Genomic DNA, 144,179 nt, shown 5'->3' with positions numbered 1-144,179 from the left:
AGACTCGAATTGACAAGTCCATGATTTATGACTCTGACATGATTTACATGGGTTTCACGCGAATATTGTATTGTTACAATGAGGTTTACATAGGCCTTCTTTGGCTTGCTGTCTTGCTTCCTTAGCAGCTTTAAGTTTATTTTACACCTTTGAGAGAACAGCGTGAAATATGAGCCACGCGGCCCTTTAGCATGTCCTTGTGGGCAACCTTCACAAATGTTTTATCAAGGTCATGCATAAATTATTTCCCCCTGCTGATGCTTGTGTAGGGGTCAGAAGGGAACTGACTCCACAAACGTGCCACAGCACATTCCTCTTGATACACAGTCGCTGCTCTCACAATCCTACAGTGCCTCCAGCATCCTCATTCCTACAGATTGACTATCACCAGTATTCTCATTCCACTATGCTAAACACGTCACCATAACACATTCCTGCAGACTCACATCCACCACGCTCCACACATACACACACTACAATAACGCATTCCTTCAAACTCACATCAACCATGCTCCACACACAGACCACCATAACACATTCCTGCAGACTCACATCCACCACGCTCCACACATACACACACTACAATAACGCATTCCTTCAAACTCACATCAACCACGCTCCACACATACACACACTACAATAACGCATTCCTTCAAACTCACATCCACCACGCTCCACACACAGACCACCATAACACATTCCTTCAAACTCACATGCACCACGCTCCACACATACACACACTACAATAACGCATTCCTTCAAACTCACATCCACCATGCTCCACACATACATACACTACAATAACGCATTCCTTCAAACTCACATCAACCACGCTCCACACATACACACACTACAATAACACATTCCTTCAAACTCACATCCACCACGCTCAACACATACATACACTACAATAACGCATTCCTTCAAACTCACATCCACCATGCTCCACACATACATACATACAATAACGCATTCTTGATTCTTCAAAACTCACATCCACATCCCACACATACACACACTACAATAACATACATTCATTCAAACTCACATCCACCACGCTCCAAACATACACACACTACAATAACGCATTCCTTCAACTCACTCCACCATGCATCCACACATCCATACATACTCATACACTACAATAACGCATTCCTTCAAACTCACATCAACCACGCTCCACACATACACACACTACAATAACACATTCCTTCAAACTCACATCCACCACGCTCCACACATACATACACACACAATAACGCATTCCTTCAAACTCACATCCACCATGCTCCACACATACATACACTACAATAACGCATTCCTTCAAACTCACATCAACCACGTGCTCCACACATACACACACTATAATAACACATTCCTTCAAACTCACATCCACCACGCTCCACACATACACACACTACAATAACGCATTCCTTCAAACTCATCCACCACGCTCCACACATACATACACTACAATAACGCATTCTCGTCAAACTCACATCAACCACGCTCCACACATACACACTACAATAACACATTCCTTCAAACTCACATCCACCACGCTCCACACATACACACACTACAATAACGCATTCTTCAAACTCACATCAACCACGCTCCACACATACATACACTACAATAACGCATTCCTTCAAACTCACATCCACCACGCTCCACATACACACACTACAATAACAACCGCATTCCTTCAAACTCTCACATCCACCATGCTCCACACATACATACACTACAATAACGCATTCCTTCAAACTCACATCCACCACGCTCCACACATACACACACTACAATAACACATTCCTTCAAACTCACATCCACCACGCTCCACACATACACACACTACAATAACGCATTCCTTCAAACTCACATCCACCATGCTCCACACATACATACACTACAATAACGCATTCCTTCAAACTCACATCAACCACGCTCCACACATACACACACTATAATAACACATTCCTTCAAACTCACATGCACCACGCTCCACACATACACACACTACAATAACGCATTCCTTCAAACTCACATCCACCACGCTCCACACATACATACACTACAATAACGCATTCCTTCAAACTCACATCAACCACGCTCCACACATACACACACTACAATAACACATTCCTTCAAACTCACATCCACCACGCTCCACACATACACACACTACAATAACGCATTCCTTCAAACTCACATCCACCACGCTCCACACATACATACACTACAATAACGCATTCCTTCAAACTCACATCCACCACGCTCCAAACATACATACACTACAATAACGCATTCCTTCAAACTCACATCCACCACGCTCCACACATACATACACTACAATAACGCATTCCTTCAAACTCACATCCACCACGCTCCACACATACATACACTACAATAACGCATTCCTTCAAACTCACATCCACCACGCTCCACACATACATACACTACAATAACGCATTCCTACAGACTCACACCCACCACGCTCCACACATACATACACTACAATAACGCATTCCTTCAAACTCACATCCACCACGCTCCACACATACATACACTACAATAACGCATTCCTACAGACTCACATCCACCACGCTCCACACATACATACACTACAATAACGCATTCCTTCAAACTCACATCCACCACGCTCCACACATACATACACTACAATAACGCATTCCTTCAAACTCACATCCACCACGCTCCACACATACATACACTACAATAACGCATTCCTACAGACTCACATCCACCACGCTCCACACATACATACACTACAATAACGCATTCCTTCAAACTCACATCCACCACGCTCCACACATACATACACTACAATAACGCATTCCTACAGACTCACACCCACCACGCTCCACTCTCACACCACCATAACACATTTCATAGCTCCCATACTGATCCAGCCAAGTCGCATGTATTCATGGATCGCGTGGAGCTGCCCACCAAACTGAAAAACACACATTCAGTGTAATGAAAAGCAATCTTGGGGATAAATGCCAAGGCCGTATGGTGTAAACTGACTTTTAAGTGACCCGTATTTCAACAAAAACACAACTGACAGTTGTTTGTCAGATTAACTGCATGTTTGATACAGACAGCCTTGTTACTTAGAACACAGGATGTTTGGCCATATCCTTCACTGCATTTAATAACTGGGACAGGAATAACTCATAAATAGACATTCCTGAAGCAGATGGTGACACAAACATACTGTGTCACATGACTCAACAGCCAACGGCTATCCTCAGCGTACAGCATTTTTTGTGAAATGTCTACACAGTAAAGCCTGTTATTTCCCTTCCCACTCACTCACTCACTGTGGATTGTTGCATGTTTGAATGTTTAGCTGCCAAGCCTTGACATAACAAGACCACTGTTCAGATCAGTGTTGAACAATGCTCTAGTCACATAACATAGCTCGTATGTCCTCTCTAAAGTTTCTTCAAGTGAGATGTGTGGATGAACAAAGGCAAACCTAATGAAACCTGTGCACACCGTAACAACGACACAAGATAACTGTCAGGCCAGGTCATACATGTTTATTAGCTTTTCACATGAGAAACGTACATCAAATGAAGAGAACTGAATCAGGTTACTGGTAACATGCACCAGACTTGTAAGCTAATTGTCTTGAGAGGGTTTTAGTGAACGTAATGGTAACCATGGTAACTCATTTAAAGTACCCTTACAGGAAATAGAAGGATCCTGTAAAATAATAGTGTACGTTAGAGTAGGGTGTTGTGTTGTGTTCTAGTGTGTTGTAGTGCGGTGCGGTGCGGTGCGGTGCGGGGCAGGGCAGGGCAGGGCAGGGCAGGGCAGGGCAGGGCAGGGCAGGGCAGGGCAGGGCAGGGTAGTGTTACATATAATAATTACATCATAGGCGGATGGAGAAGGCATCCTGAAAGTTGATTAAATGACCATTGAAACTCTCTTGAAATTGAGTGAAAATGAACTGTATCTCAGTATCTCAGTGAGCTAGCACTATAAAACCAACTTCAGTCTGGTCTAGTACAAGCAGCCGCAAATACACATACACACGCATGCACGTCGTCATATGAGCGAAATATTCTCAAACCACCGCACAGGGTGGAGACAGCAACACAGAATGGACACACACATAATAGAAGGCATGGACAAATGGACCAAGGACGGACCGGGAGGACGAGGACCGAGAAGGAAGGACACGGGAAGGTAAGGACAGACGGACAAGGTGGAGGATGTAGACTGGGAGAGGAAGGTGGATGGAGGAAGGAAGGTGGAGGATGGACCGGGGAGGAAGGACCGGAGAAATGGACCGGACACGACCAGACAGCCAGGAATGGAAGGACCAAGGAAGGACACTGGAGGAAGGTGGATGGACAGGACCGACACAGACAGCATGGACCCAAGGACAGACCGGACAGACCAAGACCGACAAGACTGGAGGACAAGGACTGGAGGCAGGAAGGATGGACCGGGACATGGACCGGAGACACGGACACGACCGGAGAAAGCCAGGAAGGACATGTAGACCAGACGACGACCGGAGGCATGGATGACAGCCAGGAACAGACACGACCGGAGGACGACAGGACCGGAGGACGACACAAGGAAGGACATGGAAGGACAGACCGAGACGACCAGACAGCCACACCGGGAGACATGGATGGAGAGCCACAGGACACGGACAGACCGACAGGAAGGTGGATGGAGGAAGGACAAGGACGACCGACACATGACACGAGGACCGGACACAGGAAGATGGACTGACAGACCGACAGCATGGACGACCGGGAGACAGAAGGACATGGACACACCAAGGACGAGACCGGAGAATGGATGACCTGGACAGACAGATGATGGACAGGACCACATGGACTGGACAGCATGACCGACATGGACAAGGAAGGACCGGACAGGAAGGACAGGACGACAGGACATGGAGACTGGAAGGTGGACGACACAAGACAGGACAGAAGGAGATGACCTGACAGGAACAGATGACCGAGAAGGACCACAGAAGGACAGACATGGTAGGAGACATGGACTGGAGGCATGGAGGAATGGACAGGACAAGACCGGAGAAGGCACAGACTGAACGGAGGAAGGAAGAATGGATGGACGAACGGAAGACACAGGAAGGACAGAAACGGAAGGAAGGAGGAAGGAAATATAGTAAGGAGGAAGGACAGAAGGAAACGGAAGGAAGGAATAGAAGGAAGGATGGATGGAAATGGAAGGAAGGAGAGAAGGAACGGACATAAGGAAGTGGAAATAATGGAGGAAGGAAGGAGGGATAAATAATAGGGAAGGAAGGAGGGGAGGAATGTGAAATATGGAAGGATGGAAGGAGGGAAAGGGAAGGTGGATAGCATATAATGATAGGAGAAGGATAATATGATGGCATGAAGGGAATATAGCATGGAATGGAAGGAATAATGGAAAGAGAAGAGGAGAAAGACATGGAATGGAAAGATGGAGGAAAGGAAGGAAAGGAAAATGGATGGAAGGACATGGAAGGAAGGAAAATAGAGAAAGAAAATGGACAAGGAATGAAAATAATAATGGATGGATGAAGCCTGAAGGGACACACAATGGAAGGAGAAACAGTACACATTTCAAAATATCATTTTGTTCGAACTGATAACCCAACTGATTATATACCTCTGAATGACTTTAATTAACCAATCACAATCCAGTGTTTACTGAAGTCATGGTAGAATGGCTGATAACATTCAGTTTCAACCACTACAACATGCCTTCATTTCTTCACCCGTCATGAACATCACTGTTACGTTCACAGCTTCAACCAACTACTACTACATTCTTAATAACTACAGCCAAAAATAGACCCCGCATCCCCAGCCACAATCACACGAACATTCCCACCTACCAAAACGCCAAGAACCAAAACGCTGTTGTGTAGTAGTTAACATCACTACAACCGCGGACGTTCTGTCACCCTTTGGAAAATATCCCGGGACGATGTCTGAGCAGAGCCGGTTAGCCTCTCACAGAAAAGGCTGATTTTGATCACGAAAATGTGCTGTGTTAATGATTTGTGTAGCAGTGTCAGCCGATGGTGCCGTTGTACAAAGCGATCTTAGCACTAAGGTAACCGTAACTCCCATACCTTAACACACACTTCAGGTAGTCTTAGCTCTTAGGTGATCGTAACTCCCATACTTTAACATAGACTTTAGGTAGTCTTAGTGCTAAGGTTATTTTGTACAAAGGCACCTAGGTCAATTGACAGCGACATAGTGCACGAAGAGCCTGAAACCTTGTACATAAATACACTGAAACACAGTAAACCGATATACTGAAAGATCAGTGGACACGCGTGGTAATTAAGTGAATTTTCTCTCTCACCCATGCACGCGTTCGAGTGGATGTGCTAACGAGATCATGGACGGGGGTATGGGTGTGAATTATAACCAACCAGATGGTTTAACTTTGATTCAATTCTAATATTACAATCTGGACGAAATTAATGTATTACATTTGTCTCATTGATTTAACCATACACGACAGCTGAGCATTGTGAGCACACGATTCCTCTATGTTGCAATATTGATCTTCTATACTGCTGCATACGAACATTTTGTGAGAACCATTGCAGTGGTCTAGCACGGCCGTGCAGCCCAGGTATACAGACGCATTATGCTGAACAGTGTGTACTTTTCATGCCTTTGCATACGAAACCATGTGTCTGTGACAAACCAACAAAGAATCATACATAGATGTAATAAGAGTGTGGTGATAACACATGTTTCATATGTTAGATCATGTGTTCTATATCTGTAATTGGGATGGAGGGTAGCCTAGTTGTTAAAGCGTTCGCACGTCACGGGTTCCATTCCCCACATGGGTACAATGTGTGAAACCATTTCTGGTGTCCCACGTCGTGATGTTGCTGGAATATTGCTAAAAGTTACAATAAACCCGCTAATTCACTTTTGAGCTGAGTTAGAAAATTGTTACACCTGTGTTTGCTTTTAAAGTCCTCGTTAAGAAGTACCCGTTAGAATTGGTCTTCAGGAACCCATGCTTGTCGTAAAGAAGCGACTAACGGGATTGGGTGGTGATATTGCAGGAATATTTCTAGAAGCGGCGTAAAACCCAACTTACTCACTATTTCTGGAATGTGAGTTTGTACAGTCATACGGGAAGGAATGTACAGGCTTGCACGGACATGTCCCCTGTCAGTCATGCTTCCGGCTCATTGGTCATTAGACGTGAATAGATCGCATGTGATCTGAACCTTTGTGGTTTTTTACTTCCCTGTATGAGTCAGGGATGTGCCAGCTGCAGATGTCACGGTCAATGTGTAAAACTGCAGAATAAGTCACGAAGGCAATTTACAGAACGCTTGAAAATGTCAGTCCTTTTATTCGTTCAGCTGGGTGATGGGGTAGCCTAGTGGTGAAGCGTTTACTCGTCACGCGAAGGACCCAGGTTCGATTCCCCACATGGGTACAATGTGTGAAGCCCATTTCTGGTGTCCCCCGCCGTGATGTTGCTGGAATTTTGCTAAAAGTTACAATAAACCCGCTAATTCACTTATGAGCTGAGTTAGAAAATTGTTACACCTGTGTTTGATTTAAAAGTCCTCGTTAAGAGTACCCGTTAGAATTGGTCTTCAGCAACCCATGCTTGTCGTAAGAAGCGACTAACGGGATTGGGTGGTGCGTCCCTGTTTACATGATCATCGTTATCCAAATTGCGTAGATCGATGTTCATGCTGTTGATCACTGGATTGTCTGGACCAGACACGATTATCTACAGACTGCCGCCATATTTGTGAAATATTGCTGAGTGCGTCGTTAAACAACGATCAGTCAATCAATCCTTTCTTTCAGAGAAAGTGTGTCATTTTGGAACGATGACGGAGCAATGACTTTTCTCCAACAATAACCCAATAACCCAGCCCCCACCCCCTCACCCCCAACAGGGATGTGAACGGGTCAACGGAGTATGATCAGTCTGGGGGTGGAAGTGCACTGTGCATTTGGGGACAAACTACAGATTGTATGACCTTTGTGTGATTGTTTCATTACGGATGCAAAATAATGTGTTCTGACTTTGAAATGAAGCTCAATGTTCTGGTATCCATGACATCGAACGTTTCTGTTTCAGACTTGGTGAGTCACAGCTGCTTCATTTCCCAGGATTCATCACGTGACCATGTGAGCAATAAATGATAAAAAAACTGACTGACTGACTGACTGACTGAGTTTAGTTTTACGCCGCTTTTAGCAATATTCTAGCAATATCACGGCGGGGGACACCAGTGATAAAAAACAAACAAACAAAAAAAACCCCAAAAAACAAAAACAACCCCAAAAAACCCCAACAAAACAATGCCAATCCATAAACATATTCATACGTAAATAATAAATTATGAATCAACTGCTATGTAATATGACTGTTTTTAATAGGGACGGGTAAACCGGATACCCGGGACGGGTGGGTAATGAGTTGGACCCGGGTACCTGTCTCAATACCCGGACCCATTATGATCATGTGATTAATATATTAAACAATGTAATGTTATTCTTTCATGATTAAAAAGTTGTATTGTCTTTGAAGATTTAGACATAATTACAGTCACTTCTTTCGGATGTAATACATGGTTAAAATATTGAAAAACTATTGGCCTCCGAGCTGAAAAATCTTTTGCCCTTTCTCACAAATTTGATATCAGGAATTAATATAACGGGTATCCGGGTAGGGTAGGGTAGTAAGGGGTGGGTACCCGGGTAGAAAATTTCGACACGTCCCAGCCCTAGTTTGTAACAAAATCAACCGGACCCCTACTTTGGTAGTCCAGGTTATCGCTGTAGTCATGGCGACAGACAGAGCGCCTACACCACCGTTATCAACATTACGTTTTCCTGTGATTGGCAAAGGAGGAATGTGAAATTGATAGCTGCCTCGATAAATAATGAACAAGGAAATATTTCTTTTTAGAGTAGAAGTGTCTCAGCCAAGTAGGTTGTTTGGGGTAGTTTCGCATGTGTAAGGTCAAACACGTGGTACAGACTGAATATTCCCTGTTGTCCCGTCCGATACAGGGAAGGAGATTTGACCCACATAACACTCGAGGTTTGAATACTGTGCATTTGTAGAGAAGCACTGGGTTATATGCGCACAAAACACTGTGATTCGTGTATTAACATATTACTGAAAGTCACGATTGAAGAAAATCATTAAATTCAAAGCCTTATATACGGAAGCCTTATAGGGCCATTCGATTTTAAAATATTTTCAAGATCATATTCTTGAAATTTAAACAAACTTTGTATTTTGAAATTTCAACCAAGCACCTTGAAATTTCAACTGAACATCTTGAAATTTCAATTTAGTATCTTGAAAATAAGCCTTCATGACCCTAAAGGGCTTCCGTACAGTAAAATTTATAAAGCAATGACGGGAAATTGATGCTATAAGAAAGCCATAATCAACTAGATCTGTGCAGATCATTAGCTGCAAATAGCTGGAACTAAAATAGTATCACTGAAGGTCATCATGACCTGCAATACAAGTAGTTGTATGGTTATGTAGTGTTAATAATACTCTAGTGAGGCAGGATGCGTTGTCATGACAATAAGCTCTGCTGAAATGGTAATTATCCAGTTTTCGCGGAATATTGACTGACGTACTCGACGGGTCTTGCAAGGGATAACCATGCGATTCCTTTGTGTCTATGAATTAATTACTACACGAATGTGCTTTCTGAAATAAGCCTGGGTCCTACAAAGCTGTCTTAGGACTAGGAGTGTTGTTAGTCAACCTTAAGTATGGTATCGTGGCGGTGTGTGGTCCTGTGCGTAGAGCTCAGGTTATGAATCAGTTAAGAAAATTAAAGGAGAATACGAACGAAAACAAAACATTTCATATATTGTAAAGGATATTATAAAAGTCACCTTCCGTTATTAAAATTGGAGAAAAAGTTTGTAAAATAGCAATAAAAACACAAAAAACGTACTCGTATTTCCGCCTTTTACGGAAACACCCGACAGTTAATGAGCAGAGGGGGTACCACGTGACATGACGTCACATGTGCCTGTTGCTGATGGGTGCCGCTTTGATTTTACCGCACAACTTAACATTGTCCATGGATTCTGAAGCAATAAAAGGTGTTCCTGAATATGCAATATGGCGGACTGCAGGCACATTTGACGTCACGAGCGGAAAGGTCACGTGGGTTCCAGCGAAATATGCATAATGGCCGAAACTGAGATTTACAGAAACTGTTTTCGCGATTAAAACATAATTATACAAAAGTTTTAATTGAAAATTTGGGAATATGTGTCTGGTGACTTTATCTTTCACCCAGCAAATTATTGCCATTCACTCGTATTCTCCTTTAAGCAATGTCGAGCTCGGAGAGTCCTTGGATGGGTGACCTTGTTTGGTAGTTTGACTCCTGAGGGTTTCTAGGACTTCAGTCCTGCCCACAAAGAAGCACATGTGATAGGCACCTTAGGCAAGTGAGTTGCTTCAAAATTGCTTCTGTTCACCCAGCAGAAAATGGGTACCCGGTGGGATTAGTCATGTGACTATAACGTTCTAGCGCCTAACAGGCAGCTTGGGTTATCAGGGGTAATAATAATCAGATTTTGATTACAGCGTCCAGTGAGCAACTAGTCAGATGGATACTAGGCGCCATATAAATTAATTATTATTGTTATCATTATCGTTTCAGTGCTAAGATCGTTCTTTTGAACAAGACCATGACGGAAAGATGTAGTCTCGAAACGACAACTGATTTTAATTATAATTAACAATTCTACAAAGTACATCCGAGGAGAACATTCCATGATGAACAATGAATACAAGAATGTGTTATATAGTAAAACCTCGTTCATCCAGAGAGTGGCGTCTGGATTAAACCGTTGTTAGATAACGATAGACATGAAGTAATACCCGTTGTACACATGATCCAGTTATAGTCACCTCCAACGACAAACATGCGGTAGGGCAGCATAGTGGGTAAAGTGTTCGCTCGTCATGCCGAAGACCCGGGTTCGATTCCTCACACGGGTAAAATGTGTGAAGTCCATATCTGGTGCCCCCCGCCGTGATGTTGCTGGAATATTGCTAAAAGCGGCGTAAAAGCCAACTCACTCACCCACTCACTCACGCATGAGCAGCTGGAGACCAAATCTAACCAGTATGTATACGTGCTCCCCTTTGTATTATTGTACCAAGGAATAGTCGAGAAACTTGTTGCTGAAATGCCTATTCGTCACAGACTCTATTTGTGGCTTTGCCGAATGTAACAAAACAATGTAAGACTCCATTTGCTCAAGCATTTATTTACCATAAACAGGTATTGCAAAATAGCAAATATAGAATAAAAAAAAATTGATGATTGGCACATTCAATGTTTAACGACTAGTAGAATACGTATGGAAACGAAACTACAGCATACCACAGTTCTCCATGCCATGCTCTACTGAGTGATTCTAGTATACATGTAAGCATTAATTAAGCACCATATGAATCAAAATCACATTAAAAAAATACTGGCAAACCCCGATCTGAGCCAGATGGACACCTTTGCGATTGTTCTGGTGACAAGTGAGAGATAGAGACCCTCCATTTCAAAACCTGACTTACGTGACCCATGGTACGATGTACAAAGTGATCTAAGCGCTAAGGTCATCGTAACTCCTACATCTGCTCGTAGACTTACGACTGTCAAATGTAAAGTGATCAGAACCCCTATACGTTAACATAGACTTACGACAATCTAAGCTCTAAGGTGATCGTAACTCCCACACCTTAACATTGACGTACGACAGTCTTAGAGCTAAGGTGATCGTAACTCCCACACCTTAACATTGACGTACGACAGTGTTAGAGCTAAGGTGATCGTAACTCCCATACCTTAACATTGACGTACGACAGTCTTAGAGCTATGGTGATCGTAACTCCCACACCATAACATTGACGTACGACAGTCTTAGAGCTAAGGTGATCGTAACTCCCATACCTTAACATTGACGTACGACAGTCTTAGAGCTAAGGTGATCGTAACTCCCATACCTTAACATTGACGTACGACAGTCTTAGGGCTAAGGTGATCGTAACTCCAACACTTTAACATTGACGTACGACAGTGTTAGAGCTAAGGTGATCGTAACTCCCATACCTTAACATTGACGTACGACAGTCTTAGAGCTATGGTGATCGTAACTCCCACACCATAACATTGACATACGACAGTCTTAGAGCTAAGGTGATCGTAACTCCCATACCTTAACATTGACGTACGACAGTCTTAGAGCTATGGTGATCGTAACTCCCACACCATAACATTGACGTACGACAGTCTTAGAGCTAAGGTGATCGTAACTCCCATACCTTAACATTGACGTACGACAGTCTTAGAGCTAAGGTGATCGTAACTCCCATACCTTAACATTGACGTACGACAGTCTTAGGGCTAAGGTGATCGTAACTCCAACACTTTAACATTGACGTACGACAGTCTTAGAGCTAAGATGATCGTAACTCCCACACCTTAACATTGACGTACGACAGTCTTAGAGCTAAGGTGATCGTAACTCCCATACCTTAACATTGACGTACGACAGTCTTAGAGCTAAGGTGATCGTAACTCCCACACCTTAACATTGACGTACGACAGTCTTAGAGCTAAGGTGATCGTAACTCCCATACCTTAACAGACCTACGACAGTCAAATGTAAGATAATCGTAACTCCCATACCTTAACATAGACTTACGACAATCTCAGCGCCAAGGCGATCGTAACTTTTATCCCTTACATATACTTACGACAGTCACAGTGCTAAGGTGCTTGAACTCCCACACCTTAATGTAGACGTACGACAATGTCAGCGCCAAAGGGATCGTAACTCACACAACAACATAGACTTACGCCGCTTGTACCTCAGAGCTTGCCTTGTACAACGGTTCCCAGGGTTTACACTGCATGTAAAAAATCTACTTGGAGGTGATAGCTGAGTGATTTTCAGCGTTGTTGAAATGACCACAAGGCAAATACCTCGGCACCTACTGCTAGTGTCAGCTTCACATCGTGTGTGATAGTAGTGCTAGACTTTATGTTGGTCAGCTCACTAAATTCGTGTCGGGTTTCCACGAATGAATCACACCAGTTATTCTTCAATACGAAATTTCGAAAAAGTTCGAGATGCTTCAATAACGCCCACGTGTATATATATATCCATACACTCAGGTAACAAAACAAACTTCCATGCATAATACTGTTCAGGTTTGATTGCTTATACATCCCTGACTTTGAGATGACGACATGACAACGTCATTATGAACAACAGTGACACATACACCGTTTCCATGGGCACGGCTAGCCAGTCTGTAAAGCTATCTTGCTATCCTTGCAAAGACTGAGTCGTGAATTATATGTACACATATTCTATTTATGCATTAAAAAGTAACTGAAGATCAAACACAAAATATATACACCTTACTAATACCTATTTAGTAAAACTGAAATATGATTGTCTCTATCGTATGCATGACCATAAACAATAATCTTAGTGAATACTAAGATCTGCTTTTAATAATATTGTTTTAAACAAATAGGGAATGTAACGATAATAAAAAATAAAAAAGATTAAGGTATGTGACTTATAGAGTAAATTTGTAAAGATCTATATACAAGTAATCCTGAAATTCCTCTGAAAGCAACGAAGTCAACGGAACAAATCTACCTCACGACACACTGGTCTTACATCCAGGAAGAAGAACTGGATTGTCTGGTCCAGACTCGATTATTTACAGAACGCCGCCATATAGCTGGAATATTGCTGAGTGCGGCGTAAAGCTAAACTCACTAAGCTATTCAAAAGAATAGCCATCGAGTCTCACGTGTATAACTAAACACAAAAATAGCGAAATGATGTAATGCTGTTTGCAGTAAAACGATATCAAAACACATATAAACATATTTGAACAACTCAGATGAAAGGAAACAACTCTCTGACTCATGACCAACCAATACGTCATGCCTATTCAAATACCAAGATGCCAAGCCTCTATGAGCAGCAAGATGACTAGCCTTTTATGAACAACAAGATGCCTAGCTTATATGAACAGTAGGATGCCAAACGTTATATGAACTCCAAAATCCTAATGCTTTATAAACACAACCTGCCTAGCCTCTATAAAGACTAGATGCTTACGTTATATGAACAATAAGATGCCAAGCGTTATATGAGTTAAAAAACAACAACCGATTGACAAAATACTCTCACAACATTTGGGTAATTCCACCAAAAAAGAAGGTAGATTCACCACTATGTATGAGGGCTGATAAGCTTAATGCTTCAAAACCATGTAATTTCGTACAAACATGGTAATGTCAACTGGTATTTATAGGCTTTAAGTAAGATTGGTCACCTTTAAAAGTGAATCATAGAGCCATTATTTCTCTCCCTAAAGCCAGGGCACAACCTTGTAAATGCAAATATCAATGGAAAGGAAAAAAATACCCAGAGATCACACAGGGCAATATGAAATAAAGTTGAGAAACTAATTTTTACATAAGGGTGAGCACACACACGCACACGCACGCGCACACACACACAGACACAGACACAGAGACGTACAATTTCGATGGGGTATCCCCTCAGTGGTAGACACTAGTTTGATACAGATTATGAAAATGTAAATGTAGGCTTCAAAAAGTACTTACAGTTAGGGAATATATGCTTACATTCTTCCTTAGTTATAAACAATTGTAATATACGTAATTTGCAAAGGGACTTCTGGTTTCGGTTCGTTATAACCGTGGATCATCATATAGAATATAACAGTTCCAGACCCGTGAAGATCCGGGGTAGAATAGGTCTTCAGCAACCCATGTGCTTGCCATAAAAAGCGACTATCTTGTCGTAAGAGGCGACTAACGGGATCGAGTGGTCAGTTTCGCTGACTTGGTTGACACATGTCATCGGTTCCCAATTGCGCAGATCGATGCTCATGCTGTTGATCACTGGATTGTCTGGTCCAGACTCGATTATTTACAGACCGCCGCCATATAGCTGGAATATTGCTGAGTGCGGCGTAAAACAAAGCTCACTCACTCACTCACTATAACAGTTCCACGAGCTCGTCCGCCCGCCCACTCCTCACTTGCCTGGCGCTCGGCATTAATGGGTACAACAAGGACTGGTCGGCTCGGAGTCAGTTTACTGTGTCTGAGTGGGGTATTCATGCTTCACTGCGGCATGGTATCTCAGTGGGCTAGCACTATAAAACCAGCTTAAGTCTGGGCTAGTACAAGCAGCCGCACATACACATACACAAGCATGCACGTCGTCATATGAGCGAAATATTCTCAAGCACGACAATAAACCCAATTTCACCTCACCTCACCTCACTCACTCACTCACTCACGCACTGACTGACTGACTGACTGACTGACTGACTGACTGACCCACTCACTCACACTCCCTCACTCACTCACACACACTCACTCACTCACACTTACTCACTCACACTCACTCACTCACACTTACTCACTCACACACTCACTCACTCACTCAGTGCACCTCGAGATTCCCCTGTACTCCCATTCAACCTCCCAGATCTTGTCCGGCAGCTAGGGATTGTCAAGGTTTGTTCATCATCATTCCCAGAAGCACTGCCTTCTCTCCTCCTCCTCCTGCTCCTCAACCTCCCAGATCTTGTCCGGCAGCTGCGGCCCGGGGGTGAGGGCGAAGTCTATCTCCTCATATACCACGGGCTCCTCCCTTCTGTGTATGATGGGGTTGCCGTCGATAAAGGTTGGCGGATCAAGGGCAAGGTCGGCGTAGGTCAGACCGTCATCATTCTGAAAGTTAAACACAACTGCACTTACAACTGTCTGACTTATCTTCCAGGTGAATTTCACCTGATACATTATTGAACCAGTTTTCTATAGCAGATTATGCTATCTTTTTGAGTGAGTTACAATTTCGCGTCGGCTTTGTGTCAGCCAATCAGAGACGTTTCTTCCCTGGAACGTGGCAGGATATTGACAAAAAGCCTACCGTTTCTCCACAGTTGTTGTATTCGTCTGCAACTGGTCCTGCATAGTCGATTAGAACTGCATTTTCAGACTGGAAATAACAAACACATGTACGATCTAATGATAATGTACTAAACACATGACATTTTCACACATCTCATTCATTACATGATGTTCAAGTTCTTGAAGGACTTTTTGTTGATAATGTTAATGCTCATTTAATTCTTGGTTTTTATGAAGAATTAAACTTAACTGAATTACTTTAATGAATATTGAAATAATGTAATAATATCATCAACTGAAATTATTGATGGAGGTAATATGAAAGCATTGTCCCCCTAATCGGGGCGTCGGCCAAGGCCGTCGCCTCACCAACGACTACGTCGACGATGAACAATCGCCGTCCGACTTCTGAATGTGTGTAAGTGAGAGAGCGGGTCTCCACATCGGGAACATTGGCCACTCGGTCCCGATATGCGTTCTGTCACGTGATTTCCATCTTATGTACCATTTCTACCATTATTCCCCAACCATAATAAACATGGCTGCTGCTGCCTTCAACTATACTGCTGACTCTTGTCTTCCGCCTCTTGAACTACTATCCGAGAGTACCACAACGAACGCTCTTGGACAAATTCGTTACTCCACGTTGCCTGCCTCCACCCCCTATCTCGTATCCACGTCTTTACGAGACACTGACTAAATGGCAATAGATTAGCCTCCTTTCAAAACTTATTTTTAAGGAAAACAGTTCGATAACTTACCGATGGTCCTGCACCTGCATAAGCCCTGTTCACAAACTGTTTGCTCTGAACCCTCTGGACCGTGGCATAAACATCAGACACTGTAGAAGGGAGAACAAGGAGTATAGATTATTAAAGAGTTATGTAAGATTGGTACGGCAGCCTGTTGGGTCATTCGGTTTTTTCTGTGTTTTTTTCATGAAATATCAACTTATTATCTTGAAATTTCAACATCGTTACTTATCATTTCAACATATCATTTTGAAATTTAAAGAAAAACAAAACATAAACGAATGGAACACATATTATATTTGGGATTACACTTTCTTAATAAAGTATAGATTCTAGTACTTTTGTTGGGTTCAGTCCCATCCGGGATTCGAGCCCACACTCTCAAAGTCAGGCAGCTAATCGCCAGCACACAAATATATCATACATGTATGTCACATTTGACTACTTTCTAAATGGTATTGTGTAATCATCAAAACGAATGGCCCTAAAAAACTTACGTAGGAATAGAGATTGCTTCTTGACAAAAAGCTGTCAAACTATCAGTAATCTGGGTTAACAAAGACACCTAATGATAAGGTGTCAAATACGTGTTCTAACACTGATGGTCCCGATCCTTTGAACGTTAGGAGGTCATGTGTCCTACGGGAGGCAAAATATTTACAGAAAAAACAGCGAGTGACTGTGCGAGTTGTGTCAGCGTTATGTGACACTAATTACAGCTTTTAGGTTTTGAACACTTCCGGTCTCATGCTGACAAAGAAACATAGGAAACACTTCCGCCCGTATTCCCCCTTAAATTTCATTCTAAATAGCCAAATCATATCACCTGAATAATATTCGTCATCTGATAAGAATGAGTTTTAATATGTTTCATTAATTATATCTACATACTGATAGATATATCCAACATCTATAAATGTCACTCAAGAAATTTCTCTCATCGTTAAAACTTAGTGGGGATACGGGCGGAAGTCTTACCTAAACAGTCATGGGCGTGGGGAGACTTAAAGGGGCATAGATGACGTCACGTACAGCATCACTTCAAGTGAGTGAGTGAGTCTAGTTTACGCCCCTTTAGCAATATTCCAGCAATATCACGGCGGGGGACACCAGAAATGGGATTAACACATTGTGTCTATGTGGAGATTCGAACCCGGGTCTTCGGCGTGACGAGCGAACGCTTTAACCACTAGGCTACCCCACCGCCCCTAACCTCAAATGAGACTCACTGACCACACGGACAGAAAGACGGACTGTACCTTCTCTTCTGCGCCTCCGCTTTTTGTTCACCTTGGCATACAGGTCTGTAGGTAGAAGTGTACAGTCAAAAACAAATACCACAACGAGGGGAACAATATCAATGGTTTTGTACGTGTGTACACCACACTCAGCAATACTCCAGCTATATGGCAGCGGTTTGTAACATAGAGTCTGGACCAGACAACCCAGTGGTCAATATCATGAGCATCGATTTCCGCAACTGGGACATGAAGAACTGAAGCAGTCAGTCTGATCGCCCGTTAGTCGCCAATAATAGGTTGGTGAAGAACATTTCTTATTACATTACTGGTAGATTCTTAAGGTAGTGTGGCCGCCACCGTGGTGTAGTGGTTAGAGCGTCCGCCCGGAGAGCGGAAGGTCGCGGGTTCGATCCCTGACCGCGTCAAACCAAAAGACGTTAAAATATGGTACTTGTTGGTCCCTGCCTGGCGCTCGGCATTAATGGGTACAACAAGGACTGGTCGGCTCGGAGTCAGTTTACTGTGTCTGAGTTGGGTATTCATGCTTCACTGCGGCGTGGTATCTCAGTGGGCTAGCACTATTTAACCAGCTTCAGTCTGGGCTAGTACAAGCAGCCGCACATACACATACACATGCATGCACGTCGTCATTTGAGTGAACTATTCTCAAGCACGACGTTAAACCCAATTTCACCTCACCTCTTAAGGTAGTGACAACGTGATCTACTAGAAATCGTATCCATTACATGGCAGCTTAACATTCAAGACCCCCAATCCTAAATACTTCTTGTCACCATAGCATTCTGCAATGCAACGGTAATTCTATAGTCAGTATTACACTGCACGCCAGTGAAGCATTTGCGTGTGGATGTACATGAAATATTGCTTAATAGTTAGCACAAGGAGTGGCACGTCAGATAATATGCGACTGCGCACGGCGATTTTCGCGACCTGTGGAACATTTGGCCGACCTACAATCATGTTACTCCAGTGATAGTTTAATCTGTAGTAAACGGCCGGATTTCAATAATTTTGTGTGACGTAGATAATTGAATGAATAAATTTGGTTTTATGCCGCTTTTAGCAATATTCCAGCAATATCACGGTGGGGGGGTACCAGAAATAGGCTTCACACATTGTACCCATGTGGAAATCGAAACCGGGCCGCGTTCGGCGTGACAAGCGAACGCTTTAACCACTGGGCTACCCCACATCTATTTGCCATATATGAAAAGCAACACAAGAACCTTGTTATTACTCGGGTCATGTGTGGGTGGTTAAATATAGCTGCTTTTCAGCTGTCTTGTCTGAATACCTTGCTTGTTTGCGAACGCGTGTTTTTCCTAACAGGTAGTTCAGGTTCATCTTGTTTCTAATATGGGAACATAATTCATCTTCCTTGAACACTAGTCTTATTTTCCGGGCAAACCGGAAGCTTAAAAGAGTCCATAAATGATTTTCAAATGACCAATTGATTAGAAACAAATGTCTTCAAGTACAAGGAATCTGAAACAAATACAAGGACGTGGCGTGCGGCTGGTGGGGGTGGGAGTATTTGTGGGGTGGGTATTGCTGAACAGATCTTAAACAATTTGATCTTGAGTAAGATGAACAAAACTTTTACATCATACCTGTGACCCAAACCTATTGATTTTGAAAAATATAACACCTTCCCCTGCTTCTCATTGTCCGTCCATTGTACATTACATATACCGTTCGTGTGATCTACCGTTACAATGCTTTATATTATATTACATATTACATTCTTCACGATGTATGCGACGATTGAAAGTATCATTATTATTAGATATATCCATATCTCGATGTCACAAGCACAGATTTCAATCATTCTTTTGTTTGTTGTGACAAGTTGCACTTAAGAATACACCAGCTGTATTGCGACGGTCTGGAAATATTAATCTCGACCAGACAATCTAGTGACTGACACCATGAACATCTACGTAAACTGGCTGTGAATGTGTTTTAAGCGTACACCCCTCTAACGTCTAGTACCCCGCGTGTGTGATGAAACTGACATGTATCTACTATATACAGTTACGCAGATTGGCTTAAACCTTGAGTGAGTGATTTTAGTTTTACGCCGCTTTTTATTAATATCCCAGCAATATCACGACGGGGGACACCTGAAATGGGTTTAACACATTGTACCCATGCGGGGGTCTTCGGCGTGACGAGCAAACGCTTTAACCACTAGGTTACCCCACCGCCCCTGCGAACTATGAGTGAGTGTATATTACACACAGACAATTTGCACGGTGACGAAAAGGTCTGTTGATGACATGCGCCGACACCCTACAGGTCGTAACGTTACGAACGTTTTGTGGATAGGGACCCTGATACTTACCACTGGGATCTTGGTGAAATTGTGCTTCGTTGTCACCCATACTGCGGTCGCCAGCCCTGAAAGACACAACTCTGAACTGAAGTGGAGGATTAAGTAACCATATCATAACGCGGCATACATCAGATTGCAAAGATAAAACTGTACAATTTCGACCTTTAATTAGTTGTCAATGCTAATATTATTATAATAACTACCCGAGCATACCCGGTAACAATAATTTCTAAAATTATCTTAGTAACTGTAACGTGAAGAGCTAAACCTACAACTGGAATTTGCTCACCTTGAAACTGCAAACGTCAATGCTAATCCTGTATCTTTATGTTTTCGAGATAGCCCTGACCGACTGTCATGTAGGGGTAACTGTACCTTAACGAGTAGGGGTAACCCTGTACCTTAACTTGCAAGGGTAGCCATACACTTTACTTTGTAGGGGTAACCCCGTACCTTAACTTGTAGGGGTAAACCTGTACCTTAGATTGCAGGGGTAACCCAGTATCGTAGATTGTAGGGGTAACCCTGTACCTTAGATAGTAGGGGTAACCCTGCACCGTAGATTGTAGGTGTACCCCTGTACCTTACCTTGTAGAGAGAACCCTGTACCTTTAGATTGTAGGGGTAACCCTGTACCTTAGATTGTAGTGGTAACCCTGTACCTTAGATTGTAGGGGCAACTCTGTACCCTTACCTTGTAGAGAGAACCCTGTACTTTTATGACCGCCTCCGTGGTGTAGTGGTTAGAGCGTCCGCCCGGAGAGCGGAAGGTTGCGGGTTCGATCCCCGACCGCGTACTACCAAAAGACGTTAAAATATGGTACTTGTTGGTCCCTGTCAGGCGCTCGGCATTAATGGGTACAACAAGGACTGGTGGGCTCGGAGTCAGTATAATGTGTCTGAGTGGGGTATTTCTGCTTCACTGCGGCATGATATCTCAGTGGGCTAGCACTATAAAACCAGCTTCAGTCTGGGCTAGTACAAGCAGCCGCACATACACATACACACGCATGCACGTCGTCATATGAGCGAAATATTCTAAAGTACGACGTTAAACCCAATTTCACCTCACCTCACCTGTACCTTTAGATTTTAGGGGTAACCCTGTACCTTAGATTGTAGGGGCAACTCTGTACCCTCTACCTTAGATTGTAGGGGTAACCCTGTCCCTTAGATTGTAGGGGTAACCCTGTACCTTAGATTGTAGGGGTAACCATGTACCTTACCTTGTAGAGGCAACCCTGTACCTTAGATTGTAGGGGTACCCCTGTACCTTAAATTGTATGGGTAATCCTGTACCTTACATGTAGGGGTAACTCTGCCCCTTTACATGTAGGGGTAACCCTGTACCTAACATGTAGGGACAACCCTGCACCTTAGATTGTAGGGGTAGCCCTGAACGACTGTCATGTAGGGGGAACTGTACCTTAACTAGCAGGGGTAACTTGTACCTTAACTTGCAAGGGTAGCCATACACTTTACTTTGTAGGGATAACCCAGTAGCTTAACTTGTAGGGGTAAACCAGTACCTTAGATTGCAGGGGTAACCCAGTATCGTAGATTTTAGGGGTAACCCTGTACCTTAGATATTAGGGGTAACCCTGCACCGTAGATTGTAGGGACAACCTTGTATTTTAGATTGTAGGGATACCCCTGTGCCTTACCTTGTAGGGACAACCCTGTACTTTAGATTGTAGGGGTAATCCTGTACCTCAGATTGTAGGGGTAACCCTGTACCTTATATTGTAGGGACAACCTTGTACTTTAGATTGTAGGGATACCCCTGTGCCTTACCTTGTAGGGACAACCCTGTACCTTAGATTGTAGGAGTAACACTGTACCTTAGATTGTAGGGGTAACCCTCTACCTTAGATTGTAAGGGTAACTATGTCCCTTACCTTGTAGAGACAACCCTGTACCTTAGATTGTAGGGCTAACCCTGTACCTTAGATTGTAGGGGTAACCTCTACCTTAGATGGTAAGGGTAACCATGTCCCTTACCTTGTAGAGACAACCCTGTACCTTAGATTGTAGGGGTAACCCTGTACCTTAACATGTAGGGGTAACCCTGTACCTAACATGTAGGGGTAACTCTGTACCTTAACATATACGGGTAACCCTGTACCTAACATGTAGGGACAACCCTGCACCTTAGATTGTAGGGTAACCCTGTAACTTAGATTGTAGGGGTAACCCTGTACCTTGGATTGTAGGGGCAACTCTGTACCCTTAGCTTGTAGAGAGAACCCTGTACCTTTAGACTGTACGAGTAACCCTGTACCTAACATGTAGGGGTAACTCTGTACCTTAACATGTATGGGTAACTCTGCATCTTACCTTGTAGGGAGAACCCTGTACTTTTAGATTGTAGGGGTAACCCTGTACCTTGGATTATAGGGGCAAATCTGTACCCCTACCTTGTAGAGAGAACCCTGTACCTTTAGATTGTAGGGGTAACCCTGTACCTTAGATTGTAGTGGTAACCCTGTACCTTAGATTGTAGGGGTAACCCTGTACCTTAGATTGTAGGGGCAACCCTTTACCTTGGATTGTAGGGGCAACTCTGTACCCTTACCTTGTCGAGAGAACCCTGTACCTTAGATTGTAGGGGTAACCCTGTAACTTAGATTGTAGGGGTAACCCTGTACCTTGGATTGAAGGGTCAACTTTGTACCCTTAACTTGTAGAGAGAACCCTGTACCTTTAGATTGTAAGGGTAACGATGTACCTTAGATTGTAGGGGTAACCCTGTACCTTAGATTTTAAGGGGCAACTCTGTACCCTTACCTTGTAGAGAGAACCCTGTACCTTTAGATTGTAGGGGTAACCCTGTACCTTAGATTGTAGGGGTAACCCTGTACCTTAGATTGTAGGGGCAACCCTTTACCTTGGATTGTAGGGGCAACTCTGTAAAAGGGGAAAGGGGAATAATTGTTTCTGGAGTATATTCTCTCTATGCTATCAGTAGAACTAACATTTGTGTTGAACCCAATGAACTTTGATCATGTATTTATACATCTATTGCTTTACTCTATATGCGTGTACTCAATTATGGGAACAAATAAAAAGATTTAAAAAAAACAAACAAAAACACTCTGTACCCTTACCTTGTCGAGAGAACCCTGTACCTTAGATTGTAGGGGGTAATCATGTACCTTACCTTTTAGGGGAATGCAGGAATATTTAACGTGCATATACATGCTGTGTTCTTCTCACTATTCTTGAAACGATCTACTGTCAACAGTTATCTGCTATCGGGAAGAGCCCTCACCTGTACACTTTACCTCCTGAAATACATAAAACATTACGTAATCACTACTCGTACAAGGCCATTATTAAGAATGTATTCAGCTGTACTTGATGTAATTGAAGTAACAGATTGACGAGGTGCTTGACAGGAAATACGTCTGAGATAGCAGCACAACTCGTATTCGATTCTATCACTACAAATACAATACCTTTCTTGATCCTGTGTCTGCGGGCAACGACGACGACGATTGCTAAAGCGATGACGACAATGAGGACAGAACAGACGGCAGCCACAGGTACGATGGAAACGGCAGAAGGTTCAGTTACCCCACGTGCTGCAACATTCACTATACAAAATAGAAGCTTTCCTAGGATTCAAGATATATACATTGTACAATATATGGAATAAGATCACATCGAAATGTATATATATGGACTCATGTGTCGCAAATGTTAGGATTTATTGAAACTGGTTTGTTTGTCGAATTAGCTATATATGATATAATAGAGTAAATATATAATCTTTTGTTCTACTCAATTCAGATGTTTTTATTCTGTTTCAGAGAATCTGAAAGTGAAGAATCACATTGGCTTGATGTCACGTCATCAGAATATTGTCAAGGTTGACCTCCTATTTAGTATTACGAGTTTGAATGAATAATTGTTGATAATCTCTGTCTGTTTCGAGAAATTTGACGTGAGTGAAGACGTAATCAGTCATTACAGGTGTATCCAAATATAACCTTAAGTGTTACATGTTCCGTTACTAAAGTATGTTTCCGCAATCTGTGCAAGTCTTACGGAAGACCTCCAGCGTCAGGTTCCGTGATGCACTCCCATGTGTGTTGTTGACGTGACACGTGTACAGTCCAGACACAGGTACATCTACAGCTGGTATAGACAACACAGCCTCCCTCTGTCCTGTAATCACCGTCTGTCTGGAGATGTCCCACCAGGTTACAGTACAGGCAGGGTTACAGTCAGCAGAACATCTCACAGCAGCAGGTCCCCCTTCTTCTACCTCCAACTTGTCACTTGTACCGTCAAACTGTATCTGGTCAGGTCCATCTGGAATGCATGTGAGATGGTCAGTAAGTCTAACACTAGCCAACAACGGAAATTGTATGGCACAGGATAGCTGATCCCAATGATTCTAATCAATAAACATTTGTAAAATATGTTTAAATGGCAAGTTGCATCTGTGTAGTTTCTGTGATGTACAAAGGGGGGCGTCAATGATCCTAGTTGAAGAACACCAAATGATACAATACTGTGGTTATAAGCAGTTGGCATGATAGATTAATCAATTGTGACCTTGATCACCGTCAACCCATCTTACGCCAAAATAATAACTTTGAGTAATTACGGTTAATTACTGTGACGGCAGGTAAGACGCCCAAATCAGTACTAAACACCGCTGAATTTACGACCATAAAGCTATTTATATTAATAAACTGAACGTTGAGTTAGTGCCCGCTGAGCGCCACCAAGTTACATACAAACGTCGAACAAAGGTCACGCCGTCTTTGCGTCCGGTAGGTACAATTGGCGTCACATGTTCAGGGACGGTTCAAGGCTTCTTTCAGGTCGTATTGTGGTCGTATCTTAGGAGGTTTATGATAGATCACATAGTTACCTCAGAAGGTAAATGGAACGTTAATAAGAGAATCGTTTTCTTGTTTTAACTTCTACATACAATCCTAAGTAGAATATACTCTAAATTTACACTTTTATTTCCTTTGGAATATCAACAAGCGTCGTATGTATTCCAGGAAGCCATCTGTATATTGTTCTTTAAAACAGTTTTGAAAACAGCTTGTCCTTGAATTATTATCATGTTGAAGTTTGAAACTTGTGTCCCAACCCCAGCACCTATTAACTCCCACCCCAAAATTTACAAGAAATACATTGTTAACCATTATTGATGAATAAATGAGGACTCCGTACAAAGGAACACAAGAAAGATATACTTGTAGAATACATAATACTCTTTGAACGTGGGGCACAAGCCTTCATTACTATCACATTCAAATTTGAATGGTCCATAATCAATATCAACAGAATCTTCATAACAGTTAATTATCTTGATACTGCCATCACGTTAAAACAACATCGACACTGATACATGTATATTAGTTCTAAGATAACCAGTTGAAACCCCTTTGGTTTAGTAAACGACCACTGCTCCGCAATGTTTATTTGAAATATCCTGAAATTTTCACATGCGTGGTTGGTAGTGATTCTCCTATGTTCCTTGTTTTGACCTTTGTGTGTCACCGTGTATTTACATTCTCTAAAGTTTACATATTTGACGCTCGATTTGCGAGACTGGGGAACATAAACTGATGCATTCGTCTTTGTATCATCAGATTCATTTAATCTATATTATGTATTGTTAGTTTTATGCTGATCTTCTGTATTTGAGCTCAGTGGTCAGTGCCCGCTTTTGCTCATATATAAAAAAAATATCCAGGTGAACAACAGTAATGTGACATAATTTTGAAGTATTCGTGTAAATTCGACATAACACCTCACACCATAAGGCCTTTGAAGCTAAAAGCTTTCATTGCAGATTTTGAGTATGTTGTCTATAGGTCCGATCCGAACCACCTAAGTACTGTTATAATAATGATTCAGAACATAAGGGGTCTATGTACGATCTATGCTGAGGACCACAGTTGCAAAGATAAGATATGCGAGGTTCCTATACCTACAACAAGGTAAGTTCTTACTCACAGAGAACATCCAGTACATGTCCGTGACTCCAGTTAGACTTCAGCCCCTCCTCCACGGCCTGGCAGCTGTAGATGTCTCCCTGATTCTCTCTGCTGACGTGGGTTATTGTCAGGTCATCTCCGCCTGTAGGAGACTCATCACCAGATTCTACCCGGGTCCTGTCCCTCCTCCAGATGTAGGTCATGGTCAGTGGGGGATGGTCCGAGGGTAAACTCCGGGAGGAGGAGGAGCATGTCAAGGTGACATTTTCACCTGATACAGGTGAGGCAGGTCCGGTGATGGTAGGTGTGGTTGGCTTCTCTGTGAACAAATATTTTAACATATGAATCCAGTGAGACCACGAAAAACTAAATAAACTAAATGCTTTCACACTTTTATCAATGAAGTATTCGTCGTTATTATCAATAAAACAAAGGACAGCGACAGGCTAATACATGTACTACTAATCGGTGGGGAATCGAACCCGGGATTTCTTTGACACTTTTTAATGAAGTACTCATCGTTAGCTTCAATAAGCTGAAAGTCGTTGACACCCTAATCGTTTTGTTGATTAAATATAATAGTAACTGCACAACTACTGCCTCCTTGGTCTAGTGAGTATTTGCATGCAGAGTGGAAGATCGGAGGTTTGATCGCCGGGTGCGTCATAACAAATGACGTTATATGATGCTACTTGTTGTTACCCTGCCTGGCGCTCAGGTTGAACTGTGACAAACTGTGGGGTTCATGGCGATCCATGTTAAACTGCAAAATGGTGGCTTTGGCGGCTAGTACACAAACATTCTTTCTCATTCATTCTCGTTCCTTCTACCGTTCCCCTCTCTCTCTCTCCCTCTCCCCTCTCTCTCCTCCCCTCTCTCTATCCCCTCACTTCCCTCTCTCCCTGTCTCCCTCTCCCTCTCTCTCCTCCCCTCTCTATCTCCCCACTTCCCTCTCCTCCTCCCTCTCTCCTCCCCTCTCTCTATCTCCTATCCGCCCTCTCTCTATCTCCTATCCCCTCTCTATCTCCTATCCCCTCTCTATCTCCTCCCCTCTCTATCTCCCTCTCTATCTCCCTCCCTCTCTCTCCTCCCCTCTCTCTATCTCCTATCCCCTCTCTCTCTCCCTATCTCCCTTTCTCCTCTCCATCTCCCCCCTCTCTCTCTCTCTCTTTCCCTCTCTCTCTCTCTCTCTCTCTCTCTCTCTCTCGTGCGTTCATATATTTACATGATATTGTTCTGTTAACCCCAATCAGTACTCACGTGGTACAACGAGGACCTGTCTACATCCAGTAACTGTCTCTCCATTGGTTCCTTGACAGTAGTAAGTACCAGCGTCCTGTACAGTAACATTGTAGATGGTAAACCTCAGCTCCCCGGTGTATCTGATCCTGGTCGTGTGGCCGGTGTGACTGGTGTTGAGTACCACAACACGGTGTGAATTAGGCAGGACCTTTAACAGTCTCTCAGCTACCGAACCATTCACCCATACGTCATATGGGAAGCTGACATTCGCTGGGTTCATGGTTATGTTAACATCGTCGCCAACACGTGTAACAGTGTGTGGGTATCCAGTTGTCATGGAGGTAAGAACTGCATACAAAAAAGTAATTATATTCGTTCGATACGTCATAGAAGTTGATACAAATACTGAATAGTGCGAAAGATTAAAGGGAACAGCAGCTTATCCACAGATTCAATATAAATTAGAGTTTTTAAAGACAAACCAAACCCGATACAAACCAAACTCATATAGTCCTGCGGTCACAATGAAAAACACAAACATAGTCTCCAGTGTGGTGAATAAAACTGATGCAGTTTCTGAGTTGTTTGTAATACGTCACAAAATGTAGTTTCACTAGGTAATATTTCCCTATAAAAACCTTCCGGTGAACCTTACGTTGTGGTGCGACATTGATCTATGAATAATATTTACTTTTTGTGAACATGTCCTCCGTGAAGGCCTATATGGATACAATGTGTGAGCCTCCCTCCCTCCCTCCCTCACTCACTCACACACTCCCTCCCTCCCTCACTCACTCACTCACTCAAACTCAACCTCGCCTATCACTGTTATCGCCTGTGCTGAGAGGTAATGGTATTGAATTAGGTGGTCAGGCTCAGAGGCTTGGCCTTTTTCGTTTGCGCGTTAAATGCAGCCTAAATGTATATACGAAACATGTAATGATATAACAACACTGATAGAAGAATGCCTTAGTTGACCATGAATTGCAGTGTTGCGTGTGTTGATAATGAGCAAGTTCGACGTACAATGAAGTCATGAAATTAGTCTCTGTATCGCGCCTTGACATCAACATATCATCTACGTAACATATGTTTATCGGCATGGTCTTCAAAGAATAACAGTTTAGTAATGATTATCACCTCCACCACACCTTCCAGTGAGGCACATATAAATTACTTTTAAATGCTAATGCTGCAATTGTGGGAGGTCATATACCACAACAGATACCTTTCTAACATACAGATATTCTGTCTACGAATCTGACATGACTTGCTAACGCTGAAAAAAATTCGCCAATTAAGAAATGAGTATCTAAAGGTAAATTCACAGTGCCTACAAAAACATATTTTCACTTCCTCCGCAGCAACACTGCTTGAGTTCTGAATACACCCCTCCAACGATTATGGAGCAATGTGAATATGCCATGTGACGTTTTGATACACATGCTACTAATAATATTCATGTTAAGCAAACTTCTACAATGGTTCGCACTCATAAGAAACATCCTTCTCGATGTAAGTGGTAACTCAAATTGCTTTTTCTCCTTGTGGACCCAGTTCAGAATTGGTCCTCAGCACCCCATTGCTGGACGAAAGACTCTTTGTATCGGTGGATGGCGGGTGGTTGACTGCAAAGGAGCCAGGAACAGTGTTCCCTTTGCTCAACACACCACTTCGGCCCTGACTTCACCTAGACGGGTGGTAGAATGACCCTGGTTCTATCAGATGAACTAAAGTATACCACGTGAGTGAGTGGATGGATTGAAGGATGGGTAGGTGGGCAGGTCTGGATGGATGGATGGATGGGAAGATGGGTAGGTCTGGATGGATGGATGGGAGGGTCTGGATGGATGGATTGATGGATGGGTAGGTGGGAAGGTCTGGATGGATGGATAGATGAGAAGGTGGGTAGGTCTGGATGGATGGATGGGTAGGTCTGGGTGGATGGATTGATGGATGGGAAGGTGGGTAGGTCTGGATGGATGGATGCATGGGAAGGTGGGTAGGTCTGGAAGGATGGATGGATGGGTATGTCTGGATGGATGTATGGATGGGAAGGTGGGTAGGTCTGGATGGATGGATGGATGGATGGGAAGGTGGGTAGGTCTGGATGGATGGATGGATTGGTAGGTCTGGATGGATGGGAAGGTGGGTAGGTCTGGATGGATTGATGGATGGATTGATGGATCATACAAGGCAAATGCATTATTTACAATACATCACTTGCATTACTTCAGTATCAAAAATGAAAGCATGTGATATGCTACGCTACTCTAATAAATACTTTACAATGTACATTGTTTGCGCAGTAGGGAGATTTTGTTTAGTAGGTGTACATAAGAGTTTTCTTTAGATTCCATACGAAGTGACAAAATGTCAGTATTATGTATTCGCATGGATCACAATCAAATTTTTTTTCGCTTTTCTTTCAGGTATACATACAGGTTGACATATGTAAAAGTATACAGTTCAATACATACATGTAAGGCCGATAATACTTCAGTATAATTGTGCAGAGTCAATAACATTTTTACACAGAAATAATTTACCTTCTCAACGGTTCTAAATAGTATGTGTAAATTGGATCAAAGTTTTAGGAAGTAGGCTTCCTGGTCAAGATTAATGTATACATATTTTGTAGTACTATAATATTGTATGTCTTGTCTTTTGATGTATGAAATATTTGGAATGAAACCTTTCTTACTAAAGTTGTATATGATATTCTTGACTATAATAATTATCGCATTTAATGCATAGTTATTCTTTCTTTTAATCCCGAACATTACCTGGGAATTTGTAAAATTCAGTTCTACGTCTACACTTCAGGGCCCACTTGCTTAAAGCGATCTTAGCGCTACGACTATCTTAAGCCTATGGGAGAATGGGAGTTACAATCATTGTAGCGCTAAGTGAGCTCTGAGCCATATTTTCATTTCACGCCATATGCTTTCCACCCTGTCACACTCCCATATCATATGATAAATTGTTTCGTCATAATCGTTGCAAAGGTACATTTAGTGAATTTTGTAGAGGAAATGTCTGACTGGCAATATTCTGTGAACGGTTCTGTTCTGTATCACAATCAATTTTTTCAGTTAAGTCATGTATAGCTTCGCCGAGAAACAATGACAGCATATCATCGTAGTCAAGCATCTCTGTTTTCACATACATATATATATGTATATATCAACATGAAGTTTATCCATCAGGCAGGAAAAAAAACTACGGTCAGATACAACCAAATCACAATGCAAGATAATATGGCAATCATAGTCATAGCAATGTCGAGTACAGTGGTTACATTCTTTTGACACTTTTGCAGGGGTTGTCTTAAAATGGTGCTGGCACCGAGTGTGACCAACGAAAAGGTCATTTAACCTGAAGTCGACAAAGTCGGACTTTTAGATTATGTGGACAATCTCATGAAGATTCCCACTGATACAGACACGAACTTCGAGGGGGGACAGTCTATAGTTTCTTCCAAGGGAGGAAAGAGAAATAAGATTGAGCAACCTAAAGCTGGCGAGAAACTTCCCATGGGCGAGGCTCGCGGGGCCCGAGGGGTGGAGAAGGCACTACAGCGGCTCGCCCAGGGCCAGGCAGAGCACAGGGGCGTGTCACGCTTAGAAACAGCGTTAGAAAGACATATAGTTACATAGACCCTACCCTAGTACTATATAAAAGGAAAGGGATGTAACGACGGAACAACCCCCTCCTCAATCAAAGTTACATTTCACCACGTAAACTATTTTTGAGGTCCCGTCGAGGCCTACGGATCGAAAGCGAGATGATTTCCTTACAAAATGAGCTATAAATGGTCACAATCGGATCATTATTTCAAAAGTTATACGCCACGACTCAAGGAAACAGATACCCCCGCCATTCCAAGCCAAAATCATGGATCACCAAAGACAGCGAAAACTCACCTTTTAAATTCGTTTATTAATTCCAGCCATGTTGACAGCACCTATGTAGGGTTAGATTCGATCGGCAGCGGCATTCCACGGGTCTAAAAACTAATTGTAACATCTACAAATCATTTCCTCGACAGTAAGCAGGCACTTTCTCAAAAATCATCGGCAATCATACTCACTTGTCGGCCATAGATGGCCTTGACATTTAAGTGACCGGAGCAGTAAATTGGTAAAAATAATTTTAGAGGTTAAATATTAATAAATATAATTTCCTAAAAATGAATCAATATCGAATACATTTTTACCTCTAAAATTATTGTAACACATTACTGTTCCGTACATGATCCGTAGAAGAAAAAAAAGTGCTCGAAACAGTACGGCCTGGACCCTACGTGGCATTTGTCATCCCCCGGTCTCTCTTGGGACGCCTTGTTGAAAAAGACTGAAGTTAAATTGGCATTGTTAACGGATTACGACATGCACTTGTTCGTGGAAAAAGGCTTGCGAGGCGGGATTTTCATGGCCTCCAAACGATACGCCAAAGCCAACAACAAGTACGTTCCCGGTCACGACCCCAGCAAACCGACCAAACATATACTATATCTCCACGCCAACAACCTGTATGGCTGGGCCATGAGTCAGTATCTCCCCACCGGGGGATTCGAATGGGTCTATTCACCCGAGATAATCGATGTGAATAGCATTGCGCCAGATTCAAACAAAGGCTATGTGCTCGAAGTGGACTTGGACTATCCCGCAGAACTACACGAAACGCACAACAGCTATGCGCCAGCTCCCAAACGATTGACGGTGAACCCGGACTGGATGCTGAACTTGTTGAACAAGTCAAAATACGTCGTTCACTGTCGCAATCTGCAGCTGTACTTGTCGCCATCCCGAAACTCGCCAAAGCTGCTTGAGTCTCGGAAGACGTCACCGAAGGTTGGCTATAAAAAACAAGCAATCTGGCAAGTCTACCTGCCGGCGCCTCGGTACATCCCTAGAAGAAAATTTGACATTTCAACGCCGAATCCCGTTCACCAAGCCGCCCTCCTGTTTCTCCCTCACGACAGGGTGAGACGCAAAAAAGTATGCACTGACCGTTGTCATGGTCCATGAAAACGTACAACGTAGACCTGGTCAACATCAAAGACGGCGAACCGAATTTGTACTACTTGAAAGACGGGCCGCGGAGAGCATTCGTCAGAGAAGAGATGATGATCGTACCTCACGACACAGTCCCTTTTCGATCGTCCACTGTTTAATAATTGTCATCATTGTGTGTGTGTGTGAATCAAAGGCCTTGATTTTTCCCACATGCTCACTTAAAAGTCAATATTTCAGAAACTATTCACCCGATTTTCGTCAAATTTCGCATGCAACTCAGTAGTAGTATATACAATGATGATACAGGATTTTTTTTGTAAATTGAGCCCTTGGGAGGGCCCTGGTCCCGTACCATCATTGTATATACTACTACTGGTAATTATCCAGTTTTCGCGGAATATTGGCTGACGTACTCAAAAGGGGGTCTTGCAAGGGATAACCACGCGATTCCTTTGTGTCTATGCATTAATTACTACACGAATGTGCTTTCTGAAATCCAGCCTGGTTCCTACAAAGCTGTCTTAGAGTGTAGTTCCCTGTGCCGACCTTACGCTACTCGACCTTCTCGACCTTAAGGTCGAGTTGGGGGTCGAGTTGGTCGACTTTCAGAACGAGTCACGTCGAGTCAGGTCGAGTCAGATCGAATCAGGTCTACCAAGCTTTTGAATTTTTTTTGAAAGGTCGAGGTTAGGTCGACATTCGGTCGAGCTGGTCGAGCTGAAGGGCGAGCTGGCCTGACATGCCGATTTGTGTTTGTCTCAGAGTCGATCTGTACTCGGCCTCGACTCGACCTTGACTCAACCAACTCGAACTGGACTCGACTTTGGACTTAACCTGGAGTCGACCAACTCGACCTGAAGTCAACCTATCTCGACTTCAACTCGACCTAATCGAGTCCGTGCTGACCGCATAAATGGTCGCCATCTTCCCAATTACTTTATAAAAGCCAAACGGCAGCCAGTGATAGCACATCATCTCCACACCAACCTGCTGCCACCCAGAGGTCCACCCTGAGCACACCACCCTCTCCAACACGCCGCAAAGCAGCGGAACAGGCTGGTATCTTCCCCAGCTTTGAGTCCAGTGCTGCAGCAGGTATATCTCGGTACCTGCCAAGTGGTCTCTTGGACCCTACATACATCTCAGAGGATCAGTCACATGTTCAGGACTCTCAGCAAGGACAGTGAAACTGAGAAGTAGAACTTGATACTCATATATTGTAATAAACACTTTATAATGATGTGAAATGTTACCTTCAGATTATTTAAATGGGTTTCCAATAAAAGATTTAAAAGTTTTTTTTTCATCAGGTACTTTTTTGTAGTTTCCATCCATTGCTAAGTGTAAATGTAAATACATCTTGTACGATTGTAATAAAGTTTGTTTTGTTCATCATGTATATAGTTAGTTTTCATTGTGTTCTTTTTTCTCATTTACCGTAAAGAAAAAAACAAACAAGAACTCCTTTGTAAATGAAGTAGTCCTAAATAATACATGTTAAAGTCTTTTAGATATCATCTTCTCTTGCCAATGAACAGTTTCTGGACCCATGAAATAGTGCTTCAAATAGTTTCTTTGGTTGGCGCCATCTAGTGGGGTAACGTTCCTTGCATCCCGGTTATCCCCATCAAGCAGCTGTGTGCAGGAGCGCCACTCGCCTGGGGTCAGTGAACAGTCCTCATTCCCCTGGTCATCATTCTATGAGGTTCATCTGATTGTTCCGGTTCCTCGTTCTCAGCATGTTGTGTAAAGTGATGCAGGCCAGAGTTATCTGTTCAGCTCTGTCTGCAGTGCTACTTAGGGAGCCGAGGAGGATCTGGAACCTCATAGCAAGAATCCCGAAGGTATTCTCCACCACTCGTCTGGCCCGAGACAGTCTGCAAAAGTCACAAATTTAACATTTTAAAGTCAAATGCATTCAAAATTCAAAACCTTTGATATAATATTGCATACACCCAAAGATAGTAAGTTATAATTTGATTTAGGTATTTATGGAAAATAATAATTACCTGCAGCTGAAGATCTGCTGATGGAAAAGGACTTCATCATCCAGTGCGGGAGTGGAAAGGCATCGTCGCCGATGATGAAGTATGGCACACCATACGGGGAATACAAGGTCATCGCCCTCCATCCCATCTCGTGAATGGTTGAAGACCATCAGTGTCTGATGTTGATCCCTTGGCCCCAACGCTAACTTGTAGTCGGCATCCGCAAGTGCCAGCAAGACAATAGAGAAGAAGTTCTTGTACTAGTAGAAGAGGGACCAGCTTTTGGGAGGCTTCTTGATGCGTATGTGCTTGCCATCGAACGCACCGGTGCAATAAGGAAATTGCAACCTTTCCTTGAAAGCACGGTCTACAGTATTCCATCTGCTCTGATCCCACTCATCTGACCGATACTCAGTCGAACTAAAATCGAACTAAGGTCGTAAAGCTCCTTAAGAGGTCGTTGTGATGTCGTTGTGAGGTCGAGATACCCCCCAAGGTCGAGACAGGTCGAGTAGTTTGTGAGGTCGAGTCGGTCAAGCTCTCGGGGTCGCCACTGGGACCGCAACGTGGTATCGTGGCGGTGTGTGGTCCTGTGCGTAGAGATCAGGTCATGAATCAGTTAAGCAAATTAAGCAACGTCGAGCTCGGACAGTCCTTGGATGGGTGACCATGTTTCGCAGCTTGACTCCTGAGGGTTTCTAGGACTTCAGTCCTGCCCACAAAGAAGCACATGTGATAGGCACCTTAGGCAAGTGAGTTTCTTCAAAATTGCCTCTGTTTACCCAGCAGAAAATGTGTACCCGGTTGGATAAAGTCATGTGACTTTAACCTTCTAGTGCCTAACAGGCAGCTTGGGTTATCCGTGGTAATAATAATCAGGTTCTGATTATAGCGGCCAGTGAGGAACTAGTCAGAGGGATACTAGGCGCTATGTAAATAACTTATTATTGTTATGCCCCGCCGCGCGTTTAGCGCGAAGCGGGGGATATAGTGTTAGGCTCCGTCCGTCCGACCGTCCGTACGAATTGGAATATCTTAAGAACCGTTTACTAGATTCTTTTCATATTTGGTACCTAGGTTCAACACAGTATACGAAAGGTCCCAGTAAGGTTTGGTGACCTCGACCTTCATTTCAAGGTCACAAGGAGACTTTAACGTTTTACCCTTGTCAGCAAGATATCTCAAGAACCGGTTTCTGGATTTCCTTCATATTCAACATCAGGCTTCATCCAGGCGGAGGGCCCAGTCGATTTTGGTGACCTTTACACAATTTTCAAGGTCCCGGCGACTCCCTGAAGATTTCAGCATGTTAAACTGCATGTAAAGATTGTCAGCAAGATATCTCAAGAACCATTAACTGGACTGTCTTCATATTTGACACCAAGCTTCACCTAGGGAAGGTTCAAGGTCCAGTCGATTTTGGTGACCTTCACATAATGTTCAAAGTCACTGCGACACTTTGAAGATTTCAGCATGTTAAACTTCATGTTAAGGCGATAGTGAGCCTTGAAAATATTTGTGCGTTTGAACAACTACAGAGCCAGATATCAAGAGTGGTTGACTGATCATGTTTTTGTTGATATTTAACTTCATCTTAAATTACTTTTTAAGTTTGATTTGATAATTTGCGGCGGGGGATTATGTCAACTTAGTGACAATGCTTGTTATTATTATCGTTTCAGTGCTAAGATCACTCTTTTGAACAAGGCCATGACGGAAAGGTGTTGTCACGAAACTACAACTGATTTAAATTCTTATTCACAATTCTACAAATTACACCAAAGCCACCCAAATTACATCCGAGTAGAACAATCCATGATGAACAATGAATGCAAGAATATCTTATATAGTGAAACCTCGTTCATCCAGAGAATGGCATCTTGATTAAACCGTTGTTAGATAATGATAGGCATGAAGTAACACCCGTTGTACACATGATCCAGTTAAAGTCACCTCCGACGACAAATATACGGTTGGGTAGCATAGTGGTTAAAGTGTTCGCTCGTCATGCCCGAAGACCCGGGTTCAATTCCTCACACGGGTACAATGTGTGAAGCCCATTTCTGGTATCCCCCGCCGTGATGTTGCTGGGATATTGCTGAAAGCGGCGTAAAAGCCAACTCACTCACCCACAAACTCACGCATGAGCAGCTGGAGACCAAATCTACCCAGTATGTACACGAGCTCCCCTTTGTATTATTATACCAAGGAATAGTCGAGAAACTTGTTGCTGAAATTCTTATTCGTCGCAGACTCTATTTGTGGCTTTGCCGAATGTAACAAAAAAATGTAAGACTCCACTTGCTCAAGCATTTATTTACCATAAACAGGTAGTGCAAAATAGCAAATATAGAATAAAAATAATTTGATGATTGGCACATTCAATGTTTAACGACTAGTAGAATACGTATGGAAACGAAAATAAAGCATACCACAATTCTCCTTGTCATGCTCTATTGAGTGATTGTAGTATACATGTAAGCATTAATTAAACATCATCTGATTCAAAATCACATTAAACAATACTGGCAAACCCCGATCTGAAGCAGATGGACACCTTTGCGATTGTCCTGGTGACAAGTGAGAGATAGAAACCCTCCTTTTCAAAACCTGACTTACGTGACCCATTGTGACGATGTACAAAGTGATCTAAGCGCTAAGGTCATCGTAACTCCCACATCAGCTCGTAGACTTACGACAGTCAAATGTAAAGTGATCGGAACTCCCATACGTTAACATAGACTTACGAAAATCTAAGCTCTAAGGTGATCGTAACTCCCACACCTTAACATTGACGTACGACAGTCTTAGAGCTAAGGTGATCGTAGCTCCCATACCTTAACAGACTTACAACAGTGAAATGTAAGATAATCGGTCCCACACCTTAACATAGACTTACGACAATCTCAGCGCAAAGGCTATCGTAACTTCCCTACCTGAACATAGACTTTCGACAGTCTCAGCGCTAAGGTGATCGTAACTCCTACGCCTTAACATAGACGTACGACAATCTCAGCGCTAAGGCGATCGTAACTTTTTATCCCTTACATAGACTTACGACAGTCTTAGTGCTAAGGTGCTTGAACTGCCACACCTTAATGTAGACTTACGACAATGTCAGCGCCAAAGGGATCGTAACTCACATAACAACATAGACTTACACCGATTGTACCTCTGAGATTGCCTTGTACAACGGTTCCCAGGGTTTACACTGCATGTAAAAAATCTACTTGGAGGTGATAGCTGAGTGATTTTCAGCGTTGTTGAAATGACCACAAGGCAAATACCTCGGCACCTATTGCTAGTGTCAGCTTCACATCGTGTGTGATAGTAGTGCTATACTTTATGTTGGTCAGCTCACTATTCTCGGGTCGGGTTTCCACGAATGAATCACACCAGTTATTCTTCAATGCGAAATTTCGAAAAAGTTCGAGATGCTTCAATAACGCCCACGTGTATATGTATATCCATACACACAGGTAACATCACAAACTTCCATGCATAATACTGTTCACTTTTGATTGTTTATACATCCATGACTTTGAGACTGGCACGGCTACCCAGTCTGAAAAGCAGTCTTGCTGTCCTTGCAAAGACTCAGTCGTGAATTATATGTACACATATTCTTTTTTATGTATTAAAAAGTAACTGAAGATCAAACACAAAACATATACACCTTACGAATACCTTTTTCGTAAAACTGAAATACGATTGTCTCTATCGTATGCATGACCATAAACAATAATCTTAGTGAATACTAAGATCTGTTTTTAATAAAATTGTTTTGAACAAATAGGGAATGTAATGATAAGAAAAAATAAAAAAGATTAAGGTATGTGACTTATAGATTAAATATGTAAAGATCTATATACAAGTAATCCTGAAATTCCTCTGAAAGCAGCGAAGTCAACGGAACAAATCTACCTCACGACACACTGGCTTTACATCCAGGAAGAACAACTGGATTGTCTGGTCCAGACTCGATTATTTACAGAACGCCGCCATATAGCTGGAACATTGCTGAGTGCGGCGTAAAGCTAAACTCACTAAGCTATTCAAAAGAATACCCATCGAGTCTCACATGTATAACAAAACACAAAAATAACGAAATGATGTAATGCTGTTTGCAGTAAAACGATATCAAAACACATATTAACATATTTGAACAACTCAGATGAAAGGAAACAACTCTCTGACTCATGACCAACCAATACGTCATGCCTATTCAAATACCAAGATGCCAAGCCTCTATGAACAGCAAGATGCCTAGCCTTTTATGAACAAGATGCCTAGCCTTTTTATGAACAACAAGATGCCTAGCTTATATGAACAGTAGGATGCCAAACGTTATATGAACTCCAAAATCCTAATGCTTTATAAACACAACCTGCCTAGCCTCTATAAAGACTAGATGCTTACGTTATAAGAACAATAAGATGTCAAGCGTTATATGATTGACAAAATACTCTCACAACATTTGGGTAATTCGACAAAAAAAGGAGGTAGATTCACCACTATATATGTATGAGGGCAGATAAGCTTAATGCTTCAAAACCATGTAATTTCGTACAAACATGGTAATGTCAACTGATATTTATAGGCTTTAAGTAAGATTGGTCGCCTTTCAAAGTGAATCATAAAGCAATTATTTCTCTCCCTAAAGCCAGGGCACAACCTTGGTAATGCAAATATCAATGGAAAGCAAGAAAAACCAAGAGATCACACAGAGCAATATGAAATAAGGTTTTTATATTAGGGTGAGCACACACGCGCGCACGAACGCACGCGCGCACAAACACGCACATACACACACACACACACACACAGACGTACACTCTCGATGTGGTATCCCCTCAGTAGTAAACACTAGTTTGATACGGATTATGAAAATGTAAATGTAGGCTTCTAAAAGTACATACAGTTAGGGAATATATGCTTACATTTTTCCTTAGTTATAAACACTTGTAATATACGTAATTTGCAGATAACCGTGGATCATTATATAGAATGTTACAGTCGCTCGCCCGCCCGCACACTCCTCACTCACTCACTCACTCACTCACTTGCCTGGCGCTCGGCATTAATGGGTACAACAAGGACTAGTCGGCTCGGAGTCAGTATAATGTGTCTGAGTGGAGTATTCATGCTTCACTGCGGCATGGTATCTCAGTGAGCTAGCACTATAAACCAGCTTCAGTCTGGGCTAGTACAAGCAGCCGCACATACACATACACACGCATGCACGTCGTCATATCAGCGAAATATTCTCAAGCACGACAATAAACCCAATTTCACCTCACCTCACTCATTCACTCACTCACTCACTCACTCACTCAATGTAACCTCGAGATTCTCCTGTACTTCCATTCAAACTTCCAGATCCTGTTTGGTAGCTAGGGATTGTCAAGGTTTGTTCATCATCATTCCCAGAAGCACTGCCTTCTCTCCCTCTCGTCCTGCTGCTCAACCTCCCAGATCTTGTCCGGCAGCTAAAGATTGTCAAGGTTTGTTCATCATCATTCCCAGAAGCACTGCCTTCTCTCCCCCTCGTCCTGCTGCTCCTCAACCTCCCAGATCTTGTCCGGCAGCTAGGGATTGTCAAGGTTTGTTCATCATCATTCCCAGAAGCACTGCCTTCTCTCCCCTCGTCCTGCTGCTCAACCTCCCAGATCTTGTCCGGCAGCTAGAGATTGTCAAGGTTTGTTCATCATCATTCCCAGAAGCACTGCCTTCTCTCCCCCTCGTCCTGCTGCTCCTCAACCTCCCAGATCTTGTCCGGCAGCTAGGGATTGTCAAGGTTTGTTCATCATCATTCCCAGAAGCACTGCCTTCTCTCCTCCTCCTCCTGCTCCTCAACCTCCCAGATCTTGTCCGGCAGCTGCGGCCCGGGGGTGAGGGCGAAGTCTATCTCCTCATATACCACGGGCTCCTCCCTTCTGTGTATGATGGGGTTGCCGTCGATAAAGGTTGGCGGATCAAGGGCAAGGTCGGCGTAGGTCAGACCGTCATCATTCTGAAAGTTAAACACAACTGCACTTACAACTGTCTGACATTTCTTCCAGGGGAATTTAACCTGATACATGTACTGAACCAACCAGTTCTCTACAGTAGATTATGCTGTCTCTTTGAGTGAGTTACAATATATTTTCTTTCAGGGGAATTTCACCTGATACATTTACTGAACCAACCAGTTCTCTACAGTAGATTATGCTGTCTCTTTGAGTGAGTTACAATATATTTTCTTTGAGGGGAATTTCACCTGATACATTTACTGAACCAACCAATTCTCTACAGTAGATTATGCTATCTCTTTGAGTGCAGTGAGTTACAATATATTATCTTTCAGGGGAATTTCACCTGATACATTTACTGAACCAACCAGTTCTCTACAGTAGATTATACTATCTCTTTGAGTGCAGTGAGTTACAATATATTATCTTTCAGGGGAATTTCACCTGATACATTTACTGAACCAACCAGTTCTCTACAGTAGATTATACTATCTCTTTGAGTGAGTTACAATTTCGCGTCGGCATTGTGTCAGCCAATCAGAGACGTTTCTTCCCTGGAACGTGGCAGGATATTGACAAAAAGCCTACCGTTTCTCCACAGTTGTTGTATTCGGCTGCAACTGGTCCCGCATAGTCGATTAGAACTGCATTTTCAGACTGGAAATAACAAACACATGTACGTTCTAATGGCAATGTACTAAACACACATCTAATTCTTCAATCATGCTCAAGTTCTTGAAAGGACTTTTTTTTATAATGTTAATGCTCATTTAATTCTTGATTTTTATGAAGAATTAAACGTAACTGAATTACTTAAATGAATATTAAAAGAATGTAATAACATTATCAACAGAAATTATTGATGGAAGTAATGTGAAAGTATTGTCCTACTAGTTGTACGTAAGTCTGTTCTTGATAAAAATAACATTGACTAGTGTTTTAGAACTTCGACATTGGCCTCGTCTTGCTACCTGCGAGTTTCTTTATTCTTCTCTTTAACCTACAGCCAATGTTGACCAAAGTGATGGCATAAATCTTGCTGGGGAATCGTGCAGAAAACAAAGATGTTGTGATGTTGTTTGACTGTCCTGTGTTGACAGATGTTTTAAAATATTTTAAGCTTATTTTAGAAATAGAATCAATTTGAACGTTTATCTGCTTGCTTTACGCCACACTCAGCAGTAGACGTCAGTGAATGATGACTAGGGATGAGAAAAAATCAGGTGGTCGACGTCATTAGCACCGATATTCACAATTCTGATACGATGTTATATGTGTCAAACAAGTCTGACCACCCAATCCCGTTAGTCGCCACTAACAACAAGCACAGGCTACTGATGGCCATTTCTTATGGAACCAAATCCCTTAGTATCATTGGTGCAATGTGACAGTTTAATTCATGCATTCGTTACTCCACGTTGCCTGCCTCCACCCCTTATCTCGTAACTACGTCTTTACGAGACACTGACTAAATGGCAATAGATTAGCCTCCTTTCAAAAACTATTTTTTAAGGAAAACAGTTCCATAACTTACCGATGGTCCTGCACCTGCATAAGCCCTGTTCATGAACCGTTTGCACTGAACCTTCTGGACCGTGGCATAACCATCAGACACTGTAGAAGGGGGAACAAGGAGTATAGATTATTAAAGAGTTGTGTAAGATTGGTACGGCAGCCTTTTGGGTCATTCGTTTCTTTCTGGTTTTTTTTCATGAAATATCAACTTATTATCTTGAAATTCAACATCGTAACTTATCATTTCAACATATCATTTTGAAATTTAAAGAAAAACAAAACAAAAAGGAATGGAACATATGTTATATTTGGGATTACACTTTTCTTAATAAAGTATAGATTCTAGTACTTTTGTTGGGTTGAGCCCCATCCGGGATTCGGGCCCACACTCTCAGAGTCAGGCAGCTAATCGCCGGCACACAAATATAGCATACATGTATGTCACATTTGACTACTTCTAAATGGTATTGTGTAATCATCAAAACGAATGGCCCTAAAAAGCTTCCGTAGGAATAGAGATTGCTTCTTGACAAAAAGCTGTCAAACTATCAGTAATCTGGGTTAACAAAGACACCTAATAATAAGGTGTCAAATACGTGTTCTAACACTGATGGTCCCGATCCTTTGAACGTTAGGAGGTCATGTGTCTTACGGGAGGCAAAATATTTACAGAAAAAACAGCGAGTGACTGTGCGAGTTGTGTCAGCGTTATGTGACACTAATTACAGCTTTTAGGTTTTGAACACTTCCGGTCTCATGCTGACAAAGAAACATAGGAAACACTTCCGCCCGTATCCACCCCCACCCCCACCCCCACCCTTAAATTTCATTCTAAATAGCCAAATCATATCACCTGAATAATATTCGTCATCTGATAAGAATGAGTTTTAATATGTTTCATTAATTATATCTACATACTGATAGATATATCCAACATCTATAAATGTCACTCAAGAAATATCTCTCATCGTTAAAATTTAGGGGGGATACGGGCGGAAGTCTTACCGCATAGGGAATTGAATGCTCTAGATGATACGTTCACCCGCGCATTGTCAAAAAGACAAACGGACACGCCTAAGGGTAAACAGTCCTGGGCGTAGGAAGACTTAAAGGGGCGTAGTTGACGTCATGTACAGCATCACTTCAAGTGAGTGAGTCTAGTTTACACCCCGTTAGCAATATTCCAGCAATATCACGGCGGGGACACCAGAAATGGGCTTTACACATTGTGCCTATGTGGAAATTCGAACCCGGGCCTTCGGCGTGACGAGCGAACGCTTTAACCACTGGGCTAACCCACCGCTCCTTGCCATATATGAAATGCAACACAAGAACCTTGTTATTACTCGGGTCATGTGTGGGTGGTTAAATATAGCGGCTTTTCAGCTGTCTTGTCTGAATACCTTGCTTGTTTGCGAGCGCGTGTTTTTCCAAACAGATAGTTCAAGGCCAGGTGATGTATGCTATGTGTTAATCTTGTTTCTAATATTGGAACATAATTCATCTTCCTTGAACACTGGTCCTATTTTCCGGGCAAACCGGAAGCTAAAAGAGTCCATGAATGATTTTCAAATGACCAAGTTGATTAGAAACAAACGTCTTCAAGTACAAGGAATCTGAAACAAATACAAGGACGTGGCGTGTGGGTGTGTGGGTGTGGGTGTGGGTGTGGGTGTGGGTGTGGGTGTGGGGGTGGGAGTATTTGTGGGATGGGTTTGCTGCACACATCTAAACAATTTGATCTTGAGTAATGATGAACAAAAGTTTTACATTATACCTGTGACCATAACGTATTAATTTTGAAGAACACCTTCCCCTGTTTGTTACTGTGCCTCTTTGTGTACATTTTCGTTCATGTCATCTACCGATACATTGTTTAATATTATATTACATATTACATTCTTTATGCTATATGCGACTTTTGAACGTGTCATTATTACTAGACATATCCTATCCTGATGTCATAAGCACCAATATTTAATTATTCGTTTGTTTCTTGTGACATGTTGCACTTAGCAAATCGAATCCGGGATAACGGGGGCGGTGGGGCAGCTAGTGGTTAAAGCGGGTTCGATTCCCCACATGGGTACAATGTGTTAAGCCCATTTCTGGTCTCCCCCACTATGCTATTGCTAGAATATTCCTAAAAGCGGCGTAAAACTAAACTCACTCGCTCACTCACTTCAGCATGACGAAACAAACTCTTTACCCACTGGGACACCTCCGAACTGTGGGGAATGTATAGTACACACAAGCCAGTTGATGGATTACGAACAGGTCTGTTCATGGCATGCGCCGACACCCTTTGCAAAATACTTACCACTGGGATCTTGTTGAAATTGTGCTTCGTTGTCAGCCATACTGCGGTCACCAGCCCTGAAAGAGACAACTCTGAAGTGAAGCAAAGGATTAAGCAACCATATCATAACGCGGCATACATCAGATTGCAAAGATAAAACTGTAAAAAGTCAGCCTTCAATTAGTTAGCTGCCAGTGCTGATTAACTACCCCAGCCTAGCTGGTAACAATTACTTCTCTGAATCTCGAATTTGTAATGCTCACCTTGAAAGTGCAAACGACGATGCTAATCCTGTATCATTTTCTTTTCGATACCTCAACTAATGGGGTAACTCTGTACCTAAACTTGTAGGAGTAACCCTGTTCCTTAACTTGTAGAAGTTACCCTGTACCTTAACTTGTAGGAGTACCCTGTACCTTAACTTGTAGAAGTACCCTGTACCTTAACTTGTAGGAGTACCCTGTACCTTAACTTGTAGGAGTACCCTGTACCTTAACTTGTAGGAGTAACCCTGTACCTTAACTTGTAGGAGTAACCCTGTACCTTAACTTGTAGGAGTAACCCTGTTCCTTAACTTGTAGGAGTAACCCTGTACCTTAACTTGTAGGAGTAACCCTGTTCCTTAACTTGTAGGAGTAACCCTGTTCCTTAACTTGTAGAAGTTACCCTGTTCCTTAACTTGTAGGAGTAACCCTGTTCCTTAACTTGTAGGAGTAACCCTGTACCTTAACTTGTAGGAGTAACCCTGTTCCTTAACTTGTAGGAGTAACCCTGTTCCTTAACTTGTAGAAGTTACCCTGTACCTTAACTTGTAGAAGTTACCCTGTACCTTAACTTGTAGGAGTTACCCTGTACCTTAACTTGTAGGAGTAACCCTGTACCTCAACTTATGGGGTAACTGTGTACCTTAACTTGTAGGAGTTACCCTGTACCTTAACTTGTAGGAGTAACCCTGTACCTCAACTTATGGGGTAACTGTGTACCTTAACTTGTAGGAGTTACCCTGTACCTTAACTTGTAGGAGTAACCCTGTACCTCAACTTATGGGGTAACTGTGTACCTTAACTTGTAGGAGTAACCCTGTACCTTAACTTGTAGGAGTAACCCTGTACCTCAACTTATGGGGTAACTGTGTACCTTAACTTGTAGGAGTTACCCTGTACCTTAACTTGTAGGAGTAACCCTGTACCTCAACTTATGGGGTAACTGTGTACCTTAACTTGTAGGAGTTACCCTGTACCTTAACTTGTAGGTGTAACCCTGTACCTTTACTTGTAGGAGTTACCCTGTACCTTAACTTGTAAGGGTAACCCAATACCTTAACGTGTAGGGGTATCCATATAACTTAGCTTTTAGGGGTACCCCTGTACCTTATATTGTAGAGATAATTCCGTCCCTTGTAGAGGTAACCCTATACCTTTACGTGTAGGAGTAACGCAGTATCTTACATTGTAAGGGTAACCATGTACCTTAAATTGCAGACTGACGCGTGAAAATTATATAACGCTGTGTTCTTCTCACTGTTCTTGAAATGACCTGGAGCATCGGGGTAGCCCAGCGGTTAAAGCGCCCTTTCGTCACGCTGAATACCCAGCATGGGAACAAGTACTCATACCAAACCAGTATTAAGAAAGTATTCAGCTGTAGCTGATGTAATTGTAGTAAAGTGAGTGAGTGAGTTTAGTTTTACACCGCTCTCAGCAATATTCCAGCTATGCTGTAAAGGATTAACGAGATGCTTGACAGGAAATACGTCCGAGATAGCAGCACAACTCGTATTCTATTCTATCACTACAAATACACTTCCTTTCTTGATCCTGTTTCTGTGGACAACGACGACGACGATGACGAAAGCGATGACGACAATGAGGACAGAACAGACGGCAGCCACAGGTACGATGGAAAGTACTGCTGCTCGCTGCCAACGTTGCTTAATTTTAATTGATATGTGACCTGGGCTCTGTGCACAGGAATACACACCGCGACATGCAGGCCTTAAAGGTCACCAAAAGCTTCCAAAAGGCAATAGTAGTGGTATAAACATGTACTTCCGCAGTGTAGGTTTTAGATCACAGAGAGAGAAGAAGAGACGATTGCGTCGTCTTGCTTGGCATATATCTTCAATGCTTTGACTGGACAAAGAGAAAGATCTTCAATACAAGACCCGATGAAATCCCATCTGAAACCCAGGAAGCCCTTGGCATGTTTCTTCCGTCCAAACCTTACTTGCTTGACACTAGTTTTTGGCACGTGTATCTAAGATGCGGGCCGAGGTACTGAGCATTGCAAGGAAGACTGGCTTAGTCATTCGCTCAAAGTCTATGCTTCGAGTATTTTTTCGCTATTTCAGATATGTTTTCGTTACTTCGATTATTTTCTCATTTGCTTCGATTAATTTCTCGTTACTTCGAGTATTTTTATAGCTTCAAGTTTCTTTAAAAAATATCCAGTTTTGAATGGTGGCTGATTCGGGATATTGCCATATTGCCTTTACAAATACAAATAAAAAATAGGCGGGTTCGATTCCCCACATTGGCATAATGTGTGAAGCCAATTTCTAGAGTCCTCCGCCGCAGTTGTGCTGGAATGTAGCTTAAGGCGGCGTAAATCCCAACTCACTTTCAACCTAAATCACATTTCCACTTTATGACCACCCATGAACGTTAGCATAATATGTTTTCCTGAATGGAACACTGTTTTGTTTTCAAATGCGAAAGTAGCTGGACCTAGAAATTATGATACGGTTCCAATTATTCTATTTTGGCGTATAACATATAAGACATAAGAGGCTAACTGAAATTCATATGTGTGTACATTGATATGAAATACTAAATCAGTGAAAACAATATAATAATTACTTAAGAAAGTAGGCAATCACATGCAGTCTTTTCCCTTGGATTCCAGATGACTTCCTCTTTTCTGGGTCATATGCTTCCTTTATTAGATGCCTTGCCAAGCTTGGATTGTTGCCGGTGGTGATACCAACCCAAACACCCCATAGGCTATTAAATAAATGACAGAAATACTTCATAAATCACTCACCTATTTATAGGGATCTTGTGAACAAAGAGCAGTTGTCGATGTCCGCTGGACGTTGTTATAACCAGGACCTTTGAAAACGGAACTGCGCCATATTGGCTGACTGAGGATGAGTGCGACTGCCAAGAGCTGGTCGTCTTTGTAAGTAGTGTTATATTATATATAATTTACAGTTGTTTAAATGGCGTTATGTGTTCGGCAGGAATGACTCAGACTGAAACTGTTATCAGGGTAGCTAGGCATGCCTTTCACAAGTCCGTTATAACTGATCCCTATTGTAGGTACAGATTCACGCTGGGATGACTCTCAAATGGATACCGCGGAGTATAATGGCGCCAGAATCAGGCTATCAAAGGTGAATCAGCACATGTCATGTAAGTGTTGAATAACGTTTAATTTGTGTAGTATACCCGCTGACGTATCCTTTGAGCTCTCCTGTCTTTTCCTGTCGTCAAGTAATTGTACTATGTTAACGTTCTCTCCAAAAAAACATATGTATTATAAAGTGGAAACGTCACATGCATGTTAAAAAAATGCGTACATCTTTACGCCGTAGTTACCATTTCGAAAACCATTAGTATGTGCATTATTCCGCCAGTTGTGTTCAAGATGAAATAACATTGATACATATGAAATCAAAAGCGATGCTCAGTATATATATAATTCTATATGCACACACAAAGCTCGTTAGGCACACAGACAGATTATTTATTAAAGTCTGACCCCTGTTATACATATATACAAACTAATTAACCATATATTTACAAACGGAATTATGAGAGCCTAAAATTCTTTAAAAATTGCATGTACATGTATTATGAATAACAATAATTAAAAGTTATATAATACGGATTTACTCCTTTTTAAAATAACATGGCAGGTTTGGGCAGCTATAAAACAGATATTGCTATTGGACAGGATAAAAGCAGTTTTTTGGTATATCAGTAAGATTACTAAAATTCGGACACAGGCAGACACACAAGTATTTAAAAGACTAAAACGTTCATCACTTTAAACCGGACAATTAATTAAAACATGAACTTCGTCTTCAACACAGTGTTTACAATAAAAACATTTTCTTTCGTTAAGTGGAATATTGTTATATCTACCCAGCTCAATATTAATTGGTGCAGTGCCGCATCTGAACTTAGCATGTGCACTTCTGTATGAGCGGGGCATGGGATGAGATTCGTGAAATTCCGGCATATAAACATCCTTAAAAGTACCATAAAAGCGTAGCTTATTTGCCCCCAGTTTAGATGGACCACAGTTATTCCCTACCGATTCCTTCCACTCCTGTCTATTAGTATCAAAAAATTTCTGTATAACGCTTTGTACAATAATTTTGGAGTTAAAACTATTAGTGGGGGAAATAAAGTGCTCAAGATCAACACTGCCTAACTTTTTATGAATTTTAAAATTAAGGTTTCTTTTTCTTCTAAAAGCCCAGTGGTTACCCCAAAGAAAGATTTTGCTCGTTCGTCGATATTGATCCAGGTTACAAAGACGTTTATAAAATCTGACAACACTGCCCCACTGGCGCACGATAGGGGGAGTCCAACCCATGTCACTGCTCACAGCTGCGTTGGGTGCAAACTTTTTCAAACCCAAATAGAATCGCATTGCACGGTTTTGCACAGCGTTCACACATGACATGTTTTGTGTTCCCCATATACATGCGCCATTCTCTAAAACAGACCACACCATGGAATCATAAAGTTTGGTAAAAATTCGGTACTCCATACCACCAATGAGCTTAAACTTGGAGATTAACAAACCTAGGGCTCTGCTGGCTGAACTTGCCGCGGCCTTTGCCATTCTAGAACAATCTAGATGTTCATTAAGTAACAGGTCCAAATAACAATAAGAATCAACAACTTCAAGATTTAGATTTCCACAAGTAAATGTACAGCTGGTTCTGTCAACGGACTGATTCCTAAAATGTATAACTTTCATTGACAGACATTTTGTTCGTATCACACCATGTGTTAATATTAAGATAAAATATTAAGATCTGTTTCACTCTCCGCTAATAAAATAAGATCATCAGCATATGCTAAAACACCTACCTTTAAACCATCAACATTCACACCTATATTCATATTATCTAAAACGTGGTGGCGCTTTTGAGGTCGCCTTCGCCGGTTGGCATGTCGGCAAATATCTAAAACTAACAACAGATCATTAATATACATATTGAATAACAATGGTGAAAGTAAACATCCTTGTTTAAGACCGCAATTAACATCAAACCATGGGGTATTAAAACCATTCAAACGGATACAACATTTGACGTTATCATAGATTGACATAATTGCATGAAAAATCCTACCCCTAACATTTTTTCCCCATAAAATATTCCGATCAATACAATCATATGCTTTTCTAAAATCTATAAAAGCAGCAAACGTGGATTTGTTCATACTTTTTCTTGTTTCTATAATAGATGTAACACTATATACATGATCTATGGTAGATCTGCCCTTTCTAAACCCGTTTTGATTATCATGTAAAAGGCCATTGCTTTCCATGTATTCACTCAGTCTGTTGTTCAGTACCCCACAGTAAAGCTTATAACTGGCACTGGCTAACGTTATACCCCTGTATGCGAGCGGGTCCCTGGGGTCATCCGTGGAGGTCTTTGGGATTGGCGGAATAACGCCTTTACCCCACATGGAAGGGACAACACCCTTGATAAAGCATACATTAAAAAAGAAATAACAAACAATTAGAGTTTTTCAGCACTTCGACTGGAATAGCATCGATACCCGGCGATTTACCTCCCTTTGCTGTCAATAAAGCCCGCTGCACCTCCCCCAACGATATAGGTATATTGAGCTCTCTGTTACTGTTACTGTTTGCGTCATGTGGCACACGTGTACAATCAGAACTAAAATTAGTGTTGAGTAGATTCGCATACGCATCTCTCCACGTCCCTAAAACAGTGTCTATATTGGAAATTCCATGGGGATAGTCTTTTTCCTCTCAAACCCACGCCCACTTTACTTATCTTCCTCCAAAACTTTGAAGTATCCCTTTCACACAAACTCTCTAACTCACGGAAGTCACGCTTCGCTTTCTGGACTTTTTTATCAAACGGATCCCGTTTTAGAACATACTCATATTTTAGATTCTCTCTACCTGCCCCCTTACACTCACACCATCGCCTTTCTGCAACACACATGTCGTTCCATAAAAGTGCCAGTTGTGGAGTCCAACATTCCTAAGCACGGCGACGCTTTTTGTTTCTAGCATGGGAATCAAGTAGTATGTTTTTTGTCGGCAGTATACTGTGCATTTCATTTTTCACACTATCCACAAACGAGTTAAAAGCAATGTCTACATCAGCCTGTACAAATTGGGATGACTCTAATTTATTAACAATGTCCACAAGTGACCGATAACTGTCATCAGATTGCATAAAGCTATCAGGTATATTAGACGTATCACATTTAACCCTAGTCTGCTGCTGACGAGTACATGGTGTAGGGCCACAGAGCGGCATATCTAAATGTATAGACCATGTTAACATTGAGTGGTCTATCTTTAACACCGTCTGTGGGTTTACCAGCCCAACACACCCGGCCCTAGTGGCTACACCATTTGGCCTAACAACACACATATTCTCAATCCTATATAACATGTCATAGGGACAAAGACAGTAATCAACCACAGATGTACCCCTAGTGGATATGTACGTAAAATCATTACAAACATTTTGTCTTCCATTTACCATACATAAATTAGCTGATATTAGGAAGTCTGCTAAAAGTCTACCATAGGTGTTGATTGTTGAATCAACTATTGCACGCTCGGGTAGGCAATCGACACCTTCTACATAGTCCAACAGGTTACCACATCTACTGTTTTGTCAAAACAGTATTGTCCAATCAGATTGCACACTGTTTAAACTTGTAACAGTCGATTATCATGATTATTGTTGTCCAGTGTGATTTGTAACTTGTTTTGTTTGTTATTGGATTCCGCAACCTCATTTTATTACATTTTAAAGCTGGACATTTTTTACTTTACTCTGGTTTACTATCATTGTTATTATTCTCTGTAAACATCTTACAGGGACATACCAAATTAAAGAAACCGGCCTTTTATTCAAATTATTAAATTTAGTTTGAGAGTATATATAGTCAGAAAAAAGAATGTGAAAGAGGAGTTTCGAAATTTTAGATTACATAATCCAGGTTTCTTACTTGTTCGTGTGATACATATGTGTTACCATGGAAACGTTTGGAATATCAATGTAACAAATCTTTGTCATTTTTAGTCTAACTGTGGTTCCTGATTTCTGTTATTTTCTTATTTGCAGACTGGAAACTACTGCTCATACTACTGTGGCTGCTTTCAACGTGGTCAGGTGCGCTGTTTACTGTAGTTATATATTGTACTTATAGTACGTGTGCCCCATTCTCAAAAAGCTGTATCCGCCCCTGTTTCGAATCTCTGTATGCACCCCCATACTAGTAAACCCGCCACTCACTCAGCCTCAGCCCGCCCATATTCAAAAACACGTCCTTGTCCACGATCAGACAACTCGAAAGAAGCGGACATAATATGTTAATATACACGTTCATTTATCCATTCGTAAGAAAAATTCGTGGAGTGATTTGGGGTTCAACTTTGCATACAGTTATATTTCACCCGTGTAGCGACGTGTTTGCACGTGTGTGGGTGGCTGCTTCTACTATTCTTGACTTATGTCGGTGTTAGGGGTTGGAGGTCACCGAGATACAATGAACAGACACAATCCATCACCACATGAAAGTGGCCTCCAGGCATATTGTCGATCCTCTACACCTCGGAGGTGTTCTCCAGGCATACTGTCGATCCTCTACACCACGGAGGTGTTCTCTAGGCATACTGTCGATCCTCTACACCACGGAGGTGTTCTCCAGGCATACTGTCGATCCTCTACACCACGGAGGTGTTCTCCAGGCATACTGTCGATCCTCTATACCACGGAGTCGCTCTCCAGGCCTGTTGTCGATCCTTTACACCACGGTGGTGGCCTCCAGGCATACTGTCGATCCTCTACAGCATGGATGGGGTCTCCAGGCATACTGTCGATCCTCTACACCACGGAGGTGGTATCAAGGAATACTGTCGATCCTCTACATCACGGAGTTGGTCTCCAGGCATACTGCCGATCATCTACACCACGGAGGTGGTCTCCAGGCATACTGTTGATCCTCTACAGCATGGATGGGGTCTCCAGACATACTGTCGATCCTCTATACCACGGACGGGGTCTCCAGACATACTGTCGATCCTCTACACCTTGGAGGTTGTCTCCAGGCATACTGTCGATCCTCAACACCACGGAGGTGGTCTCCAAGCATACTGTTTCGAATCTCTGTATGCACCCCCATACTAGTAAACCCGCCACTCACTCAGCCTCAGCCCGCCCATATTCAAAAACACGTCCTTGTCCACGATCAGACAACTCGAAAGAAGCGGACATAATATGTTAATATACACGTTCATTTATCCATTCGTAAGAAAAATTCGTGGAGTGATTTGGGGTTCAACTTTGCATACAGTTATATTTCACCCGTGTAGCGACGTGTTTGCACGTGTGTGGGTGGCTGCTTCTACTATTCTTGACTTATGTCGGTGTTAGGGGTTGGAGGTCACCGAGATACAATGAACAGACACAATCCATCACCACATGAAAGTGGCCTCCAGGCATATTGTCGATCCTCTACACCTCGGAGGTGTTCTCCAGGCATACTGTCGATCCTCTACACCACGGAGGTGTTCTCCAGGCATACTGTCGATCCTCTACACCACGGAGGTGTTCTCCAGGCATACTGTCGATCCTCTACACCACGGAGGTGTTCTCCAGGCATACTGTCGATCCTCTATACCACGGAGTCGCTCTCCAGGCCTGTTGTCGATCCTTTACACCACGGTGGTGGCCTCCAGGCATACTGTCGATCCTCTACAGCATGGATGGGGTCTCCAGGCATACTGTCGATCCTCTACACCACGGAGGTGGTATCAAGGAATACTGTCGATCCTCTACATCACGGAGTTGGTCTCCAGGCATACTGTCGATCATCTACACCACGGAGGTGGTCTCCAGGCATACTGTTGATCCTCTACAGCATGGATGGGGTCTCCAGACATACTGTCGATCCTCTATACCACGGACGGGGTCTCCAGACATACTGTCGATCCTCTACACCTTGGAGGTTGTCTCCAGGCATACTGTCGATCCTCAACACCACGGAGGTGGTCTCCAAGCATACTGTCGATCCTCAACACCACGGAGGTGGTCTCCAGGCATACTGTTGATCCTCTACAGCATGGATGGGGTCTCCAGGCATACTGTCGATCCTCAACACCACGGAGGTGGTCTCCAGGCATACTGTCGATCCTCTACACCATGGAGGTGGTCTCCAGGCATACTGTCCATCCTCTACAGCATGGATGGGGTCTCCAGGCATACTGTCGATCCTCAACACCACGGAGGTGGTCTCCAGGCATACTGTCGATCCTCTACACCATGGAGGTGGTCTCCAGGCATACTGTCCATCCTCTACAGCACGGAAATGGTCTCCGTGTAGACTCAGTCTATCCACCTCAGCAGGAACAGACGACACGTAACACTATATCCACTAATTCAGGTAAAGGATAACCTCAGTCCAGAATACAAAGGAATGGGCAAACAACCTATCCAGTACATCGCGGAGTTGGTCAAGAAAGACTACCTCTCCATTAGATTACTTAGGAGAGGTTCTGTTGCAACTGTTCTATCCAAACCAGATGTCAGTAGATTGGCAAACGTTTTTAAAGCCAATGCACAAACGTCGGAAGCAGGAAAGACTATCCACTGTGGTATATGTCGGAATACCATAGGATCGTTCTCGGGACGCTCTATCCATTATCCAAAGGAGTCGATATTCGGATAGGCCATTCATTCAAAATGGAGTCAGATAGTTGCTCTATGACTTAGACACTAGAGTCGCTCAATATTCATGGTAAAGTTTTTATTGATTTTTTAGTGAATGGAAACTATTGTCTTCTAAATGGTAGAACCCGTGAAGGTCCGGGTTGGAATTGATCTTCAGTAACCCATGCTTGTTGTAAGAGGCGACTAACAGGATCAGGTGGTCGTGCTCACTGACTTGGTTGACACATGTCATCGGTTCCCAGTTGCGCAGATCGATGTTCATGCTGTTGATCACTGGATTGTCTGCTCCAGACTCGATTATTTACAGACCGCCGCCACACAGCTGGAATATTTACTCGCTCCAATGTCTTGGCACAGTCTGCCCAGTGTGTGGGCACAGTTGATGCACAGGAAGTTCTTAAGTTGGACCACTCACTGTTGGAATGGAAAGTGAGTCTGTAGTTGGAACCCAAGGAATCGTTAAACCCGACAACACAACCCTTACTCAAGGAATAACATCTATCTCTGTTGATTTCCTTACATCGGACATGGAAACCGATGCAAGGACACTGATAACAAGTATGATGAGTGTGTTTTTCACGGTGAGATGGAGGAGAAACTTGTGAAAAGAACCGTTTTACTTGATTCAGAAGACAACAAAAATAGACCATTTGAAAAGCTTTGGTGGAATGAAGAACTAACTAAACTTGGGAACAGTATGTGCTCTGCTGAAAAACTGTGGTGTATAAATAAGCATGAGCATAAGTACATATACAGGGAAGATTTTAAACGACATAGGAAAATATTTGACAAAGCAGCCAAAAAAGCCAAGAGGTCCTATGTTTTAAAAGTACAAAATGAGCTTGAAGAAATATGTGATAAAAATAGTGGTGAATTCTAGAAAAGAATCGGGAACGACAGAGTAAAAAATATCCCATGGAAATTTTCACCGAAGATTGGAGCATATGCAGAAATGAAGTAGTCGTCACGGAAACCTGGAAGACAGCCTACTCTGACCTTCTCAACAGCGGTGTTCGGGACAACCCTGAGGGATGTGAATACTCGGGTAGTGTGACGGGCGATGTACAAGATTACGTCACATTGAACAATGACGTCACTCTCGCGGAACTGACATCAGTGATCGCGCGAGCCAAATTCGGGAAAGCACACGGAAATGACAACATTCCCGGTAGAATTACTCAACAGAAAGAACGTCATACCAATACTCCTTAGATTGTTCAACGTGTGTTTTAGCACAGGAATCGTGACTGACAAATGGGGACAAGGAATTATAAACCCCATTCCCAAGTCATCAACGATCGACCCTCGACACCCTATGTTGTATAGGGGCATTACTCGTCTCCCGTCAATATATAAACTTTATTGTGGTGTCCTAAACGGCCGATTGAATGCTTGGGCGGAGGGTACAGGGATACTCCATGACCATGATTCCGACAAGGACGTTCAACTATTGACTATGTATAAACGCTAACGTCAACAGTCACGTATGTGGTTTCAATGATGGTGGCACGCATGAAATCGCTCTCGGATTAAATGCTGAAACATGGAGAGCGAGAATTGGAACATTCTCTCCCCAAGTGAGACGGGGCACCCTGTTAAACCGCGTTATAAGGACGCCGGGTGGTATACGTCTCTGCCTGAGACTCGCTATTTTGTCTTTTACGTTGCTGGCGATAGCGGGAGATGTTGAAACTCTACTCAGATCCAAACACGGCTCTCGACGAAAGGTATACCAGGAGAGGTGGTAACTGATGATGCACTAACACTCTGCGACCTCGCTAAAACGCTGTCGGCTATCCAGGCGCAACTTACCTCCCTTGACCGGAAGCTGGAGTTGTTTACAATTGACTGCAATAACAAACTGTCGTCGCTCGAAGATGAGAACGCAAATCTCAAGACACAGATACAGGCTATGGACAGAAAGGTGGACAACATGGAGGCACAGTCAAGACGCAACAATTTATTAATACATGGACTAGACGACAAAAGAGGTGAAACTTGGGAAGAAACAAGTTTAAGTTCGACAATTTCTTCAAGATGAGCTTTCATATAAATCAGCTGATACCGTTGGAATAGAACGAGCCCACAGGCTTTACTCGAAGACTGGGAAGCGAACGGTGATTGTGAGATTCACTCTGTTCAAGAAGAGGAGTAAAATCCTCGAGACCGCTAAGAAGACCCTGAAAGGTAATACTCTTTTTAGGGTGTCGGAGGATTTCACGGAGAGGGTGAGGAATATACGCTCCAAACTGTTCCCGTTCATGAAAACTGCAAGAGAAGATGGCAGTATTGCATACATGAACCATGATAAACTTATAATAGATGGTGCAGTATATGTACACGAAGAAAACAAGAAGGACATTAAACAAATTGGACAGCGTAAATATTGGGAGAACCGAAACACGTCAGCTAACAACTCTACAGAATCTCCAAGATAGGATTATGGCCAAGGCCCAAACTACTCTGTAAAACATGATGGATCGTACAGACAGAACACATTTACACAAATTTGTACATGGAACATTCATTGTTTACTTTCAAAGCTAACATTTACAGACTTTCAAACCTTTTGTAAACAATTTGACATATTTTGTCTCATTGAGACTTGGTGTATTGATTCAATTGATATGCATGCACTGTTTACTGACTATAAATGTTTTATCTGTGATCCTATTAAACTATCAAAGTATGGTAGACATTCTGGTGGTATTGTTGTGTGTGTTAAAAAACAGTTAGCATCATCATGTATAAGAGTCTATGCCAAGTGGCAAAACTGTGTGTTCCTAAAAGTTCTCAATGATTCTACTGTTGAACATACTTTCCTTGGATTTGCATATGTACACCCTGACAAATCATCATTCTATAATGGTGCAGAGGAAAACGGTATTGACTTCGTTGAGAAAAAACTCACCAGAATTTACAACGATTTTAGTGACGCTTCTCTATTTATACTTAGTGGCGACTTCAACGCTCGGACAAGTAATATGGACGACTTCATTACTGATGACAACCCAGAATACCTACCTCTACCAGATGATTATAAAACTGACTCTTTTAGTGTACCCGATATAAACGTATATGGAACACAGCTATTGGACCTATGTAAATTATTTAATGTACATATAGTAAATGGACGTACTGAGTCTGACACACCCAGTAAACTCACATTTATTTATCATATGGGAACAAGCATAGTCGATTATTTCCTAGTCTCTAGTCAATTATTCCATAAGGTTTGGGATCTAAAGATATGTGACCGTGTTGAATCTGACCATATGCCGGTATTGTGTACTCTGTTGACAGTATTCAATGACGTTTCAGCACCAAAAAATAGTATAAATCTAACTATTGTTCCCAGATATAGGTTACCAGAACCAGCTTCATCTACTTACAAAGAACTTCTGCGATCACCTAGTGCACTGGACGACTTTCTTGCTATGTTACAGACTGATATAAATCTTGCTGTAGTAAAACTGAATGATTTTCTTATTACATGTGCATGTGCAGCCGGGGGGATTTTGTGTGTCAGAAATGAAGAGTACTAGAAAACAACCATTATGGTTTGATAGTGAATGTGCTGAACTTAAAAAAGATTAATACAGAAGCTTGAATTTATTCCGAAGATGTGAGTGTAAGAAAAACCTTGATAAGTATGTGGAATCTAAGCTCAATTAAAAAAAATATGTGCTATGAGAAGGGACAATTTGGAAAAACGTTTAGCAGACGATCTGTGTCGAGTTGCTAAGTATGGTGACTGTAAAACATTTTGGAACAGTTTAAAAAATCTCTCTACGGAATAAAAACAAAGGATGTCCAATAACACCAGATACTCTACAGTTATATTTTAAGGATCTCTTAAACCCATCTAAACTTCAAACAGATGACGACTTTGATCAACATGTTTCTGATTTTATAACTAACCATTATTGTGATGAGTGTGTGAACTCCTCAGGTATAGATCAATTGTTGTCTGATAATATTTCTGAACTTGAAATCACTGAGGCTATTAGGAAACTGAAAACTGGTAAATCCCCTGGTGAAGATGGAATTCCTCCAGAATCTTTTAAGATTGGACAATCGACGTTACTTGCTTTCCTTAAGCCACTATTTAACTCAGTATTAGACTCTGGAATATTTCCAGATGCCTGGAACTCTGCACTAACTATACCCATATTTAAGTCAGGTTGTGCAACCGACCCAAACAACTACAGGGGTATATCACTCCTAAATGTTTCAGGGAAAATATTTACATCAATACGCCTCCGTCTGTGGATAGACTTGAATGATATTTTAACAGAAGCACAAGCTGGTTTCAGGCCCGGATATGCTACTACAGATAATATATTTACCCTTCAGACTTTATGTTCCAAATATCTTTCTAAGCCTAAGGGGCGATTCTTCTGTGCTTTTATAGATTTTAAAAAGGCCTTCGACTATGTTGATAGAGCCAAACTTCTATATTTGTTACTTAAGTCAGGTTGCCATGGAAAATTATACAATCTTCTTCATAATATGTATTCATCTGTAAAATCTTGTGTAAAGATTGGTAATTGTAAAACTGATATGTTCTCAACAAGGTCTTGAGTACGTCAAGGCTGCATTTTAAGCCCAATTCTTTTCATCTTTTTTATAAATGAACTTGTTGCAGAAATATATAAATCCTGTAAACATGGTGTGTTTATATCTCAAGACATTGATGATATTATGATGTTACGTTTTGCTGATGATGTTTTCCTATACAGTTAATGGTTTACAGCAACAACTTAATGTTTTGCATCAATTTTGTATTACTTAGGGTTTGAGTGTTAATATTGAGAAAACTAATATTATTGTGTTTAGAAATGGAGGTGTGTTAAAAAAGGATGAGGTAAGGTATTATGGTAATACAAGGCTGAAATGTGTTTCGTATTATAAATATTTGGGTTTAATATTCTCATCCAGACTAAATTGGTCAACAGCCTGTAAACGTTTATCTGTTCAAGCATCAAAGGCTATGCAATCTGTATATCAGTTATTCAAAAAGTATTCTTTTATTTCTTTCAAAACTGCCTGTACAATCTTTGATTGTAAGATTTTACCGATTCTTTTATATGGGTCCGAAATCTGGGGAACTAAATATTTTCATTGTATAGAAAAGGTTCATGCATCATATTTTAAATGCTTCCTAAATTTGGGAAAGTATGCTTCAAACAAGGCTGTATTAGGGGAAACTGGTCGGTGCAATATATTTGTACTCACCAGATTACGAGTAATAAAATTTTGGCTTAAATTATTAAAAATCGATTCTTATAGGTACCCAAGGCAAAGTTATATTTTCCTAAAGCTACAAGAAGATATTGGCAAGCTTAATTGGGCATCAGAGATTAGACAGTTACTTTTTTCGACTGGATTTTCTCATGTGTGGATTTCACAAATGGTTGGAAATGAATGTAATTTTTTATATGTTTTTAAGCAACGTCTTCAGGACATTTCCTTCCAAGAATGGTCTATGTCTATAAATAATTCAAGTTTCTTAGAACACTATTCTTCTCATAAATCTTTGTTAGAACCGGAGTTTTATATTATGAACATACAAGACAAATCGTTAATACGGGCGTTGTGTAAATTTAGAATTGGCTTTCAAGATTTAAGAATTCACTATTTACGCGAACCCAATAGAGCTTTCAGTGATGTAAATGAATCCATCTGTAAAAATTGTAATACAGGTAATATTGAAAGTGAATTTCATGTATTATTTGTGTGTACCACGTATTTAGATTTAAGAAGTAAGTATTTATCATTTGTATCAACACCTGTAAGAGATGAACAAATATTGTGTCGTCTGTTAAATTCTAAAAAAATATTGATATTATCAAATCTATTGCAATTTATTTAAAACATGTCTTCAATGCAAGAAATGTCACCACAACCACCACGTGCATATAATTGTAGCAAGTGTATTTGTACTATAGGCCTTTAGGCCCGAAATACTGAATAAAAAATGAATCTGAAATCTGAATCAACGCTAATTATCGACACAGGAAAATACTATGGACCAAACTAGCTGATTTAGGACTAAAAGGCAAAATATCCCATTGAGTGTTAGCCATCTATAAGAGTGAGTGAGTGAGTGAGTGAGTATGGGTTTACGCCGCTTTAGCAATATTGTAACACCCTTGGGGTGCATGTGGGAAAACAAATAACACAAGGAGACGATGAGGTAGAGAGCAAAGTTTGCCGTGATATGTGCAAACTTTGTTTTAATTTTGTTTCAATGGCAAGAATGCAGATGGGATTTTGTTAACAATGCAATAAAATACATGAAGCCAGTAAATATCACACACTACTCGGCCTGTATATATATATATATCTAATGACAAGGCTCAGTCTCCAGGAAATAGTTATTTTGTTATTTCAACTCAAATATCTTGCAGAAATGTTACTGAGTATGTAATATAGTTATTAAATTGAATAAATTGATGGTAATTTGACTTAGAATATATACCTAGAAGCAGTTATGATGATAAATCTAAGTCAGTAGAGGTGCCAGGTAAAAACTAGAGCAGGAGCCCTTAATCAGACCGAAAGTCTTATTGAATCTAAATCGAGTGACCCGAGTGAATCGAATCCGAATCGAGTGTGTATCGAGTGTGTGTCAGGCCTTGACCAGTGATCGTATTTATAGGCATCATCAGGAGGTCATGTGACCTTTCTCAACCAATCAGAACACAGGTTTGATAGCTTGCATACAAGAAACACTGCATAGGCAGTTTCATTTCTAACACAAGTAAGTGACTACTAATTGTCCTTATGTTGTACTTCTTGTCCGAATACAATTAGGACACAGTAGAAATAATCAGGACATCGAGACAGTTTGTTATAATAAAACGGACAATATCTTTCCGTCAACGTAGCGTCAGTGGCCGCCATCTTGGTTTGTGGTCGGCTCTATGACAAGTGAAATTTACAAAAGCATCAGTTTCCTTTATCATATGGTATTTTCCTTATGTTAAATAAAGTGTCCGAAAAGATCAACCATGATGGACAAGTGAGATTTGTGTAAACATCTTATATAACAAGAATAAGGACAACGATTATATTCAGGCCAAGCGGCGGGACGACATTTTGACAGACGTCAAATGTATACTAAGACCATTGACAACTTTGGCCCAGTGTAGCATCAATATGCCCTGTATCCAGGAATTGATGTTGTCCTATGTGTCCTTTAACAATTCGGACACGAACAAGTTTGCTAAAATATTTGGTAAATGCAAACAGAGAAAACGGACAGCAGACTGTCAATTAGTGCCTAGAATGATTGTCGGCAACAAATGTCAAAACACGAAACGACTGTCATATTGCAGGTACAAATGTAGGAAATACAAGTGGTTATACATTGTCCTCTATATCGTAAAGCAAAGCATTTCTACCATAGAATGCAGGAAAATACCAGATAATGAATATGTGGCTTTAATATAAAAACGGACATCCTATTTATAATTAGTCACTAAGCCTAACGTAAATGTTGTTGACAGGTCACCGTAACCGGAGAAATGTCAAACAGATCAAATTCGTTATTCAGTTCAATCAAGTGTAATTTTCATTAGTATCCATCATGGAATACACTTTAAAACACTTCTGAGCAAGAAAGTTATCAGAAAATCGTCATTAACAAGTGTAATAGGTCATTGTTTATCTGGGTAAAAAGTCACACTTACTTTCTATAAATAGCCAGGAAGCAGGAGTGTACACAAGAAATAGTCCCTGACAAACATTGGTGTTAACACTCAAAATACACAATGATTCAAGACAGTGAATAAATACATCATTTGGAGACATAAAATACATAAGTCTGTACAATAATAGTACAGAATGACATCAGTAGTAGAATCCTTCATGGATGTAAATAGCGTAGTGACACACAGTGGTAATTAGGTCATGTCTGACAAGTGCTGCTACCGCGAACGTTCAGTGCTTGATAAAACAACTATCAACAGTGAATATGCCCCCTTAAAGATGCCTCAGATCTGTGAACTTCAGAATCAGGTAACTGTCTATGATGTTGTTAGGTTAAAATTTACTTTAATGTTAAAAATATGGATGGACATTTGCAGATAGATCGTGATATAACGAAAATAGGTGACACTTGTGATTTACAAAGTTAACATGATGTTTTTAATACTAATACTATATCAATTTAGATTCTATTACAATATTCCAGCAATATCACGGCAGGGGATACCGGAAATGGGCTTCACACATTACACCCATGTGGGGAATCGAACCTGGGTCTTCAGCATATCGAGCGGACGCTTTAACCATTAGGCTTCCCCAACGCCACCGCCCCCCATATAAGAACATTTAGAGCTGTGTATGTTGAGATATGTATGGTAAAGTCAAGGCATGTATAGTAATGAATAGATGTAAAACTGAATCGTTTTCAACATCTTGCGGCGTTCGCCAAGGCTGTATGTTAAGCCCTGTTTTATACACTCTATTCATTAACGAGTTGGCTATAGAATTTAAAAATGGTAGTTTAAGAGGTATTTTTGTCACTGAAGAAATTGAAGATAGTTTCTTGTTGTTGTTTGCTGATGACGTAGTGTTGGTAGACGATTCAGTTTATGGGTTACAACAAAATTGGGATTCTTACGTAATTATTGTTTGAAGTGGGGTTTAGAGGTTAACTTAGATAAATCAAATATAATAGGTTTTCGAAATGGAGGGTGTTTAAAGAGGGTAGAGAAGTGGTACTATTCGGGTAAAGAGGTTAAAATACGTCACCTACTACACATATCTTGGTATTGTATTTTCCTTAAGATTAGTCTGGTCAAAAGCTTGTGAAACGCTTTCAGTTCAAGCTAGGAAGGCTTTCTACGCAGTTTACAAATTGATTAAAGTTTATCCTTCACTCCCATTTGTTGTAGTCCCTAAAATATTTGATACCAAAATAATGCCTATTATATTATATGATTCGGAAATATGGGGTTTCACTTATAGGGGAGATATTGAGAAAGTCCAAAGTGTATTTTTTAAAAGGTGTTTGAATATTTCTAAATTGACTCCGACTCGTGTTGTATTGGGCGATGTTGGAAGATGTCCAGTTTGTGTAAGTTATTTCAGTCGCTGTGTCGGGTATTGGTATATGCTTCTTTGTATGCAACCTCATCGTAATCCTAAAGCGTGCTACGAAATGCTAAAGTTGAACTGTTAGTAATGGTAAAGTAAACTGTTATTGTTTTCGATGGGCTTTTCTGATGTTTGGATATCTCAGGATTTGGGCAATTATGACATGTTTATGCATACCTTTTCGACACGCTGTAAGGATGTACAGTTCCAGGATTAGCATGGTAGACTATCGGGAAGAAGTGATTTCTCCTTTTATACCTGCTTTAAATCTTTGTTAGACACTGAACGATATGTTATAGAACTGTTTAGTCATAAAGATTTATTACGAATATTTTCTAAATTTAGATTTCAGTCACATAAATTAAAGATTTGTAAATTAAGGTACGATAATGATATGATACCGACAAACTTTTATGCTCTCATTGTACTACGAGTGTTGTAGAAGATGAGTACCACTTTGTATTAGTTTGTCCATATTATATACATCTAAGGGAGCAACTAATATCTCCGATTTATTTCACATATCCTACAAGGAAAAGATCGTATCAGCTGTTAACGTCTAACAGTCCCAAAACATAAAAACAATCTGTCCATATGCTTGAAACGAAATCTGCCAACTTGAGCTGTCAGGCATATGATATTGAAATGTACTGCCATGTGCTTTTGGGCCATGGGGCCTAATGACCGAATAAACTTGTCACTTGTCACTTATCACATAGTTGTGTGAAAATAAATGGTAAAACGACTGGCTACTTTTCTGTAAATGCTGGACTGAAGCAGGGCTGTGTTCTTTCCCCACTTCTGTTTAATCTCTTTATCAATGACCTTTATCGACAGAATCAACAAGTTGGATATTGGGATATCTATAGATGGAAATAAGAAAATTGGTATCCTAGCCTATGCAGAAGATCTGGTCCTATTAGCGGAAGCAGATGAAGATCTGTCACTACTGTTGTATATTCTCAATACGTGGTGTACCAGTAATAATATCAGTATAAATGAGGACAAATCTAATGTGGTGCATTTTACGACCCTGTCTATCACTAAATCGTGCCTTCATTTGACATAAGTTTTAGACTACGACCAACTTTCAAAAACAGCAGCAAAATCTGCAAGTGGGGTGCCTGGTCTCTTAATCGCCAAATCTAAGGCTTTGGTGGAATGCATCATAAAACCTTTAAAAAGTTGTATGACGCTATGGTCTAGTCTAAACTGGACTATGGTAGCAGCTATATTGGGCACATCAGACTGCTCAGCAGTGAACACAGTGCAGCACAGAGCTATGGGATACTTCCTCGGAGTCCGTAAATACACATCCAATGCAGCAGTACAAGGGGAGCTAGCCTGGACCCCGCCTATCGTGAGACAGTGGAAAGCAGTGGGAAGACAGTGGGGACGTTTTGTCAACATGGAGAAAACCAGGACCAACAGAGCTATACATGTATTTGTATAGGCAGACAACTATGCAAGGAAGCATAAGTGGAATTGGAATAATAGAGTACACAGAAAATTTAGAGAATACGAACTCTCAACTTTTTAAACACTACTGTGAAATATTGTAAACGACATATCGGTCACGTTATTGACAACTGTGAAATGAATACAATGGGAAAAGCATCGATACGAGTGTACAAGACTTTTAAAATGACATATTCATGTGAAGTTATCTGTCATGTAATATGAATCGTGCAAACAGGCGAGCACTTACGCTTTTTAAATATGGAATTGCCCCTTTAAAGATGGAAACGTGAAGATATGAAAACCTGTCCTGCTTCTACAAAACTGAGGATGAATCTCACGTCTTATTACATTGCCTCCTTTACAATCACATCAGGACACCGCTGTAAGACAAATGTCATGATATCATACTCAATGTTAGAGATCTGTCTGATGTTGAAAAGTTATGTCACGTTTTAGCCAACCCTTTATTTATATGTATTAGTGCCAAATCCTGCAGGGATATTTTACATGCTCGAAGTGTATATCTATACAAATGATCTTAAACTATACTAACCTTTCATGCCATTTTATCTTTTAAAATATTCTTTGATGTTTTACTTCATTGTCTCTTATAACTCCAGTTGGTGTGGCTTGTGTATTTTATCAGTAAGGTCTGTCTGTTTTATGGTCATCATCTTTGTTCGTTTTTTCCGATCTTGCAGATGCCAACGACCAATCGGGGCAAGTGACTTGTTATACTGGCGCTAATTGTGATATAACCTGGACAGATGACGTTCCTCCATTCATTGTAGTTCAATGGTATTTCAACGATACACAGATTGCACAGACGTACAATGAATCATTGTCACAGGTGTGTACACACACACACACACACACACACACACACACACACACACACACACACATATATATATATATACAGGTGTGTAAACTCTGATTTACAGTTTTGTTGGAAAAATAATGTTTCTATAATTATTGTGCTGTAGCGACAAAAACGAAACGCATTGGAAGTATCACTGTAAACAGCAGCAAAGATATTCCATGATGTAATATATTGTTTCGAAATATATAAATATTTCTGTTAGTGCCAGTGATAAAGTAGATGGTCAGTTATATACGACTCCATACCTTAATGACACAGGACGTTGTGCATAATATTGTTATAACTGGCACGTGTTGTTCAGATTATATAATTATGTAGCATAATTTACGTATTTTTAATGTGATGTGAAGCAGCAGACAAAACAAACTAAATGTATGGGTATAATGTCCACTGCATGGATTTGTAAAGTTGTTTCGGACTGTAGATATATGTTCCAGCTAGTGGGTTCTACGCCGCTTTTAGCAATATTCCAGCAATATCATGGAGGGGGCAGGGGGGCACAAAAATGGGGCCTCACACATACCCATGGAACCCAGGTTTCCGGTTTGAGACCACACCACAACACACGCACGCACACACCTATTGGGAAATATATGCCTCCCTCTAAATGCCTATCACTTTTTCTTTTATAGGACACACTGATAATCAACAAAAACTACATGGGCCGTTTTCGACTGAATAGGACTGACAGCGTTGGATTTAATATAAAGGGTGTGAAGGAAAATGACACAGGGGAGTACAAGTGCCTCGTCACCTTGCAAGGCACTGGTGACGTGAATGTACGGAAGTGCCTTTTAAAAGTAGAAGGTAAGGTTTATGTTCCGCAAACGAATATCAGAATGAATTTTTAGAGTGAGTTAAATCTAACAATGCCTCTGCAATATATAATTGTTATCGCCATAAAGTATCGGTCTTCAATACACAGACCAATCAAACTGTACAGACTATCAATAGGGATAACTGTTAAGGACACAAAAAGAACTCAAAACCACCCAGTTTGCTATTTCAACTTTCGAACTATAGATTGTAAAATGGGTAAGCAGTGCCCAGAAACACTGAAAAATATATACAATGCCCGACAGTGAGACAACTAACATTCTACGGAAGAAAAGCTGTTAATTGAACAATAAGATAACACAAAAGAAGATATAAGTGAAATACGTGCCCAGGTTTTATTGAGCTACTATCTAAAAGCAAACTAAATTTTGCACATTTTAGCTGTGCTCATTTTGTTGACGTTCATCAGCTGATGAAGAGTGGATCAAGGACATTTCATGATGTACAAGTTCCGTGATTTTCAGCTCCCTATTGGCAGTTAGTGAAACCACATAACATAAACACAAAACTAATCGTATTTGTTAAAAACATAAGGGATATGTAAATAACTCAGATGGCTCGTTTGTATAATCCCGAGTATTTGTATCGTTATGGCATTTTGTAATTGTTTACAAGATCTTGAAAAATATATATCGTCAATTTGACCTTGTACAGAACACATCCAATAGAATTGTGTTGTCGAATATGTAGTGTTTAATAAGGATAGGGTCAGAAACGATGAGAAATTCAAATACACACGGCTCTCGTGTTTCCAATTGAGTGTTTTCACTAACGATCTTGCGGGCATGTTTCGAGATTTTAAGTGCGCTTTGCGACATATTCAGGTAATGTAATTATAAATTGCTACGAGATTTGGGGCAATCTATTTATATATAACTTATCAACTGTAAACTTAAGCACTGTGCTTACATTGGGGATATTGTAGTCTGACTTTTCTTTGAGTCCTTCATACAATTTTTCAACGTACTAATTTTAAATGTCACCAGGTTTATGGCAGCAATGCCATACAGGCAAGTTCAGACAACTGGTAGATACATGTATTATGTTTGGACTCTCCACAAATTGTTCAGTTTGAGATTATTTTAAACTGATTAGTGTATCTATACCGGAATTTATAACAGCTGAAATAAAAACAAATCCTAGTTGCGATTGTTAAACCGTTTTTAAAAAAATACGTTTGGAAATATAAGGTGAACAGCTGGTAATAATTACACTAGAATGTGTTTCATCAAATCATCACGGTTATTATAATTGTTTAAAACATATTAACATATTTTAAAAACATCATAAACTTTCGAGTCCTTCAGCAATGTTTATTTCTATTGGAATTAAACAGAAATAGAGTTGTTGTTCTTGTCTGAATTAGTTCTGATGTTCATATATTCAACATGGAATCCTTCCAGGGGGGGCACGAGTCGGTATTCGACTTGTCCCGGAATAAGACGAGTGGATCACGAATGTCAGACGGTTATCTTGTTTATGATGTCATGACAAGCTTGCATGGGATCCGGTGTGTCTTACCTTAGATTGATGCATGACAAAATGGTCGATGTATTTGGGGCAAAACCTGTCCATATTGGTTGAAATGGAAACTGAATCTGTTGCCAACATTATTAAGTAACGAATAGAAACTTAGCATCAATGACTTGGCTGTATCTGTCTAATCCAGTATCTTCCAGATGAATAGAGAGTTTTACTTCAAGCGGTGCCATAGATCTTTCTCCTGCTTACCAGCAACGAAGCTCAAATTTACAAAGGTCGTTTACTACAGTACGGTTCGTTTACATCGTATCCGCCATGGCCAACCATATTCCTGTGGCATTTGAAGGATATATAAATATATATTGAAAGTTTTTTTACATTTAGCCACAGGGTATTTCGAAAAAATATGCATGTTTGCTGATGAACGATGAACGAATTTTAGCAGATACGACAGCATAACAGCAGGTGAGATATGGTCCTGCATATTTTGCTTTTAGATATTAGAATGTATTTTTTTCATGTGATTCTTTCACATGTACAGCACTAGAAAAGCCATGATATATTATTTTTTACATGTAATGTTCAATGACGTCACTGCCTTGTACAAATCTCATTCAATAGGTTCCTAATTTGTACTGTATTCGTGTCATATTTTATTCATGTTTCTTATTCGCTTTTTAGCTCGTGATACGTCGACGAGGAGTTCCACTTCAGGTACATTGTTACAAATCTTCAAATCATTAACGCCCAAATCACCAAACAATTTTGAACATTTATCATATCTCGTTTGTGTTTAAATATGTTTCTTTCATTCCTTTTGGACACACACAGAAGTTCACTGTTCAGAGTCCCTTATTCTTGAGAGAATGATATATATGGCTCGAATCACACACTGGCTATGATTGAGATGTCACTCAGGCACCAGTGCTCGTAGGTTTTACTCCGCTTTCATTCATGTCAAGCATGTTGCTTTTGCCTCGTTTCTCTAACTGTAAATTCTATAAATGATGACCACTTTTGCATAGTGTGTTACACTGAGTCTCACTGATGTTTCATGTTTTAGGTGACGAAACGACAACACCCACGCCCACTCCGGCAGGTACGTTTTCCTGTACATCTGTCTGCGTTTTGACACATGTCTACCCAACACTTCACATCAAAAGAAATGTTTTCGTTTTAATGAACAGATTACGTTCTAATTCACACAAACTAAATAGCAAACTTTAAGAGAAACAAAAGGAAGCATATGCCTTCATATTGTCATGTACAGCTGATATTGCCATATTATCAATATTACCCTCACGCTCAAGGACTAATGCTAGATTTGATTCGTTACATATAAAACGCACGCACGCACGCACGCACGCATGCACGCGCGCACACACACATATATATATATATTCCAATGTATGTATATATATACTTTATACACCAGATTTGTAATGGTATTAACATATTCAACAGGACACATGGTTTGCCTTCATATTAATCTGAAGGGGCGGTTGGGTAGCCTAGTGGTTAAAGCCTTGGCTCGTCACGCCGAAGACACGGGTTCGAATCCCCACATGGGTACAATGTGTGAAGCCCATTTCTGGTGTCCCCCGCCGTGATGTTGCTGGAATATTGCTAAAAGCGGCGTAAAACCAAACTCAGTCAGACAGTCATATTAATCTGAAAATCTTCAATGTGATCTCTGCTTCAAATAACTCTTTTTTCTTACTTGTTGCAGATAACGTGAGCACGGTAGCCATAGTAGTGGGAGTCCTTATATCTTGTGGAGTTATTGCCCTTGTAGTATGTGGAGTTTGCATATATCGGAGACACAAAAGGAGGTAATCCAGTAATAATCGTCTTCTGCCATTTCGAGTAGGTTCTTATAGTATATCCCTGAGATAACTGCCAAAGTTCTTTACAAAACTCTCTGAAGGCATTCGCAATTTGTATGAAAGTTTGACATTATAAGTTGTTCACTGGTCTCGAGGGGGACATTTGCCCATGGGCCCCGGGGGACCAGGGAACAACTTATTTATCTTACCGAACACCTCAATGGTAATTTTGAACTGTTTGAATCACAGGTATCGGACAATAGTATGGAGTACCAGACGACAGGAAAAACACATTTAGAGTTATCTCCCTTCCATCGATTTGCATTCGCAAAACATCGGTAATTTCCGTACACCATACGTGATTCAATGTTATTCGAGATAAAGAATTACTACTACGAAGTACCAAATGAGTTCGGAATTTCCAGCGGGGTACATAGAAAGTGTTACTCGCTTGTATGCGGGATACATTGAAAATAATAGAAAAGCGTTCAGCCAATCAGAAAATGACATTCATATGTGAGCATAGTTGCTAGGTGATGTCTGTCTGACTGACAGTATGAAAAATATTTTAGCAAAATGTCTGCTGCGGTCACAACCCAACGAGGGAGAAAGAAATAGATAGATGCGATGCGCAAAGCTTCCTCCCTCGTGGGATTGCATCCAACTGTGTACTCTCGACAAAAGGCGCCCCATTCCAGATAACCTTACCGAAAGTTTCGAAAGTTGCAAGGAAATCATAGAGGCCAGATGGGATACGAACTCACCACGGCTCCCGTTGGTCTCGGTATTCGATTTTCCTAGTCTATGATGAGCAAGCGAGCGGTGTGTCAGAGTTGACAGTTCACAGGTCAAAGTTCACAATTGTTTTCCTAGTCTGGAGAGTTCAGCGAGCACTGTGGGCAATTCGCAGTCTCTCTCTCTCTCTCTCGTCTTCGCTGATGACAGCGTTTTTACGAGACTTGGTCCGAATCTCTTCTTTCATTCTGTGATATTTTGCAATTTCTGATAGCACCAAACAAAACTCTTCCTCAGAGAGTTTAGAGTCGGTGAGTGCGGTGGAAATATGATGGTCTATCCTGTTTAACTTTGCTTCGGCTAGAATTCTAATTTCGTGTTCCAATGCTTGACATTGCAGTCTGCGAGATATGAACTTAAGGGCCAATCCCATCAACCCTGCCACTCAGGCTGTTATTTCGATGCCTAGAACCACGGGTGCGGCCACAATGGTGCCTGCGATTTGTAATGTACATAGCGCTGTGAGCAGCCAATTTGCCTTGATTGGAGCGCCATATAAGCGGACTTCTACTATTATTACTATTACTATTTCTAATAACCTGACACCTGCCGTGCCTTATCCCATGCTGGTTGAAATCAGAGCGGTGTCAACACCGTCCACGGAATTGACAGCCCTGTGATTTTTTTTTCTGTAATGCCGACCCGTGTATCGCCTTCACGGTCTAGTTGTTGTTTGATCTCGCATATCTGTCGCAAACGAAACCCTTCTACGGTTTCCAGTGTGTTTGGTACTTCATCCACGACTGGGTACAGTCCCATCCTTTGTGTACATTATATTTAATTGGTATTCCGTTAATATCCGATCGATGTATTTGAGGCTGATAAGGTTGAGACATGAATCGAATGGTTTTATATACTACAAACTCCATCGAGGCTTACTAAGGGTGTCGATCCCTGTCTTATGACCATACGACACTGTTGTTGATCGTGTCTGTCAACCCAGTCAAAAGTGTTCTTTCGGACCCACGAGCGTCTGTGAGATAGACATCTATTATGAGTGTGGTGTGTGATTTGATAGTCAACTTTGAATCGAAAAAATCCTGTTGGTCATCGGGTACATCGAACCATGAATATGAAACCACGTTGTTTGAAGCTAACTTGTTGCCCGTGTGACCTGGTATTCGTGGACCTTGTACATCAAAACCTGGAGTGAAAGATGTGAGAAGGATCCCGCTCGTATACGTTGTCTATTAAGTGCAGGACGTACAAGGTATTTTCCTCGCTGGGCAGATCGAATCCCTGCGTGTTCCTGAGATAGGCTAGTGTTACGTTTGGATGATGGTTCATCGTTTTTCATACAAAATTAGGAAATGGTTTTCAATTGGTTATCGGATAATTCCTCGAATGTGCACTTCAAACCCATGAGATGTATGTTGTCGAGTAGGATAATTTTGTGAGCGATATCGTGTCTTCCACAGTCACGGTGACTCCCTGCACACTGGTGTAGGTTTAACGTTCACCCGCACATAAACGGAGCAAACTTGGTATTGTTGTTGTTTGGCCCAGCAGAGTTTGATCCCTTTCACGATTACACCGACGTCACGCATTGACAGCGGTTTGCCGAGGTAGACTTGGATGTACAGCGTGGATTTCGACGGCAAATTATCCAGGACATCTACCACCTGTTGAATTCCGACACCATCTGCAATCCCACGTTTTGCGTCCCGGGTTTGCTTGACAGCATTTGGGCTACTACTGTGCTGACGATCAAGCTGCGTCTATGCGTGGGGACGTAAGCCACAAGCAGTGTTCCGTTGTTCACGTCTTTCGTCAGGTAGTGATTTTTGTTGTCTGTGAAAACGTGGAGAGAGTCGAGCGTGATGATGAGATTCCTGTCGATTTGGGATGGCACTAATACCCATTTGTTGTTGTCATTAAGGGTGAGAGTGTAGTGCGTTTCTGGAGACGGCCATGGTCTCGACGTTGTCCAGGTGGAATAGTCTTCCGCGGAATGCTGGGGTTATTGTCCATTTGTCCTCGTCGTTGCAGACCAGGTTGTACCGCATGTTGTTGACCGCTCCTTCGGTATCGATGAAATCAGCTAGGTTGATGTTCTTGCTACCGGCGGCAGTAGAGGAAGGCAGTTCGACGCGTTTGTAAAGGTTGTTTTTCAGTTGCAAGGCGTACAGTTTGCCGTCGACTCTGGGTTCGTCGAATCTGTGCGTGTCCCGTAGGTCGGAGATCGCTATGTTGGCGCATTTTAGAATGTGTGTCCCTGGACCTTGAGACTCTGTCATTGTTGTATGTGCAGCATCGCGCTGAGATATCCTATACTTATGGGATCGTGTTTAATGTCTAAAACTGATATGTTCAATTCCGTGATGGTGCCTCTGGTTAATTTCTTGCATTGCCGCGATGAAAACGATTCAGTTCTACCATTGTTGTACTTTTCTGTTTTCACCAGCATGGCTCTAAGCAGTGTGGAAGGTCGTTCAAGCTGTCGGTCGTGCTCAGCTGATCGAGATGAATGCACAGTTCGCGATACGGAACGAGATCCGGTAATTTAATGCCAGTCATAGTGCTTTTCGGTGGTATGTCGTTCGACATAAATCCGACCGTTCTAGCCAATGGTCGTCTGAGTCTCAAGTCGTTTTTTCCGTTGTTGGCTAACACGACCGTGCCGTTTGAGTCGTTTACTTTGAGTTTGGCTCCCACGATTTCTTTGTTGAGCAAGCAAACGCTGTAGTAGCCATCCGTTATTTGGTTGTGTTTGTCGTTGACGATCAGCCTGTTGTTGCTGCCACTGATGTTGATCCATCGCGGGTAGTAGGTTTTTGATTAGGAGACTGGCGAACCTTTTGTTATAGAGTTTGGATTTATGTGAGAGAGTATGTAGTTTTTTAGCTGTTGGTTTTTCCATTAGCTGCAATGGCTGCAATGATAAATTCGAGCAGTTTTGGGACGTGTTTGTTTAGGTGGGGCAGTTGGGATGGGTGTGGAGGAGGGGTTGTTTAGGGGGTGGCGGCGTTGGGGTGGGTGTGGTTTGGGTGGGTGGGTAGAGCATGTAGGTTTGGTGGTTGGCTGGGTGGAAGCGGTGTTTGGGGGTTTAGGTGATGGGGGTGGGGGTGGGGGTGAGTAGAATGATGAGTTGGGGTGGAGGAAGTGTAGGGGAAGGATGAGCTAACTGAGAGGATGGAGTTGTATGAGAGTAGTGTGCGTGCTGGTTTGGGCAGGTCGTTGTTTTTTATGTGTTTGTTGAGCCTGAGGATGTGTTTTTGTTTGATGGGACATGTATTTTGTGTAGCAGTGTGGCTGGGTGTGTTGCAGTGAATGCAGTATTTTTGTTGGCGACATTCATCAAGTGTGTGTGTGTCAGACCCGCATTTTGGACATAACATGGGGAGTTTACATGAGTCGGAGATGTGTGAGAATGAAAAACAATATTTGCATTGTTGTTGGTTTTTGCGTGTTGGGTGTACTTTGTAAGTGAGAGCGCCAAATGTAATGTGAGTGGGGAGTTTAATGGTGTCGAATGTGAGAAAGGTTGTTTGTGTGTTAGGGTTGTAGGTGGTGGGTTGTCTGTTGTTGATGGCTCTGAAGTTTGTGATTTTAGGTGATTGGGAATGGTGTTTGTGGGTATTGCCAACTTATCTGCTTGCCGTCTATGAGAGTGTGTTTTAAGGTGTAGTTTAGTGATTGTTGGTCAGTGAATATGATTTTGAAGCCTCGTCCGCAATTATTTATGTATTTGTATCGTATTTTGTGTTGTTTGAGGCAGAGGGCAAATTTATTTATTGAGTATGTTTGATTGAGTGGTGTGTGGGCGTTTGTGGCGAAAGCGAGGAGTATAAGTTTGTTGTCTTGGGCTTGGGGTGGAGTGACTTTGTCGCATTGTTTTTTGTTTGATTGGGATTTCGATTGGTGGATTTAGTTGTGTTGCTTGGGTGTTGTGGAGGAGGGGGTGGTTGTTTGGCTGTTTGTTGGGGTGGGGCGAGGGAGTCAAGGTCAATACCAAAATTTATAGGGATGGGGTTTATTTGATGTGGGGAGGTGAGGGGTGGGAAATCTTTTATTGGTGTGGAGAACAGTGAGATTGAGAGGGAGGGATGGTTTGGGGGCAGTAGTGGCTTGGATTATGTACACTATATACACAGATGAATACAAACAAATCGAAAATAAAGTACATTTATAAGAGATTTAGGAAAAGAAAAAGAGAGATGAATATTGTAGAGAGCGATTGCTTGATTGACTTTTGGGTTTTATGAGAGTAGTCTATGGGAAAAGTTCAGTGGGTAACACTTGCGTGTTTCCTGGCCCGAGGGTCGCGGTAGGCGGCCGGTGGGGTGAGGTCTGTTGCATTTTCTTAGGATAGGGATCCGAAATGGTGTTGTGGGATTTGATTGTTATATGTTTCTCGTTTAAGAAAGAGTTAATGAAATGTAGGATTCGACCGTGTATGGCCTGTTTTTTGGAGTTTTTGTAGGAGGCCGTTGTGCCAAACCATGTCGAGTGCTTTACTGAAATCTATGAAAATGGCCATTGTGTATTATTCCTATGCCTGTGCTACTTTGATATCTTGTTCCAAATGTAAAATGTGATCTAAAGTTTGTCGGTTTGGAGTGAAGCCACTCTGATCCTCTTTAATAAGGTTCTTATTTAGGATTTGGTGTTTTAGTCTGTGGTTTACAATGGTTTCGAGGGTTTTACATAAGTGGGAAGTGAGTGAGATGGGGCGGAATGAATCTGGATCGTTATTTGGTTTTCCGGGTTTGAGGATTGGTACCACACTGGCTGTTTACCATGAAGTAGGTATGTTGCCTGATGTCCAGATGTGGTTGAAGAGTGTAAGTGTAAGGTTTTGCATGTTTGGTGTAAGTTTGTTTAGTATGGTGTAGGTGATGGCATCTGGACCTGGGGCTGAGGCAGTGTTTTTGTTTCTGAGTGGTGATTTTAGTTCGTGTATGTTAATAATTTTGTTTATTGGGAGGTCTGTAAAGGATGGGAAGAAGGGGGGCAGGGGGGTGGGGTGTTTATGGTGTTTTGGAATTGTGGTGGGTAGTTGGTGGAGCTACTAGTGGCCATGTTGGAGTAGTTTCGTAGTTTTTTAGCCAAATATAATATAATTTTGAACGGTCCCTTTTTGATTGATTAAGGGCCTTTTTCCTTGCCTTTCTTGCATTTATGATAGCTGTGCTCCACCAGGGGACTGTTTTTAGTGCGGTGTTGGTCCGAATAGTGGGGATGCATTTTTCGTGTTATGTTTATGATGGCGTTTGTGTAGTTGTTGTTGAATGTGTCTATGTCTTGGCTATAGATGTTGTTTGTGTCTAGTTGTTTGCAAAGTGTGGAGAATTTGGGCCAGTCTGCTTTTTTCAGGTTCAGCAGGGGGAGATTGTGTATTGTTGGTAGTGTTTGTTCTTGTGGGGGGGTTGTGTGATGTAATTGTGATTTTTATGGGGCAGTGGTCACTGCCCCAGGTGTAATCGTGGACCTCCCATATAAAAGATTGTGTTAGTTTAGGTGTGGTGAATGTGATATCTATGGCTGTAGGTGATTGTAGGCAGGGGAGTGGGTATCTTGTGGGTTGGTTGTCGTTTAGTGAGGATAGCTTGTGTCTGTCTAGCCAGTCGGATAGTCGGGTTCCATTAATATCGGTTAAAGGTCTTGTGCCCCACAGTGGGTGATGTGCGTTGAAATCTCCGAGGATAATGGTATATGGGCTTATGAATTTGGAGAGTGTTTCTAAATCGTTAGTAGTGATTTTATGTGTGGGCCTTCTACATACATTTATAATGTTAAATTCTTTATTATTAAGTTTTGTTTTTATTGCCAGGACTTCTAGATCTTGGGTGGGGATTTCGAATGTGGTATAGTTTAATTTCTATGATGTGAAGATGCCCAATGTCCCCCGCCGCTAAAGAATGGAATATCTATATTTACTACTTTTTATTTTTGGGTCACATACAAGATGCCTGAAATGACTGGTGTCTACATAATCACCCAATGTAGTCTGTCAACATACTTGAAAACATTGGGTGCAATGTTTTATGAGATATCGCCTTTAAAAAGCGATCAAAGTATCGTGGTGACCTTGAAGATAAGGTCAAGGTCACCCAAATAAACTGGTGTCTGTGTAATACCCCAATGTAAACTGTCACCAAATTTGATGACATTGGGTACAACAGTCCATGAGATATCGCGTTAACAAGAGTTAAAAGTGTGAAAAGTATCGTGGTGACCTTGAAAATAAGGTCAAGGTCACCCAAAATCAACTGGTGTCTGCGTAATCCCAGAATGTAGGCTGTCACCAAATTTGAAGACATTGGGCACAACATTCGATGAGATGCTGTGTTAAGAAGAGTTTATAAAGTGTTCAAAGTGTCGTGGTGACCTTGAAAATAAGGTCAAGGACACCTAATACAGTGGTGTCTGCGTAATCCCCCAATGTAGGCTGTCACCAACTTTGAAGACACTGGGTACAACAGTGCATGAGATATCACGTTAACAACAGTTTGAAAAGTGGTCAGTGTCGTGGTGACCTTGGAAATAAGGTCAAGGTCACCCAAATCGACTGGTGTCTGCGTAATCTCCCAATGTAGGCTGTCACCGAATTTAAAGACACTGGGTACAACAGTGCATGAGATATCGCGTTAACAAGAATCGGGACGTCCGTACGGACGCCGCTGAATACATAGTCCCCCGTTCCGCGCTGCGGCGGGGGACAATAAGCTTGTTAAGGTTTTCATTGAGTTTTTGTGGAGTGAGAGTGAGGGATGCTTTGTGTGTTCGGGTGGGGGTGGGGGTGGGGAGTGCAGTGTGTGTTGGGGATGAGGTTTGATGGGTTGGGGATGATGGGTTGGGAAGAGTGGTATTTGGGGATGGGGTTCGTTAGTGGGTTTGGGAGGTGGTGGAGCTGTGTTAGGGCGAGGTTTGTGGGTGTTGGGGTGTGGGGTAGGAGTGGTTGTTTAGGTTTGGGTGGTTTGGGTGGGGGAGGGGGTAGTTTTGTGGGTGGTGAGTGGGTTTGGAGGTGGTTTGGGTGTGGCCTGGTTTGGGAGGGGGCGGGGGCTGAGGATTGAGCTGATGGTGTTAGCAGATGAGGTAGATGATGATACTGAGAGGAGAGAATGGTAAGCTAGTAGAGTGCGTGCTGGTGTTGACAGGTCGGTGTGTTTTATGTGTTTATTTAGATTTAGTACGTGTGTTTGTTTGATTGGGCATGTATTTTGTGTTGAGGTGTGTCCGGTTGTGTCGCAGTGGATGCAGCATTTTTGCTATGTACATTCGTCAATTGTGTGGGTGTCCGACTCGCAATTTGGGCATAGCATGGGTGATTTGCAAGTGTGGGTTGTGTGAGTAGGAGAAGCAGGTGCGTTTGTGGTGATTGGTAGATCGGGTAGTATGGCTTGAAGGTCAAGACCAAAGTTTATAGGGATTGGGTCTATTTCGTGTGGGGATCTGAGCTGTGGAAATTCTTTAGTTGGGGTGGAGAAAAGGGACGACATGAGTGGGGAGACCATGTTCCCTTGGATGGTGGCTGGTGGGGAGGGGGTAATAATTTGTTTGGGGTGGGGGTGGGGAAGATGGAGTGATTATGTACACTATATATCGATAAAATACAAACAAATTACAAAAGAAATACACAACTTAACTTTCAACTTTTAAAACTGAACAAAGTCTTTGAATCGTGATGGAACTGTAACTTGTCTTCCACTTGAGGTTCTTGCAGCACTCTGTCCTCTAACATCGACTACTGGTCGGTCTTCTCCTCCACTCGACAGTGTCGTGCCTGAGCTACGCCTCGTTTCTCCCTGTTCTGGAGCAACCTTTGCTGAATGATCTGCCACCTCTGGTTCAGTGTGTCTCGGGTAATGGTCAACTGGTGGACTCTCATCTTCGTCTGGCTCAGGTGCAGGGTTCTCTCGACTGTCTCAAGTGTTTTCTGTTTCTCCTCAGAATTCTTCCATCAGCCGTTTTCACTTGGTAAGATCTTTCACCAACCTGTTCATTCACTACTGCCTTTTGCCCCTGTAGGTTTCTGTTATAAGGTTTGATTCTTATGACATCACCTTCTTTCAGCAAAGGCAATGAATGAGCTGACCTATTGTAGTACTTGGCCTGTTTTGTCTGTCTGGCAGCGAGCTTGTCAGTGATGTTATCAGCTGTACTCGGTCTGAGCAAACTCTCAGCCGTTGGTGGGCGAGTTTTCGTTCTCCTGTTGAATATCCTTTGTACTGGTGATGTACCAAAGCCTTCTGTTGGTACATTTCTCCAGTCCAGCAATGCAAGTATGGGTCTGATTGAGCAAGTTTTGACTTTTTCATGAGTCTCTTAACAGTCTTTATCGCACTCTCAACCTTGCCATTCGATTGAGGGTATCTAGGTGAAGAGGTTTGATGCTGAAATTCATAACTGGAGGCAAATCTGGCGAATGCATCCGAGTTAAAAGAGGGACCATTATCTGTAATTATTTGGCTTGGTATGCCATGTCTTGAGTTTCTCAATAACCTCTGTTGCGTTCTTACCACTCAGGCGGTCTACTTCGAAATAGTCGGAGAAGTAGTCCACGGTAATAAGATAATCATGCTCATTAAACTCGAAGAGATCACTTGCAATCTTATCCCATGCTCGGGACGGTAAATCATGGTTTAGAAATGGTTCTCTCCCCTGATCTTGTTGAACACTATTGCAGAGTTCACATTTTCTGATATGATCAGTTAAATCTCTTGTCATGTTTGGCCAATACACGAGTTCACATGCTCTTCGGATAGATCCTTGAAATCCAATGTGGCTGGAATGTATCCGTTCTGAGATTTCAGTCTACATACTTCTGGGAATAACCACTCTTTACCCTTTAAAGATCACATCGTTCTGAACTGATAGTTCTTCACGGAAAGTGAAATAATCTCTAGCAGCATGTGGCAGGTCATCTTTCTCTTCAGGCCAGCCTCGAGTGATCTTTTTCAGGGTTCTCATTTCATTGTCAGACTGTGACTCATGTTGAATCTTGCTGAAAGTTTTGTCCGAGACAGAAACATATTGTTTCATGTCAATAGACTCTGTTTCAATTTCTGTTGGTGATCTCACATCCATTTTAAAGATGTCATCCATTTCAACATTTCTTGTGCCCCTTGTGCAAGGCAAGTGTGCTCGACTGAGCGTGTCTGCAAGATACATTTGACAACCTTTCTTGTAGACAACAAGCAAGTCAAACCTTTTTGGCCTGAGCATCATTCTCTGGAGACGTTTGGGTGCACTGTGCAAACTCTTGTTCATAATTGACTCTAATGGCTCCGACTCAACTTTCACCTCTCTTCCATATGTGTAATGTTCAATCCTCTCAACTCCAAATACAATGGACAACATTTCTTTTTCAATCTGGGCATAGTTTCTTTCGGAGGTGGTCAGGGCCCTTGAAGCATATGCAATAGGTTGACCTTCCTGCATCAAACACACACCCAATCCATTCTGTGAGGCATCACATTGAATTACAGTCTCAGCTGTATCATCAAAGTACTGAGACTTTCCTTGCACATGTTCATCCAAGCGATACTCAACGTTGTCCTGTAACTAGGATCTCAAAGGTGCGGTTACTTCAGATAGTTTTGGTGCAATCTTTTGGACATAACTGACCATTCCAAGAAGTCTCTGTACACCTTGTTTGTCTGTAGAAGTAGGCATGTGTGCAATTGCTTCAACTTTCATGGGATCTACTTTCAATCTATCTCTTGTAAGAATATGTCCAAGGTAAGGGACTTCAGGTTGTTTCAGTTTTAGCTTTGATCTGTTCAGTTTGATACCCCTTTCTCTACAACGATCCAGGAATGCAACGAGTTTCTTGTCATGATCTCTCTCTGCTTCAGTATCTGTAAGACCAACACCCAATATGAGCACATCATCATGGATAGCTTTTACACCTTCAAGCCCTTCAACAGCATTATCCATTCTTCTTTGGAACTCTTCAGGCACAGGAGATATTCCAAATGGCATGCGTAGCGATCTATATCTACCCTAAGGTGTCTCAAATGTGATGAGTAGACTGCTAACCTCATCCAGAGCGATGTGCCAGAACCCATTCTTGGTGTCGGCTAGAGTGATAGTTCCGGCAAGATATCATCCATGGTGGGTGTTGGTTAATGATTTTGTTTCAAGGCTTTATTCAGCGGTTTTGGATCTATACAGAGATGAATCTTTCCATTAGGCTTTGCAACAACAACCATGGCCGATATCCAGTGTGTTGGCTCTGTTACAGACGTAATCATTTCCATCTTCACAAGCCTTTCAAGTTCATCTTTTAGTTTGGGTTTCATGGCTACAGGAACTTTCATGCAAGGTAGTTGAACTGGGGTTACTGATTCATCAAGTTCCAAATGAAGTTCCCCATCCAATTTTCTTTCGCCCTCAAACAAATCTTTGTATTCCTAGTTATATTTGTCATCTCAGTTCTGGACAATTCTCGACCAGTGGCGTTTTTGTCCTGAGCTGGATTGATGGACATGATGTTCTCCTGGTTCAGGGTGATAAGCTGCATGTGTTGGACAACTCTTGATCCAAGAAGTGGTCTTCTGTCACCTTTTACAATCAACATTTCCACACTATACTTCCTCCCATTTTTGGGTACAGTCTCTGTGTCATTGTGCGGTGTTGCTCCACAGTCCAGCTGAAACATCACATCTTCATCATTAACTTTCATCCAGGCAAACAACTTTTTCTTGTATTTCTCTTCTTCAACACTTGTAATCTGTTCTCTGCTGTCCATAGCCAGAATATATTCTTCCTCGACCTCAGAGTCGTCAATATCTCAATAGTCTTCAACAGCATGGACTTTATCCCTGTACTGTTTCTTCTTTGTACTTTCTGTCATCGGACACTTTCTTTCACAGTGGTTCTTTCCTTTGCAGTTCACAGCTTTGATTTGTAAGACTGAAATTTTTGGATTCGTGGGGCAATTTTACATCAGAATACATGTTCAGACCTTTTGGCCTCTCTTGTTACAAAAATCACCCCAGGGCTCTTGGACTATAAGTTTCAGTCCACTTTCCATCAGGTTGTCCATGTCTCTGGACAAACAGCAGACGGACGGTAGCACGGAGCACGTCCAGCCTTTCAGAAGCAAACAAGAAGTCGTGACTCAACCCGAATCCATCGATGCGTCCATCGACACCTCGTTGCAAAAAATACGAGAATCCCTAAAACGCTACACGCACATGGGTTCCAGTTGGGTTGTGGGCAGTATCGACACAGTCTATCTAGATGTAGCGAACTACATGCCGATCAAAGGAGGATCTTACCTAGACTTGCCACCATACTACAAGAAAAAACAAGCCATGGTCAACATCAAAAACAAAGGCGACGATTTTATGAGGGTTGCGATCAGATCAGCTTTGTTTCCGGCCAAGGCAAATTCGGACAGACCTTCAAGCTATCCTGAAGACCACGGGCTTAAATGGGAAGGCATAGACGAACCCACCCCCATCTCACAGATCCCCAAAATAAAAAAACAGAACGACCCCATGCTCACTAAAAAGTGAATATTTCCTAAACTAGTCGACAAATTTTCGTTAATTTTGCATGTACATATGCAGTGGTATACACAATGGGTGGAACGGGATTTGGGCCTTCCCAAGGCCTTAATTTCGAAAATTAAGGCCTTGGGAAGGACCTGAGCCCGTTCCGCCATTGTGTATACTACCTAAACGTTGACCCAATGAATAGCCCGTTCCACCATTGTGTATACTACTTAAACGTTGACCCAATGAACAGGATACATAACATGGTTGACAAGGTAAACTCTTTTCTTTAGACAATACTTGCAAGTCGAGCATATACAGCAGCGATTACCTTGGTATGATTATTCTGAAAATAACAAATTCAAACACTATTTCAGGAACAATGCCAACTGAAGGAACGATATATAATAATTAACTACACTGGTTATTTTTTGCTTGTTCTCAGGTCAGAAAACAATGGCCCTGAAGCTGAATCAATGAAGACAGTGACTACCTGACAAAGAGGAGAGACGCTGAACCTGAAGAAAGGAGGCCATTTATATATACTACTCACAATTTGATAGGGATCACATTATAAGAGTGCGGTTAATCCACCCCAAACGTTGGAAAAGATCAAATATGACTTTTGTAAAGAGTCAACTCATTTAATGGTTCAGAAATTTATTGAAATTCGACTGTTTTTTAACTGCATTTGATTATGAAAAGGCGAACAATGGCAAACTGGATACAGAGAGGTGTCTTTTAATTTTATCCATTTCAAAGTTACTATCAATAACCTGTGCCTTAATGACAGCTTGGCATCGAGGGTTCATGCTGTCAATAAGAACCCGGATGCTCACCATTGGAAGGTTATTCCATTCCTCGACCAGAGCGTTTCCGAGTCCTTCTAGAGTTCAGGGTTGTGGCTGACGTCCACTAATGGCAACCTGCCATTAGTTCCACACGTTCTATTGGGATTAGGTCCGGCAAGCGCGCGGGCTATTCCAAACGGACAATTATTTCCTGTTCCAGAAACTGGTCCACCACCCTATCACGATAGGGACGGGTGTTATCGTCCATCAAGATGAACTCTGGACCAACGGCACTAGCGTAGGGTCTCATGTGCACATTGAGGAATTCATCCCCGTACCACTGCTTTTCATCCCCGTCCCGGTACATACAGATCAGTTTTTCCGTTTCTGCTGATTCCTCCCCAGGCCATGATGGATCCTCCCCCCATAACGATCGTGTTCGCTAATATTAGCATCGTTAAATCTTTTCCCTTCTCTTTCCCACACCTGTTGCCTTCTGTCAGTAAAGTCCAAACAATATCATGACTCATCAGTAACGAGAATTGGTACCCAGTCGTTATGTGTCCAAGTGGATGTCCAGAAAGGATGACGTCGTGCCTGAACGGTGATTAAGTGGTCTTGTCGTTGTGTAGGCGATCTTTTACGACCACCACAATGGCGGTGTGCTGTGTACCACGCTCTGTTAACAATGCTTTGGCAGCCGTTTAGTGCATTCGTTACGTTACGTTGTGAGAAGCGTAACGTAAGTATCTGCCCAATTGCTCTGACGTCAAAAGACGTCTTTGACGTTGAGTAGGCATTGTGCGTGTTGAATGTAATGACAAATGTATTGAAATGTCAAAACCTTCATCAACAATCCTAACAACGTGACGTTTACATCAAAGCGAGAAAAGTGAGGCTGCATGCTCATCTAACGGCATGAAATGCACGTGAAAATGTGTATATGGCATTGCCTAAATGTCCTTTAAACAATGAATCGTTTATCATCGTCAACAAGAATACACATTGCCATTTAGAAAGTGGTCAAATGTAACCTATTTTATATTTGGGATTACGCTTTCGGTTTGGCTTGGCGTCTTAGGTGCCTGACTCTGAGGGTGTGAGTTCGATGGTCCGGGTTGAGACCCCGGATGGGTCTCAACCCAACAAAAGTATTAGAATATACTTTACGAAGAAAGTGTAATCCCAAACATACCGTATGTTACTTGCATATGTTCAGCAAACTTCTATGATACCTATCAAATTGTGAGTTAAATATTTTAATTTGTCTGCATTATTGAAAGGACACTTCCTGTGGATATTTCCCTAATATGACAGCATGTGGAATTTGCATGGTTTACCATGTTCCAATAACGTAATTCATCTGAAATGTCCATAGCTGGTGACAGCTTGATTTGTAAATTACATCAGTATTTCCAGAATGAATGTAACATGTGTCATGTTAGATATTTTAGTATTTTCTAGTAATACTACTGTCTCTCGTCTTGCCGACCCGTTTGTCAAAAGTATATTGTATTACCTATTGACGTTCTGTTTACCCTTCGTGGGCTCTTTTATGATGACAGTTATAAACCGATTTTTAATTTCTGAGTCATATAGGAAACTGCGGGTGAAAGGTCCTTCTGTCAGTGAGGATTAAGTGTATCTGCAGGGTTTATTTCTAGCTTCTATAGAGGCTTGTTTCTTGACTTTTATATCACGTCAACACGACTGTGAGACACTAAACCCTGGCTCGGAGTAAAGCATTATTCGGTAACAATGACAAAAACGTACAGTGTCTGGCCACCCAATCAGTCTTATTTGCCCGGGACGACAAGCTGTGTTACTAATCCTACCTCAGTTTCCACAGTGCTATTGTCCGTTCAAAGTATACTCTGCAAAAATAGAAACGCATTTGGAATTATCTGTTTTGCTGACACTGATACAAAATGAAAATCAAATATGAATTTCTCGTGTCTGCATGCATCGGCAGTAATTTGTGCAGGTAGAATAAATAACGGCCAGAAGATGGGGAAACGCAAAAAACGCAACCATGTTGGAGCGTGGCGTTCAAACACACGAACATGGAATGAATGAGTGAGTGAGTTTAAGTTTTACGCCGCATTCGAGGTATATGCCGGCGGTCTGTAGAACAGGTGACCTTCACCTTGACATTCGATTGGTTCATGCATGCTAATGAATCTCGGTCAGTGCCAAATCTATTATATTTATTTATATACTACATAAAACATCGTCTGAACAAAATCACGACTGAGAAAATCACAATAGCTGATGCAGAAATTACTCTAGCTCCATCCGTGAAAGATCTTGGAGTGTTCATAGACCAGGACCTATCACTTGATGCTCAGATCAACCATCTTTCAAGAATCTGCTTCTTCCACCTGAGAGCTATCAGTAACATTCGTCATAATTTAACAACAGATGCAGCCCATACTCTCGTCAGACTGGACTATTCAAACAGCATTCTGTTTGGACTCCAAAACGTTGCAGCCCGCATTGTATCCCTAACATCTAAAAGATCTCACATAACCCCTGTCCTAAAGTCTCTTCACTGGTTGCCCATCCAAGCCAGAATCGAACTCAAGATCTTGACCATTGTGTTCCAGTGTCTACATGACCTAGCGCCTCAGTACCTCACTGAACTCTGAACACGACAGCTGAGATCACACCAACAGTTCCTCCTAACAACACCCCCTGTCAATCTCAAGAACTGTGGTCGCAGATCATTCAGCTATGCTGCTCCTTCACTGTGGAACAGTCTTCCCATAACCACCAAAACAGCAAAATCTCTTGACTTATTCAAATCTTCATTGAAGACCCATCTTTTCAGGAAATATTACGGAAATAATGATTTGTACAATTGCTGCAGCTTTTTAGCTGTACACACGGGGCGCCATGAGCATACACTAGTGTGTGGAAACGGCGCCATACAAGTGGACATTATTATTATTAAAGCACACTATTAAAAAACCCAAATGCGTTTTTTTATTGCAGAGTATATATCTTGATGCATTTTTTTTGGGTCATTTTTATCAGTTAATGTTCGGAAAGGGCAGCTTGTGTGATGCATGTGTCGTGATTGTAAGTGGTATCCGTTTAAAGGGCTCGTAAAATTATGTACACCACCTAAACACCTTGGTCTTAGTGAGATATTGTGAGCTTGTCTGGACTTCTTAAATCATTCATGGTACTGATTAACTCATTGTTTAAAAAGCTTCGCGTGGTTTTGTTTTCTAGAAGGTTGGCCGTACCTGTAAACGAATAAGACAAGGCCTTCTAAGATCTGACTTGCCACGTTGTCACTTTTCAATTTTGGAACTTCTATTAGAAAATGGTTTAAAACTTTGTATGGAGGAATCAAATCAAATGTTTTAGTCAATGGATATGGTTCCGCTATGTTTAATATATCTAGAGGATGTCGCCAAGGCGACCCTCTCTCGCCATATATATTTATTCTATTTGCGGAAATACTTGCCATATTGATAAAAATAATAAAAATATTAAAGGTATAAATATTGGTAATACAGAATATTTACTTCATCAGTTTGCTGATGACACAACCTGTACCTTAGATGGTTCTGAACATTGCCTTTTTGCAGTTTTAAATGTATTGGATATCTTTGCAAAATTCTCAGGACTAAACATTAATATCGAAAAAACAAGGCTAAAATGGATAGGATCAAAAAAGCGCTCGAGAATGAAACTTTGTCCTCAAAAGAATCTAAACTGGGATCAAACGTCCTTTGACCTACTTGGTATAACATTTACGCTAGATACTGACGATATAGTCGAAGAGAATTACAAAGAAAAACTTAGAGCATGTGAAACACTAATGTATATCTGGTCCGCCCGTAACCTTACTCCGCTCGGTAGAAATGTAGTTCTAAAATCACTAATCATTCCAAAACTAAATCACCTCTTTGGCTCTATTCCTAATCCAAGAGATGAAGTTATAAACGCATTTCAACGAAAATGTTACAGATTTATTTGGAACAGTAAACCTAAGATAAGATAAAAAGAAAACAGATAATTAGTGATAAAAATGATGGAGGATTTAATATGCCCAACATAAAAGGTATTATACAATGGCAAAAATTGTCCATGCTAAGACGCTTTCTTTCACACTCTGCTAAATGGTGTAATCTTTTTATTTTGAATCTCCCAAAGATAGGTTATGGTAATATATTTGAGTATAGTTGTCAACATTTGAGAGATAAAATACGTCCTTTTATAAGAAATAATTACTGCAAAGATGTCGTTTCAGCGTGGTGGGACTTTACATCTCAACTTGAATTAAACTCTGAAAAAGATAGTGATAATGAAACCTTACTGAAAGTATATGGTATAATAAAAATATTATGGTAGAATGTAAAACGGTTTACTGCAAAGAATGGTATGAACACGGGGTTCGCTGGAGTAATGACCTGATTGATAATAATGGCAATTTCTTTCAATTTGAAACGTTTCTAAAACAATTTGACATAAAATCACATTTTCTGAAATATCATGGTCTTATTTGCTCCGTTAAACAATATCTTCAAAAGATCAATACAGATTTAAAAACAATACAACGCAAACCAAACCCTGTTCTACCCCGATATATGCAATATCTCTGTAAGAATGTAAAAGGGACGCAATACTTGTACAAAACTCTAATTTCAGGTCTAGGTTTAAAAAACCAACATGTATCGAAATGGGAACTTAACATTTTATACGACGACATTATACCTAATGATTGGCCACTTTACAATACTATTCCTTTTAGATGTACGAAAGATACTAGATTACAATGGTTCCAATACAGACTTTTACACCATATCTTGCCAACAAACATTATTTTAGAAAAGATAGGATATAAAGACACTAGTAATTGTAGTTTTTGCTCCGAAGATAGAGAAACAACTATCCACTTATTCTGGTCTTGCAGCAACGTAAACCATATATGGAAAAAACTTGAGAACTGGCTACAGGCTAAAGCAAAATAAAACTCAAAACTGAAAAGAAACATGTAATGCTTGGTTACCCAAATAAAAACAATGATCTAATAAATATCATCTTAATTCTCTTCAAGGAACTAATTTTTCGAAATAAGTTTAACAACATTATGCCATCTTTTCAAGTTTTTCAACATAAACTGTTTGAATATTATATGTTAACAAAGTGTTCGTCAATAATTAGTTGTAATATCAATGTTTTCTACACGTTCTGGTCGTCATGCCATGATTTATTCTGCTAAAACTATTTTATTTTTCATCATGTATACTGGAATTTCACTGTTATTTGTTTTTATAAAATATTGAAAAGTGCAACAAAATAAAAAACTATAAACAAATATAGGTTTCTATAGGTTTTTCCCCATTAGTAGAGATGAGAGGTTGCACGAATCATGTTTTCAGAAACGCTGTCATCATGTTTGACCTTCAGGACTTTCATCGCTTACGCTGACATTTCCTTATTGTGTTCGATCATCAGTGATGAACATGGAAACTCCATGGATTGGCCGGTTAATAATGTCTGTGTTTGACCCTGACACGAAGGAACCAAGCATATTGTCATCATCCATCTCACACAAAGGTGAAAATTGAGAGATGTCAACACGACGGCGTCTTTTATGTGTATAACTTCTAATCATCAAAGTCATTCATTTTCTAGTCATCTTCCTGCAGAGGAAAATGGAAATCACAGATCTCCCCACATGATCCCACAATATAGCACTGAGTCTTCCCTGGACACATACTCACAACTAGTCTTAGATTTAGTCTTGTTGATGTTTTCTGTGCATGCAGCTTCCAGGATTATGATGCAATATGCTTGCAACAGTGTAACATAGGAATCTATATATTGCTTGGGTGTATAATGGGAGCTGTGTTTTGTGTTTACTGGTTTAAGGTTCAGTATGTGCATTAATCATGTTTTGTCTGTGCCCAGTAAGTGAGGAACTATTTCATTTAATGCTTTTCAATGACATTGTACTGTAGAATGAAATGTTGAATATACATTACTTCTAGTCCATGGGACTTTTCCTCTCGATCAGTAAAGTACTGGCGCAGATTGATGCAACTTCTACACCATAGACTTCCCTATCAAGCCAACCAAATGCTCAAATCTCTTTATGATAATAATAAATCTACTTGGACATCACGCATTTGTATGGATCTTTCAAGAAATTGGCTGCATTAAAACATAATTATATTATAATATCTACCTTCAAACTGAGATTTTATGACTGCTTCCTTCAATACTGGCGCTCCTCACTTGACTCTTCATCAAAATGTAAATATTATTCACAATTTAAATCTTTACTTAATGTGGAACACTACTTGTCCTGTGACCTCCTACCATATCCACGGAATGTCAAAACCATGTTCCGCTGTAACTTCTTTAGACTTGCAGTGGAAACCGGGCGCCACACAAATACACCTTATGATCAACGTCTCTGCCTCTACTGCCACTGGTCTAAACCATAGTTGGTCTAAACTATGTTGAAGATGAGCTCCATGTCCTACTAAATATTCTGAAATAAGAAAGAAGTGTTCCTCATTCCATCAGACTCATCCTCCAACAATTGAAACCTTTGTGCATGTAATTACTTGTATTAACATTAAATATATGAAAACATTAAGTACTTTCCTCTCCACTGTGTTAAAATTAAGAAGTAAACCCACCATTATGAAACAATTAATCTTGAATTTCATTCCTCACCCTGTATTCAGCATGTATGTATTATTTATATTTGCATTTTGTTTGTATTATGGGCCAATGGCCTACATTACTGAAGTAAAATGTCTGTCTGTCTAGTCCATGATTGTTTGTTGTTGTCTGTTGTAACATGTATACAAAACCAACAAAAGTATTAGTTACAAGATGCTCTTGACAACTGCTCACGCTATTTGCACAGTTCGGGGCTTTTGTATCTTTCTCGATTTACATGGTAACGATTTGGGCTTAGTTTCAAAATGAGTTTATTTAGGAGCACAACTCAAAAAAAATGAGGCACTTTTCATCCAAACCGGGTACATGTATTAACCAAGGGCCCAAGTAGTGCCTTTTGCTATTTAGGAATTTTAAGAAAATGAAATTGTTTTCTGTTTCCATGGCAACAGGTTTGACTTTTACCCTGTCCTTTTATAATAATGGCTTGTAGCTGAGTTAAATAGAAATGTCATTTCATGTTCGATGACTGTACGCCCGTTTTCAACTATGAAACATTAACAAATTTGTCCGTTCATGAACCCTTACATTTCAAAAAGTGACTTTTATTTGCGTTGATAACTTTGCAGTTTCGTGCACTGTAAATGTGTCGGCGGACATATATGTATATACCTTCACATGATGATATGCGAAACATGATCTGAAGATGTGAACGAAGGTCATACAAATATATACCTTCACATGACGATATACGATACATGATATGTTCATGTAGACAGGGGCCATATAAATATATACCTTCACATGACGATACGCGAAACATGATGTGTAGATGTAGATGGAGGTCATATATTTTTAAACTGTCACGTGAGACTGACTCCAAAATTGAAATAGCTACGGTAGCATATTAATTCTTTCAAAATTAGAAACAATGTGGATATTAATTTATCTGTTAAATATTGTGTTAACATATTTACCTTGTTATTACGCATAAATATGTGAATATCAATGCAGACAGCTGCTTCTGTAATGTGTCTGTCTTAAACGACTACTTATTTAGTTGAGATTGAGAGCATTTCGTGGGTGTTAGCATAGTGAGTGTAACGCAAGTTATATATCTTTCGTAGTTGGATCACACAGGTCATAGTTATGTTACGTTTTTTTCGAATCGGTGGTTATTAATGACACACTGAGAAGTAGTATTATGTACCACAACTTATGATGATGTGGGTTATATTTTGAGTTAAATATAGATAGCTTGCGGGCCATCCTTGTATCAAAAACCAGGAAAGCTCTGTGTGTTATTAACGAGTTTCAACATAATACATACATGTCATTGATGAGTTGCATATATAATCACTGTTAGATCAATGAGGACGTGCGTTGAAACAAGAAGATTAGCTATTGAAAGACCCGCTTGAAACAGTGGTTGTAACAGACATTACAAGGGCTGATATTAAAACAACTCATCATATCTTTCGTTGTTGTTTGGTTTTCGACAAGGTTGTCATAGTGACTACAACAAGTCACCACAGTTCTGTTTGTCAGTAGTTCAAGTTCAAGTTGTCTATTTGTATGAAGGTCATTGGCCCATATACATATATTATGACACGTTTACATCGAACATGAATAACATAGAATGTACATGGATGTTTTAGATATACTACAGATTTCAAAGATTTGTTCTTTTAAGATCAAAGTTTGACAAACATATCTACATAAATTATTTAATACATCACTACACTTTGAATTCATTAGCTGTCTAAATATGTGAATATTAACGTTGTTGTGATACATACAGGGTAGATAACGCTGTCTTAAATTCCTATAGTATTTATATACGAAGATACAATGATACTCGTCTTCAATTCCATAGTTGCATAATTGGCACAATTGCTGACTTAATTCAATTCCCAACTACCTTCCCTCTTTAAGTTTTAATTTTAATATTCCATACCTAAGTCTTATCATTATATTTCGTTGTTTTTTATTTGTTAATAGAGTGAGACACTTTTCTGGTTCCAATAGGCTTTTATATTGTCTATATACATTATATCGAGAACCTTCCTGTAAAATACCATACCATGACTGTAAATACATATCAACTGCAAGATTCTTAAACATTTGAAGAAAAACTGAAATATCACCAACACCTTGAGACAACCATACATACCCAAAACCGTGTGAAAATAGAAGATTACGAACATAAGACTGAAGGATAAGTTGTATATCCACGGTTATCATAATAAAGTCACATGTCATAGGCTTTCTTGGTATCCAGTAAGAAGTCCCAGTAAGAAGTTCCAGCTTACATACATAAATGTACACAAACAGTATGTTTTAGATTACATGTGAGGCAGTCAATACACAGGAGATATTTCATATTTTTATCAATGTTCAGGCACAGATAAGGGAACAGGTTGTTTAGTGACGCCAATATTTCAATACGGCTTGGACGTTGCATGCACATTACATATTTAAATATGTTAGAAATAATAATATAGTTGAGTTGAGTTGGGCTTTACGTCACATCGGCATTATTCCAGCCATATAGTGACGAGAACAAGTCTGCATTAATATACATTGTAAGTACAAAGTGGTTTCATTTCAAAGGCACACATTCATTACATTGTCATTTTGTAACAGAGAAAGACATAGCACTAAATTGAAAAGTAGGTAAATTCGTTAGTGACATTACACAGTTACAATTTATGATATAGATCAACTTCCCTCAGGTAGTTCAGTATCAGATGAGCGCTCACGCTGGAGAACAGATCTTTCAGATTGGTTGCGTGATAATGCGAGTCCCTTGCAGATGTAAAGTCCACACAGTCAAGCAGAATATGCTTGACGGTGAAAGCCTCATCGCAGGAGAGACATATGGGGGGGTCCATCCCCATCCGTTTTTAGCAGATAGTCATGTGTAAATCGACTGTGGCCAATACGACATCGTCGTAAAATTACTTCATCACGTCTTGAGTGGCAACCCAAGTAGGTGTAACCGATTGTTGGCTTCAATTCATGGAGTTTGTTTCTTCCTACTTGAGTGTCCCACCTTTTTTGCATCAGGTCCCGAGTATAGCTTCAGATAGCGGGTTTGAAATCACTGTACGGGATTAGCAGTGGAGATAGGGGCTTTTCAAGAGCTGCTTTTGCTGCAGCATCGGCCTTAGTGTTACCTGCTATGCCGACGTGACCCGGCAACCAGCAGAGGGCGATGTCATATTGGCCAGTAGAAAGGTCGTTGTACAGTTCTAGTATGTCCAGGATGATTGGGTGACTTGAAGTCACGTTTAGAAGTGCTTGAAGGCAGGATAATGAATCTGTAAAAACGATGAAGTTTTTGGACTGATTTTGCTGTTGAATGTAGGTCAAAGCTGAGAAGATAGCTTTGGTTTCAGCGGTGAAAATGGAACTGTTGTCGGGGATCCTAGAGGAGACAGTCTTGGCTCCAATGACAGTAGCGCTGGCAACTTGGCCATCATCCTTGGATCCGTCTGTGAAGATGGATCTGTGAGTGTTATACTTCGAACGTAACAGGTTGTATTCCTGTTGGAACACCAAGGGATTTGTTTCAGACTTTTTGAGTTTGGTGAGGGTAAGATCGACCTGTGGTTTTACCATTTGCCATGGCGGTGAGGTCAGAAGTCGGTATGGTGCAATGATGTTGAGATCAATTTTAGCAGCAGATATGTGTGGTTTGATCCTGATTCCAAGTGGTGGAACCAGGCTTGGCAGTTTAGGAAATAAGTTTTCATAGAGCGGGTTGAAAACACAATTGTATGCTGGATTGGACTCATTTGAACATAATTTAGTGATATACTGCAGTGAGAGTTTAATGAGGCGTTGTTCAAGGGAAGGTTCATTGGCCTCCGCATATAGACTGTCTACCGGAGAGGTCCTAAAAGCTCCCAGGCAGAACCTCAGCCCTTGGTGGTGGATAGAGTCTTATTTTTCTAAATTGCTTTTGCAGGCTCCACCGTAGACAATGGAGCCATAATCTAGTTTACTGCGAACTAATGATCTGTACAAGTGAAGGAGGGTGGTCTGATCCCCTCCCCACTCTGTATTTGAGACTACTTTTAGCAAGTCTAGAGCCTTCAAGCACTTTGTTTTCAAATATTTTATGTGTGGTAAGAATGTCAGGTGGCGGTCGAATATGAGTCCGAGGAATTTGGCCTCTTCTACTACCTTGATGGGAGTACCATCTAAAGTTAGGTCTGGATCCTTCTGTGGTTTGTATTTACGACAAAAGTGAATACAATTTGTTTTGGATTTTGAAAATTTAAAACCATTTTCATTGGCCCATTTTTGGATTATGTTAAGGCAGAGTTGTAGCTGCCTTTCTGTTGCGTGCATGTTCTTACCACGACATGAAATATTGAAGTCATCCACGAAAAGGGACCCATCAACGCAACTGTTCAGAACGTTAGTGAGGCTGTTAATTTGATGCTAAAAAGTGTGACAGACAGGATGCTGCCTTGGGGGACGCCCTGATCTTGGTGGAAATAGTCAGACAGTGTGGAACCCACCCGAACTTGAAATTGACTGTTATTTAAAAAGTGAGATATGAACGGAGGTAGAGTACCCCTCAATCCAAACTCGTGTAAATCTTTTAGGATACCATGTTTCCACGTTGTATCATATGCTTTTTCTAAGTCGAAAAGATAGATACGGTATGTTGTTTGTTGATGGAGTTTTTTATGAATGATTCGAGACGCACCAGATGGTCAATGGTACTTCGGTTTTTTCGGAAACCACATTGGAGGTCACTGAGGAGATTATTGGTCTCCAAGTACGAGATTAATCGATTGTTGATCATGGTTTTGCAAACGCAGCTAGTTAGGGATATAGGACGGTAGTGTGAGGGATTAGTATGATCGCGGCTGGGTATTGGTATAGGGATGATAATGGCATTGTGCCACGAAGGGGGAAAGTGTCCAGATGTCATCAAATATATTTTGTAGTGTTTCCAAGCCTGAGTCAGGGAGGTGTTTCAGAAGCTGATAATGGATTTTATCAGCTCCTGCCGCAGTGTCGTGAGCCTGTCCTAGGGCAGTACGTAATCCGTGGAGGGAAAACGTTTCGTTTTAATCCTCCCCATTATCAGAGTTAAAACTGACTGATTTCTTTTCTTGTTGGGTTTGGTATTTCTGGAACTGAGGGTTATAATTTGATGAGGAGGAGTGGTTTGCCAAAGTTTCGCCAAGTTCAGATTTATTTGTTAGGAGAGAGTCACCATCTTTAAGGTGGTGAACTCCTGATTTTGACCCTTTGCCCTTAATCTTTTGGATCATGTTCCACACCTTGGACATGGGTGTGCGGGAGTTGATTTTTGACACATATTTCCTCCATGACCGGCGTTTAGTTTGTTTGAAGGTACGTTTTGCCCTGGCATTTGTCATTTTAACAGCATTCAGGTTATGCACTGTAGGATGTTGTCGGAAATATTTTTCCGCCTTCTTCCTATTTTCCCTAGCTTGTTTGCAGTTTGTATCAAACCATGGTTTGCGTATGTGCGGGTTTGCAGAGGACTTAGGAAAAGTTTTGTCTCCGATGGCATTTAGAACGTCTGAAAATAGTTCCATGGGGTCAGGAACATTCCTGAAGTTGTCTGGCTTAAGTTTTTCTGAACATAGGGTTTGGAATAAAGGCCAGTTGGCCTTAGTAAAATTCCATCTTGTTGATGGTGGTTCATCCGTGGGGTTGATAGGAGTAAGAATTGTTGGGAAGTGGTCGCTTCCACAAAGGTCGTCATGGACCGACCATTCAAACTCATTTAAAAGATTAGAATCTGTAAGTGATAGATCGAGAGCAGAGTATGATCCAGTGGCAGGATGGAGGTAGGTGTTTGATCCATCGTTGAAGATGCATACATCATCATTGGAGAGAAACTCTTCAAGGACCTTTCCCTTACTATTTGTATCAGTACTCCCCCAAAAGGGGTTATGGCCGTTGAGGTCGCCCATGATGATGCAGGGCTTTGGGAGTTGATCGTATAAGTTCTGAAGATCTGATAGGCGGACAGTTGAGGTGGGAGGGAGATAGAGGGAACATAGTGTAAACCCTATGTTCAGAGTTATGCGGACAGCAACAGTTTGTAGGTTGGCGTTAAGTGGAACAGGGCTATGGAGGATGCCCTGCCTCACCAGGATAGAAGTGCCTCCTGTAGCTTTTACACCTGGAGGAGAAAAGGAGTGGTAGGAACTGTACCGACGGATGTCAAATTTATCAGTCCTTTTTAGGTAGGTTTCTTGGAGACAAAACGTGGATGGTTTAAAGTCTTGAATCAATAACTGTAATTCATTCTAATTATTCTTAAGTCCTCTGCAATTCCATTTGATCATGTTTTGTGGATTCATGTTGCTTCCACTGGTGACATGTCACGTGAACGTGAGAAAGCGTTTGATGAACTCCTATTTGTGTCTGGTGGAGATGGAGTTACCTCCATATCCAGAGGGCCAAAGGAGTTATGGACCTCGATGGGGACCTCTGAGGGAGAGGTGGCCTTTGGTTTTGTGTTTGGCGGTTGTTCAAGTTGCTTTAGTCTCTCTAGACTCTTTTTTTCCCTTTTTGTGCGCGCAGTTTCTGTTTCTGGTTTTGGCATTTGTTCTGGTGTTCGTGATTCAGAGGTTTTGACTTTTGGCGTTGGAGATGGAGTGGCTGAGATGGGCTCAGTTGTGTTGAGTTGAGTTGGCTGAGATGACATGATCCATGTCAGGTTGGTCTGACATGAGATGGTTGCAGCAGCGATAGAAGGACGGGAGACAGCAGAAGAGTAGGTGATGGTTGAAGGGGCTGTAGTTATAATTGCAACCCTCTTCTTTGCTTCATGAAAGGAGATATTTTCTTTGTGCTTGATCTTTAGGATCTCGGATTCGCGTTTCCACACTGGGCAAAACTTGGAAGAGGCCATATGGTTACCACCGCAGTTTGTGCACTTCACTTCCTTAGTAACATTGGCAACCTCTCCGCAGATACCAGCGATACCTTTGGAGACTGCAAAAGGATTTAATTGCAAAGGTTGCTTGTCACAAGCCTCAATGATCAGGAAGCGTGGCCAGTAGTCAGGTCGGAGGGGCGTACTCTCGTCAGACGAGGAGTTGTCGGTATCCATGTGTCTTCGTTTTGAACCGGGGTATTGGGAAGCCATGTCGTGAGTAATGTGGTTCAGCATCCCCTCTCCCCACCCACCGTGGATTGTCAACAAGGACGATCTTATATTGCAGCGGATCTCCAAGCTGCAAAGACCAGGGATAAGGGGGTGTTATACTCCAGCGAATTTGACATGAAATGCTGTAGTTGCCTACCAGATTAAAGGTCAGGATGGTTCTGTCCATGACAATCAATTGGAGACGTACAGAAGTCGGAAGTCAGCATCACCAGATTGGCCCATGAGCCACCACCTTCTGTGCATGGGTCTGCGAGGCTAATTTGTTTTGGTAGGATATAAGTTTACATTTTGAACATGGCCAAAAGTGTTATGTAATACCAAATTTTGTATGGACATTCCATGCACAGGGCAAGGCGTGACCAGCCGATTGGTAGAATCGGGCCTTTTCTACCACCCGTCTAGGCAAAGTTAGGGTCGAAGTGGTGTGTTGGATTATTGAACACTATTGCCGGTTCCGTCATCCGCAACCACCAGACTCCCTTCCTCTGCCGACACAGGGATGCAACCCACGGCAAACGGGTTGCCCAATTTGGTCGCCTCTTACGACCAGCAATTGGTTGCTGTGGACCTATTCGACCCCGGGTCTTAAACACTTGGTAGAATCAATAAACACTGAATATAAACCTTTGTTTCAGTTTGGATATTTCAGGAGTATTTAATGTCTCCTTTGTATTTTTAGATTGGCACAGGCGATTAAATCTGAAGTGCGGTGAACAAGCCATCAATATCTATAAAATGACTGGGGCGGATACAGCTTTTTGAGAAAGGAGGGGTGCACACTATTGAGAAAGGTGGGGTGGGGGTGGTTGCAGACTTCATATTCAGGAGAGTTTCAATGGTCATTTAATAAACTTTCAGGACAAAGGGTGGGGGTGGGGGGGTGGGTGGGTGGTGGTGGTGGTGTTGTAGCAGGGGTGTGGACCTCTGGATCCGCCTGTGACTGATAGAGAGGAATATCCCAGGACCAGTCAACGGTATGTAAACTTTTAAATCACAGAAAGAACAGAATATGACAAGTATCACTGTTATTGTATTATGACATTGAATGAGAGATGAATAAAAAGAACATACACTACATGTAGTTTTCTGTTATTTATAATGACCTTTTTCTCTAGGCTTAGGGGCCGTTTTCTCTAGCAGTGGGGGTCGTTTTCTCGTGAGCGGCAGCCGTTTTCTCGATTATTGTTTTTGGCCGATTTCGCTGGGATCCGTTTTCTCCGTATCCCGTTTTAACCATCTTTGTCCACAAAACCTGGCACATCGGGAATCCCTAGTAAACGCTATTGTTTATATTGCCTCCATGACATGACATCTGGTTCCAATACACATAGTCTTTAACATTGCTGTTTCTGATAGTTCAAGGGTCTTCTTTCTTTTACGGTTGCAGGATACAACGGAACAAAGATACAATCGGGTACGTGAAACAAGATACGGCGAAAAGTGCCATAACATTTCAATATGGCATTGAGGGTAACCCGAGAACTGGCTGGACATGTTATTGTGTTGTATAAAGAGAAGTACAAACATGTGTCTTTGATTTGGAAGTGTGGATGATGTTTTGTCACTTGGTGACACTGTTTTGGCTTTCCTCAAGAAGAGTGAAAGGGTCAAAGGATAGACTCTTCTTTCATTTATTTATATTGCAACAATGTTGAACAAAATGTGAGTGGAATACAAATACAGTAGTAACATTTGAAATAAAGAATCTGTTAGGATGCAGTTATCGTTTCCACACTCATGCACATATTGAATATAATCAGATAATTCACATCGAAAGGATGTCAGGCTGATTCAGTACTACCGGCAGGACACTTTGTCAAGTTTGATAAAAGCAGTCAAGCATGTGATATTTCCTAGTTTTCTCTACACAACAAGAGGCGTTAAGTGCGATTACAGGTCATCAAATAATCTGATAATGGGAGGGCCGTTTCATGATAATGCCATGTATTTTAGCTATAATATATGATACTGACCGTTGGGAATCACTGAAAGTGAAAATCTAACTTAAAACAAGTATATACCGTAAACATGTCCTTAAAAGGAATTTATGTAATTGCAGTAATATAGTTCTATTCGATATACTTTTGAATGCGTAATTAGAACTCTTTAGATATAGTTAGCATGCAAAGAAAAAATATTTGGAAAATGCATTTTTTAATTAGGAATTGCTGATAATAATGCCCTACTTGACATAAATTCAAACTTTTATTCATAGATGAGGTTGAACGGTCTACTAGATCTGGTAAGTACGACAATGCAATACACCTGGGTGATCTTGTATGGATGGTATACAATGTACAAATAAGGCCCGAATTGAAACTACCTGTCTACATCCAGTAGCATTCTGTCCATTGGTTCCATAACAGGAGAGCGAGAGAGAGGAGGGAGAGAGAGAGCGAGAGAGAGAGAGTGAGTGAGTGAGTGAGTGAGTTTAGTTTTACGCCGCACTCATAGAGAGAGAGAGAGAGAGAGAGAGAGAGAGGGGGGGGAAGGGAGGGAGAGGGAGTGAGGTGGGCACATCACCTATATCCCAAATAACAATATAACATGCATACAATCTTACATCTGACCAAAGCTGTACATGCTCAATAAACGTTGTGACAGGGTTGTATAAACATAATACAACCGCAAATCTCCCCTATGAAGATCGAACCATGTGATCCCCACTTGAAGATCGAACCATGTGATCCCCACTCGAAGATCGAACCACGTGATCCCCACTCGAAGATCGAACCATGTGATCCCCACTCGAAGATCGAAAAAGTTGATCCCCACTTGATCAACTTTTTTTTTTATGCAACTAATGGAAATTTCTTGTGTACTTATCTGTTTTGAATACTCCCGATTGACACATTGTCAATCAGTCTTCTAACAGGCGTAGATCATGGTGACCCACTTTCAGTAAGTATTCAAAATTCAAGATTCAAAATGTTTATTTGTAGAAAGGCCTTATGACCTAAAGTACAAATAATATAACAAAAAAATCTACAGAGCTACTTTATTTTCTTTTATACATTTAAATACACGTTAAGAAATTTCACAAGATTTAACAGAAAGATGTTATTATTTGATTGACACAGGTTTCAAACATTATTATGATTACCTCTACTACAATTTAGGATGAAACGATCTCTCTCTCCCACCTTCTCTCTCTCTCCAACCCTCTCTCTCCCACCCTCTCTCTCTCTCCTACCCTCTCTCTCCCACCCTCTCTCCCACCCTCTGTCTCTCTTTCTCTTACCCTCTCTCCTACCCTCTCTCCTCCTGCCCCCTGCTCCTCTCTCTCTCCCAGACCCTCTCCCTCCCACCCTCTCTCTCTCCTACCCTCTCTCTCTCCCTCCCTCCCCGACCCTCTCTCTCCTACCCTCTCTCCCACCCTCTCTCTCTCTTACCCTCTCTCTCCCCTCTCTCTCTCTTACCCTCTCTCTCTTTCTCTTACCCTCTCTCCTACCCTCTCTCTCCTACCCTCTCTCTCTCCAACCTCTCTCTCCAACCTCTCTCTCTCTGCAACCATCTCTCTCCTACCCCCTCTCTCTGTAACAAAACACACACAATCATACAATCCATAAATATCATTCAGCACTACATTACAGTGTTTACAAATGAAGGAATGGTTACTAAAGACATTTGCCTTACTCAGATATCCACTTCTAAATACAGTTAATACATGTCTGTGCTCATGGGAACGAATGTTAAACAATATTTTTCACAGTTAAGTAAAGACTAATTCGAATTATATAATGTGAGAGAATCACTCTGAAAATAATATTAGTTCTGATGAGCATGTTCTTCAACATGTTGACTAATGACATACAAAAATGATAGTAAATATACTAGAGTACTATGGCAGTTCCTCTCCTTACGCTTGCCGAAACATGAAGTAGTAGAAACAATTGTGTTAAATTTCAATAATACCACTTCAAATTGCAAAATATGTAATAAAATATTGATAACTATGATAGGTCCATAATACAACGAACCTTGTGAATAAACTAGTATGTCATACAAAGAATGTGCCTACAGTCGAACACCTTTGTGTCGAACTCTGATAACTCGATATCTCGGTTGTCTCGATATAATTTCTTGGTCCCGGCAAAATCCTTCATTATTTATCATTATTTGAACCCTTTTAAATCGATACGCATGTCTCGATATTTCGGGTATCTAAATATGATTTCATGGTCCCGACAAGCAAAATTACCCTTTTAACTCGATATTTGCAAGTAAAGTCGATATACATCTACCTTTCTGGCACAAGTATCCATCTGAACTGTGACTGTCTCCATGTGTTTACGCACACGCGGCGGCATGAATCAAAGGTAGCGGTAGTGTAAGCTAATTAAGGCTAATTGAGTTGTAGGTGTCACTTGTTTGTTTATCTAACTAGGATGTACTCCCAATTTCAACACCCCTGATAACGGATTATAGTCTCGAATCTAAACATAGTGAGAATCTAATCAGGGACTTGTGTCATCACGTGACAAGCAATTGATTGTTGAGTTGTTACTAAATTGCCGACTGAGAAATGCGGATTAGGAGTCAATTGACGTCCTGACACGATTTGTGGAATCGAGAGATGGAGGTCGAATGACACAAGGACTTGTAATGTATCAAGAATGGTTGACCAGTATTGCGTTCATGCCAGCACCAAATGCACGTCGGTTAAAACTTTCGGATTTCTGTGTATTTGCGATCTCTGTGAGGACAAATTAATAATAGACATGCAATCTACTGTTTTCTTTTGTTTTCTTTCATGTTGGTATGTGATGATATTCCCAATTCGGATAAGTCGATATATTTTCCTGGTCCCGTAAATATCGAGACATCGGTGTTCGACTGCATTTGTAGTAGCGTTGTAATGTTTCATTTACTTTGGAATGCACAATAAATCTATTCATATTATGAACGTTTGCGAAACTATTGCTTGCTAAAAATTGCAAAGTATGAACGATTTGGAGAATTATATATATACCTGTAGCATTCCTAACAATCACGCCTTGCTTGATATAGCTTCAACCTATCGTTTCAATTTTTAAGGTGAAGAAGAACACCCTCCTGTCTCTGGTTAGTAATGATATAGTTTATATATTACAAGCAGCTTTATGTTAAAACCCAAGGAATTTCTCCGAATTTCCCGTTGATATAGCCTGAAATATGGTGTGGGGAAATTATTATTTTATAAAATAAGATCTGGTATTTGCCACAAAACGTACAGAATCTTGAACAACAATGGTTTACCCATATATTCTGTCTCAACAAAATGGTATCTCGTGGCTAAACATAGATTTAAAGTTTAGCCATGGTAAATTGAATTTAAAACTGAATACATGGATAAGTTGTAAGATGTGATAACTGGTATATGTTTCTGTTATTTTTTGTGTATAATCTGGCAGACTCTCCGGGGACTGCTAACCCTGCCGTTGTTGTCCCTGTTGTCATCGCCGTCATCGCCGTCGTCGCCGTCGTTGTTGCTTTTGTGGTTATCAGGAAGAAACGCAAATCCACTGGTGAAAATCAGAATGTTCGCTCAGAAGGTAACCATTTGTGTATGTTAATAGCTAAACACTCTTGAAATAAGGTTAATTTGGTTAGCCTGTGGCATCATTCAAACTCCCGTTATCTGGCCAGTATATTAGTGTGGTTCTAATTGTATGACCCATGGTTTGACCTCTTCCAGTTGTCACAATAAAAACTTGTATCAGACTAGTACAGCCATCTGATGTCTGATATTCAATCTATTTAAAAGCCTTTCTGCAGGGAAGTGTCCTGGAATATTAACTGGTGATCGTGCGCTTCGATTAGAAGAGTAAGTGAGTGAGACAGTATTTCAGCCATATCGTGACTTTGTACAACAACAGGCATGATGAATACACTGAGATTATAAAACAAACTGTTAACGGAGGACAGAAAAAATCCACTAGCATATCACAGAAACAGAACTTAAAACTAGCATTCATCTTTAAAATGTTATTTCTATCAGAACGATACAATATCAAACACAAGCTATAGGTCGCCAGCAACTGAAGAACGATAACCATGATACTAAGGACCGTGGGGACTTACATTACTACCTTCATGGACCCTAGCTGGATTTACATCTTTCTTTCAGCCGTTGGCGATTGTACTCAAATTTAACCAAAGATCAGAAGAACATGTATTCTGCGATTAAAACACGTAGTATGAAAATTATCTTGAATGAAGCTGGACTTACATATCCTCTTAGGGGGACGATAATTGTACGCTACTTCAACCACCTTTGAAGGTATTGCCACTAACAGTCAAAGTTATTTCTTCATTCCAACCAATTAAAATGCATTTACCACTGACAATTCAACATCAAATTTATCAATTAGTTCGATTTCTTTTTTTTAAAAAGTATTAAATGAGAATGAACCTGATAAAACAAGATCAGTTACCGTTTTGATATTGAAATATTTATCCCTTGTAATGTAAAAAATCAATACAGTCAAGCAGAGACCATATCTATTATATGGTCTCTGAGTCAAGCAGGACATGCTTGACCGTTGATCTTTCATCACAAGGGATTCAAAACGGAGGATCTTCACCTTTCATTAAATATTCATGAGTATACCTGCTGTTGCCAATGCGACATCGTCGCATAATGGCCTCTTGAAATCTCGACTGACAAACCAAGTAGGTGTAACAAGTTGTTGGTTTTATTTGATGTAATATATTTATACCTACTTGGATGCCCCACTTTATTTGCATTAGATCACAGATGTAATATCTAATCATTGATCTGTAATCAGAGTATGGCATAAGAAGTGGTGTCACAGATTTGTTGAGTGCTGCCTTAGCAGCAGTATCGGCGATTGTGTTATAAAAACTCCAACATGGCCTGGTAACCAACAGAGGACGATGTCGTATTGGCCAGTAGGAAGATCGTTATACAATTCGATTATTTCGTTTAAGAGTGGATATTTACATGAGAGATTTTCAAAAGCCTGAAGCTATTGATTGTGAGAACATTTGGACATAGAAGTATGAAAGGTGTAAATGTTCTGTGGAATCATGATTCCGGGATGTATGTATGATGGTCAAAGGTGAACCAAGTGTTTATTATACAGTTTTACAACTTACTAAGTTTAAAATTATACCTTGATTGCTCTTAATTATTTACAGAGAAACCAGTTAGCGAATCACACGAACTATTGGAACAGGAAATCAAGCCACCAGGTTGGTTCTCGTTTCGTTTAGAAGGTCTTGACTGAAGGTAGTTAGTCATCACGTGTCATCACAGGTCGTTGTGTGCTTCGATTTTAAGGACATTAAGTGTGTGACCCGTGAAGATCCGGGGTAGAATAGGTCTTCAGCAACCCATGTGCTTGCCATAACAAGGCGACTATCTTTTCGTAAGAGGCGACTGACGGGATCGGGTGGTCAGTTTCGCTGACTTGGTTGACACATGTCATCGGTTCCCAATTGCGCAGATCGATGCTCATGCTGTTGATCACTGGATTGTCTTGTCCAGACTCGATTATTTACAGACCGCCGCCATATAGCTGGAATATCGCTGAGTGCGGCGTAAAACTAAACTCACTCACTCACTCACATACAAGTGTGAAAGGCATGATCATTATGTGAAAACATGATTCGGGTGTATATCATTCTAATGATAAATTCTGGTGGTAAAGAAAATCAGGTGTTTTTCAGTTCTACAAAATAAATGCAAAGTGTAAAATCATACATGAGTTTTTCTGTAATAGTTACAGTGGCAAATGGTAAGGTACCCAATGGCCTGAAGCAACAAGAGGATAAATAAACTTGACCAGGTAGTTATTGCTTCTTTCAGATGCATTTTGTATCTAGAGTATTTTGTTTCCTAGAGTTAAATCATGAAAGTACTTGATGTTAGTGTAAAGTTAGGCTTGTCGCACTGGCGACCCATTAGCCATAATTCGCTATGCAGAGTTGCATCCCTTTAGCATGTCCAAGCATCTGTGATGGTAGGTCAGTCCCGTGATGGTATGTTGTCCCGTGTGTATTTCTCAGCAACATGTATGTGTATGTTTGTCAGCAACATACTCGTGCTCACGTCCCTGATATCAGTGAGTGAGTGAGTGAGTGAGTGAGTGAGTGAGTGAGTGAGTGAGTGAGTGAGTGAGTGAGTATTGCTTAGCGCCGTATTAGCAATATTGCAGCTATTCGCTGCGATGATCAGTAGGGAAATGCATGACATTAATAATGACATTGTTGATTCATCTGCCTCCAGATTTTTGGAAATTTTGTTTCAAATATAGTGTTTATACAAACGCCTTTCAAATTCAAGTCTGTAGTGTCACAGATTATGACACATATTGTGATTGTCTGAATATTTTCTTGTCCATTTTCATTACTGAAGTTTTGTTAACATTCTGTGCTGGTACATCGTTATGACATACAAGTCACATTACATATGGTGCATACATCTTTCCGTTTTCTTGCAGACCAACAAAGGTGTACGGATGCACTTCATTCGGACAAGTTAGATCCCACTGCTTTGGGGCAATTGGCAACATACACTTACTTCTACATGCAAATGATTGGTGCTAACCCCGAAATCACATGATAACCTGTTTCGTCAACCATTTGATGTCATCACTCATTATCATTAATTTTTCCTATCAATTTTTTCCCCTTGTTATTCTCTTTAACTACGGAAGCGTAGCAGGGCCACGGTAAAAGAAGAATGGTCTCACTATCTCCTACGTAGGACATAATATCTCCCACGTAGGATTTAGTATCTCCTACGTAGGAGATAATGAGACTAAAAAAAATCACATGTGGCCCTACTATGCTTGTGTACGTAACTCCAAATAGTATCTGTTTCTACAGATCGTATAGACTTATCATTTTTTGGCAATGACATGTTATATTGTCTATTTTTGTCTTTGAATCACTGTCACAAACTGATGATATAAAATGTTCGCGAAAACGTGGTGGTACTTAGAACTTTGAAGACTTCTGCTTATATCGACCGTTCGACGTAGATTCGTACCCAGTTATTAAGTTAAAAAGATTACAACCTAGTTAGGATATATGTATGAATATGTGCCGATAAGTATACTCATAGGATAATAAATATAATGAAGCTATGGCTTGAGATGGTATGTCATATCCTGAATCACTGTTTGTCAAAGTTTGTGACGGTGGGTTTTTAGAGCCCCTGAGAGTGTTTGTGTTTTTCGTCTATGTTTGGTCGAGCGAGTATGGATTTAGTCAAACTGATTCTGATGGCTGGTGGGTTGAGAGGGCTGATGGTCCTGCTGCCTTGACTGTAGAAGGATTATCTTCTGAGATGTTGAAATCTGTCCACTATTCGGTAGATTTCATCGGGAAACCAGACACCACAGTCACAATTATACCGGTCACTACATCTCTGTTAGAGGATGGGTTGCAGCTATTAACCTGCAAATGTCATGTATCAGCAGGTCATAATTTGAAACGTGGGTCTCATTTCATGAAATTTCATAAACATTTCCAGTTAGTTGATTGGCTGTAAATTAGATATTCAGCACTTACGATGAATCATGATTGGTGTTGCATGTCCAGGCCACTTTGAAGGTCAGTCGATTATTTAGTGACTTCAGCAATATGTCATTCAGACGGTATAATGAGTTAGATAAGGATACTTCATATTGGTCACACCATCGATTACTAAAACAAGTAATATTGGTTTTTATTGAAGGTATAGGTGTCAGGTGTCAACTACTTATAACTTATGTTCCGAGTTAGAAACGGTCTTCAGCAACCCACGTTTGTCGTTAGAGGGGAGCTGCGGGATCAGGCTTGCCTTGGTTGACACGTGTCATAGTGTACCAACTGCGTGGATCGATGTTCTTTATATCAATCACTGGATTGTCTGGTGCAGACTCAGTCATGCAGCGGGAATGTTGTTCAGTAAAGTGTCAAACAACAAACAACAAAAGTGTCACGTGGACCTCCCAAACCCCCAGTTAACATTATATCTTGGTTTGCTATGTCGGGTCCTATTTTCAGAAGAATATCGATTACCACCGATGAACTTCAAGGTCACAGCAATCATCACTGCCATATTTCAAAACTGCCATATTGGTAATTTTCATTTCGTATTAATACAATGTGAAACTATTTTCAGTGATTAACCTTGAATCGATACGGGATAACTTGCAATGTCACACCGAAAGACTTCAATATACTTTTGAACTTTTTGCACTGTGCTATGTTTGTAATTGCTGAATTGATGGTAAAGGTCAGAAGGCCATATGCTTTTGTAGGCATTGAATGTTAGCTTTCAAGATCTACTACATGAAGTATTTTCTTCAAGACCGGAAAATTGTGTTTCTAATGGAAGCGGGAAAGAAAGGTAGATAGTGGTAGTTAGCAGCATCAAAGTTACATTGCTTGTTTGTAATGCATAGAGATTACTAGCAAGCAAAATGATCATAGGTATCTGTCATATCAGAATACCCAAAATGAACATAGATGTCTGTCATATCAGAATACCTTTGTTGGGCATGTTTTATAACAAATCATTCGCGCATTTGTGTTTTGCTGCAACAGTAAGATATGTAATTCCTTATTCACTCAATAATATTGTCTCCATTTGGACAATAATTGTCTGTGTTTCTTATGTGATGATCTATAGATACGCGATCCCCAGTTTTCAACCTATTGCTTAAATCGCCAAAGGGAACTGCATTTATTAAAAGGCCAATCAAATACGTATAAGAAATTGCTTGGTTTGGATAATCATAAAACAAACCTGATATATATCGCGGTCGAGAAAAAAACTCCAAAAATTTTTGTTTGTTTTTTAGTATATTGATGTAAATGCTTTCCTGTGATTTTATATTGTGTGGTGTGTGTTTGCATTTTATATAATCTGGAACACTATGAAAACGCAATTTAATTCAGAAATGATTTAATGGGAAACTTGAATAGAGACAGTTAAGATTCCTTGTGTGATTTTCATTTGCATGTTTATCAAAAGAAATGTACCTGTATTGTGACGTTACATTTGATAACATAATGATTATTAACATACAGTTTACATTGTTTGCCATGCACCATACATTCAACAAAAAAGCATTAATATTAAGAGGAACGTGAAAATTGTGTTTTCAAAGGTTTTAGATATTTCCACTCTTTGAATCGTTTGATTTATCTTAATGTTTACCATGCCTTTACAATTGCTTAGTAGAATAGGTGTTAGTCTCGTTTTACAGTTGTTATTCTGTACTTTTCTTTCGTTTTTCAAGTTACATCTGTGAGCTTTCCTCGATCATTTTATGGCCAGGATTTATCAAACGAATCTGCATTAGGTATCCAGTTTCGAAGCCAACGTTTTCTAAACTCCAAACAGAAAACAAATATGGGACATTCGGAATTTGAGATTGGATTGAGATTATTCTGTTTGGAAGGAATGAAATGACATGACAAAATAACGATAAAGATACAATATAATTGTAACTAATTCAGTGTTTGCTTTACATTTTCTTTTCAGCTCCCTCTTCGTTTGTTATTCAAGGATATTTAACTCAGACTTAACGTATTAAGGTGTTTGCTTCCACCAATGCTTTGTAACAGCCTGTAGAAATTAATTTGAAATAAAGACGAGTGTTGCTCACAAGTGTTCTGTGTTAAGATTGAAATTCCTGTTGGCTTTGTATGTGAGTGTTTGTGTTGTGTGTGTGTGTGTGCGTGCGCGCCCGCACTTGTGGGTGTGTGAGGGGGAGGGGGGATGGTGGGGGTAGGGTGTTGTCGCTCTTTGTCTTTTTGGCTGACGTAAGAGCTAATAATATTCTTATGTTTCCTATCTTGTTTTGAATGAAAAACAATAACACTGCATATGTAATCACATATTACTTTATTTTAATCACGCGATGAAGATTATAACCACTGTACTAGGTGCGGTGTACAGTCTGTACTTGCGTCGCACACCGGGGTAAACGTTTCACTTTGGTTGTCCTTTCACACAGTATTGTGTTTGTAGATGTGGGATGGAGGGACGTTTAGGTATGATTTATCACATAAAGGTGGACTTTGTACTGTGGTTCTTTAGAGGAGAGACTGAAGGATGGAGTGACGTGTAGATGTGGAACTGTTCCATCACATAAGGATGCATTTGGTGCTAGGCTCTTGCGTAGAGGAGGCTGAAGGGTGGACAGACGTGTAGCTGTGGAACTGTTCCCTAACAAAAGGCTGCATCTGGCGCTAGGGTCCTGAGAAGAGGAGTCTGAAGGGTGGATATTTGTGAAGATGTGGAAATGTTCCCTCACATAAGGCTGCATCTGGCGCTAGGGTCCTGTGTAGAGGAGGCTGAAGGATGGATATTTGTGAAGATGTGGAACTGTTCCCTCACATAAGGCTGCATCTGGTGCTAGGGTGCTGTGTAGAGGAGGCTGAAGGATGGAGAGACGTGTAGATTTGGAACTGTTCCCTCACATAAGGCTGCATCTGGTGCTAGGGTGCTGTGTAGAGGAGGCTGAAGGATGGAGAGACGTGTAGATTTGGAACTGTTCCCTCACATAAGGCTGCATCTGGTGCTAGCGTCCTGTGTAGAGGAGGCTGAAGTGTGGAGAGACGTGTAGATTTGGAACTGTTCCCTCACATAAGGCTGCATCTGGTGCTAGGGTCCTGTGTAGAGGAGGCTGAAGAGTGGAGAGACGTGTAGATTTGGAACTGTTCCCTCACATAAGGCTGCATCTGGTGCTAGGGTCCTGTGAAGAGGAGGCTGAAGGGTGGAGAGACGTGTAGATTTGGAACTGTTCCCTCACATAAGGCTGCATCTGGCGCTAGGGTCCTGAGAAGAGGAGGCTGAAGGATGGATATTTGTGAAGATGTGGAACTGTTCCCTCACATAAGGCTGCATCTGGTGCTAGGGTCCTGTGTAGAGGAGGCTGAAGGGTGGAGAGACGTGTAGATTTGGAACTGTTCCCTTAGAAGCCTCTCATAATCGTGCAGAGACAACATATCTTCGTTGTTGATGGTCGCATAAGGAGACTCATGATCATTTGCGTCACTTGATAGTCTATCTCCTAACACAGTTAGGTATGTACCGCATTTGCTGAGAAAACATGCATGATATAAATGGTTACATAAAAACACATTTACCGAAGTCCATATGCATCACAGTGTGTCTCCAGATGACAAATAGTGACTACAATGTATTTCATACATTTTGTCAAATACGATGGATACCTCATCGATTGAAGTCAGAAAGCCATATCTTCACTTCAGGTTTGACAAACATCCTGAAATCGTCTCTTTATTACATAAACAGCATGAAGTAGTCTATTTATCATATTTATAATATATTTATTATATTTTCATGCCACAATTGCCTCCTTTACAAAAGTCGTCAGCTCATTCGTATTCCCTATCACTACAGTTATCAGCAGCACAAAGTAGTTCCTCGTTCAAACTTAAACAAATCAAAAAACACATACAGAATAAAGTCCGATATTTCTCATTGATATTCCGTGTTTGGAAGAACAAGAATGTTACAAACATCATTTAAAGCTCTTTTGTGTTGCGCCAAAGGGGAACGCGCATTAATTAATGTAAACAACACCGCGGCGATGACGGCAAGGATCAGTGGTCCGGCCTTCTTCGTGGGATGTTTGTCGCGCGACAATCAAACACTACGCTACAGACAGCAGGATATTAGTGTTTTGTAGCATGAAAGGTAAAGGAAGCGCCCCACACAGTCATATATCGCTGCCATACCTGCTAAATGACCTTGAAACGCCTTCTCATTACGAGGCCTAATTGATCTTAATTGGTCTCACCAGTTGTCCCAATTTTGGCAGTGAGATACAACACCTGCATGGTCCAGTGCACAACCGACTGCCAAAAATGGGAAATCACCGTTTGCTGGATGCTGGAAACGCGTAAAAGAGACTGGATTTCGATGCACTTTGACATATCGTGAAACAATTACGTCTTTTGAATAAATTATGTTTTAAAGAAACTTATTGAAATGGTTTTCATTATAACGATTATATACATACCTCACGTTATGACCATCTGTAATTAAACATTATCAATTGGCAAACTATCAACTCAAAATATATATCAAAATATATATAAATGTGATATTTCTAAAACAAAACTATAATTTGTCGTGGTATAATTGTTTAAGGTAATGATAACGCTACATGTCGTGTTACAAGCAATGATTTTCACAACACCAATGCAGTTTGATTTCACCGATATGTGTGGCATACCACTCCTGATAGAGTAACTGTTTGGTGAATCTCGTCAACTATTTAAATGGTCTAAGTTATTTGTAGGCGGTTGGGTTAGCTAGTGGTTAAAGCGTTCACTCGTCACGTCGAAGTCCATTTCTGCTGAAGCTGGAATATTGCTAAAAGCGGCGTAAACTACACTCACTCACCCATAGTTATTTGTTTACTCTCGTGTGTGAAATACGCATCATGTCGGACCCGCACGTAAAATCTCAAAATCATTATCACAAGATCAGTCTGACGGGGACACTAAATCGATAACGCCAACTTCCTTGTTCATGTTTGTGAGTGCATGTTCAATATGTTTTCCGTTGTTGTTCATCTGACTACATATGGAACATCACTTGCCACACAGTCAGGTTTTATAAGTACAACTTCAATGAAGGAGATATCAGTACATACGTCGTGCATCCAACTACAACTGAGACAACAGTGAGGATGATGGAGTAAGCTGCAACAACAGGGACGATGTCGTCGACGTTGGCAAGTGGTACTGGAGACAAAGATACTCTGTTAATGAAGATGATTAGTTGGTTGCTGTTTAACGCCACACTCAGCAATATTCCAGCTATATATTGGTGGTCTGTAAATAATCGAGTCTGGACCAGACAATCCGGTGATCAACAGCATGAGCATCGATCTATTCAATTCGGATACGATGACATGTGTCAACCAAGTCAGCAAGCCTGAGCACCGATACCTTTAGTCGCCTCTTACGACAAGCATGGGTTACTGAAGACCACTTCAGAGGTAGAGATAAGCTGCGTATCTGCGTAAATTACTCAAATATTTATGTGAAAACTCAATTCCTATTCAGTCTATTGCGTTGTATACAAGTACGCTTGAAATTTTGTAAATACTCAATAGATGTGATGTTACATGCGTACACACAAAAGTGTCAAATCTTAGCTTGCGTACCGGTGGATAGATACAATAACTGAGGTATTGAGAGGTTCTATTTCAGGACATGAACTTGGCAACTTGCAGCCTCTCTTATCGTTTCTCATATTACAGATCAAATATAAATAACAAACACTAACATTTAAAACTTTATTATCTTTTAACAATTAATGGAAAGTGACAAAATACCCAATTGAGTTTGAGTGAGGTGGGTACAATTTATTTGGTTACTCAAAGGAAAATTAGGATACCCAATTGACATGACCACAAGCGAGTACATAACTCAATGACCCAACACGTTATCTGTAGCTCTGCCACTTATAATCCGGATCTTATGTGGGTTATTAACTATGAGAAATGCATCTGTACATGTACAAGTACGTTTTGCTATTGTGAGAACATTTAGTTTATGATTTCTTGAAGGGTGCAAGACGAGCTCCAGTGTCGTAGGGAGAAATATTCCCCCAGCCAATCAGAATGCGCGTATGTGGAGAAGAAATGAGACAAAATAGTTAGTTGAAATAATTTTCATTTCGGCTTGCATAATTTTTTCCCAGACACTTCAATTATATTTTAATTATTGCACAGTCCCCCTGGTTTTCCTGAATTTTTACAGCCAGGATATATTAACATTATGGCGTAGAAACGTATTTAAGCATGTTAAACACACCCTTTGAGGTAATTTCCTTGGCGTGGATGCCATGTTTGTTTTCCAAGTAAACTAGACTTACATGCCTTGAAAATAGTTCGGCGACTGGACTATTTCTTTCTCTATGCGCTGTTGCGCTCAGACAGAGTCAAGTTCAGTAAAATGGCTACGAGAGGGGTACGAGTCTTCTTTCAGGTTACGGAAAGGAACGAGTAGTTACGAATGGAGTATCTCCCAAATTAAACAAAAAGCTGTACTATAATACACCTAAGAAGGTACTGTTTGTACTTGCTATTTCTTAAAATGTACATGAAAACATTCCCGAATTTCATCCTGATCTTCCACTGATGAGGAAATGCACTGACAGTGAAACGTTACAGTTATCATTGGTACGAAGTCTAAATCGAACTACAATTATTCGTGATAAATATTTTACATGCCAATAATATGAAACGATAATTACCCAGCAGTATGTCTTTCTGAAATAGAATAGACAAGAAAACACAGACGAAGAAACGTATGAGAATAATGAACAGACTTTGCATGTTTCAACATTTGCTCATCCTGCTTCCTTTGTCGTGACTTGTCTTATTTACAGCACGAAATACGAAGACCACCAGCTGCTATGTTTGCAGAAAGGGCAGAGGAAAATTCATATATTCTGTTCGGGAAGTAAATCATTCGAGTGTGGTTTGTTTTGTTAGTTGTTTAACGCCGGACTCCAGCAATATTTCAGCTATATGACGCAGCTGATATGACGGCGGTCTGTAAATAATCGAGTGGACCAGACAATGCAGTGATCAACAGCATGAACATCGACACACGTGGTTGTCATATCTACGTGTAAGTGACATGGTGGACTGTATACACATTATTTCAAGTAGCTGACTATTTGACGGAGAATAGTGGCACTCTTTGCCCTTCCCCAGTCATTAAGTGTTTTACATCTGGATTCTATAACATGATAAATGAGGATAAAGCTTTATGGTAGTGCTCATCCCTATCGTAATCAGTCCCCGCAGCGACATCCGTGTAAAAGTGAATGAGTGAGTTGGGTTCTACGCCGCTTTTAGCAATATTCCAGCAATATCACGGCGGGGGACACCAGAAATGGGCTTCACACATTGTACCCATGTGGGGAATCGAACCTTTGGCCTGACGAGCGAACGCTTTAACCACTAGGCTACTGGGAAACTAATCGTGCTCAGATTTCCTGTACACTTACGGAGTACAATAAGAAGCTGAGTCCGCATCTCAAGAGACACGTCACTGTAATGCGTGCCTAAGGTGTAAACACCGGCGTCCTGCACGTCAACACTGCGGAATGTGAGACTGACCACTGTCATTCCTTCCAGGGATGTATTGAGACTTAGCTGAATCCTCGTCCCGTTCTCTGTGTGTGTGTTGATACTTGCAGACAGAAGTTCATTTCCCCTCACAATGAACTGGACAGTGGAATCATTTGGCTTGAGCTTCTCCTTATGGTATGTGGTAGAATATATATTAAAATCCGTAAAGGCCTGGTTGATAGTCCAGGACATGTTGACGCTTTGTGACACGGGTGACAGTGTTGGGATGAGAAGCTGAAATTACATATTACAAACATAAGGACAGTATACAGTTGATTAAGTGAAAAGTACATGCAGAAATGCATGGCCATACCAGCAATGCCAGAACAAGACATACCAGACTACTATAGCTTTATATGTAAAAAGTGGAATCATTACCATTTCCTGTTATAGTGGTTTACCTTCTACTCACGAACTTGAGATAAACAATTGGTATCTAACCCATGGCGAACAACAGTTTGTTGATCATACGTCTTCATTCATAACCGAGAGTGGTGTATACGGATGTATCCTGGAATTCAGTGTATATAGTATCACATACTGAGGTTACGTCGACGGAACGCTGAACAAGTCCACAAACCGAGGGGGCTTTGCAATACGTGTATTATATCGCCTATTGTATACTATACTAGGGGACTTACTAATACCACTTTCGTTGTTCCGTACGTTCGTGTTTCGGATATACACACGTGGAGAGAGTTATTACAACAATTACGATCGATAACATCAAGCATCATCACTAAAAGTAAATCAATTTTTCGTCATGTTTGCTTCTCTGAAAATACTACGTTTTTTCGTTTAATTTAATTTAATTTCACCATTCAATTATTTATTCCTTGAGAGTCAGTTTATTACTACGTGTAATAAGGGTTTGGATAAGTTCATTTCATATGGTTCACGGTGACTTATTTATAATATGAGTAGAGCAATAAAAAATAACATTCACCACATACCACTGTAGCAAAACAGTAAAACACAACATTCATAACATACCACTGTAACAAAACAGTAAAACACAACATTCACAACATGCGCATTACAGACCGATATCTCTAACCAACAGTGTCCTTAAACCAGTAGCAAATATTCAATCTGGTTTCAGGAAAAGTTGAAGTACCATTGATCATTTGGTGCGTTTAGAATCCTTTGTTAAAAATGTAATAGTATCTTAACAACATGCTATATCAATTTTCTTTGATCATGAGAAAGCTTATGATACGACCTGGAAGCATGGCATTTTAAAGGATTTACATGATTTTGGTTTGAGGAGTCGTTTGCCTCTTTTTATATCACAGATTTTAAAAGGCAGATTTTAAAAGTCCGAGGGTCCAGGGTTCAACCCTGTCTGATCGTTATTATCAGGATCAGGGTTTCCAACATGGCAGTGTTTTGTCTGTCACGTTGTTTAGTATCAAGATCAACAGTTTATCAAAGGTTCTAAATGACTCTTTTTGTGGGTGATTTTAATATTTCTTGTCGCGGTAAAAGAATGCATACTACTGAACGGCAATTGCAGTTGTGTTTAAATAAAATAAATAAATGGTGTCTTGAAAACGGCTTTGAATTATTTTCTAAATCGAAAATTAATTGTAATAAGTATACATTTCTGCCGTAAATATAAACCGCAAAAAGACCCAGAACTATCTTTAAATGGCACTCCCATCAAAGTTGTTAAAGAGGCCAAGTCTTGGGTCTAATCTTTTACTCACATTTAACGTTTCTGGCACACATTAAATCCCTTTGTAATAGGCGCTTAGCGCTTGAGAGATGTACAAGAGACGCCCAGTGACAGCAGAACGATGCAGATGTCTGACAAGTGTCAGCTGGCTACTGAAGTAATATGCTTTGTGTTGTGTTTTATAATTGGTCTCTTTGCATGGATAGTATTTGATGTCTACAGGTTCTGTGTTAATGATTCCTGACAGGTTTTCCCAATTTAATTCAATTAAAGTCACAACTAAAAGAGTATTACGTTTCCACACTTGTTTATTACAAAAATGTGTAAAGAAGTTGGATCAAAACAAACTAGTGACTGACGAACAAACCTACATATTTCTTTCCCTTCCCTGCCTACCTAAATCCTTCTTAAACTCAGTTAACTTCTGATTACGTCCACCCCCCACCACCTCCCGAAAATAACAAGATAATACCTACTTATTCCTACTCTATTTCTCCCCAAACTACCACTAAATCAATATGATATCCCCCAAACAATATGTGGAAACTTATAAGTTAGTCTTGGTTCAAGACACGAGGTCGTAGATTAACTTACCTGATGCGGGTATCGGACGACTGACGATTCCCTACCTAGGGTAAGCTTATATAGCCAAAATCGGGCCACGTGACTGGGGAAATCCAGAATTCGGCCAATGCCCACGCTCTTTGCATCTCTGCCCCTCAAGATGGCTGCGCGTGCAAGAAGAATGACATCGTCATGTCTCCCCAGGCACGAGGTCCGCATGGGCGAAAACTTCTGTACATATGGCTACAAATGTAGGTACTACGTCAGCCGCCCACCCAACTACCTAACCTACCCCACCCACTATGTAATTTTGATATTTATTTATTATTTAACCCCCTAGACGCCAACACCTTAACACTAAATGCCTGAAGGCACTTGACTTGTTGAAAGTCGTTTCCAATTCTAAAACTAAATCAACCTAAAACTATTAGATTCAGTCCATCACCAAGGTCTAGGACTTCTGTTGACAGTCTCTACGTTGAGGCCGATGAGCCATCTCTTACACAACGCCGTATAAAATTATCATTACAATATATTACAAAATTATATTCTAACGGATCTAGCCCTTCATTTAACTGTCACTTCAATTCCCTCTGTGAGGATTTATACACTAAGAAATCTTATTTTGTTCCGCCTCTTGGGCTCAAAATTAAGCCAGTCATTTCTGCTGCAGGCATTGATCTTGAAAATATATCTCCTTTCCGTCTTCTTTCTTCTCCTCTTTAGCAATTGGTTGTAACAGAAGTTGACCTAACACTGACAACATTTAAAAAATCAGAAACTAATAAATTACAATATAAACAACAGTATTATCCATTAAAAAGTAAATATAATACATACAAATCCGTCTTTACAGGTTGATCCAAGGATGGTGGCGCAGTTGCTTGTGCCACTGTCATTGGATCCAGAACAATCGCTACAAGATTACCAGGCGGTAGTTCTATTTTCACAGCAAAAGCAACTGCCATATTAACAGCGCTTAAATATATTAAACATCATCCTAAATATAAATAATATATCATGTTTTCAGACTCTCTTTCTGGCCTTCAGGGTATTAAAAATCTCTCTTCCAAACATTCACTTTTAATTTATAAAACTGAATTTTATAATGAGTTTGCTACTGGCCAATACGACATCGTCCTCTGTTGGTTACCCAGTCACGTTGGCATTTCTGGGAACACAATGACCGAACTTGCTGTTAAGGCAGCACTAAACAAATCTGTGACACCACTTCTCATTTTTTACTCCGATTACAAAGCTACGATTAGATCATACATCCGTGATCTTGCAGAAGAAGTGGGACACTCAAGTTGGTATAAATAAATTACATGAAATAAAGTCCTATATTGGTTACACCTATTTTGGTTGTCAGTCCAGATTTGAAGAGGTCATCATGCGACGATGTGGCATTGGCCATAGCAGGTATACACATGAATATTTATTAAAAGGTGAGGATCCTCCATTTTGCATCCCTTGTGATGAGAGAATCACGGTCAAGCATGCCCTGCTTGACTGCATTGATTTTTAAATCACAAGGGATATATATTTCAGTTCAAAACAGTTACGGCTTTTTTAAAACTAATTGATACATTTTGATTGATATGTTTTGTATATAGCTATATATTTTATTATTGGTAGTTAACAACTAAGATTGTTAGCGGCGATATCCTCAAGGGAGGTGGAAGTACTGTGAAATTATTGTCCTCCTGAGAGGATACGTAAGTCCCAAAACATTCGAAGTTAAATTAAATCTTCTACATTTTTGCTCGCAGTATTATTGTCATTTTAACGGTGGCTACATTTGCTCGAGCTGTGTATTTGCCTAGTACATGGAGCATCATTCACAGGCACTCTTACTGGCAGCGAACGTATGCACCCCTACATCGTGTTAACGCTCCAGCCGTGTATGTCTAGTACATGGAGTATCATTTAGATACAGTCTTACTGGCAGCGAGTGTATGTACCCCTACATCGAGTTAACGCTCGAGCCGTGTATGTCTAGTACATGGAGTATCATTTAGATACAGTCTTACTGGCAGCGAGTGTATGTACCCCTACATCGAGTTAACGCTCGAGCCGTGTATGTCTTGTACATGAAGTATCATTTACAGAGAGTCTTACTGGCAGCGAGTGTATGTACCCCTACATCGAGTTACCGATCGAGCCGTGTATCTCTGTCTAGTATATGGAGTATCATTCAAAGATAGTCATACTGGCAGCGAGTGTATGTACCCCTACATCGAGTTACCGATCGAGCCGTGTATGTCTGTCTAGTATATGGAGTATCATTCAAAGATAGTCTTACTGGCAGCGAGTGCATGTACCCCGACATCGAGTTAACACTCGAGCCGTTTATGTCTAGTACATGGAGTATCACTCACGTGCAGTCTTACTGTCACAGAGTGTATGTACCCCTACATCGAGATAAGGCTCGAACCGTGTATGTCTAGTACAGGGAGTATCATTCACACACAGCCTTACTGGCACAGAGTGTATGTACCCCTGCAATGAGTTAACGTTTGAGGCGTGTAGGTCTTGTACATGGAGTGTCACTCCTATACAGTCTTACTGGCAGAGGGTGTATGTACCCCTACATCGTGTTAACGCTCGAGCCGTGTTTGTCTAGTACATGGTGTATCATTCATATACAGTCATACTGGCAGCGAGGGTATGTACCACTACATCGAGTTAACGCTCGAGCAGTGTATGTCTAGTACATGAAGTATCATTCACGTGCAGTCTTACTGTCACAGACTGTATGTACCCCTACATCGAGTTAACGCTCGAGTTGTGTATGCATAGTACGCGGAGTATCATTCATATACGGTCTTCCTGGCAGCGAGTGTACCCCTACATCGAGGTTAACGCTCGAGCCGTGAATGTCTAGTACAGGGAGTATCATTCACACACAGCCTTACTGGCAGAGGGTGTATGTACCCCTACATCGTGTTAACGCTCGAGCCGTGTTTGTCTAGTACATGGAGTATCATTCATATACGGTCTTCCTGGCAGCGAGTGTATGTACCCCTACATCATGTTAACGCTCGAGCCGTGTATGTCTAGTACATGAAGTATCATTCACAGGCACTCTTACTGGGAGCGAACGTATGTACCCCTACATCGAGTTAACGCTCGAACCGTGTATGTTTAGTACATGAAGTATCATTCACAGACAGTCTGGCTGGCAGTGAGTGTATGTACCGCTAAATCGAGTTAACGCTCGAGCCGTGTATGTCTAGTACGCGGAGTGTCATTTACATACAGTTTAACTGGCACAGAGTGTATGTACCCCTACATCGAGTTAACGCTCGAACCGTGTATGTCTGTCTAGTATATGGAGTATCATTCTCAGACATTCTGACTGGCACAGAGTGTATGTACCCCTAAATCGAGTTAACGCTCGAGCCGTGTATGTCTGTCTAGTTTACGGAGTATCATTCTCAGATAGTCTTACTGGCAGCGAGTGTATGTACGCCTACATCGAGTTAACGCTCGAGCTGTGTATTTGCCTAGTACATGGAGTATTCATCGTATACAGTCTTACTGGCAGCGAGCGTATGTACCGCTACATCGAGTTAACGCTCGAGCAGTGTGAATCTAGTACATGGTTTATCATTTATATACAGTCTTACTTGCAGCGAGTGTATGTACCCCTACAATGAGTTGACCCTGGAGCTGTGTATTTGCCTAGTACATGGAGTATTCTTCGTATACAGTCTTACTGGCAGCGAGCATATGTACCCCTACATCGAGTTAACGCTCGTGCCGTGTTTGCCTAGTACATGAGTATCATTTATATATAGTCTTACTTGCAGCGAGTGTATGTACCCCTACAATGAGTTGACCCTCGAGCCGTGTATCTCTTGCACATTTGAGTATGATTCACATATACAGTCTTACTGGCAGAGAGTGTATGTAACCCTACATCGAGTTAGCGCTTGAGCCGTGTATGTCTGTCTAGTATGTGGAGTATCATTCACGTGCAGTCTTAGTGGCACAGAGTGTATGTACCCTACAACTAGTTGACGCTAGAGCCGTGTATGTCTAGTACATGGAGTATCATTCACAAACAGTCTTACTGGCACAGAGTGTATGTACCCCTGTAATCCAGGAGGAGAATCTCAAAAGAGGCCTAAAAATAGGATTTCATAGCCTCCCCAGTACTGATTTGTTTGACACTATTTTCAGTTAGTATGATGTCTTGGGCTCATGAAAAGGCCTGTAATACTCTCAGATTGTGGTATCAGTTTTTTTTACAGGCCATTATATGAGGTGGGGGTCTGCGAGCATTTTCGTCACATTTGGTTTGCTGTCTGACAACACCTAAAAGTTGATCATTAATAGTTTTTTTACTATCAATCTGACCACTTTCATTTTGAATTCTGTGTACTACTAAAGGATGTAGAAATTATTTGACATAATTTTGTTTTGGAAAAAAATCAAAATGGCCGCCATTTTGGCCGCCATTTTGTTTTGTCGTGTTTTGCCTTCTGAGCACTTAAATTTACATAAAAATGAACACCGAATGTTTCCATGTACATCCAAAGTTGATACTTTTGATGTCTTTTAACACTTGTTTCTCCTAGAGAGATGACTTGGGCAGAAAACAAGTCATTTTGTATGGTAATATAGTGTTAATTTAATGTTTTACATCTTATTCTTTGAGACAGAGCTATTTTAGCGATTCTCCGACTTTTCATGGAAATGTGTGATGGTGATTTATTTAATGGCAGTTAACATTATTTTTGTTACTAAAACAAGTTGTTTTTGTTTTCTCTTTACTTCTAGAGTGATGACATATTATTAGGAATTTTTATATATTACCCAGAATTCAAAATGGCCGCCTAAATGGCCGCCATTAACTTCATATACTTAGAGGAGGACTAAATTTGTACTGATATGAAATCCAAACAACTCATTTGGTGTCTAATGTTTAATGCAGTATAGAAATAGAGCTGAATTTTAATGATATTGTCAATCAAAACTTCACACTCCTAAAATATTTGATGAAATAACATTATCCAGAAGTATTTGAAAACTATGCTTCATGACCGATAACTACGTCTAAGCTTTGGTTGTATGTATTCAAATTGTTCTATCAGATAACTCTTAATCACATTTGATGCATCCATAAGCTTGCAATTAACCCTCCTTTTCACTTTCTTTCTTTTCATATGTTACTTCATGTCAGAATCGGACCTGTAAAGATCCGGGTTAGAATTGATCTTCAATAACCCATGCTTGTCGTTCGAGGTGACTAACGGGATCGGGTGGTCAGGCTCGCTGACTGGGTTGACACATGTCATCGTATCCCAATTGCGCAGATTGATGTTCATGCTGTTGATCCCTGGACTGTCTGGTCCAGACACGATTATTCACAGACTGCCGCCATATAACTGGAATATTGCTTAGTGCGGTGTGAAACTAAACTCACTCATGTCAGAATCGGATTCATCTACTGGCAACAAGTCGAAGATGTTCGGGTAACAATCATCTGCCATACCAATGAACATGCCTCTGTACACAATATATCGTTCTTTCTGCTGGCATGCTGACCTTTTGAATTTACACGATGTCAGTTCAACCAATCCACGGGGAGCAGGATCTCGACACCAGAATAGGGATAATCTGACCATCACAAATGCTCCAAGCATGGTCAACTGGTGAAGGAATTTTCATGATTGGTTGCAGAGACTGCTTCCAAACATGGACTTGGTAGTTTACTCGTTCAATGTGATGTTTTAGACTGTTGGATGTTGGTAGGAGGTTTCCATTCAATATCTTGTGTCATCTACAGACATATAATCACTGGATTATTTGGTACATGTATAGAACTCACGATCTGGCCACAAGATGTAATGAGTGTTTCTTGAACATCCAACTTGTCATCCATTTGTTATGTGAAGCTTCTCACCCCTGGGCTTTACAGCCTTTTTGGGAATCAATGTAGAAAAGGGTTTCAGGTTCAGTCGATGTAAAGGTGAGCACAAGTTTGTCCTGGAAGAGTTCAATCGACTACTTATGAAGTTATCCCTTTGCTCTGCCCCAATCTGTTTAACATGCAAGAGGCTGTGAATCATATCCTTTGGGACAACAACTCCATTTTCAATGTTCACAAGATGCAGATATAATTCATTTGGAAGATTGAATGGATTTGTCATCAACCTTGATGTGAACATGGACATTTCTAGTGTTCATTTTACAATGGCTCATTGAGATGGAAAATTAAGAAAGAACATCAAAAGCGGTTTGTTAATTGAACATGAAAAGGAAGTTTTTGGTCCTTCGCTGCTTATACTAGCAGAAGCGAGAATGTTGCCAGTTCATATAGTTGATGGAATGGCAAAATTGCAAATGTTCAGAAAGGGAACTGCTTCCAAATTTGGAGACTTGGCTGATATGCATTGGGACAACTGCACTTCAATTCTGAATCGAACAGACTACATTAGAGTTGATGATGTTTGGGACAGGTATGCATAGACGAGAGTCAATCAAAGCAGGGGAGCAAATCAAAAGAGGATCGCCAACAGCGCTAGAAGTCGAGATTGTTGGCAAAAACAAACCACTGCAAAGACAATGGGACAAACACATCAGCAGTCAACAAGTCTAGTCTTGTAGTATTTATGAACAACGAACGATGGTGTTCTGTTGATCCAGCCATGCTACCTGTGGGTAAAGCCTGAGTCACACCAAGGTAGTTCTTAGGATGTCCTGACTCGTCCAAACAATAATTGTAAAGTGAGCTCGAACGGGATAGAATGTGTAACTTTTGTATAAATTACAATGCTAGTTTGATCATAAAAGTTCTCAGTACGTCTGTCTCCTCTTTACCCCATCCCCAGACAGTTGGTGTTACGTTTAGGGGCGGTGGGGTAGCCTAGTGGTTAAAGCGTTTGCTCGTCACGCCGAAGACCCGGGTTCTAATCCCCACATGGCTACAATGTGTGAAGCCCAATTCTGGTGTTCACCCGCCGTGATGTAGCTGGAATATTGCTAAAAGCGGCGTAAAACCAAACTCGGTCAGTCAGTCAGTGGTGTTACGTTTAGAGTGGGTAAAATTGCCCGTTCACCTCATGTGGACAACGTTTTCAAGCAGTCCAGTCCCGTCCTTAGTCACTTTATATCCCTTCTGAACTAGACCTATCTCGCTCTTAATACGCACAACCCCGTTCTAAGACATTCTTAACTAAACCAACTCATTTTCAGGCACTCCTTCCCGTTCTCACTACTTTCTCACTCTGTTTCTAGTGCGTGCAATCGTAATAGCAATCACTTCCTGGTTCTATTTGTATAAATACCCTGCCCATTCTTATTCCATTCTCAGTTTCATGGTGGAAATATTGACATCACCATGCCTCCAAGGAAGAAGAAGGGTGGACATCTAATTTTTAAAGAGGTCAATGTGTTCAAGAAGTCCATCAAACATGGGTGGGGTGATTCTCAAGACATTGTAGAAGGTCTCATGATCATCAAGGCGGAACTCATCCATCAGTTGATGATAATGTCCCACAACTATTCACCTCTCAGGTTTAGGCCAGTTCCTCACCCAACAACTTTTGGTTTTTTCCTTCTTTCTTGCTCTACCAACTCATTGTACTCTTGCTCTGCTTCCGATAAAAATTGCAGGAAACCAGCATTCAATATTTTGACAACTGCAAACTTGTTCATAGAAACTCCATCCCAAATGACGACCATGTTAAAAACGCATGTATATATACCCTACTTTGTCATATCGTAATGCACACAGAGTTGACAATGTAAGAACTGCATGAGAACAACATAAACATACTTACGAGTAGAACGTGATGAGAACCCATTGCAAACTGTTAAAACCGTCTACTACAAGCTTCTTCAGAACAATTCATTTTCTTTTGAACATAATTGATTGGAATAGCGACTAACTAGAGTTCAGTAGAGATCTGCAAACGGGATGGACCACTTGGAAACTGTACAAACGTATTGCAATTGATGCCGGACTGCACTACGTCCGCACTCGTACCCAGTAAGACTGAAGCGCCGCGATTCCGTTCGTAGTATCAGACTCAAAGACCATCTCTCTAAACATCTTCTGCTTGATGAATTCCAGCCAGCGTATCGGCAATACTATAGTACGGAGACTGCCTTACTGCAAGTGACGAATGAGCTTCGTTGTGCTGTCGACGATGGTAGGATTGCTGCTCTAGTGTTGTTGGACCTCTCTGCAGCCTTCGACACAATCGATCACCATAGACTCTTGTCCAGGCTCAAACAACAGTACGGACTTGAAGGTCATGCCCTTCAATGGGTGACGTCTTATCTGTCTGACCGACAGCAATCTGTTCTTGTTGGCACTGAGAGATCAAAAGGCACTGTAATCACATGTGGGGTGCCACAGGGATCAGTCCTTGGTCCAGTCCTGTTTGTGTTGTATACCGGATATGTCGGAAGGATTACTACAGACCACACAGTTTCTCATCATGCCTACGCTGATGACACCCAGCTCCTGAAAGCATTTCATCTGTCAGATCTATCTACGTCTCTTCAGTGCATCGCTGAATGTACGCAGGACATCAAGTGCTGGATGACAGGAAACATGCTTAAACTTAATGACACAAAAACAGAAGCAGTTCTCATTGGTACAAAGCAACAACTCAGCAAGGTCAAAACCGACACCCTTACAGTCGCAGACTCTGACGTCAGATTCTCTGATGTGGTTGAGGACTTGGGTGTCCACATCGACTCTTCCTTGACTCTGGATGCTCATGTTAACGGTCTGAGCAGGACCTGCTACTTTCACCTAAGATCCATTGGTAACATTCGGCAATACCTGACAACTGCTGCAACTCAAGCCCTTGTTCGAGCTCTTGTTACATCTTGGCTTGATTACTGTAACAGCATCCTTTCAGGCCTCATTTCTAAACTCCTTGATAAGCTTCAGAAGATCCAAAATACTTCCACCCGCATCATCAGCAAGACTTCTAAACGTTCCCATATAACACCAGTGAAAGAACTGCATTGGCTACCAGTTAGGGTCAGAATTGACTTTAAGATCCTCTGTCTGACATACAAGTGCCTCCATGGTTTGGCTCCCTCCTACTTGTCTGTCCCCGGACGCAACTTGCGCTCAAACACACAAAACCGACTGTTCATCCCATCTTACAAACTGAAATCCTTCGGACACCGATCATTCTCTTACTCCGCGCCTGTGCTCTGGAACTCTCTCCCATGTGCCCTTAAAAGCTCTGCCACAATTGACATTTTTAAGTCCAGACTTAAAACCCACCTTTTCTCAGTATATTATGTATAACTTCATCTGTAAATACTCCAGTGTAAATATTCTGTAGCGCTTTGAGCATGCCTTAGGGTGTGGAAGGGGCGCATTATAAATATGCATTTATTATTATTATTATTATGTTTTACAGATTAAAGATAATATGCAGCAGAGAGGGTTCGGGTGATCCTGGCACAGTCAGGCTGGTAAGGCTCATCATCAGCTCAGGGCCCTTGCCCCCTCTACACGCAGCCCAGACAGCGAATGGGACTTCTCCCAGGAAACGCTGCCTAGTCGAACCCACCAAGAACTTTCCGGAGAATATGAAGGCTCCCCAACACTGCAGCCTTCTGCATTACCCAGAATGTCAGAAGAGCTGTACTCCCAGTGGAGAATCCGGGCACTCTCCTGATCTGTGCCAAAAGATCAGGAGGTACCAAACCAAGGGCACCGAGAACAACGGGGAGCCTGACGACAGTGTACTTGGGATGCAAGCGAGACATTTCAAAGGCGAGGTCCGCATATTTATCATGCTTTTCCTTGATCTTGTCAATCACATTCCTGTCGAAAGGGACAGAAAATTCAATGATATATATAAATTCATTGGCTTTATCAAAAAGGACAAGATCAGGTTTGTTGGCAGGAATTCTTCTGAGGCTGTATATGGGCCTATTCCACAGAAGTTTGAAAGCATCATTTTCCATGACGCCCTGGACATGTTCAGGGTCGTACCATGGATGGACCTCGGAGTCAAAGCCACAGGCATGTCGGAGACTGTAGTAAAAGCAACGAGCCATGCCATCATGTCGTTTAAGATATGCTGTTTGTGCCAAGGAAGGGCATCCACTGACAAGGTGTTGGACAGTCTCTGTGAATTCATTGCAAAGTCGACATTTCATGTTAATATTCTCTTTAAGAATCACATTTAGGCGATTACGGGTGGGAAGTGACTGGTCCTGAGCAGCAAAAAGGAAGCCCTCAGTTTCACATTTAAGACCAGCCGACTTCATCCAGGCGAAGGAGTCGGAGGGATTGCTATTCTGTTCCACACACTGCATGTACACACGATGCAATGGCTTCTCAGAAAGCTTCTCCACAAAAGACCGACTCTGGGCACACTTGGTGAAGGACTTCACCTGGTTTACTCCCATCGCTGTACCGTCCAGCAGTACATCGCCATCAGCAAAGTCATCTTCAAATTTCAGATTCTGTCCAACAACCTTGGCACGCTTAAACTAGCTGTGGAATTCCTTGCTTTCATCATGAGTCTTCACATGCATCACCAGAGGATCATCTGATAAATAAATATGTGCAAAAGTACACAATAAAATTCTGTCATGAAGAGCCTCCACATTAATCAAACCCCGACCTCCAGAATTGATTGGCATATATACACGGTTAAGAGAGGAACGAGGGTGGTGGGCTCTGTTATCAGACATGATCCTTCTGGTCAGGCGGTCAAGACTCTGGATGTCTTGTTTCGTCCAATCAACTACTCCAAAGGAAAAAAGGAGAGGACTGGCACAGCAAAAGTATTGGTGGCTTTGACCTTGTTTCGAGCATTTAGCTCTGAGCTCCAGATTTTCTTTAAACGAGATTTATACTCGGCCCGAAGTTTGTCTTGAATCTGGGCATTCTGGAGCTTATCTCGAACTTGCATTCCAAGATAGGTGTAGGCCTGCTCTTCCACAAGATGCTCAATAACTCCTCCCCCCTTGTAACCTGACCGATCCATCATTAGTTACCTTGCCACGTTTCAAATGAAGAGTATTACATTTGTCGAGTCCAAATGTCATGCCAATATCATTCGAAAAGGACTCGACAAGGAGAACCTGCTCTTTCAAATTGGTATCTCCTTTGGCAAGGAGCTCGATATCATCCATGTAAAGGAGATGAGTAAGAGATGTTGGGGATCTGTGCTGAGGAGGTCCGGGATGGTAACCCTCCTCTTTATTGAGCAGAAAGCTCAAAGGATTTAAAGACAGACAAAAAGCAAAGGACTAAAGGAATCCCCCTGAAATATTCCCCTTCTGATTGGAATAGATTCCGAAGTCTGCACCTGCCCCAACGAGTACATCTCAAGTTGAGTCGACCAGCAACTCATTAAAGACTTGAGTAAATCAAGTAGTCGCTGAGGGAGGTCAATGCAATGAAGAGACTTCAGAATCCATTCGTGAGGGACAGAGTCATATGCTTTTTTGTAGTCAATCCAGCAAATGGAGAGGTTGCGGTGATATGTTTTAGCCTCTTCCAAAATCATTTTCTGTACAAGAAGTTGATCCTTGCACCCCCAACATCCCTTTCTTGCTCCCTTCTGCTCTCTGTAAATGATATCATTGGAAGAGCAGTAAGATGACACGAGGTTTGTCAAACACCCTGTGAATATTTTGTATTGTGTATTCAAACATGTGATATGGCGGAAGTTTTGGGGATCAGTCAAGTCTCCTTTCTTGGGGAGAAGTATTGTGCGACCTTTGCAGAACCATGGAGGAACATCACCTGTGTCCACAAGAGTATTGAAACAGTGTAGTAATGGTGTTTGGACACAGGGGAACAGTTTCCAATACCGATTTCGAATGCCATCAGACCCTGGAGCTGTATTTGATTTGGACTTTTTTATAACACTTTTCAGGCAATCTGGTGAGATGTAACAGACAAACGACCTAGTTACCTTCTCATGCATTGCATGGTCATAATCACGGACCCATGGTGCCTCAAGGTTACAGTTGCCGGGTACAGACCACAACTGTTTCCAGAACCTTTCATTGGCATCCATGGGAGGCCGTTTGTCATGCTCACAACCACCCTTTGCTTTCAGTTGCCTGTAAAAGTGCTTTTCATTGTTTCTAAACAGTTTATTTTGTTTGATGAATTTATTTTTCTTTTCCCATTTTTTCTTTCTTTTAGTCCAAACCTTTATTTTTGCCTTAAGGGAATCGACAATTTGGTGAAGTATCTTTTCTTTTGTTGTTATATATTTCAGTTTTAATTTTCTCCAAATTGCCTTTTGTCTTTTTGACATTGGACTGCCTGATGATCTCAACTTCAGACACAGCTCTATCCAGGAAATGTATTTTCTAGTTTCCGTTAGTTTTACTTGAAACCGGTTTTTCTTTGGTGTAGTCTTCTTAGTATTGGATGTGTTTTCTTTGGAAACTGTGTGAAGTTCCTCCAAGGTCCGAGCGGCAGCATAGACACAACAATTAACTTCATGTAATGAACAGTCCGATGAAAGTTTCATAGAAATAATATCATTTGATAAATTAATTTCATTTTTGGGAAAAGATTCATTTGTTTGTTTAATAGGCCTCCGATTTTCTAAAGGTATGTCATATATTTCATCATAAATAGAATGAAACAAAATATACACAGGATTTTCAGAAAGATCTGCAACTGAGGAAGAGGAAGAGTGAGGGTCTGAAATTTCGGGGCCAATTGGCACTATGCCGAAAGAGTTTCCATCAGCAAGAGGAAAGAGGTTGACACGGACGTCCATTCGAAGTTTTGGGTCTGCTGCCACTTGAGCATTCTGTTCATGCAAAGGTTCCTGACGGGCACCAGTTGTGGGTTGAACTGGCTCACGGAGCAAGAGATTTTTAAGCCGCCGGAATTGATCTCGGAGATTTTGCTCCTTCAGGTAAGCATACGTGGGCATGGCATTGTCCCAATGCAGCTTCAGCGACTTGCCATTGATACGTGGATTTTCAGGCCATCCTGTCGCTCAAGTAGTGTGGTTTTAAGGTGGTTTGACCACCTATTATTATTATGTTTTACAGATTAAAGATAGTATGCAGCAGAGAGGGTTCGGGTGATCCTGGCACAGTCAGGCTGGTAAGGCTCATCATCAGCTCAGGGCCCTTGCCCCCTCTACACGCAGCCCAGACAGCGAATGGGACTTCTCCCAGGAAACGCTGCCTAGTCGAACCCACCAAGAACTTTCCGGAGAACATGAAGGCTCCCCAACACTGCAGCCTTCTGCATTACCCAGAGTGTCAGAAGGGCTGTACTCCCGGTGGAGAACTCGGGCACTCTCCTGATCTGTGCCAAAAGATCAGGAGGTACCAAACCAAGAGCACCGAGAACAACGGGGAGCCTGACGACAGTGTACTTGGGATGCAAGCGAGACATTTCAAAGGCGAGGTCCGCATATTTATCATGCTTTTCCTTGATCTTGTCAATCACATTCCTGTCAAAAGGGACAGAAAATTCAATGATATATATAAATTCATTGGCTTTATCAAAAAGGACAAGATCAGGTTTGTTGGCAGGAATTCTTCTGAGGCTGTATATGGGCCTATTCCACAGAAGTTTGAAAGCATCATTTTCCATGACGCCCTGGACATGTTCAGGGTCGTACCATGGATGGACCTCGGAGTCAAAGCCACAGGCATGTCGGAGACTGTAGTAAAAGCAACGAGCCATGCCATCATGTCGTTTAAGATATGCTGTTTGTGCCAAGGAAGGGCATCCACTGACAAGGTGTTGGACAGTCTCTGTGAATTCATTGCAAAGTCGACATTTCATGTTAATATTCTCTTTAAGAATCACATTTAGGCGATTACGGGTGGGAAGTGACTGGTCCTGAGCAGCAAAAAGGAAGCCCTCAGTTTCACATTTAAGACCAGCCGACTTCATCCAGGCGAAGGAGTCGGAGGGATTGCTATTCTGTTCCACACACTGCATGTACACACGATGCAATGGCTTCTCAGAAAGCTTCTCCACAAAAGACCGACTCTGGGCACACTTGGTGAAGGACTACTCCCATCGCTGTACCGTCCAGCAGTACATCGCCATCAGCAAAGTCAACCTCAAATTTCAGATTCTGTCCAACAACCTTGGCACGCTTAAACTAGCTGTGGAATTCCTTGCTTTCATCATGAGTCTTCACATGCATCACCAGAGGATCATCCGATAAATAAATATGTGCAAAAGTACACAATAAAATTCTGTCATGAAGAGCCTCCACATTAATCAAACCCCGACCTCCAGAATTGATTGGCATATATACACGGTTAAGAGAGGAACGAGGGTGGTGGGCTCTGTTATCAGACATGATCCTTCTGGTCAGGCGGTCAAGACTCTGGATGTCTTGTTTCGTCCAATCAACTACTCCAAAGGAATAGGAGAGGACTGGCACAGCAAAAGTATTGGTGGCTTTGACCTTGTTTCGAGCATTTAGCTCTGAGCTCCAGATTTTCTTTAAACGAGATTTATACTCGGCCCGAAGTTTGTCTTGAATCTGGGCATTCTGGAGCTTATCTCGAACTTGCATTCCAAGATAGGTGTAGGCCTGCTCTTCCACAAGATGCTCAATAACTCCTCCCCCTTGTAACCTGACCGATCCATCATTAGTTACCTTGCCACGTTTCAAATGAAGAGTATTACATTTGTCGAGTCCAAATGTCATCATTCGAAAAGGACTCGACAAGGAGAACCTGCTCTTTCAAATTGGTATCTCCTTTTGGCAAGGAGTTCGATGTCATCCATGTAAAGGAGATGAGTAAGAGATGTTGGGGATCTGTGCTGAGGAGGTCCGGGATGGTAACCCTCCTCTTTATTGAGCAGAAAGCTCAAAGGATTTAAAGACAGACAAAAAAGCAAAGGACTAAAGGAATCCCCCTGAAATATTCCCCTTCTGATTGGACTAGTGCTGAGGATGACCCATTATTATTATTATTATTATTATTATTATTATAGTATGGCAATTCCGTTCTTAGTATAGCAATCTCATTTTAAGTACGTTATTACTCCGTCCAATTTTAGAACGTGTAGAACGTTCGACTTGGAGAATTAACTTACAGAAGTCCTCTGAAAATCACCAACAAACATTGACACAATTGGGTGACAATCTAGATCTTCAAGAAACACTCATTACATCTTGTGGCAAGTTTGTAAGTTCTATGTATGTACCAAATAAAGCAGTGATGTTTGTAGATGACGCAAGATATTGCATGAACACCTACCACCAACATCCAACAGTCTAAAACATCACATTGAACGAGTAAACTACCAAGTCCATGTTTGGAAACAGTCTCTGCAACCAATCATGAAAATTCCTGCACCAGTTGACCATGCTTGGAGCATTTGTGATGGTCAGATTATCCCTATTCTGAGGTCGAGAGATCCTGCTCCCCGTGGATTGGTTGAACTGACATCGTGTAAATTCAAAAGGTCAGCATGCCAGCAGAAAGAACGATATATTGTGTACAGAGGCATGTTCATTGGTATGGCAGATGATTGTTGCCCGAACATCTTTGCTTTGTTGCCAGTAGATGACTCCGATTCTGACATGAGTGAGTGAATGAGTTTAGTTTCACACCGCACTAAGCAATATTCCAGCTAAATGGCGGCAGTCTGTAACCAGACAATCCAGGGATCAACAGCATGAACATCAATCTGCGCAACTGGGATACGATGACATGTGTCAACCCAGTCAGCGAGCCTGACCACCCGATCCTGTTAGTCACCTCGAACGACAAGCATGGGTTATTGAAGATCAATTCTAACCCGGATCTTTACAGGTCCGATTCTGACATGAAGTAACATATGAAATGAAAGAAAGTGAAAAGGAGGGTTAATTGCAAGCTTATGGATGCATCAAATGTGATTAAGAGTTATCTGATAGAACAATTTGAATACATACAACCAAAGCTTAGACGTAGTTATCGGTCATGAAGCATAGTTTTCAAATACTTCTGGATAATGTTATTTCATCAAATATTTTAGGAGTGTGAAGCTTTGATTGACAATATCATTGAAATTTAGCTCTATTCCTATACTGCATTAAACATTAGACACCAAATGAGTTGTTTGGATTTCATATCAGTACAAATTTAGTCCTCCACTAAGTATATGAAGTTAAACTACAATGGCGGCCATTTAGGCGGCCATTTTGAATTCTGGGTTATATGTAAACATTCCTACTAACATGCTGTCACTCTAGAAGTAAGGAGAAAACAAAAACAACTTGTTTTAGTAACAAAAATAATGTTAACTGCCATTAAATAAATCACCATCACACATTTCCATGAAAAGTCGGAGAATTGCTAAAATGCCCCTGTCTCAAAGAATAAGCTGTAAAACATTAAATTAACACTATATTATCATACAAAATGACTTGTTTTCTGTCCAAGTCATCACTCTAGGAGAAACAAGTGTCAAAAAACATCAAAAGTATCAACTTTGGATGTAAATGGAAACATTCGGTGTTCATTTTTATGTAAATTTAAGTGCTGAGAAGGCAAAACACGACAAAACAAAATGGCGGCCATTTTGATTTTTTTTTCAAAACAAAATTATGTCAAATAATTTCTACATCCTTTAGCAGTACACAGAATTCAAAATGAAAGTGGTCAGATTGAGAGTAAAAAAACTATTAATGATAAACTTGTAGGTGTTGTTAGACAGCAAACCAAATGTGACGAAAATGCTCGCAGACCCCCACCTCATATAATGGCCTGTAAAAAAACCTGATACCACAATCTGAGAGTATTACAGGCCTTTTCATGAGCCAAAGACATAATACTAACTGAAAATAGTGTCAAACCAAATCAGTACTGGGGAGGCTACTATTTCAAATTTTTCAGCTGCCTGATCCTTGACTACTACACGCTCGAGCCGTGTATGTCTAGTACATGAAGTATCATTCAGAAAAAGTCTTACTCGCACAGAGTGTATGTACCCCTTAATCGACTTAACACTCGAGCCGTGTATGTCTAGTACTTGGAGTATCATTTACAGAGAGTCTCACTGGCAGCGAGTGTATGTACCCCTACAACTAGTTAAAGCTCGAGCCGTGTATGTCTAGTTCATGGAGTATCATTCATATACAGTCTTACTGGCAGTGAGTGTATATACGCCTACATCGCGTTAACGCTCGAGCCGTGTATGTCTAGTACGCGGAGTATCATTTACATACAGTCATACTGGCGCAGAGTGTATGTACCCCTACAATGCGTTGACGTTCGAGCCGTGTATCTCTTGCACATTTGAGTATGATTCATGTATACAGTCTTCCTGGCAGAGAGTGTATGTACCCCTACATCGAGTTAACGCTCGAGACGTGTATGTGTAGTACATGGAGTATCATTTACATAGAGGCTAACTGGCACAGAGTGTATGTACCCCTACATCGAGTTAACGCTCGAATCGTGTCTGTCTGTCTAGTATAAGGAGTATCATTCACAGATAGTCCTACTGGCAGCGAGTGTATGTACCCGTGCAATGAGTTAACGTTTGAGGCGTGTAGGTCTGGTACATGGAGTATCACTCCTATACAGTCTTACTGGCAGAGAGTGTATGTAACCCTACATCGAGTAAACGCTCGAACTGTGTATGTCTAGGAAATGGAGAATTATTCGTATACAGTCTTACTGGTAGAGAGTATATGCACCCCTACATCGTGCTCATGCTCGAGCCGTGATTGTCTAGTACATGGAGTATCATTCATATACTGTCGTAGTCTTACTTGCAGCGAGTGTATGTACCCCTACAACTAGTTAACGCTAGAGCCGTGCATGTCTAGTGCATGGAGAATCATTCACGGGCAGTCTTACTGGGACAGAGTGTATGTACCCCTACATCGTGTTAACGCTCGAGCCGTGTATGTCTAGTACATGAAGTATCATGCACAGAGAGTCTTACTGGCAGCGAGTGTATGCACTCCTACATCAAGTTAACGCTCGAGCCGTGTATGTCTAGTACATGGAGTATCATTCATATACAGTCTTAGTACAACTAGTTAACGCTCGAGCCGTGTGTGTCTAGTACATGGAGTATCATTTATATACAGTCTTACTTGCAGCGAGTGGATGTACCCCAACAATGAGTTGACGCTCGAGCCGTGTATGTCAGTCTAGTATATGGAGTATCATTCTCAGATAGTCTTAATGGCAGCGAGTGTACGTACCCCTACATCTAGGTAATGCTCGACCCGTGTATGGCTAGTACATGAAGTATAATTCACAGAGAGTCTTACTGGCAGCGAGTGTATATACCCCTGCAATGAGTTAACGTTTGAATCGTGTAGGTCTTGTACATTAAGTGTCATTCAAATACAGTCTTACTGGCAGCGAGTGTTCTAACTCTACATCGAGTTAACGCTCGAGCTGTGTATGTCTAGTAAATGGAGTATTATTCCTATACAGTCTTACTGGTAGAGAGTACATGCACCCCTACATCGTGTTAACGGTCGAACCGTGTTTGTCTGGAACATCAAGTATCATTCAAATACCGTCTTACTGGCAGCGAGTGTTTGTACCCCTACAACTAGTTAACGCTCGAGCCGTGCATGTCTAGTACATGGAGTATCATTCACGGGCAGTCTTACTGGGACAGAGTGTATGTACCCCTACATCGTGTTAACGCTCGAGCCGTGTATGTCTAGTACATGAAGTATCATGCACAGAGAGTCTTACTGGCAGCGAGTGTATGCACTCCTACATCAAGTTAACACTCAAGCCGTGTATGTCTAGTACATGGAGTATCATTCATATACAGTCTTAGTACAACTAGTTAACGCTCGAGCCGTGTGTGTCTAGTACATGGAGTATCATTTATATACAGTCTTACTTGCAGCGAGTGGATGTACCCCAACAATGAGTTGACGCTCGAGCCGTGTATGTCTGTCTAGTATATGGAGTATCATTCTCAGATAGTCTTAATGGCAGCGAGTGTACGTACCCCTACATCTAGGTAATGCTCGACCCGTGTATGTCTAATACATGAAGTATCATTCACGGAGAGTCTTACTGGCAGCAAGTGTATATACCCCTGCAATGAGTTAACGTTTGAATCGTGTAGGTCTTGTACATTAAGTGTCATTCAAATACAGTCTTACTGGCAGCGAGTGTTCTAACCCTACATCGAGTTAACGCTCGAGCTGTGTATGTCTAGTAAATGGAGTATTATTCCTATACAGTCTTACTGGTAGAGAGTATCTGCATCTGCACCCCTACATCGTGTTAACGGTCGAACCGTGTTTGTCTAGAACATCAAGTATCATTCAAATACCGTCTTACTGGCAGCGAGTGTTTGTACCCCTACAACTAGTTAACGCTCGAGCCGTGCATGTCTAGTACATGGAGTATCATTCACGGGCAGTCTTACTGGGACAGAGTGTATGTACCCCTACATCGTGTTAGCGCTCGAGCCGTGTATGTCTAGTACATGAAGTTTCATTCACAGAGAGCTTACTGGCAGCGAGCGTATGTACCCCTACATTGAGTTAACGCTCGAGCCGTGTATGTCTAGTACATGAAGTATCATTCACAGAGAGTCTTACTGGCAACCATTGTATGTACCCCTGCAATGAGTTAACGTTTGAGGCGTGTAGGTCTTGTACTTGGAGTATCATTCCTATACAGTCTTACTGGCAGAGAGTGTATGTAACCCTACATCGTGATAACGATCGAGCCGTGTTTGTCTAGTACATGGAGTATTATTCATATACAGTCTTACTGGCAGCAAGTGTATGTACCCCTACAACTAGTTAACGCTCGAACCGTGCATGTCTAGTACATTGAGTATCATTTATATACAGTCTTACTGGCAGCGAGTGTATATACCCCTACAACGAGTTGACGCTCCAGCCGTGTATCTCTTGCACATTTGAGTATGATTCATATATACAGTCTTACTGGCAGAGAGTGTATGTAACCTACATCTAGTTAGCGCTTGAGCCGTGTATGTCTAGTACGCGGAGTATCATTTACATAAAGGATACCTCTCAAAGAGTGCATGTACCCCTACATCGAGTTAACGCTCCAACCGTGTATGTCTGTCTAGTATATGGAGTATCATTCTCAGATAGTCTTAGTGGCTGAGAGTGTATGTACCCCTACATGGAGTTAACGCTTGAGCCGTGTATGCCTAGTATATGTAGTATCATTCACAGACAGTCTTACTGGCACGGAGTGTATGTACCCCTACATCGACTTAACACTCGAACCGTGTGTGTCTGTCTAGTATATGGAGTATCATTCTTAGATAGTCTTAGTTGCAGCGAGTGTATGTGCCCCTACTTCGAGTTAACGCTCGAGCCGTGTATGTCTGTCAAGTACTAGTATAAGGAGTATCATTCACAGATGGTCTTACTGGCAGCGACTGTATGTACCCCTACATCTAGTTAACGCTCGAGCCGTGTATGTCTAGTACATGGAGTATCATTCACAGGCACTCTTACTGGGAGCGAGTGTATGTACCCATACATCGAGTTAATGCTCGAGCCGTTTATGTCTAGTACATGGAGTATCATTCATATAAAGTCTTACTGGCAGTGAGTGTATGTACCCCTACATCGAGTTAACGCTCCAGCCGTGTATGTTTAGTACATGGAGTATAAGTCATATACAGTCTTAGTGGCAGCGAGAGTATGTATCCCTACAACTTGTTAATGCTCTAGCCGTGTGTGTCTTGTACATGAAGTATCATTTATATAAAGTCTTACTGGCAGCGAGTGTATGTACGCCTACAATGAGTTGACGCTCGAGCCGTGTATCTCTTGCACATTTGAGTATGATTCATATATACAGTCTTACTGGCAGAGAGTGTATGTAACCCTACATCGTGTTAACGCTCCAGCCGTGTATATCTAGTACATGGAGTATCATTCATATACAGTCTTACTGGCAGCGAGTGTATGTACCCCTACATCGAGTTAACGCTCGAACCGTGTATGTCTGTCTTGTATATATAGTATCATTCACAAATAGTCTTAGTGTTAGCGAGTGTATGTACCCTTACATCTAGGTAACGCTCGAGCCGTGTATGTCTAGTACATGGAGTATCATTAACAGGCACTCTTACTGGCAGCGAGCATATGTACCCCTACATCGACTTAACGCTTGAGCCGTGTATGTCTAGTATATGGAGTATCATTCACAGACAGTCTTACTGGCACGGAGTGTATGTACCCTACATCGACTTAACACTCGAACCGTGTGTGTCTGTCTAGTATATGGAGTATCATTCTTAGATAGTCTTAGTTGCAGCGAGTGTATGTACCCCTACATCTAGTTAACGCTCGAGCCGTGCATGTCTAGAACATGAAGTGTCATTCACAAACAGTCCTACTGGGAGCGAGAGTATGTACCCCTACATCGAGTTAACGCTCGAACCGTGTATATCTGTCTTGTATATATAGTATCATTCACAGATAGTCTTAGTGTTAGCGACTGTATGTACCCCTACATCTAGGTAACGCTTGAGCCGTGTATGTCTAGTACATGGAGTACCATTGATATACAGTCTTAGTGGCAGCGAGTGTATGTACCCCTACATCGTGTTAACGCTTGAGCCTAGTTTGTGTAGTACATGGAGGATCATTTATATACAGTCTTACTGTCAGAGAGTATATGCCCCCTTACATCGTGTTAACGCTTGAGCCTAGTTTGTCTAGTATATGGAGTATCATTCACGGGCAGTCTTACTGGCAGAGAGCGTATGTACCCCTACATAGAGTTAACGCTCGAGCCGTGTATGTCTTGTACATGGAGTATCATTCATATACAGTCTTACTGGCAGCGAGCGTAGGTACCCCTACATCGAGTTAACGCTCTCTAGTACATGGAGTATCATTCATATACAGTCTTAGTCGCGGCTTGTGTATGTACCCCTACAACTAGTTAACGCTCGAGCCGTGTGTGTCAAGTACATGGAGTATCATTTATATACAGTCTTAGTGGCAGCGAGTGTATGTACCCGTACAATGAGTTGACGCTCGAGCAGTGTATCTCTTGCACATTTGAGTATGATTCATATATACAGTCTTACTGGCAGAGAGTGTGTGTACCCCTACTACTAGTTAACGCTAGCGCCGTGCATGTCTAGTACATGGAGTATCATTCACAGACAGTTTTACTGGCACAGAGTGTATGTACCCCTACATCGAGTTAACGCTCGAACCGTGTATGTCTGTCTAGTATATGGAGTATCATTCTCAGATAGTCTTAGTGGCCTCGAGTGTATGACCCACTACATCGAGTTAACGCTCGAGACGTGTATGTCTAGTACATTGGGTATCATTCACAGACAGTCTTACTGCACAGAGTGTATGTACCCCTACATCGAGTTAACGCTCGAACCGTGTCTGTCTGTCTAGTATAAGGAGTATCATTCACAGATAGTCTTACTGGCAGCGAGTGTATGTACCCGTGCAATGAGTTAACGTTTGAGGCGTGTAGGTCTGGTACATGGAGTATCACTCCTATACAGTCTTACTGGCAGAGAGTGTATGTAACCCTTCATCGAGTAAACGCTCGAACTGTGTATGTCTAGGAAATGGAGAATTATTCGTATACAGTCTTACTGGTAGAGAGTATATGCACCCTTACATCGTGCTCATGCTCGAGCCGTGATTGCCTAGTACATGGAGTATCATTCATATACTGTCGTAGTCTTACTTGCAGCGAGTGTATGTACCCCTACAACTAGTTAACGCTAGAGCCGTGCATGTCTAGTACATGGAGAATCATTCACGGGCAGTCTTACTGGGACAGAGTGTATGTACCCCTACATCGTGTTAACGCTCGAGCCGTGTATGTCTAGTACATGAAGTATCATGCACAGAGAGTCTTACTGGCAGCGAGTGTATGCACTCCTACATCAAGTTAACGCTCGAGCCGTGTATGTCTAGTACATGGAGTATCATTTATATACAGTCTTACTTGCAGCGAGTGGATGTACCCCAACAATGAGTTGACGCTCGAGCCGTGTATGTCTAGTACATGAAGTATCATTCACAGAGAGTCTTACTGGCAACCATTGTATGTACCCCTGCAATGAGTTAACGTTTGAGGCGTGTAGGTCTTGTACATGGAGTATCATTCCTATACAGTCTTACTGGCAGAGAGTGTATGTAACCCTACATCGTGATAACGATCGAGCCGTGTTTGTCTAGTACATGGAGTATTATTCATATACAGTCTTACTGGCAGCGAGTGTATGTACCCCTACAACTAGTTAACGCTCGAACCGTGCATGTCTAGTACATTGAGTATCATTTATATACAGTCTTACTGGCAGCGAGTGTATATACCCCTACAACGAGTTGACGCTCCAGCCGTGTATCTCTTGCACATTTGAGTATGATTCATATATACAGTCTTACTGGCAGAGAGTGTATGTAACCTACATCTAGTTAGCGCTTGAGCCGTGTATGTCTAGTACGCGGAGTATCATTTACATAAAGGATACCTCTCAAAGAGTGCATGTACCCCTACATCGAGTTAACGCTCGAACCGTGTGTGTCTAGTACATGAAGTGTCATTCACAAACAGTCCTACTGGGAGCGAGAGTATGTACCCCTACATCGAGTTAACGCTCGAACCGTGTATATCTGTCTTGTATATATAGTATCATTCACAGATAGTCTTAGTGTTAGCGACTGTATGTACCCCTACATCTAGGTAACGCTTGAGCCGTGTATGTCTAGTACATGGAGTACCATTGATATACAGTCTTAGTGGCAGCGAGTGTATGTACCCCTACATCGTGTTAACGCTTGAGCCTAGTTTGTGTAGTACATGGAGGATCATTTATATACAGTCTTACTGTCAGAGAGTATATGCCCCCTTACATCGTGTTAACGCTTGAGCCTAGTTTGTCTAGTATATGGAGTATCATTCACGGGCAGTCTTACTGGCAGAGAGCGTATGTACCCCTACATAGAGTTAACGCTCGAGCCGTGTATGTCTTGTACATGGAGTATCATTCATATACAGTCTTACTGGCAGCGAGCGTAGGTACCCCTACATCGAGTTAACGCTCTCTAGTACATGGAGTATCATTCATATACAGTCTTAGTCGCGGCTTGTGTATGTACCCCTACAACTAGTTAACGCTCGAGCCGTGTGTGTCAAGTACATGGAGTATCATTTATATACAGTCATACTGGCGCAGAGTGTATGTACCCCTACAATGCGTTGACGTTCGAGCCGTGTATCTCTTGCACATTTGAGTATGATTCATATATACAGTCTTACTGGCAGAGAGTGTGTGTACCCCTACTACTAGTTAACGCTCGCGCCGTGTATGTCTAGTACATGGAGTATCATTCACAGACAGTTTTACTGGCACAGAGTGTATGTACCCCTACATCGAGTTAACGCTCGAACCGTGTATGTCTGTCTAGTATATGGAGTATCATTCACAGATAGTCTTAGTGGCCTCGAGTGTATGACCCACTACATCGAGTTAACGCTCGAGACGTGTATGTCTAGTACATTGGGTATCATTCACAGACAGTCTTACTGCACAGAGTGTATGTACCCCTACATCGAGTTAACGCTCCAGCCGTGTTTGTCTAGTACATGGAGTATAATTCATATTCAGTCTTACTGGCAGCGACTGTATGTACCCCTACAACTAGTTAACGCTCGACCCGTGTGTGTCTAGTACATGCAGAGTAGTATGTGTAGGAGAATGTCCGAAAACTCGCGATTAGTTTCGCACGTGAAGCAGGGTCGAGGCAAAAACTAATCGCGAGTTTGAGGACTTTCTCCTATTTAAAACAAAGTTCGACTACTTGTTCGTGCGAATCTGATGTCTATATTACTATCAAATGCTTGTCATGGTCTGGAAACGTGTGTACACCTCGCCTGAACGCAGTTTAACACGAACAAAACTATGTCAGTGTTAATCGCATGAAAATTAATAACGGCACGTGCATTTTTGCTTGAACTGTTGGTTTGTTGGGTTCATAACGGAAACCTCTGATTCCGATATAGACATTTTTATTACGCAAAACATTTTTTCTCAAAATTCAGAAGTTGTAATCAATTCTGACTTTGAAGATTTACTTAATACCACTATTTCAGAAACAAAAGACACCCCGCGTTTTGATTTAAATGTTGACGACATTTCCTCTGGTTCAGATGATTATTTGTTTGAAGCAAGAAAGGCTTTTGAATAAAACTTATACAATAATGAATTGTCTAACAAACGTAAACCATCTGGGCCCCTTCTACAGAAGCAACTGCAGCCATTGGTTCCGGAAATAGTTACTGCTGAAAATAGATTCCGTTTTGCCAAACCGTTCACAGATTCTGACTTCAGTAAGTTATGCAATTCATGTTATTCTACAAATACTGAAAACAAAACTAAAGCAAGAAAAGGTCCTAGTGGTTTTGACTTAACTTCAAACATTTTGGAAATAGCAGTGAATGGAGGTGTATTGAACAAAACATTAATGTATTTTTTGAGGGAGGTCAGGAATCGGAATGGTCAAGAATATCGGGGCTATACACTGTGTGAGGTTATTGCCTCACTTCGATACTTTATTATTCGGAATGGAATTCAAATAAACTTTTACGAATCTCCCTTATTCTCCGGACTTAGAACTGTTTTGAACGCCAAAATGAAATTTCTAGCGCGACAGGGATTGGGATTGATAAGAGACAGGCTGCTGTGATAAGTGTTGAACAAGAGGATGTGTTGTGGAAAAAGGGAATGTCAGGTGAGGACATCCCTCAAAAACTCCTAGACACTCTAGTGTATCTGATTGGTTTGAACTGTGCATTAAGAGCTGGGGATGAAAACAGAAATCTAAGGGTGGGACCGAATTCACAGTTCTACCTGACCAATACCGAAGATGGGTGTAAAACTCTTAGGTACACAGAGGATGTTTCCAAAACAGAGGAGGAATCAAACACAGGCGCATGGAAAAGAAATTAATAAGCATATCCGTCAACAGAGAGCGACCTGAGAGATGCCTAATTCGTCTCTACCAAAAGTACATGTCACTTCGGTGAGTAATAAATAGTATTACTATCATAATATTACATGTGAATATTTTAGTTTGATTTGATAATGTTGTATAAAAATACTTGAATTTGGTCTCGCTCGCTGCTTAGACCTGACTGGTTACCAACGTACGTTAAACCCAATCTCACTCCCACTGATATTTGGTATACACAAGAAGGCATGATATGTGCGACTGTCAGAAATAATTAATTCTTTTTTTGTCTTGGTTTATAATATTGGAATTAGTTGCATTATTGTAAATTGTCATTGAATGGGCAAGATGATATCTATATTACAAATTCTTATTCCTTTTTTAGGCCTAGAGATGGCAAGTGTTCTGCTTTGTATCTCCGACCACTCAGGTTTGTGAAAGATAACGCGTGTTTTGCTGACTATCCTATTGGTAAACATCCTTTGAGAGGAACAGTCGGGCGAATATGCAAACTTGCTGGGTTTGCAGGATTCTACTCCAACTACTCTCTGAGAGCAACAACAGCTACACGTCTCTACGACACCGGTGTAGACAAACAGCTTATTGCAGAGAGCACGGGGCATAAATATGAAGGCATTAGGAGTTATAAGATGTGTATACAGTTATTCTTTATCATAAACTCGCCCCCAAAAGACGTTTTACATCAGTAGGTTTTTGGGAGAAATATAATGTAACTACTTTAAATATAATTTGTCGGCACAAATGTCCAACACATTTCAACTTTTTGGGCCACGTCCTTGTGCATATCGATTTGTAAACAGCAATTCGTCTGTCTAAGATTATTTTATTCAAACTGTCGCCTACATTTCAGATAGTAGGCTTTGCCTATATATTTACCAGAAGGTCCTTAATATAAGATCATGATATGCTTCTGTGAATAATGTTCACGTTTTCCTAACGCAGAGAACATCATCTGAGATGGAGTCCCGGGTTGATGACATAATACAGAGGAAACGCCCATCTGTCACAGCTGAAGCTACAGCCACATCCACATCCACGACATCGTCGCCCACGTTCTCCGTCTCTGCCCCTTCATCCGCCACTGAACCCGTCACTGAACATGTCACTGTAGTCCAAGATGGAACTTCTTCCCCGCGAGATCTTCAACTAGTTTTGAAAGATGGTGTGACTCTCTCTCAAATTTTTAATTAAAATATGATGTTATTTGTGTTCTTATTGATATGTGTTATTTTTCCAAACCACTGTCAAAATGTTTGCGTTTAACAACCAACTAAATGAGGAATTGTTGACAACGGTTACATCCTATTTTCAACCGACCAAAAGCTGGTTACTTAATGACGTCATGCTGTCTCCATCTGCTGTATTTCTGCGATCTGTTTTGGTAACATGAGAACGTTGCATACTATGGAACAGAGACAGTTCGGCTTACTATGAGAGCGTACACATGACTATGGGAGAGTAGACTTTAGTTACAAACTATGGGAACCTTTCCCTTAGTTTGTTTAACTAATAGCTTTTGCAGTTAACATGATAATTTACCCTTTTGCGACTAACATTCACATAACTTAGTTTTAAATACAATAGCGGTACGAGATCACTTCTGACAAAAGACTCTGTAAAGCTTTATTTCATGAATAAAGCTTTTGTCAGGCCCTATATCTCTCTCCGCTTAGTGCATACCACTTTTGAATCCCCAGCCAACTTCCCGGTCACTATGACCGCGAATCGGCACTTTCCTGGTCACGTGACTCAAGCCAACACTTCCTGGTCACGTGCACTACTGTGATCACTCGACAGGGAGGTAAGTGTTGTTGGTCCTAGCAATGAATTTTCACATCAATAAACTATATAATGTTGATCTCAGCGAAACAATTTAATGTGAATCTCCTATGATTTCTTTGGTTTTCGTAAAGAAAGCTTGTTGGGCTTGTTGTATCCCTTGTTCTATGTACTTTTTTCTCGTCTTCACTGATGGCAGTGCTTTTACGAGACTCTGACCGAATCTCT

The 144,179-nt window shown here is 41.2% G+C and overlaps 2 protein-coding genes and 1 long non-coding RNA gene across 4 annotated transcripts; 2 read left to right on the top strand and 1 right to left on the bottom strand.

Moving 5' to 3' along the window:
* Positions 1 to 40,385: 40,385 nt before the first annotated feature.
* LOC124256718 lies at positions 40,386 to 44,494 on the bottom strand. The gene is made up of 4 exons (XM_046690683.1): positions 44,455 to 44,494; positions 42,154 to 42,233; positions 41,208 to 41,276; positions 40,386 to 40,621 (listed from the first exon to the last, which is right to left on the bottom strand). Exons 1-4 carry the CDS (start codon positions 44,492 to 44,494, stop codon positions 40,418 to 40,420), a joined length of 393 nt encoding a protein of 130 aa, XP_046546639.1. The 3' UTR covers positions 40,386 to 40,417.
* A 3,010-nt stretch (positions 44,495 to 47,504) lies between these two features.
* Positions 47,505 to 108,469, top strand: LOC124256699. Of its 2 annotated transcripts, XM_046690670.1 has the most exons (12): positions 47,505 to 47,613; positions 47,754 to 47,846; positions 51,797 to 51,844; positions 65,674 to 65,822; positions 66,488 to 66,662; positions 98,246 to 98,272; positions 99,074 to 99,100; positions 101,896 to 101,922; positions 102,252 to 102,392; positions 104,002 to 104,055; positions 104,586 to 104,600; positions 105,306 to 108,469. In XM_046690670.1, the coding sequence occupies exons 2-12, from the start codon at positions 47,783 to 47,785 to the stop codon at positions 105,425 to 105,427; spliced, it is 849 nt and encodes a 282-aa protein (XP_046546626.1). In that variant the 5' UTR covers positions 47,505 to 47,613; positions 47,754 to 47,782; the 3' UTR covers positions 105,428 to 108,469. The 2 variants fall into 2 exon arrangements, with proteins under 2 accessions (XP_046546626.1, XP_046546627.1); XM_046690671.1 differs by lacking the exon at positions 104,586 to 104,600 and having other exon boundaries at positions 51,797 to 51,843; positions 65,664 to 65,822.
* On the top strand, positions 67,528 to 69,917 carry LOC124256705. Its single transcript, XR_006893051.1, has 4 exons — positions 67,528 to 68,639; positions 68,856 to 68,888; positions 69,238 to 69,273; positions 69,904 to 69,917. It is a non-coding gene; the product is annotated as an uncharacterized LOC124256705 (long non-coding RNA).
* Positions 108,470 to 144,179: the final 35,710 nt, after the last annotated feature.

The sequence above is a fragment of the Haliotis rubra genome, unplaced genomic scaffold (genome assembly GCF_003918875.1).
Source record: "Haliotis rubra isolate DU_JTF1 unplaced genomic scaffold, ASM391887v1 Scf636, whole genome shotgun sequence".
In the NCBI taxonomy this organism is placed as follows: domain Eukaryota; kingdom Metazoa; phylum Mollusca; class Gastropoda; order Lepetellida; family Haliotidae; genus Haliotis; species Haliotis rubra.
This window is presented reverse-complemented; position numbering and strand designations above follow the sequence as displayed.

Bases quoted from the DNA above. Each gene is read 5' to 3' on its own strand.
- LOC124256699 (XM_046690670.1), top strand. From the start codon at position 47,783: ATGGATACCGCGGAGTATAATGGCGCCAGAATCAGGCTATCAAAGGTG. The intron at 98,273-99,073 runs GTACGTGAAACA...TTTTATTCATAG, and splicing joins CGGAACAAAGATACAATCGG to ATGAGGTTGAACGGTCTACT. The intron at 99,101-101,895 runs GTAAGTACGACA...TCAATTTTTAAG, and splicing joins TGAACGGTCTACTAGATCTG to GTGAAGAAGAACACCCTCCT.
- LOC124256718 (XM_046690683.1), bottom strand. From the start codon at position 44,494: ATGGCTGACAACGAAGCACAATTTCAACAAGATCCCAGTG. The intron at 42,234-44,454 runs GTAAGTATTTTG...CCCCTTCTACAG, and splicing joins ATTTCAACAAGATCCCAGTG to TGTCTGATGGTTATGCCACG. The intron at 40,622-41,207 runs GTAGGCTTTTTG...TTTAACTTTCAG, and splicing joins ACAACAACTGTGGAGAAACG to AATGATGACGGTCTGACCTA.